Source organism: Pleurodeles waltl, chromosome 3_1 (genome assembly GCF_031143425.1).
Source record: "Pleurodeles waltl isolate 20211129_DDA chromosome 3_1, aPleWal1.hap1.20221129, whole genome shotgun sequence".
Taxonomy (NCBI): domain Eukaryota; kingdom Metazoa; phylum Chordata; class Amphibia; order Caudata; family Salamandridae; genus Pleurodeles; species Pleurodeles waltl.
The window spans coordinates 323,194,051-323,338,229 of NC_090440.1; positions in this window are offsets into that span (position 1 = coordinate 323,194,051).

A 144,179-nucleotide genomic window follows, 5' to 3' on the forward strand; every position below is an offset into this window, starting at 1 on the left:
TAGATTTACCAAATAGCCACATCGCTTCATTTGGACTGGCATCCATTTGTACTGCAATTGCTTACTGATGCAAGATGAAGATGTTACCTTTTTCATCAGGAAATTTACCACACACACGTCACAATTATTCCTTGGCGTTACATAAAACGTGTATATTTATGGAATGCGAGTGGTGGTGATTGTAGCACAGGTGTGTGGCCTTCTGGGCAGGTGCAATGCAACATGTGCACAGTCAATAGCTTCCAGCACAGGAGAGGAGCTTTTTCCATAAGACTTCCAAGCAGCACTTTGTCTAAGTACTGAATAGATTTACACCAAATAAGCGAAAGCACAATCTATGTACTGAAAGCTAGCTTTCTGCCAAATTTCATGTCATTCCATCTAGCGGTTTGGGCTGTAGTCAGGTCTTAAAGTCCTATGGGAATTCACATGGAAAACACAACTTTTTTGACCACGCCCTTTTTCTCTTCCCCCAATTGAAGGATCACCCCGAAACTTTCCCTGTGCAACAAGAATCACTGGGGCACTTTTTTTAGAAAATTTTGTGAAGATTCTCAAACAGTGCAAAGATATAGGTAAGTCAAAAAATGCTTTTTCCATGGAAACATGGTCGTAACTATAACTACCTATTGGTGACCCCCGTGGGCATCCAACCCCACACCACGCATGGCTTTCTGGCATGAGTAGCATGCAGGTGGTCTGGCAGGTCCTAGCTACTCTCAGGCACGCTTACTGACTTTGTCACAGAGTCACAACACTAAACATAAAAAGAGGGCCTATAGGCTTTAGCAAATCAATATATATATATATATATATCTAAAGCAAATCTGTCATCTTTCTCCAAAAATCAGCAATATATTTAATGAAATAAATACTTCAGTAACTCACACAATGGAATGTTCAATAATAGTGATTACTATTTAGACTTTTGGTCTAAACTTAAACCAAAAGACTAACTTTGCTACGAGCAAAGTTAGATCTTAGGTCTAAACTTAGATTTTTGGTCTAAACTTGGACTGTTGGTCTAAGTTTAACTTTGTGAATCGGGCCCTGTGGGTCTTTTAACATTTTTTTATGTTTGCATTTTGTGGGATGAAAAAGACGCAGACATATTTTTTAATAAAACCAACATATCTCTGAGCCTTTCTTTTTAACGTTTTCTGCCCACAACATGCAATCTAAAAAAACAAGAGGACCCTGCCCTCCAGCCGAAGAGCATAGAACATCAGCTCGGAGTGCCTTAAAATAAATATGTTTTCTCTTGGGGTCCTGGATTTAATGACCCACCAGACTTAGGTCCTGATTTTTGGAAAGTTAGCGCCACTTTTGCATCATTTTTTGATGCAAAAGCGGCGCAAACTTACAAAATATAATTATATTTTGTAAGTTTGCACTGCTTTCGCATCAAAAAATTATGCAAAGGCGACGCTAACTTTTCATAAATCAGGTTCTTACTTTTTTATCTTTTGGGGTTGCTGCAGCACTCCTTCCAGTGCACTCCTTCCAGTGCCCCACAACAAAAAATGGTTGATAGTGCCCCTGCCTCTTCTGGGGCACCACAAGCAAGAAACTATGCTATTTTAAATGCCCTAGGGCATTATCGGTTTCTCCTTATTAGGGGTAGTGAATAATAAATGAGCAGCACCTGCCGCTCATGTATTATTCATTTTTTTCACCGGAATCAATAGTGGCCCTGGGGATTACATTCTCTGAGCCTTATGCGCATCCTCCAGTGCTCATCAGGGGTACCCATAGCACACACCATTGGAAGGTTGAGCCCCAGGGTCCCCACAGCTGCAGGAGTAGGTATTTTTCACTGCAGGAGCAATATGAGTTTCCCCACTCAAGAGTGTGTGAACAGGGAAATACATGTCTGCTCCCAGAAGGTGGGAGCAGACATGCATTTCTTCCCTGTGCTACTGTGGGCAGAGAAAATACTCTGTCCCAGGGAGTTTGCTCCCTGCGACCCAAATAGTGTGCTAGCCCTGGGAATTCGGGGTCTCTAGAGCCTTTCAAGGCTTGAGGAGGAAGGATACATGCCCCCTCCCATTTTAAATTGATTTCGGCTCCAGAGGTGGGGTCATGGGGCCCTTTTTATGGTATGAGAGTGGGGGCCGAGTGCCCCCTCCCATTTCTAATCATGTGAGTCCTGGGGGTGGGGTACACAGGGCCTTCCAAGGACTTGGGCATGGGTGCCACGTGCTCCCTTCCCTTAAATATTCAATAGGTCCACACCTAGGGGTATTTTTTTTGTAGTGCTGGGGCTTACACTGTTGTTAGACTTTTGGCATAGGGCCTTTTCCAACCCTGGAAATGGTCAGAAATTAACTCCAAAAAGTACAAATTCCGCATCCAGGATGAGTAGCACAAGAGGTCATTAACAAGTTTGGTGGGATTGAAAAGGGCTTTCTCCACTGGGAATTTTTTTTTTTCCAGCGAGAAAGAAAGGCTTCATTCCACCTGTGCAAAATACCAGACTATGAAGAACTCTCATCAGGGGAGTAGTTCTTGAGGCATATCCCATGACATTCACAGTAGGTATTCTAGAAACCTGTGACAGGCGCAACATTCCAGTTGCTTTACTTGAAATGCTTATGAATGGGAAAAAAACGCAAAAGTACATTCAGGCGGAGATGTAATTCTCCAAAACTACCTTTAAGGTATTTAGACTTCATATTTTTTAACAGGATCCTAGCTTTAAAGGGACAATACTGAAGGGAGTGAAGCAGAAGAAATAAAGATGAAACTGTCTAACATTCCATCCAGATGCTGGATCTTAACACCCGACGCCTGAAAAGAAGATACCGGGACAACCAATATATAAACTGCATTACAATAGTCCAATCTGCAATATGCCATTGTTATCATTGCCAGCAAGCTGTGACCCGCAGCAGCAAAGCAAGTGAGACTGTCAAGGGTTTCGTCTAGACAAAATAAGCAAGTAGGTCATAGGTCGTTTACCACTTTCACTGGCAGAGGAGAAGCTCCTACTTTAAGGACGTGAAAGATGAGCCACATATACCCCCATTGCCCTCTGTAACAATGGGTATTCAATAGTATTAAAGCTTAAATCAGTGAACGAGCTACATTATTAGTATTTAAATACAATCCCACTATCTCATTTACCTCCCTTACTGCCATTTACATAGATGGGAGTCCTACGCATGTTGATCACCAAACAGAAATTACGTGTCATCTGAAAGCACAGCTACTCAGATATAAGGCACTGAAGCACAAGTGGAAGTTACTCGTGAGGTACTCTACAGGTCTAGGATTAACTTTCAGTTTTTCTTCTGAACTGTGGTGTATTTCTGACTGTCAGTGAAGGTTTGGCCCAGTAATTTAATCAATTATCATGTCCTTCTGTTAAACGAGTCATTACTGACTTATTGTAACTCTATTGGTCGACAATGACAGAAAACGTTCCACTCCCTGCATTCCAACATGCTCTTACAACCTGCAACATCTATGTAGCATGAGCTTTACATTTTCTTTTTCAAAATTTGCATGTAACTAGACTTCTAAAGTCAGCATTAACAGCAATCAGCAATAACTCAACTGTGAACATGCATTACCATAAACCATAGATTTCGCGTTCATTTTTAAAAGAGAAATAAGGAACTTTTTAATGTGCTGGTTTCGTCACACAGCTGAGAAGAGTCAGTAAGGCAGTGGTGTGACCAGACCTCCATGAGAGGCCAGGTTCATCGGTGGCTTCTCTCATTTACTTTGCAATATTCCACTCTTAATTTGTACCTTTGTTACCAATGTTAGTGTTGGGTCTGATTTGAAGTTCAGATCTGCAAGTCAGTCTGCCAAAATCTAAATGAGGTTTGGAGGTCTTCTAGAGACAGTGGTGTGAGTAGCTTGAGATGGAATAAGAGTCGATGTGCACCATGGTCAACAGAACCTAAGTGCCTAGGAATATGAGGGTGTTTGAGGCAACTGAAATGACCTCATCAAACTACCAGTAACCCATGACTGAAAGAGACCTACACCGAAGCCCTTGCTGGGCGGATACACTACGGGACACAGACCCTGAAACCCTGAAACTAATACTAGGGGCAATCAGGAGTCCAGCCTCTAAGACCCCTACTGCCTCTAACGAATTTAACAGCTCGAAGGCCAGATGTAAGAAACATCTGATTTGCAATTACTAAATAGTGAATTTTAGCGTATCGCAATTTGATAATCACAAATCAGCATGTATGGACGATGGCCATGGAAAGATTGCGACTCGCTTTTCTATTTTGAAAATCGCATCTAGCAATTTCCAAAATTGTAAATGTGTCCTCAAATAGCAAACTCATTCGCAAATGTGCAATTCTGCTTCCTGGTTCCGGGAGATGACCCCTCAAACAGGAAGTGCAGAATCCCAGAAGCAAGGAAAGGAGGGAGAGAGAGGCTGGAGAGCTGTTGAGCACAGACAGTGAGCTGAGGACCCCAAATAACACATTTTGGAATGGCCAGCTAAGAACCAAAGAAGGAGGCGGGGGAGAAGGTGAAAATTGAAGTTCTCAGCAAAGGAACTTGAGATACTGAACGAGGAGTGCTCCTGTTTGGCCATTCATTGATGACTGTGTGTGAGACACAGATGTGCAAAATAAGGAAGGAGATGCAGCAGAAAATAAATGCTGTAGGTGTGGCACAGCGCTCTACAGAAGAGATACGGAAGAGGTGGCATGACCTCCATTCTTGCCACAGTGAGTCCTGGGCCATAGGAGTTGGATCCTCAACTGCACCCCTGCCCACTACACTGGAGGCAGAGGCAGTCATTGGTTTTGCCACCTTGGACACATCTGCACCTGTACCAACACAAAGTTTGTATAAAACTTTAGCAATTGTAACATTTCTGAACATAGAACGGGTCTTGAAATGCATGTAAAAAGAAACTAAATCAGACATATCAATATGGGATTATTCCATAGCAAAAATAGCCCTCATGGTCCATTATAGGACTCTTAGTCAAAGACAAACACAATGTAGTCAGTGACGGACATTTATTAAATTAATTTGTAAAACTAAAGATAAATGTGTTCCTCAAGTGATGAAATGAATAGTTTTTCCATTATCTAAACAGATGCACCTGAGGAAAACATTGAATGCCCAATTGATGAGGGAGAAGAACAGGCACAAATGGTGGATGAAGAAGAAGTAGTGTTGGATAGTTAGCCCACAACACCTCATGGACATTCCTGCAGTGTGCCGTTCTCCCCCAAGCCACCATCAGTTGAGGATGCCATGCAGTTGCTCACTCCAATCCTGCAGCCAGTCATCATGTCCCGACAGTAGCATACCACAGTGCATGCTCATAGACACCATAACACTCCACAGGCTTCTGGGTCTCATGCAACTGTATAACAAGAAAGAGTATATTGTGGGTTTGCGGGATCAATGCTGCATGTTCAACGCCTGCAGCACAAACCAATCGAAATGGTCAATAGGAAAGCGCAGAACATGCAGCATTCCATCACTGTGGGTTTCAACACAGTGGCCATAAAGTTGACAGACAATCAGTCCAGGATAGACACTAAAATGGACAACCTAGCAAGTGTCCTTGAGAAACTATGCACACAGATGTCAGAGGACACTAGCACTCAAAGGTGCAGAGAGAGGAGCAGTGCTGTGTGCATGGATGCCTTGACAAGGTCCATTGGAAGGCTCACACAAGCAACCACCACCCTTTCAAAGTGTACTGTGATGCCAAAGGTTGAGATGGGCCACTTCAGTGGGGATGTGTCGAGTGGCATTGGCCAGATAATCACTGCAGTGAAGGCAATCCAAACAGTGCAAATTGCAAGTGGTGTGCGTGCGAAGCATCCTGATAGTGAGGAGTTGGCCAGCAGCATCTCTGCCACAGATGCATGTGTGCTGCAATCCAATAGCAGCCATATTCCTGCACCTCAATAGCGTGGCACATCCATTCTGGATGCAGTCACAAAACAAATTGAGAGAGACCAATCATGAAGCGCATATATTTGTTTGTTCATTTGTTGTCGGTGCTATAACCGAGATACATGATGACTTCATGTTGTGAACATTTATGACGATGACAGACTGTTTATCAACTGTTTTGTTATACCTGACTTTAACAATATCTTTAGTTTGAGCAATCAATCAAGTGTGGTGCAATGTTGTTACGTTTTTGTGAATTTGAATATGTCTTACCTTGAGAAGTAATGTGTGGCAATTTGGTCCCTGCAACTCTGTTGGTTGCTGAACTGGTGGGCCGGGATCTTGGTAGTGTTCTAGACTCAACACAATGTACCAGTGGCCTTGTGACCTTTCTTGTAGATTACTTGAGTCAGAACACTAAGAAAACAATTCAGTTGTGATTACACCTCTGATCCTGCTAGAAATCGGTTGTTTTCTTGATTGCCCGGAGTGGTTTCTGACATACAATAAACGCCTCTTAATCCTTCAACTTGTCTATGTGTATTTGTTACTAAATTTTCTGTGGTGACGAGTGTCTTAAAACCACCCACCACCGAACCTAAGCGTACCTGTTCCTTCACGCCCGACCAGCAGTCTAGTTTACGATTCCTGATAATCGTCTTCGTTGCTGGCAGAGAGCTGCGCGCTTTCCTATTAAGTAGTTCTTTTCCAAGGCAAGGGAAAGAAGTTTGCTTGCTGCCGGAGCCAAAGGAAACTCATGATACCATTGGCATGTATCAGGTGACATGCACATAAGATGAAGGGACAACAAAATAATGTAAAAGGTAGGCAGAGACATTGTCCAACGTGTGTGCACGTTTGGAGGCTGATCCGCATTTGTCAGTCCCTGGTCTGTCAACGGGGGACAGTGTGTGATTCTAGACAGGCCTGGATGCATTTGTCGTTACCCAGTTTGGCAAACAAAGCTTCTACTTCTCGGACGCTTCCTGTGATTAACTTTAAATTACAATTTCATAGTGCACATGTGTACTGACATTTTTGCAAGGGTGTTTAGCTACTGCTTAAATGTGTTTTCATTTTGTGACTCGATGCTTTCCAGTTTAATTTCCTTTTGTTTTTGAAGAAGGTTTTTTTCTCCTTCTACAAGAATGTTTTTTTTTTAAATACTAAACAAGCTTATAGATATTTGTAATGCACAGTTCTATTCAGGAATCCATTTTCAGCTTTCCACAACCAGAACCACCACATAGTGATCACGCAGCAACAGGCACAACATATTTTAAAGTAAACTGTTCTGTTAACTGTCACCTTTTCCACCTATACCTTCAGATGGTGCACAATATGTCTACACAGTGATGTGCAAACCAATGATCAATTTGTAGTTGTGTTGTATTCCTCAATTTCCATTCTACAGGCACAACTTTAACAGTACATATTTCTGCTATTATTCTTTTGGAAATTCATTAGTGCTCTAACAATGCAATCTGTTTCTCCACAATCGCCATTTTTAGACACTCCAGGGGAACCACCCTTCCCATGAAAACAATGGTTCAATGCCTTTGAAACTTATTTAGGAGTCATTGGTGTGACCGGATTTAGACCTGACAGGAACAAATTCATGCTACTTAATTCTTTGGGGTTTGAAGGCAGATCCATATTTAATCACCTGCCGGAGTTGCTGATCCAACAAGATGAAGAACTGGAGTAAGAGGTCATCAAAACATTAGTGAACAGATTTGATGTATCGCCTAATCTGGTGGTCTCAAGACGTACATTTTTCAAAGGAACGCAGAAAGCCAATGAAGGCATTGACACATATTTCTGCTTTAAGAAAATTAGTGGCTGAACATGAAGTTGAAAATTTCAGTGATCAACTTATTAGAGTTCTCTTCATATGTCAGTGTTCAGATAAAACGATACACCAGAAAGAGCTGTCACTGGGGAATCTGTCACTTAACAGAAGCATTAGAATTGCCAAAAGGATAGGGACCTCATTTAAGTCAGTAAAATAACTTGAAGATAAGTCTCATGAGCAAGTCAATCCTGTCAGGTTCAAGGAAGATAAGTTTATACCTAAGAAAGGGGACCAAATAATGAGTAATAATCAATCAAATTCGTTCTTTAATCAGCCCAACATGTGTTTTAGATGTGGTAATCCTAGTCAGAAAAGAGGAGCGAGACCTTGCCCTGCAAAAAATGTAACCTGTAGATCGTGCAACAGAATTGGTCATTTTGCAATAGTTTGCCAGAGCTCCAGTCATAGTAAAGTTAAAATAGCAGCTATATCCATGAGAGGGAAGATCTGCATGAATAGCTTGTAGATGAAATAGCTGAAATGCAGGATATGGTGTTAGCTATAGGTCAAGATGAAGTGAAAAGAGGGGACCCTTTGGACTGTGTAGATCCATATTTGAATATTACTGTAGGTGACAAGACTTTCCATTTGCTTGTTGATTCAGGCACACATAATACTATGATCACAAAAAAATTGTTCCATTATACCTAGGGAGACAAAACTTTTTTACCTCTTGATCATTCTCCTGCATCTTATGAAGGACGAAAACTTGAACTAGAGAGGTATTTTCAACATATATTGAGTTTCAAAGGGCAGTCCATACTGGCCAAAATTTACGTACTCATCTAAGGATTAAACATCCTTGAGTGATTTCACCAAGATTTGTTTGTTATGTTTTTGAGACCAGGAACACAAGTAATGTTCATAAAGGTCACTGAAAAGGTTGAAGATTTACTTACTCTACATCCCAAAGTGCTTTCAGGAGAGCTGGGAAGGATAAAGGGGTTCAATAACAGAATAAAGATTATAGAAGGTGCTATACCTATAAAACATAAGTTGAGAGGTGTGCCCTTTAGAGTGTGTGACGATCTGGAGAAAGAGTTACAAATGTTAATTAACAAAGGCATTATCGAACAGTTAGAGTCTTCACTCTGGTTGTTTCCTCTAGTAGTGGCACAGATAAGGAAAGGAAAGTTGAGGGTATGTGTTGATGTTGGTAACCTAAACAAAGAGTTTTGGATTGGCTTCCATCCTCTTCCTAAGATAAATGAGTTGTTGGCTTTGTTGCTAGAGCTACGTTTTTCACCAAACTATACTTAGCTTCAGCATGCCACCAGATACAAATGGATCCAGAATCCCATCATTTCACTGCATTTGTGTCACACTGGGATACCTAACAAAACTGTTGGTTGCCATTGGGCTTGGCATCGGCAGTTTCAGTGTTCCAGAGGGTTATCAGGATACTTCTCAAAGATGTCACAAATGTTGCCATAGTCTAAGATGACGTATTGATTTTCGCCACTCACACAATGTCCCACTCAAACAAGTACCTTCAGTGTTCCAAAAACAGGGAGTAGTATTAAAAAGGGAGAAATGTGAATTTGTAAAAGAGAGCTTTGAGTATTTAGGCATTGTGATATCTAGTTCTGGCATTAGCCCTAAACCAGGGTTGATCAATGCTATCGCAGGAGCTTCACTACCTCTTGACAGAAGCAGGGTAAAAGGTTTCTTAGGGTTGTGTGAGTTTTATTCAAGATGCATCAAAGATTTTGTATCCATAGTTAGACCTATTTCTAATCTATTAAGAAAAGATAATGAGTTTTGTTGGAGTGAAGTGTGTGTGTCTGCTTTTGAGTGGATCAAGTCTCAATTGATGAAAGTTGAGACACTCAGGTCATTTGATCCTATAATAAGTGAATACTGACAGTCAATGCTAGCAATGTAGGCCTTTGTTTTGCTCTCTAACTCAATGAGCAGGTTCAACAGAGAACACTATTGGCTTTGCAGCAAGGGTTCTTCGCAATCCTGAACATCATTATTCTGTAATTGAGAAAGAACTATTGGCATGCTGGTGGGTGATAGAAAAATTGTGTGCCTATTTGTGGTGAACCAAGTTTGTACTTCAAACTGATTCTAAGCCCTCAATAGTCATACTTAGTGAAAACAATGTCAGAAATAACACACTAAGAATTGCTACATGTTCTGCTCATTTACTCCAGTTCCAATTTATTATTGAGATCATCCCAGGTGGGAAGAACGGGCGAGCAGATTATCTTTCTCATTTTCCAATCAAACCAAACTCCTTAGGCACAAAGTATATGACCTAGAGGATGAAAGTCGTTTAGTAGCCTCTGTTAAACTGGATGAAGTAGGCCCCTTTTCTGAAATTGAATGGAAAACTGCCACGTGACAATCCTGTGCTGAACAAAGTGTCTCTGTATTCAGAGAAGGTTGGCCGAAAGAGAGGGTTCTTGAGCAAAGTGTTCAACCTTTTTGTATAAAAACAAGCAACATAAAACATCTCAAGAGCTCGTTGTATCACCCCCAAACAAATGGACTTGTTGAGCTTTTTAATAGAGTGTGGAGTGAGTGTGTACAAGTGCTAAGTTATTACGGCTATGCAAACTATGTTGTGGTTTTATAGGACCACAGCTCAGCCCTGTACGTAACTTTCTCCGTTTGAACTTCTCAAGGGTAGTACACCAGCTACTAATTTCAGGTCTGCGTGGATGTCAAGATGGCTGAAACAAAAGGTGGTTGTAGAAAGTATGGATTGCCTGGTGAGAAAAAATTTGACTCTGGTCCAAAGTAAGCAAAATAACTATTATGACACAAAGAAAAGAGTTTCCAACAACAATATATGTGTTGATGATTAAGTGAGAATAAAGATTGGTTCACACATTAGAAAAGCAGATTCAAAATTTTCGACACCAGTTAAAGTGGAAATGGTGTGTGGTAATGCTGTTTGAGGAGAAGGGGTCTGTAACAGGGTTACTGGCATCCAAAAGTCCCAAGCAGCATTATAGCCGATAGTAAAGTGCTCTGAGGGTACGGTGGAGAGTATTCTGAGCTTAAGTCAGCACGGCAGCGACGATCGCTGGGGAGACGCGCAGAGAGGCAGAGAGAGAGAGATGGAAGATGCCGCAGGACGAGCAGAGGAGCGCGAACACCGAAGACGTGATGACAATGCTCTCGACGTCCACGAGGGGAGCAGCGACTGGAGACAGAGAGGAAAGTGTGAATAAAGAAGCCCCGAGAGAAATGAATGCCATTCACGGGATAGTGCACAGGATAAAAATGTCAACCTAATACCTGCTCATCAAAAAACATCTGAACCTAGTGTAGACCCAGAACAAGGAGGATTCCTTCCACCTGCTTTTGAAGATGACTATGGGGTATCCCGTTCTCCAAGGACTAGAAATTCTCCCAAGGGTCAGTTGACCGCACCCATGATTGAGGGACATCAAAGTTTAAAAAATAGATCCTCCCTCTGTGAAAGAACCAGCTGTCCAGTTGGGAGTGGACTGCAGAGCACCCTGTTGAATTCCTAGCTGGAGGGAGACCAGTGCTTTAAAAGCCTTTCCTAAAAGCTTGGGAGCTGTGCACTAGACCACAAATAAAAGTTTTACCACCTGGAAAAAGAAGCACTTTGTAATTGTTTGGGCTCTGGAAGACCTGATCATGGCACCTAACTTCACAAAGAAAGGGGTAAGGTAACCAGCTACAAATTACCTGTATGTCCCGCTCTTTCCAGAAAAGTTCAAAAAAGTGACTGCGGAACATAAATATGCTTCTTTCTGAAGCATTCATTAAAAAAATTCAGACCCATTGTCTCTGTTTTATCCACATTTACACACTGAGGACTACAATGGAAGACTCAGACCGCGAAATTATTTTGCAAAAGGAATGGTCTGAGTTCTGTTCTAGTAACGATAAAGAGGTAATATCTAAAATCACATTGATTAAATCTAGTTCTTCTCGCGAACCTGGCCTATTAGAGTCTTTAAAGAGATGGCATTGTTTTTTGCTCTAGATTACCTTGAAGTGTAATAAGTCTTTAAAAAGTGGGATTGTTATGACAATTTGTAAAAAGGTACAATTTATGCCACTTTTGAAAAAAGGGAACAATGGATCCAAATGGTCGTACTAATAATCGTCCAATTTCTCTGCTCCCGCTCTTTGCTAAATCGTGGGAAACCTGGTTAATAAGCAGCTAGCCGCATACTGTCAGGAAATGTGTGCGCACAATAGGCATCAATCAGGTTTTTGATCTTTTAGGACAGAAACTGTGCTAACGGCTGTTACTAATTATTTACAGGTGATTTTAGATGCAGGTAACTCTGCAGCTCTTACACTTCTTGAATTGGTGTTTCCTTTGATGCGGTCTCTCATGCTATTTTACCAACAATGCTTGGTTTGACAGTTAAGCCACCCACATTGATTGAATCCTTTCTGAAGAATGGAGAAAATACAGACAGCACTCCTTTGCTCAGTCTTTAAAGACATTACCTGTGGCATACCACAGGGGTCTGCCTTTAGTCCTACACTCTGTCCTACACTTTCAAACATATATGTGCTCCCCTGGCACACTTGATTGCTCCATTTGGATTTCAATTTTATGGGTATACCAATGATACTCAAATTATCATCCATGTGGAAGGTGTTATTTCACAACATCAGGAGCAATACAAGGGCTGCATGGATAAGGTGGCCATATGGATGAATGATAATGCTCTCCACCCTAATTCTGTTAAGACAGACATTTCCATTTTTTGGAATCCCTCTATCTGGTCCTATGTGTGGTGACCTCATTCTTTGGGCAACTGTCCGGTACCTGCTACCTCAACTAGAAATGTAGGAGTTTTATTCGACAACAAGCTCTTTTTTGAGTCACATATCAATAAGCTGTTGTCTATTTGCTTCCTGCTTCTGAGACAACTTAGGAAGGTTCCTCAGCTTATTTCTCAGGATTCCTGGCAACTTTGGTACTAGGTAGACTGGACTACTGTGATGCTATATTTATCAGTCTTCCTTAGCACCTTATTAGGAGCTTACAACTCATACAGAATGTAGTAGACAGACTTATTTTTGCTGAGAGAAAATCTGACAGTTTAAAGACCTATGTATGGCCCATAAATCTCTATATCCTGCAGTTTGACCCTCATACACTTCTGATATGTGTAAAAGATACTGTCCTTCCAGACTGCTTTGATCATCATCTGCTTGACTGATCACAATACTGAAGAAAAATACACCTAGAGGCTGTAGGAGGCTGGCCTGGTGTGCGGGGGTACCGACAGTACCTACACATTATACCAGATCCAGGTCCAGGTATCACTTATTAGTGTAGTGTAGGCAGTGTCTAGAAGCCAGGCTCTCTAGAGGTAGCTGTGGATGAGCAGCCAAGCCTTATCTGGGAGACATGAAAAGCTCATGCAATACCACTGTAGTCACACACAGTACTTACACACATGAAAGAAAACACTCAGTGTTACAAAAATAAAGGTACTTTATTTTGATGACAAAAATATCAAAAAATACCATAGAGGCTATACTCCCTTAGGAGGTAAGTAATACACAAATTATATACACTAGAATGCAGAAATAGGCATATAAACAGTTAGAAAACAGTGCAAATAGTGAAAATCACAATAGAGTGAAATAGCTCTAGGGGGAGCACAAACCATATACTAAAAAAGTGGAATGCGAAAGTCGGTCCCCCAACTAGCAAGTGGAGTGTGTAGAGGGGAGCTGAGAGTACTAGGAAAGCCCAAAGTTAAGTACCACAACCCACCCCAACGACCAGGAAGGCAGGAGTAAATCACTGTAAATTCCTCAGAACACCCACTTAGAAGAAAAGAAAAGACATAATGCAAACCCCAGAATAGATTGCAAGACACCAACAGTGGATTCCTGGACAAGAGGGCCTGTGGAAGAAGGGGACCAAGTCCAAGAAGCACAACATAGTTCAGGAAGGGCAGGAGCCCATACCCACCAGACTAAAGGTACAAGAGGTGAGTTGACGATGAAGAAGGAGAGTCAGCACTGCACCCAAGAAAACAAAGTCAAATTCCTGGAGGATGCAGGTGATGTCCCACACCGGAAGGAGGATTGCAGTCAGGTTTGCACCCTTGGATTCCACCAACAAGCCTTGGCACATGCAAAACCTGCAGTTAGAGAAAAGTGGAGCTGCTGGGAACCAGGAAGGACCAGGTGGGCTCTACCCATGAGGGGGAGTCAGAGGGGGTCCTCAGCAACACAAAGAGCCCAAAGAAGACCAGGCAGCACCCACAGGAGTTCCACAGGATGGGAACACAAAAGTCGAGGAAGAGGCCCATGCCGCACTACGAAAAAGGCTCCCACACCGCTGAAGAAACACTCAGGGAGCTGTGCATTGCAGGGTGGAGTGCTGGGGGCTAGAGCTTCAGGATGCCCAAAGATCTCATGGAAAAGATGATAACAAGCCTTGGAAGCTGCAAAGGACGTGGAGCACTGGGGGACTGTCCTGTGAGGGCAGACAAGGGCTTACCTCCACCCAAGTTGGACAGCTGGAAGAGAGGACCATCTGAACTACTTCAGACCACCACCTGTGATGCAGGATCTAAGCAGCTCAGCAGGAGAGGGGATCCACGCAGCCGGTTATCGTGGCAGTTGGTGTCTGCAGAAGCAGGGGAGTGACTTCTTCACCCCAAGGGAGATTCCTTCTTCCTTCTTCCTTCTGAGGCAGGCTGAAAACGGGCTGTCCTCAAAGGATGCACAACCAGGGAAATGTTGTAGTTGCTGGAAGAAACTGTGGATACAATGTTGCAGGAGACATCTTGCTTCTTTGTTGCAGCTTGTCGAGTCCTGGAGCTTCATAATGCAGTTTCTTTTGTCAGAATTCAAAGTGGGGGTCGCAGAGGATTCCTGCTTGAGCTCGCAATCTGAATCTGTGGAACCACCCAAGAGAGTCACCCTAAATAGCTGTGAAGGGGGGATTGGTCACCTAGCTGGGTGGGGGCTGTGACGTCACCTGCCGGCACTGGCCACTCAGATGATCCCAGAGTTCCCTGCCAACCTTGAACCCAAGATGGCAAAACCCAGGGAACCTCTGGAGGAGCTCTGAGCACCGCCCTGGAGTGGTGATGGACAGGGGAATAGTCACTTTCCTTTGACCAGTTTTGCACCAGAGCAGGGACTGGAGGTCCCTGAACTGGTGTATACTGGTTTATGCAAGAAGGGCACCAAATGTGCCCTTCAGATCATTGCCAGTTGCTTGGGGAGGTTACCCCTCCCAATCATGTAACACCTATTTCCAAAGGAAGAAGGTATAACAGATCTCTCCCAAAGGAAATCCTTTGATCTGCCTTCCTGGGCTTGAGCTTCTCAAGCAACAGGAGGGTAGAAACCTGCCTGGGAGGCAGAAGCAGCTTGCCTGGAAACCCTCAGAAGGCTTTAATGGCAATACTGGGAGTTCTCTAAGGAGCCCCCAGAGTGCATGGAATCATACAACCAATGCTTGCAAAAGCATTGGGTATGATTCCAACATGTTTGATATCAAACATGCCTATGTTTGGAGTTACCACTATGTAGCTGGACATAGGTATTGACCTATGTCCAGTACACGCGTAAACTGGCATGACTCACAAAGTCTGGGAAAATGGGCCTGGAGTTCATGGTGGCACCTCCGCTAGTGCAAGGGTGCCCTCACACACAGGTACTTTGCACCCTGCCCTGCTCTCTGGGCTGGAAGGCCTGTTACTTATAAGTGACCGGGTGCAGTGAAAAGTGGGAGTGAAAGGGTGCTTGCACCTTTTCACACAGGCTGCAATGGCAGTTCAGAAGAACCCTTTGCTTGGTCTCCCTATGGGTGTCAAAATATATGCTGCAGCCCATCGTGATCTCCTGGAACCCCAATGCCCTGGGTACCTAGGTACCATATACTAGGGACTTACAGTGGGGCACCAGTGTGCCAATTGTGGGATGAAATACAGAGTTTTCGGAGAGAGAGCGTAATCACTGGGGTCCTGATTAGCAGGATCCCAGTGCACACAGTCAAACACACTGACATCAAGCAAAAAAAAGGGGGTAACCATGCCAAGAAAGAGGGTACTTTCCAACAGAGGCAATGCTTTCTGTGTGGTCCCTGGTCAAGCCTGGAACAAATTGCCTTAGACCTTTAGCTTGAGCCAGATCTGCTAAAATGTTGTGGAGCACTGAAAACTCAAGTATGCATTTAATCTTGTTTTTTCTTGTTGGCATGCATAAGTTACTTTTTGGCTAAGTGCTAGGTCAACCGCTGGGTGATCGCACGCTCAATAATCAATAAATAAATTAATACATTCATGAGCTACAGGGTCCAGCTTTGCCCTTCTAAAGATATAGTCAGGATTCCGGCAAGACAGACCTTACAGGGAACCATGTACATTAGACTGCTTTCGCAAAGGAACACCAACTCGCACACTACATATAACAGAAACCATTCCACTTTTTCATTTGAAATAGGAAGACCTTGGAAACTATGGAGAACTGGTAGATAGTGATTTTAAAGGTAGACCAAACTGCAGAACAGGTTGCCTAGGTACACCCTTTCTGAGGCAGTAATGGTAAATTCCAGGCAATCAGAGGCAGTGGAGGTGCAACACTTGACAGCACATATCTACTGCAGTGGCTCATGCCCACACTAATTCATCACTCAGCTCTGTATCAATTAACTTATTTATTCCCTTTTTGGTTTCCACTTGACTTTCCCTTTTGCCATTCAGCTATCTATCCCACATGTTGTTTATTTATTGCGATGCTCGCTCATCCAACTCACAGAGATGTTGTCCTGCTCAGAGATTGCTTCGCCTTCACATCCTGAGGTTCCCATAATACCCAGGTTGATGAATGGTCTCATCACTGTTTCATCAGCCTTGGTGAATGGTAATTCAGACACCCAACGTAGTGCTGCTAATGTACCCATTTTCTATAACACTGCTCTTCAATAATGTTAAACAATTATGTGCTATCTCCAATGAACACACGGAGGGGTATTTATGAGAGGCATGCGCCGCTGTTGCATCACTTTTAGTAATGCACCGTCGGTCCAAAACTTTGAACCATATCTAGGTGGCTACGCAAATCCACTTTGCGTGTCTTTGAATGGTCTAAGTGATAAGGAGTAAGACAAGGCAGCGCAAATTGCTGTTGTCTTACTCTGAGTTAGGGAGGCATTCCATGGGGATTGCAGTGGGTGTTCCCACTCAACACCCATGGATTTTGACGCATCCTCAGATTTACAGGGCCATGTAAATCCAGGGATGCGTCGAAACCTTACGCCTCCCCAGGGGAGGAGCAGTGAGGAGAAATAGCTTTATTTCTCCTTGGTCTTTCCTCTGGAGCACACATTGAAAGAGAAAAAAGTCTCCCCTTCCTGTGCAAAAACAATCCTGCCTACAAAGCAGAAAGCTTTGCACCACGGTGCAATGGAACAAGGCAGACAAAACAGCACCAGCGCAGTGGGAAAGGACAGAAATGCACCATATTAAATAGATACTGCACATTTCTGCCCTTTCCCTTTCGCGCAGGGTAGCTCAGCAAGGCGACTTGCTGCACTGCCCTTCATCAAAAGGCCTTAAATCTGGGCCTGAGGGTTTACTTCTATGACCTTCGGTTTGATGGCCTTCTGACAAGCAGTTCTGACACCCTGAGAAGATGCCTGTTTCCTCCTTTTCACCCTAGTGCTTTGTGGGACCGTACACACATACAAGTGTCTCCAAAGCAGTTTGGAAAGAATTGGGACTCTTAGGTGGCTGTCCTAAACCCTTTCCAATAGTTTTATAGAGAACCAAAAACATAACTAGTTCTGAACAAAAGATTTGGGACAGTGACAATGCAGCAAAGACACTTCAGTATTAAAGCGACCTCAGCAGCTACAGAACCAACCTTTGTCCCACTTGTAGCTTTCATCATTAAAACATTAGCCAGAAGCAAGAGTCGGACTTGACGTATCAGCGGCTACAAAACACACCTGTCTCCTACTTATAGCGTTTGCCACCGAAATTCAAGACTTTAATGGGATTATGGGCTTGGTGTATTGAACCTTGATGGAGCAGCATGACATCAGTATCCTGCACTGACCTGCTGTGGAGTCTGGCTTCTAGAAAAATAACAGACTTTATACAACAGGGTTTGAAGGTAGGGCCTGGACTGTACCCATCAGCCTTTTCATTTAGCCCTGGATTCAACTATAGGCCTGGTGATGAATTCTTTTTTTAACTCTGATTTTCTTAAAACTCAGTTTCTAGCGCACATATTGTAATTTCGTGAGAGCTTGTGCGGTATACAAGTTTTTTGATAGCCTCGCAATGACTGTGGTAAGCCCTACTTTATTCACGCTCACTTATTCCGTCTTTGAATCTTGCTTACAGTGGGTTGCGTGTCAGAACAGCATCAATGAAATATATTCATGTTTTAAATCTTGTGCTCTAAATATCCTTTAGAAAATATTGTACCACTGGGTTTCGAGTGTATGTTTCTAACTAAAATTTTATTTTTGTGAAAGATATTTATGACGCAATAATTGTTTGTCAGCCTATATTTATTCCACAGTAGTCTAGTAACAAATCTTACATTTGGTGCCATTTATGTGTATTCTTTTTCATTGACAATGAGGAAACAACATTCATCAAATTACTATGTGCATATACAATTAAATAGGAGGCAGCAAAATCCAGAAGCGTTGGAAGACTTGAATCAAAATTGCATTTTGCATTCTCCCCCCCTCTTCCTATTGCTGCGTGGTTCATACAACTGCCCATTGTTTTCTTCATACTTTGTTCCATTTAAGTAAATCACAGTCCTCCCTTTGTTTTCCTACCTAGATTTGCTTGTGAAAAACACAATTCATCGCGCTAGGAAACATAATGATGCTGCGGGATGAGCAACTTGCTCCTCAGTGCTCTGGGAAGGAAGAAGCAAAGTTTATGCATTGTGTTGAGGGTCTCTCCTTGTTGCCCCAGCGCACAGCATGTCCTAGGCAGTTCCCCAAGGCGATGTTACTGCTGCCCCTTTCACCCTGCATCTGATGTATTCTATAGGTGTGCACCGCCAATGAGCCCTTGTGGCAACCAGCCACTATGGGCCTCATTCCGACCCGGACGGGCGGCGGACGCCGCCCGCCGGGCGGAAACCGCCCAAACACCGCCCCGCGGTCAGAAGACCGCGGGGGGCATTTCAACTTTCCCGCTGGGCCGGCGGGCGATCTGCAAAAGATCACCCGCCGGCCCAGCGGGAAAGCGCCTTCCACGAGGATGCCGGCTCTGAATGGAGCCGGCGGAGTGGAAGGTGTGCGACGGGTGCTGTGGCACCCGTCGCGCTTTTCAGTGTCTGCTAAGCAGACACTGAAAAGCAATGTGGGGCCCTGTTAGGGGGCCCCTGCAGTGCCCATGCCATTGGCATGGGCACTGCAGGGGCCCCCAGGGGCCCCACGACACCCGTTCCCGCCAGCCAGGTTCTGGCGGTGTAAACCGCCAGAACCAGGCTGGCGGGAAGGGGGTCGGAATCCCCATGGCGGCGCAGCTTGCTGCGCCGCCATGGAGGATTCCCATGGGCAGCGGGAAACCGGCGGGAGACCGCTGGTTTCCCGTTTCTGACCGCGGCGTTACCGCCGCGGTCAGAATGCCCATGAATGCACCGCCAGCCTGTTGGCGGTGCATTCGCTGCCCTCGGCCCTGGCGGATTCAATCCGCCAGGGTCAGAATGAGGACCTATATCTGTGAGGCACTGGAAAGGCCGGACAAGCAGTTTGTTCCCATCTGACTCTACCTCAATCCTCTCTGCAACTGTGTCAACACTCCACCCGTCTGTCTCCTTCTTCTTTAGAAACCCCTTCGCACCTTGTTGTCTGCCTTATATTTATCAAATGTGCTCCTTCTGCTTCATAGTCATGGAAAGAGAAGCACGAAATATGCTGCTTGTGAGTGAGTTGGTGGGACGAACCAAGCACACTTGCCTGGTGCCAGCCAGAGAAGGACATGACTGAAAAGGTAAATATCAATAGTGCTATTAATAACAGCATTGAAGCTGCATACATTAACATTACACAGTCAGGGAACTCGTGTGTTCACCCTTCATGCCAGTTCAATTCGGTAGTAGGGCGCAGTATGAGAAGGCACTTAAACAACAATCTACAGAGGTAAAACAAAGGGTGTCCCTGTGGCATACGAAAAGGACGAGGCAGTATTGGTGCACACACCTGGCAAGTAAAGCGATGCAGCAGGCATTGTAAGCTCTTGGCTGCCAAAAGGTGCATCCCACTCTGCACCCTCTATGCCAACAGCCCTTTAGCTGCTTGGTTATACCATTCGCCAGAGCTGGTAGTACAACACAGGCCAAAGTAGTGCTTCCATGAGTGACATTAGCTGGAAGACAATAGTTGCTTGATGGGAACTGCTCAATGAAGGAAAATCTAAATAAATTGCTTACTGGAGTTGCCCCTTCTGAAGGTTAGCATCCAAGCAGTTCCACAGAGCGCTGTCCTACCTTACCAGGTCATTCATCCAAAAGACGTTATTATGACATTTACAAATTAAGATAATACATATTTGCCAAGTGTTTTAAGGCATTAGTTGGCCATGGCCATGCTTCCAAAGGGATAAGATTGTTTGGGAGAACCTACAGGAGTAGGGCTGTAGAAAAATAATCGAAAAAGTGCATTCACAGATACACCTTTTTTTCCTTGATAATCTGTCTTGACTCAAATTAAGTAGAAAGGTTTGTGAACCCTTAAAACATGTAGGTTTAAGTCTTACTAACAGTTTGTGCCAGCATGCTGCTCAAACCAGCCACTCTTCATTAGGAAGAAGTTAGATATTTGGCTAGTTTGAATTTCATGTACTGAGATGATTGGTCATATTTTTACAGCTCCTGTATTTGTATGGAGCACAAGATAAATTCTTTAAATGTTTCATTTTTACTCACAAATATTTAAAGTAATGGCTTATATTACTGCTTCTAAATGACAGAATGTACAGAGATGGCTTCTAAAGAAAACACAAACACAGAATGCAGGAAGATTTCTGCAGCGAGAAACGTCCAAGCCATCTCAACATTAGGGGGGTCATTCTGACCCTGGCGGTCGGTGATAAAGCGGCGGCCAACCCGCCAACAGGCTGGCGGTCCAAAAAATGGAATTCTGACCCTGGCGGGAACCGCCAACAGAGCCCGCCACTTCAACACTCCGACCGCCACGGCGGGACACACAAACAGCGCGGCGGTCACCGCCAACAGCCAGGCGGCAGACAATGTACCGCCCACCCTATCACAACTCACCAATCCGCCACCTTTTCCGGGGCGGGAGCCCCGCCGATAAAAACACGGCGGAAACAGACTACGAACGGGAAAACGCTCACCTCTATACACTCCACGAGGACGGAGGACAGCATGGAGCCCGAATTGAACATCCTACCTGCTCTCGTCTACCTGCTCATCTACCACGAGTACGAACTCCGGCGCAGACGACAACGGTGAGTACCGCACCTACGACACAGGGGAGGGGGGGAGGAGGAAGGGTTACGGGCACACACATACGCATTACACCCACCCCCCAACTATCTACACACCAATGCAGAGCACCAAGTCAAAGTGACCCCACCCAAACCCCCCGGAATAACGAAAAGATATGATTAAAGTGAGAAACAACATTTATGTAAAAAATAGGTTCATTGAAGTCATTGTAAAATAGGAAAATGAATCAAAAAAATCCAAGTGTAAACATTTCGTAACCGATAAATAGAGGCAAAAAGTCCCGCACAGTCACTGAAATTGCAAATGTCCGTGGGCCAAAGTGTATCAACACATGGGCAAAGCCCACACAGGAGACCTGAGTCCGTTGGAGAGAACACTGCAGGGGCATCAGATGACAAAACTACAGGCACCTCAGGGGGAAAGGAAGGGTGGGCACCACAGCCACATGAGTCCACGACGCCAGATCCAAGAAGGGGCCACCATGCCCACTGTCCAATCCTGGGGAGTGCAAAGCCACAGTCTCTCAAGTCTCTACAGTGGGTGGCTTGCCCACTGTCATATCCTGGGGAGTGCAAAGCCACAGTCCATCAAGTGGATAACAGTCTCCACAGGCAATGGAGGAGGCAGGGTGGCCCGAGTGCAGCATGAACATTAGCATGACACAGAACCGGCACTGTCATTGGGCCAGCGGTGCTTGAGACGGCGCGGCCCAGCGGAGCGGTGCTTGACAGGAAGGGCCCAGCGGAGCGGTGCTTGAGACGGCGGGGCCCAGCGGAGCGGTGCTTGACAGGAAGGGCCCAGCGGAGCGGTGCTTGAGACGGCGGGGCCCAGCGGAGCGGTGCTTGAGACGGCGGGGCCCAGCGGAGCGGTGCTTGAGATGAAGGGCCCAGCGGAGCGGTGCTTGAGATGGCGGGGCCCAGCGGAGCGGTGCTTGAGATGAAGGGCCCAGCGGAGCGGTGCTTGACAGGAAGGGCCCAGCGGAGCGGTGCTTGACAGGAAGGGCCCAGCGGAGCAGTGCTTGAGACGGCGGGGCCCAGCGGAGCGGTGCTTGACATGAAGGGCCCAGCGGAGCGGTGCTTGAGACAGCGGGGCCCAGCGGAGCGGTGCTTGACAGGAAGGGCCCAGCGGAGCTGTGCTTGCGACGGCGGGGCCCAGCGGAGCGGTGCTTGACAGGAAGGGCCCAGCGGAGCGGTGCTTGACAGGAAGGGCCCAGCGGAGCGGTGCTTGACAGGAAGGGCCCAGCGGAGCGGTGCTTGAGACGGCGGGCCCTGTTCAGCGGTGCCTTTCTGGACGGCGGGGCCCTGTTCAGCGGTGCTCCTCCCGGCGGTGCCCTGTTCAGCGGTGCCTTTCTGGACGGCGGGGCCCTGTTCAGCGGTGCCTTTCTGGACGGCGGGGCCCTGTTCAGCGGTGCCTTTCTGGACGGCGGGGCCCTGTTCAGCGGTGCCTTTCTGGACGGCGGGGCCCTGTTCAGCGGTGCTTGTTCTGTAAGTCAAGGGAGTCAGACCTGGCCACGACTCCCTGCTCAGTCGCCCTCCGACCGTGCAGTTGCTGGACCCTTCGGTGACGGTGTGCTGGGCCCTTGGGTGTCCTCCTTCACACCCGGGATGGGGCTTGTGGGGCCCTCCTGGTCCGCGCTCCTGCTGGCTGACTTCTCCGCCCTGCCGCCCTTGCCCTCCTTCAATCTGGCTCTCTGGCCCTTGCCTCCCCTGGATGTTGTGGCAAGTGAAGTGGCAGAACTTTGGTCCTTGGGGGCAGCCGTGTCAGTCGTCCCGCGGCATCCCCTTACTTTACGGGTCCGCGTTCCAGGGGGGGGGGCTGGCTGTCCCCTTGCTGCTGACCGATGTATCACTGCTGGCAAAGGGGGACTCCAGAAGCCATGCACTACGGTGACCCTTGAAGCCGGGCTGGTGGTGGCTGAGGCGCTCCTGGGACTCTTAGCAGATGGAGGGGGGGGTCAGGGGAGGGAAAGAGGTCAAGAGTGGAGAGGTAAACTTTTTTAGGACCAGGGTAAAGGGTAGGTGTAGTGGTTATGGGAGTGGAGGAAGAGGAGGTGGTTGTAGGAGAGTCAGGTGTGCTGTCCTTGGGTGAAGGTGCATGGGCTGGAGGCTGTCGTGAGGTGCTTGGCTGTTGGGTGGGTGGCTGCCTGCGTTTGTGTGTCTTGGAAGAGGGGGTGACAGACACAGTGGGAGAGGACACAGGGGACGTGTAAATGGCAGTGGGGGTGGTGACTGCACGTGTGCGGACTGGACTGGAGGGTGAGGTGGTGATGGAAGTACTGGCTGTTGGTGGTGTGCATGCAGGTGTGAGTAGAGATGTCACAGGGAGGGAGGAGGGAGACGAGGAGGTGGGGGACACAGAGGTGGTAGTGGCTGTTGGCATGTCTGCATCTGGGTGTTGCTTGGGTGAATGTTTGTGTGATCTGTGGTGCTTATGTCTGGATGAGCTGCCCTTGGGTGTTGAGGTGTGTGCAGGCTGGTCTGATGGTGTGGGTGGGATAGGCAGAGGAACAGGAGACAGAGACAGGCTGGAGGCAGTTAGAAGAGGGAGGCTGGAAACAGGGACAATGGCTGCCGTCAGTGCTGAGGCCAGAGCATTGAACGATCATTGATGGGCAGCCTGACCCGAATGAATGCCCTCCAGGTATGCATTGCTACGATGCACCTCCCTCTCTACCCCCTGGATGGCATTCAAAAGGGTAGACTGCCCAACAATGATGGTCTGTAGGAGGTCAATGACCTCCTCACTGAGGGCAGCAGGGGTAACAGGGGCAGGGCCTGAGGTGCCTGGGGCGAAGGAGACGCCCGCCTTCTTGGGCGAGCGGGCACGGAGCGAAGGCGGAGGGGCTGCTGGGAGGGCGGAGCTGGTGCGCGGGGTGGCGGCTGTACCTGTAGAGGCGGGGGGCCCGGATGTTGCCGCCACCGCTAGGGAGCTCCCATCCGAGGACGTGTCGGTGTCGCTGGTGTCACCACAGCTCCCCGTTGTGAAGCTCCCCTCGCCCTCCGTATCACTGGTGGCCTCGGTGTCTGTGCCATGGCCCACCGGGGCCTGGTGAGTTGCAGCTGCCTCGTGCTCCGGTGCCAATTCTCCTCCGCCTGATGATGCTAATGCACACATGCACAAGAAGATAAAGCAAAAGGGTGGGGGGAGACATAAAAACAGGTTGAGTGCATGCATTGTCAACACCGTTGGCGGAGAGGACAGACACAGGAGCGTCATGCACTAAGCCGCGCAATCGGGGTACACTACTCAGTACTTGTGACTAGGCCAACAGGTCTAGGGACAACAAACGCGCACATGGGTGATGCAGGACCATGGATAGCTGTACTTGTCACCCTACAGAGGTGGGGGGCGGGGGCACAGGGACATGGCTAAAGCAGAGGACTACACTACAGAAAGCGCCCTGGCCTAATGTCACCCACAGCCCTCTTCCCCCACCCAGGCACCTCCACTGCGCGTAAAGATAGCTGAATGTGCTGGTACTCACCCCCTTGTGTCTGCTGTGATGTCCTCACGCGCCCATCCAAATTGGGGTAGGCCACCGCCAGGATCCGGGACATCAGGGGGGTCAGGGTACGACTGGCACCCCTCCTAGGTTGGGAGGCCATCCCCAGCAGTGACTCGGCGGTCTTCCTGGTCCCGCGGCGGATGTCCTCCCACCTCTTGCGGCAGTGGGTGCCCCGTCTGTTGTGGACCCCCAGAGCCCGGACTTCCTTGGCGATGGCACGCCAAATGTCGACTTTCTGATGGGCGCTGACCTATTTGACATGTACAGGGTGGAAATTGAAATATCATCAATTTTCCGCATGATAGATGCAATTGGCCCCCCCTCCCCAACCTTGCCATGTGGCACATGCTCTCATCTGTCGTGCCTTGCGCTCGTCATTGTCTCCCCACCCCACCATCTTACATCCACCATACACAACCCAGGCATAGCCCATTCAACGTGCACACAGTGTACTTACCTGTTGGTCTGGAGGACCGTAGAGTCGCGCATACTGGGGCAGGACCCCATCCACAAGTTTCTCCAACTCTTCTGTAGTGAAGGCAGGGGCCCTTTCCCCAGTCGCAGCAGCCATTGTATCTCCCAGACCGAGGTCACAGCAGCACTTGCAGTATAGGTCCTCTCCTGTGGATGATCAGGTCTCGAGTGATTAACCAGATAGAAGATGGCGGTCACGCCCGCGGCGTCGCGTACCGCCGCGGTGCGTTACGCGACTGCCGGCGCAGCTAGTCATTGGCTCGTGAAACCCATAGGGTTCGATGTTAACCAATGCGGCTTTGCGCCGCGGTCTTCGACCGCCTACCGCCACGGTGTGTCACGCCAGCGCATTGACCTCACATCCCACTGTCACACTTCTCAGGTCAGGCAGCCGCCATTACAAGGGACCACAGGGCTTAATTACTACTGCGTCACACAGGCCTAGGCCTTGCATTGCCACTCATACCAGCCATTCAATGCATTGAGAATCGTGTACTGTGCAAGCTGTAGTAACGTACCTGTGGGTTGCTTGACTCTGTGCTCCATGTTGTCCTTCCTAGGCACCGTCCGCTGGTACTTGCGAGGAGAAGGATGAATCCTCCCGTGTACCGACCGCTGGTGGACCTGTCGACAATGGAGGAACGTCATATAATACTTCGCTACCGACTTGACCGAGCCACTATACATGAACTGTGTGCCCAGCTGGAGCCAGCACTGATGTCCCCCATCCGCCAACCCACAGGAATTCCCCCTCTGGTGCAGGTTCTGTCAGTCCTCCATTTTTTGGCAAGTGGGTCTTTTCAGACAACAGTGGCCATGTCATCAGGGATGTCTCAGCCTATGTTTTCTAAGATTTTGTCCAGAGTGTTGTCTGCCCTGACGAAATACATGCGGAGCTACATTATTTTCCCTGAGAAGGGTGATTTGGCCACTGTGAAGGCTGACTTCTATGCCCTTGGACATATCCCCAACATCATTGGTGCCATTGATGGGACCCATGTGGCTTTAGTACCCCCAAAAGACGATGAGCAGGTGTACAGAAACCGGAAAAGTTACCATTCGATGAATGTCCAGGTGGTCTGTTTGGCTGACCAGTACATCTCCCATGTAAATGCCAAGTTCCCTGGGTCAGTGCATGACGCGTATGTTATGCGAAATAGCAGCATCCCTTATGTGATGGAACAGCTACAGAGACACCATGTGTGGCTAATAGGTGACTCTGGTTACCCCAACCTGCCGTGGCTACTGACCCCAGTGAGGAATCCCCGGACCAGGGCAGAGGAACGGTACAATGAGGCCCATGGGCGATCTAGGAGGATCATAGAAAGGACCTTCGGCCTCCTGAAGGCCAGGTTTAGGTGCCTGCATATGACAGGGGGATCCCTAATGTACTCACCCAAGAAGGTGTGCCAGATCATCGTGGCCTGCTGTATGCTTCACAATCTTGCATTGCGACGCCAGGTGCCTTTTCTGCAGGAGAATGGTCCAGATGGTGGTGTTGTTGCAGCTGTGGAGCCTGTGGAGAGTGAAGAGTAGGAAGACGACGGGGACGACACGGACAACAGGGACACAGTCATACAACAGTATTTTCAGTAGCACCCAGGTAAGAATCCCCCACGCCATTTTACATTTACTTCTGGCCTCCTGCATCTCTACTTTCTGTGTTTCCCCCCAGTTCCTTTCAACTGAATTGTGACTTTCCCTCGGCTTTTCAGAGCTGTATGACCCACTGCGTGACTTCTGGTTTGTTCGGCCATGGAGTAAAGCACATTGACATTGGTATGTTGTCATCACAATGTAACTGAACATTTTTGAACCGTTATGTGTAATACATTTGTTAAGAATACAAGCAAACTCCTGAGTGTTTTAAGTGCAATTAGTGATTTATTTAAAGTGCTACATATAGGTCCATGATAGTAAAACGGTGATGGGTGGGGGTGGAGTGATGTCCATGGCAGAGTCCAGTTCTCGGTCGCACAGGTGCATTGTCCATATGCCTGTGGAAGGATGGAGCAGGGGCAGTTCAAGGTTGGACAGGGTGACGATGTGGGACAGTGGAATGACATCCGGGGGGATCTTAGGCTGGGGGGGGTCTTGGCATCCTACTCTGTCTTCCTTTGTGATCTCAGGCTCCTCTTGCGGGGTGGTTGATCTTCAGCAGGAGGTGGGGTTCTGGTGGCCCGTCATTGTGTGGGGGCCTCCTGTCCACTAGCGCCGGTGGAGGTGGTAGGCTGTTCCTGGTCCAGGCTGGTGACAGGGGCCCTATGGGGTGCCACATGATCCCGCAATGTGGTGACTATTAGGTTCAGGGCCTGAACGATGTTCCTGAGCTCCTCTCTGTACCCCATGTACCGTTCCTCCTGCTGTGCCTGGATCTCCTGGAACCTGGCCAGTACCGTCGCCATCGTCTCCTGGGAGCGGTGGTATGCTCCCATGATGGTGGTGAGGGCCTCTTGGAGAGTCGGTTCCCTGGGCCTGTCCTCCCCCCCTGTCGCACTGCAGCCCTCCCAGTTGCCCTGTTTCCCCGGGCCTCTGTCCCCTGGACGGTGTGCCCACTACCACTGCCCCCAGGTCCCTGTTGTTGTTGGGGTGTTGGGTCAGCCTGGGTGCCCTGTAGTGGCGGACACACCGCTGATTGACCTGTCCTGGAGACAGAGGCATGGGCCCGCTGGGTGGGAGCTGTGCTGATATTCCCAGAGGGGGTTAGGTCTGCTGCGGCCTGTGTCTGTGTGTGGGGAACCGACTGTCCAGAGGTCCCCGATGGTCCGGGCTGGTCATCAGGTTCCAGGTCGACAGAGCTTCTGTCCTCACAGCGGGCCTGTTCTGGGGGTGGGATGGACATATCTGGACCCTCCTGGCCGGTGTGTTGGCGTTCGGGCCCTGCAGGGGTGAAAGAGTATGGTTATTGCTTCTGTGTGTTCCATGGTGTGCGATTTGTGGGTGCCCTTGTCCCCCAGTGCTGGCATTCCCTTGTGGCAGGAGTTGTGAGGGTGGTTTGTGGGGGGGATGGGTATGTGCAGTGGTCATGCATAGGTGATGGGTGTCCATGGTTTGTGTTGGCATTCAGGGTTTGGTTTTGGGTTGGGTGGGTTGTGCTGGTGAGACATTGGCAGGGAGGATGTGTGCTGGGGGTTGGGGGTGAGGGTGGGGGGGTGGGTTGGCATGCTGGTGGTTGGGGGTGGGAGTAGTTGAGACTAGACTTACCAGAGTCCATTCCTCCGCCTACTCCAGCGAGGCCCGCAGGATGCAGGATGTTAAGGACCTCTTGCTCCCATGCTGTGAATTCGGGAGGGGTGGGTGGTGGTCCGCCGCCAGTCCTCTGCACAGCGATGTTGTGTCTGGAGACCATCGACCGTACCTTCCCCCGTAGGTCATTCCAGCGCTTTCTGATGTCTTCCCGGTTTCTGGGATGCTGTCCCACAGCGTTGACCCTGTCGACGATCCTCTGCCATAGCTCCGCCTTCCTGGCTATTGTGGTGTGTTGCACCTGTGTGCCGAAGAGCTGGGGCTCTACCCTTATGATTTCCTCCACCATGACCCGGAGTTCTTGGTCCGAAAACCTGGGGTGTCTTTGGGGTGCCATGGGGTGGTGTGGGGTGGTGTTTGTGGTGATGTGAGTGGTGGTGTGTGGTGATGTGTGCGTAGATGTGGTGTGGTTGATGATGTTGGGTTCCTGTGTGTGTTGGGGTTTTCGATTGCTGTGCTCGCTCTCTCTCTCTCTATCGCCTTCTCTCCGATTTCCAACTAGTGGGGGTTTGTGGGTGATGTGGGTGTGGGTTTTATAGTTGCTTGGATGTGTGGGGGTGGTGTTTGTATGTGTATCAGGTGTGTGTATTTCAAATAGTCCAATGTGGCTGGGTTTTGGAGCTGGGTGTGTATTTTGACCGCGGCGGTGTGTACCGCCAATGGAATACCGCGGTTGAATGACCGCCGCGTGGATTCGTGGGTCGTAATGGCATGGGCGTGTTTGTGTTGGCGTGGCGGTGGAGGTTTGGTCATCTCCAGTTTATCGCTGCCCGCTGATGAGGCGGCCTTCCGTGGATGTCGGGTTTTTGGCGGCTTGGCAGTTGTGGGTCAGAATGACCGTGGCGGGTTACCGCGGCCGCGGCGGTAGAATGGCGGTCTTCTGACCGGCGGTAAGAGCCTTTTACCGCCGAGGTCAGAATGACCCCCTAGATGCTCCAACGTTCAACCCCATAACATTCTATAATTTATCGCATAGCACCTGCAACATTCCAAGCAGCTGAATGGCATCATAGCTGCCCATATACCACACACCTTCTTCACAAATTTGAGACCCAACAACCATTAAAAGCACAATAACACCAAATGATTTACAGCCTCCATTATAAATACTAAAAGTAAATGCATCACAAAATATATACACCTGCCATTAAGGCTATACACCTATATTATAACTAGTAAACCTATATTACAAATGATGAAAGTATCCAAACACGTTTATTCTTATTATATTATAATCCTTCAAATACGTAGGTAGTCTCATAACTGTGTTACTTTTCCTTGTCCACACCTGGTCCTCACTTTTGCCATTCTTGCCACTCACCCCAACACTCTTCTCTTTGTCACGTATGGTGACCGCTTCTCCTTTCTGTTTGAAAACAACCGCTCTACTTAAATTCTATATCCGTGAATCAGCAGTCTTAACAGCAGTGTTAAACAACTCAATTACTTTTATTGGTTTTCAGAACTTATTACCTTCATCTTTCCACTCCGATTTTCTAATTCATACACAATCACCCCCCATGACTTCTGCTTCAATCACTGCTCTTAACTTCTACTGTCTACTTCATTTGTGAAAAATACTTCTAAATCCAACACATAAGTTGTTGTTCCTCCACTGTATATACGGCCCAAAATGTCCAAGGCTACTTCTTCCCATGGATCTTCAGGTATTTTTATAATGACCGTGGGATGGGCATTGGGTTTCGATTTTTCTCACTCAGTGCACATTATATACAATGTGGAATCAATCTATCCACTTCTAGATTTATGCCAGGGAACCAATATGTCATTCTTAAACTTACCCTGGCTTTATACAATATATATATGGCAACACAACACCTAACTAGGGCCGCACACTCCCCTATAAATACAAATTATACTAGATGGTGCTCATAACAGGAAAACATATTTGTTGCCTAATATGTATACTGAAATAAGACACAACTTACATCAGTAAATTCACACATTAAGAACCTCCAGTAGATCACTCGAAAGGTGTAAGTATTAAGTATTTCAATATGATGGATTCATTTACAGTTCCTAATTAATTTAAACTGTCATACAATATGTTCAATGAGTTATGTGGCAAAGACATGTATCAAGTGTATGATCAGATGTTTTATCTCCTAGTATAGTCCATTTAAAGAAGATGCTGCTTGCAGTCACAAGAATCAACCTAGTTGAAATCTCCAGACCAGCCGACATGTGTTTCGTCCAAATACAGACTTTATCAATGCTGATTGAAATAATAACATATGTAATAATCAAATTATAATTCACAAATGACTACTGTGTTAGTACACGTGATCAGTGAATCACTCATCAAGCTGTGCAAGAGAAATAGACCAAGCCACGTAACCCAGTGCGCACCACAAATGTAAAAACGAGCAATCAAAGTACAAATATTTACAGTAAATAAGTCAAGTGATTTGAGAAATATGAGAAACAGCTTAGTAGTCCAACGTCCATCCATATATATACATATACATGCAGTGTGACAGTTGCCAAGGTACCAAACCAACCAGAGTTTTGAAAAATATAGTAAATACCTTTTATATATAGGCTCTATCCCAATATGTTCCTGATACTGTCCTACATATACATGAAAAAAAGTTAAAGTCTATCTTAAGTCCATATAAATTAATGGTAAAATCCAAAAATCAAGCAACCTAAAACCACTGACCTGTATATACAAATCAATAACAGTGAAAATTTGTCTCGATAAGGATATCGGTATACAAAGCCCATACATAGAACCAATCATCTCCAAGGGATTCTCATGGACCTCAGGTCAATTCATTCTGAAAAGATGCCAAAAGATGATGAGATTAGTACAATAAATCCCTTAATTGGAAGTTCCAATCTAAAGGCAAGATAAGCCCAATAGTCAAACCAGTTGCTATCATTATAAAGTATCGGTTTGAATTATCAAACGGTATCTAAAGTAGAAATGAAAGGAAACTGTTCTTAAATATATTCATAGTATAGGTGAAACTGCATGTTATATGTATATAGCGGTAAAATATATAATTGTTAAAACAATTCAAGTATATCTACATTCAATATCCAAGTCCAAATATTAGAATAATGTCCAGTCACATAACATGAAATGTCCGTTAGGCCCCTGGCGAACCGCTGTGATGTTCGATAAGGAGACAAGCAGCAATTCGTAACCCTTCGTGATAGCCCCTTATAAACATAAAAGGGGGAAACAAACGAAGGACAACGCATACCGGAATAACTGTATGTAGGCATCACAAGCCAACTAGTGTAAAATACGGGTGCCATTTTGGAAAAGAGCGGAACAAGGCAGCAACATATAGTACTTCGTTAATGCTCATTAAAGTCATAACAGGCGGGCAAGTGAAATTTCACCATCATTCCCAAATGGTTAAATATAGGCGTTGTTAGTCTATTACTAAATAGTACGAGCACCATATTTGGAACCCACTGATATCGTAATTCTAAACATGAAGCAAAATAGTGCTGACTCGGCCCCAGTCAGCTGACTTGTAAACAAGTAAACCAAAGAAAAAATAAAGTGTGGTGGAAGGTGGAATATCAGCTGAAACCATGCAGTGGACATACTTAAAATAATAAATAAATCCAACCATAAGATGGGAGAATCTTCTTTCCTTAAGTTACCTGATCACCGATTAAGCGCCGTACTGGCCTACTCAACTCGAAAAGATCAAAACATATTTACCAGATGTATTCCTTGAGAAATCTTGCCCGTTAATGTAGGTCCATTTAGAGATATATATTACCAAAGGGAAAGATAGAAGCAGGTAGCATCCAGAGAGCCACAGATCCTACACCCCACTGTGTATTAGTCAGTGAATCAAACAAGAAATAGTGACGAGAGTGAACGTTAGACATGAATGCCATATGATTTTTTACAACATATTAATATGGCAACTCATTCGTTAATTTGAAAAGATGGTATAGACTACATAGATTGTGACAATTGATGTACAACATGATTGTAAAACCATATCACCTATTCATAATTCCCACATGCTACATCTTATATATTTAAAAATGGTGTAATTCATGATCCAAGTTCATGCCATAATCAATACTTCTAAGTCTGATAATCCACTTAGCTTCACTTCTTCTGAGTGCTAATTCACGATTTCCTCCCCTGGGATGCGGCATGGTATGACTGATACCCATAAATCTAAATTTCGGAGTCTCAGTCATGGGGTGGTCCTTATTTATATGACGAACTATGGATTATGATAAGTCATTACTCCTTAATGCTTGCATGTGTTCTTGTATCCTCTCCTTTAGGGGTCGAATAGTGCTCCCTACATATATTTTATTGCACTCACATAGCAATATGTAGACACAAACTTAGTATTACAGTTAATGAAAGTCAAAATGGTATATGTTTTACTATCATTAAGCTTAAACGTGAATGTTTTGTGTAAAGCTATATTGCACATGTTACATTTACTACAATTAAAGAAACCAATTGGCTTCTCTGGAAGCCAGGTGTTTAGACATAACTTGACGCTTCTTGTCCACTAAGTTAAGTAACTCTTCCCTTAGTGAAAGTGGAGGGACTAGTCTTGTGCCCCTGTACACAAGTCCATGTTTCTCTGAAAACTCAAATCTAATACTCCAAAGTTTCTAGCAATTTAGTTACTACAATTACTATTATTTCTATCCCCAAGATTTACTAGTCTATGCACCTATTGCAGAATGACATATGTTTGCAGTCCTTCTCACCATCTCCTTCTTTTTTTCTGTAATTATGCCTTTTGCAATTTGACACACTTTTACGTCGCCCTCCTCTCCTTCACTCTTATCGACATGAGCATGGACAATGAGTATGCAATGAGATTTCTTGCACCTGGAATATACTCTATATAATTATTCTGCTGGAAACAGCATCAATATCCTTCTTATTGAAAATGTCTGTGAGAGGCTTCTGATCCATTTAAGTTTTAAACTCACCACCCTACAAGAAATTTCTCATTTGCCTTACAGCCCAACAAATCACCAGAGCTTCTCTCTCCATTACTAAATAGTGGGTTTCTGGCACTTTAAAGTTTTTTAAACTGAACACTATAGTTCTTTAATACTCATCCTCACTTTGTATCAATACTACAACCAAACCTTGAGGCTGGCATCTGTAAAAAGTTTGGATTTTACCCAAGCTTGAAACTTCTGACACAGGGAGCTTTGTAAGTTTAGACTTAATATCATAAAGTTTCCTTTCTTCATTTAAGACAAACTCAACATCTTTCTTTAACAAATGTCTCATTTTCTACTCTTCCCTGCAAAGTCTTGAACAAATAATCTGCCAGCCCCAAGAACCAGAATAATTATTTTTTGAAAAGTGTTAACCAGTTCATCTTCTGGTCTGATTCCATCTGCTGAAATTTCCTGTAGCAAATTCTCCACCAACACCTTCCTGAATTTACTTGTCTCCCTTTTATGGATAAATTAACATCATTAAGTTTCTTAGCTTTTTATTAGCACTTCCCTCACTCATTTGTCAAGTTGTTCAATATTGCAATCAAATATTAAAATATAATCTTCATACAACTTTATACCAGCAAGACTCTTCAAAATACTTTCCATAGCTCTCTGACACACTAAGGCCACTGGTATGAAACCAAAGAAGGTGACAAAAGGTGTAATGAAAGCAAATACATCTTTTGATTGATCATTCAGTTCAATTTGATGATATACTGAAGTGAGATCAATGGTAGAAAACACGCAAACCCCACTCAGCAAGCTGCAATGCTGGGAATAGGATACTTGTCCACTATCACATTTTTGTTTAACTCCCTTAAATCAACACACAACCTAACATCTCCGTTGGCCTTTAAGGACACCACTACAGAAACCAACTATTCAGTTCCTTCTACTTTGTCAGTGACTCCCTCCCTCTTCAACCTGCCTAATTTAGATTGCATTTCTTGTACTGTGATGGGAATGTCATGCACTTCGGCTGTGCATCTGTCTTTAAACATATTCTACGCACATAGCCCTTCATATATCACAGCCCTTTTCTGAAAATAGCAGGAAATACTCCACTAATTTTCAGCTTAAATTTATTGCATGATGACTCATCTTCAACTGCTTGAACACTATTCTTATCTTTTCCATTACTATGGGTGGATCACTATTGATATCCAACATAAGCCCAAAATCCTTCAGGTGGAACCAACTCAAAATAGTGTCACCTACTGAAGAATTGTATACTGTCAATGTGATATTCCTCGGGGCCTGCACGCTGATAGAATATTCCACCTCCAGGCACCACCAAATCTGAATGTCGTGGTAACACAGATTATTGGAGTAGCCAGGTGGGGGAAGGGTGTTGGGAAGGGGATTGCGAGGAGGGAGATCTGTGAAAGGAAAGCGATAAACACAATTAAAAGCATAAGCATCTCACTTGCCACCTGGCAAATGCAATTATGTAGTATTTCGATTGTCTGTTTCTTAGAGCAACCCCAGAGAAACAAGGACATCGTACCTATTGAACTCATTCCTTGCACAAGTGTATTTTGTTGTTCATAAAATGACTGTAACCTTCTTCCAATTCTTCCAGATTGGAAGTATACTCTTTAAAGAAACAAAACTATAAAATGTGCAGGATCACACATGGACTTGAGTATGAGTGAAACTGTTTAAATGTTCACCGAATGATTCAGCAGGGTGTTTTTCCCAACAAACACCAAATGCACACTAAATTCCACAGGAGTGCACTTCTACAATAACATCAAATGTGCACTGAATTTCACTGTCATGCGCTTCCACAATAATCTCAAATGTGCACTGAATTCCTATATTTTGCGATTTCACAATAATATAAAATGCGCTGCAAGTTCCTATGTGAGGCGCTTTCACAATAACATCAAATGCACACTGAATTCCTATGTCGTTCGCTTTCACAATAACATCAAATGCGCACTGAATTCCTATGTCGTGCGCTTTCACAATAACATCGAATGCGCGTGAAATTTCTCTATCATGCGGTTCCACTACAAACACCAAATGCGCACTGAATTCCTCAACCGTGCGCTTAGATCTTAATACAAGGATATATAAACATCCGGAATCCTCGTGGCAACACTCTTACCGTTCAGAGCACGCCCTGCTCTGAATGAAACGTCCGATCTGGAGCGCGCCAAAGGGAATCAAAGGAGAACTGCTACTCAGCTGTAGAACAGCTGAAAGGCTGAGAAAACCAATCCAAAGACAGCCGCACAGGGACTACTGAGCCAGAGCGGAGGAGAAGTCTGTCTCAAGGCTGCAGTGGAATAGTGAGCAAGTAATCGTGGGCGGGGTCCCTTTTATACATGGGACCCACCCAAGATTGCCGCCACTGTAACACCTGGGAATTCTGAGTTAGTTTCCAACTGCACATCACATGTGCTCATAATTAACAACAATGCAATATCTGAAGGTTTCTAGTATGGTACTAACTTTTGACAAACAGTGTTTATCTAATTTTATAATACATATCTGGTATTAATTTAAATGTAATGCATCATCATCATCTAAAACATCAGGCATAATGGTTGAAAACACCTAGGCAATGTAACAATAATGTTGCTCTCCTCTTTGAACTCAAAGAGGACCCACATACTAGCATATCTTTCACAAACCTTTTTCCACTTTATATAAAGTTCCACTGGGGCAGTAAAAAAACAGTGGTGCAGTGAAGTTCTGCATAATGAGCACAGGTTTCGAAAGTTCTCACAAAAAAAATATATATTAATTTAGAAGCAGGTAGTGAGTCTATAGGTTACTTGAAAGGGTCCTTTGAATGCTATTTGACAGAAAAAATGATATTCTCCTTGTGGAAAGACAAATTCCATTAAATTTTTCCAGTTACACTATCCATTCATAGGCTGGTATGAGGACTTCATAGCAACGCAGGTAAATAACTTGACTGAGCATGTTACTGTCACAGCACAATGTACAGAAAGCCAAAGGCTAACTCCACTGGCGACAACACACATAGAAGGCAGGTGAGGAGCAGGGCACGAAAGCAAGCTGTTCTTTGCTCAATCTTGCTGAATTCAAAGCTATACACAGAGCTGCTAAAGCATTATGTTTCACAATGTCCAATAGATCCACTGTTTCCACATTGTGCAGATCCATGTCAGATGAGACCTGACAGAGAACTCTGCCAACAACATCTGACAGTTGGTCAGTCTGCACCCGACAGCTCTGAGAAAGTCCAAACTGCAGGAGAACAACTATGCTTCGATTTCACGCAGCTCACCTTGATTATGGGACTGAGGTTCTCCTGAAATTGTATTTGAACTCATCACCAGTGTAAGAAGGACTGCTCCGACGATTAAAAAACAAACATGGACTTCAAGTACATTTATTTTTCTAATTTAATCTCATAAGAGAACAATTCCAGCAATCTCAGCATCAGTTGCTCCAATGTTCAACCTTACATCACAACAACATTCTCTAGTTTATAACATAGAACCTGTAACATTCCAAGCAGCTGTGTGACAGCACAGCTGACCTGGTATCAAACAGTAGCTATCCAACAACATGCTCAAATTGTTTGTTATTTAGACATGTGTTGCACTGTTACAGCTTATGAAGGGCATTTTTCTACATGTGCCTAATTGACAGATGGTCTAACTGGCAGAGGATAGTGAGATTTTTCAAAACAATGACAATTCATCACACAGTGGAAGATTAGCTCCAATGTTCTCCAAACTCCTTGCAGGGATCCACCCAGAACAAAACAACACAGACATTTAGGTCTGTGAATGTATAAGGTACTTTAAGATAACAGCCACATTTTAACTGTTTATGATGCTTGTTGAATATATGTAAAATATGTGACGCTGTACTTGAGACAAGATGCAAAACACATTTGCTGTTTATGTTTTTCGGTACTGAGTGGAACCAGTGAACATGTTTTTGTAAGAAAAAAAGGTATCAAATTTGTGAGTAAAGAAAGCAGGAATAAACATTTTTGAGTTAGAATACCATGACCAATGTAAAGCACTGACTTTCCCAACAAACAGACATACATGCCAGTAAATGACACACTGTTACTTTTTTTTTACTGTATGTGATATGGTTGTGTAATGCTACATATTTTGTAAATCTGTTACTCTACATGTTTTATCTAACAATCATCTAGTATAAAAATGCATGCATGCTGTGCTTGCTCATCTGAGACGGTATCATCCTGGAATGTGTATTGCTGCACAGATGAGGGTGTACATGTCCAGCATGGGGGATGACATTAACAAGTGTTTTGCTGCACTTGAGAGGGCCTGTGTTGTACAGGATGTCCCTCAAAGGCGGTGGGCTGCTATCCTATGGCTATCATTTAGTGGAAAGGGTAGGGATAGGCTCCTTACTGTGAAAGAAAGTGAAGCCAATGATTTCAAAGTTCTTAAGAATGCACTCCTAGATGGTTATCGCTTAACCACTGAACAGTACAGGATGAAGTTCAGAGAAACCAAAAAGGAGTCTTCACAAGACTGGGTAGACTTTGTTGACCATTCAGTGAAGGCCTTGGAGGGGTGGTTACATGGCAGTAAAGTTACTGATTATGAAAGCCTGTATAACTTAATCTTGAGAGAGCATATTCTTAACAATTGTGTGTCTGATTTGTTGCACCAGTACCTGGTGGACTCTGATCTGACCTCTCCCCAAGAATTGGGAAAGAAGGCAGACAAATGGGTCAGAAGAAGGGTGAACAGAAAAGTTCATACAGGGGGTGACAAAGATGGCAAGAAGAAGGATGGTAAGTCTTCTGACAAGGGTGGGGACAAATCTAAAAATGAGTCTTCATCAGGCCCACAAAAACACTCTGGTGGGGGTGGTGGGCCCAAATCCTCTTCAAATCAAAACAAAGAAAAGAAACCACGGTGCTATTTATGTAAAATAAAAGGCCATTGGACAACAGATCCCAGTTGTCCAAAGAAAAGCACCAAGCCTCCTACCACTACAACCCCTGCTGCTACACCTAGTGTCCCTACTAATAGCAGTGGTGGTGGGAGCAAACCTACTAATAGCCAATCCAAGGGAGTAGCTGGGGTCACTTTTGGTAACTTAGTTGGGGTTGGTCTGATTAGGGAGACCACAGAGGCTGTGTTAGTCTCTGAGGGGGCTATTGATTTAGCCACCTTGGTTGCTTGTCCCCTTAACATGGATAAGTACAAGCAACTACCCCTAATAAATGGTGTTGAGGTTCAGGCCTACAGGGACACAGGTGCCAGTGTTACAATGGTAATAGAGAAACTGGTCCACCCTGAACAACACCTACTTGGTCACCAGTACTAAGTAACCGATGCTCACAAAAACACCCTTAGCCACCCCATGGCTGTTGTGAATCTCAACTGGGGGGGGGTACTGGCCCAAAGAAAGTTGTGGTTGCCTCAGATTTACCTGTAGACTGTCTATTAGGAAATGATTTAGAGACATCAGCTTGGGCAGAAGTGGAGTTGGAGGCTCATGCAGCAATGCTGGGCATTCCAGGGCATATTTTTGCTTTGACCAGGGTTCAGGCCAAGAAGCAAAAAGGACAGGGTGACTTGGATCCTGGAAGAATGGACCAAGTGCTCCCTAAAGCTAGGGCTAGTAGAAGTAAAGCACTACCTACTATCCCTCCCTCTATAGTGGATTCTAATTCTGAGGAAGAAGAATGTCCACCCTGTGCAGAACCTACACCAGAGGAGCTGGAAGCAGACACTGCTGAGCTTTTGGGGGAAGGGGGGCCTGCCAGGGAGGAGCTGAGTGTGGCACAGCATACCTGTCCCACACTGGAGGGTCTAAGGCAGCAAGCTGTCAAACAAGCAAATGGGGATGTCAGTGACTCTCACAGAGTTTACTGGGAGGACAACCTCTTGTACACTGAAGCAGGGGGATCCAAAACCTGGAGCTGCCAGCTGCCACAACCCCCAAACATTAACAATCAATGACTGTCAATAGCAGTAAAATTACATTAAGGCACATGCCTAAGGCGTAATTTTGTCTAGTACTTAAACTGGAATCCGAAGACGACAGGAGGCTCAGTACAAGAAACTCAAGAGATGGAATCATAATTCCTGAAGGAAGACATTTGAAGCGTTGCAGAAGCCAGGATCAGAGGATCATCAGGACCGCTTTGAAGACTAGAACGCTGAAAGTTCCAGGCAACTCTGTCCTGTCTTAGAAAATTTGGAGCAACCCTCCAGCCCTCCCAGATAAATTTTGGTGCAGCACCCCTGCACTACCTCTAACCCTATAGGACGGCAAACCTGTCCTTATGTAAAACCCTTGGGACAGCATCCCTGTCCTGCTGTACACCAAGGACAGCAGCCCTGTCCTCCTTTAGAGCCATGGGGACAAACATTTTGCCCAGCTCTAGCCTTGCTAAGACAGCATCCGTGTCTAGCATTACAACCCCTAGGACAGCAACCCTGTCCTACAATAGGGTCCCAGGGACAGTCATCCTGCCCCACTTTAAAATGTATTCTTAACCTTAAACATAGGGAATATCAGGGTTCACAATTTCACTGTTCTTTAGCTAAAAGTAACCAAACAGGGTGGTTTGGCTCCCCACAGGGAAGGGACCACATAGTTGATGATAAAGGGAGTAACCACTCTATTGCAGAGCTACTCTCCACTTATCCCCACTTAGACAATGAAGTCTGAACTGGCCAAAGTTAGCCTTAATGTCCTTCGTTTGGGGGGTGGGGGAGAGGTTGTGTAGATAAGTACCCTCTTTCTAGCTTGGTTACCCCCATTTTTGGCCTGTTTGTCCGTGTGTTTGACTGTGTCTACTGGGATCCTGCTAATCACGACCCCAGTAGTTATGCTCTCTCCATTAAATTATGGTTGTTGCACACTAGTAACCCAGTATTTTACCCACAGTTGGCATACTAGTAACCCCTTATAAGTCCCTAGTACATGGTCTGAGGTACCCAGGGCATTGGGGTTCCAGGGGATCCCTATGGGCTGCAGCATATCTTTTGCCACCCATAGGGAGCCCATGCAAAGGCTTCTGCAGGACTGCCGTTGCAGCCTACATGAAAAGGTGTATGCACACTTTCACTGCCATTTACACTGCACCAGGTCACTTATAAGTCACCCCCTATAGCAGGACCTCCAGCCCTGAGGGCAGGGTGCAGAGTACCTGTGTGTGAGGGCACCCCTGCACTAGCAGAGGTGCCCCAACGACCCCGAGGACCATTTTACCAGACTTCGTGAGTGCAGAGACACCATTTTACGCATGTACTGGACATAGGTCACTACTTATGTCCAGCTACATAAAGGTAACTTCGAACATAGGCATGTTTGGTATCAAACATGTAGGAATCATACCACCATGCTTTTGCAAGCATTGGTTGTATGATCCCATGCACTCTGGGAGCTCCTTAGAGGACCCCCCAGTACTGCCATTACAGTCTTCTGATGCTTTCCAGGCAGCCTCAGCTGCTGTCATCTCTCAGACAGGTTTCTGCCCTCCTGTTGCTTGAGCAGCTCAAGCCCAGGAAGATAGAACAAAGGATTTTCTTTGGGAGGGGGGTGTTACACCCTCTCCCTTTGAAAATAGGTGTTACAGGCTTGGGAGGGGTAGCCTCCCCAATCACTGGAAATGCTTTGAAGGGCATATATTGTGCCCTCCTTGCATAATCCAGTCTACACCGGTTCAGGGACTCCCAGCCCCTGCTTTGGTGTGAAGCTGGACAAAGGAAAGGGGAGTGACCACTACCCTGTCCATCACCACCCCAAGGGTGGTGCTCAGAGCTCCTCCAGAGGGTCCATGGGTTTTGATATCTTGGATTCCAAGTTGGCAGGGAACTCTGGGAGCATCTGAGTGGCCAGTGCCAGTAGGTGATGTCAGAGCCCTTCCCTGATAGGTGCTTACCTGGTAAGCTGACCAATCCCCCCTTCGGGGCTATTTAGGGTCTCTCTCTGGGGTGGTTCTTCAGAATCGGATTGCAAGACTCCAGCAGGAATCCTCTGCATCCTCTACTTCATCTTCTCACCGATGAAACTGCATTTGGACCCTCAGGAACTCTACAAATTGCAACAAAGAAGCAAAGACAATTTCTGCAACATTGTATCTTCAGCTCCTGCCAGCAACTGCAACTGTTTCCCAGTCGTGCATCCTCAGAGGACAGCCTGTATTCAACCTGCACCAGAAGAGAGAAGGAATCTCCCTTGGAGTGAATGAGTCACTCCCCTGCTTCAGCAGGCACCTCTCTGTAAACGACGACCGTCTGCATGGGTCCCCTCTCCTGATGAAATGCGTGGATCCTGCATCACGGGTGGTGGAGTGAAGTGGCCCGATGGTCCTGACGTCCCACTGTCCAACTTTGGTGGAGGTAAGAGCTTGCCTTCCTACACAAGACAGTACCCCCATGCACTGCGTGTTTTGCAGTTGCCAAGGCTTGTTGGCATCCTTCCATGAAGTTCTTAGTGCACTGTGCATCTCCGGCCCCCAGCACTCTACCCTGTGAAGGAAAGCTTCCTGAGTGGTTCTTCTGCAGCGTGGGATCCTTTGTTGTCGTGCTGTGTGAGCCTCCTTTTGCACCTCCTTTGTCCCCGTGCTGTGGAACTCCTGTGCATGCTGCCTAGTCTTCTTTGGGCTCTCTGAGTTGCTGATAACCCCCTCCGACTCCTCTTCCTGGGTAGAGTCCACCAGGTCCCTTCTGATCCCAGGCAGCACCATTTTCCGCTAACCACTAGCTTTCCATGTGCTAAGGCTTGTTGGCGGAATCCAGCGACGCAAACTAGACTGCAATCTTCCATCCAGTGTCGGACATCATTTGCACCAACCAGGAACCCGCATCCACATTCCTGGGTGCAGTACTGACTGTTGTTCTTCACTGGTGGTTCTTCCTTTGCACCTTCATCCAGGTTAGCAGGGTCTCCTGTTCTCCCTGGACTCTTCTGTGCTTCTTGGACTTAGTCCGCTTCTTCCACAGGTCTTTAGGTCCGGGAATCCATTCTGGATCTTGCATAATCTTTTTTCTCATGTTCTTGTGTATTCTAGGAAAGTTACAGTGATTTACTCCTGCTTTCCTGGGCTCGGGTGGGTTATACTACATACCTTTGGTGTTTTCTAATACTGCCAGCGTCCCCCTACACACTACACTCGCCTAGGTGGGAAACCAACATTTGCAATCCACTTTCTAAGTATATGGTTTGGGTTCACCCTTAGCCCATTTCTAACTATTGTGATTTTCATTAATTGCACTCTTTTCTAACTGTTTTATTGCTATTTCTGCATACTAGTGTATATAATATTATGTGTATTATTTACCTACTAAGGGAGCATAGTCTCTATGGTATTTTTGGCATTTCTGTCACCAAAATAAACTACTTTTATTTTTGTATCACTGAGTATTTTCTTTCATGTGTGTGATTACTGGGTGACTACGGTGGTATTGGATGAGCTTTACAGGTGTCCTAGATAAGCCTTGACTGCTCAGCTACAGCTACCTCTAGAGAGCCTGGCTTTTAGACACTGCCTACATTTCACTAATAAGGGATAACTGGACCTGGTGTAAGGTGTAAGTACCTTAGGTACCCACTACAAACCAGGCCAGCCTCCTTCAAAGAGGCTTTGCAGGTGGAAGGTGCAAACGGGAAATGGAAACAAACAACATATATAGTGGAACCCCAAGTGCAAGATGGCACAATTTAATTGTTCACAATGAAAGCATAACATCCTAAAAAGACACATGATAATCTGCAGGTTCAAACAGACTAAACTTGATTAGCAACAGAACAGGAGGGGCAATGATTCAGGCTTCCTAGGAGGGGAATCATTGAGTGCTCAAGAGAGAGGAAGGTGCCACTAGGATCAGATGACTTAGCATTGACGGGGCGGTTAGGTGCCACAATGGAAGGGTAACATGAGCCCCGCAAGTAAAACCCACAACATGTAGGGCACAAGATAGAGTTGTGACAAGGGTTATCCCATCGAGGTAGTCGGCCAGGGATTTGGGGCCCAGTTTGCCCTTAGATCAATGTAATGTCATGTAGTAGTCCATAGTCAGTCATCATTATTGTCCTGAATTGCTGCTACCTGAGATTTCCTGCAAGCAGGTGGGCACAACCTACTCGGTCTTTCGCCTTCCCCACAGCTGGCCTGTCCCTATTTGCCCATGTATTTTACCTCTTGTTCAGCAGTCTCTCTATTAGTAGGTAAGCATTTACTTATCTCGGTTAAAGTTTTAGGATTATAATTTTGGCCAAGTAGCTTCTCAAGCTTTGCTATTTCAGACATTTTACTGCATAAGTGATTTGATGGACTTCAGTGCCCCCTTTGGGGTGTTGTAGATCAAGCTGACAATTGTAAATAGTCTACAATTTGCGTCCGCATCTACATGATGTGATTTGAAGCTCACTGATTTGCAGACCAAACTGATCCATCTATGGCATAGGCAGTATATGAAGCGAAATAACACTATGGGCCTCATTATGACAGTGGCGATAAAAACCGCATACCACCACAGCGACCGCCGCCAAAAAAACGTCACCGTGGCTACCAGCTGACTGCCATATTATGACCGTAGCCAGAATTCTGCCAGAAGGATGGTGGAATTCCGGCTACTGTCATGGTGGCGGACAGCGCAGCGCCACGCCAGTAGCCCACCACAGACCGTATCATGGCCCATAATACAGCCTGGCGGTGTTCTGCTGGCGGACGCTGCTGGTGGCAGCAGCGCCTCGTCCCGTCTCCTGCCGGAGGACCCCCTGAAATCAGGTAAGTTGGGCGCTCCGACATGGGAGGGGGGTGGGGGTGTTGTGTGTGTGTGTATGTTTATGTGTGCGTGAATGTGGGTTTGCGTTGCATGTGGTGAGTGTGCATGTGTGGATGTTTGAGTGCGTGTATTGTGCGTGTATTGTGTGTTGTGTGAATGCGTGTGTCCCTGTATGTATGTCAGTGTGTGTGGATGTGTGTGTGAATGTGTGTGTGAATGCATGTATGCATGCATGGGTGAATGCCGGTATGTGTGTGTGTGTGTATGATGATGTGTGTGTGTATGATGGTGCTTGAATGTGCGTGTATGCCGGGGGGTCTGGAGTGGGAGGAAGAGGGTGGGAGAGGGCTCTGGGGAGGGGGTGGGGAAGACCCCTCTCAGTGACAGGGAAGGGTTTAACTGTCACTGATAGTGCCTACCACCATGGTTTTCGTGGCAGTAAGGAAGACACAAAAACCATTGCGGTAGGCAGGGTCATAATCCCGCAGGTGGGACAGTGATGGCTGCCTGGCTGGAGACTGAAGTCTCCCACCCGGCGGCTGTTACCGCCGTGGCGGACGGAGTGGTACATTGGTGGGTTGGCTTGAGCCAAACCGCCAATGTCATATTTTGGGGAAAGGTACCACCAGCCTGTTGGCAGTACTTTTCTCCAAAATACCGCCGTCCGCGAGGGTCGTAATGAGGGACTAATGGGGTCATTTTGACCCTGGCGGTAAATACCGTCATGGCGGAGGTTGGCGGTAGCACCGCCAACAGGCTGGCGGTGCTCCGCCGGGCATTCTGACCGCGGCGGTACAGCCGCGGCCAGAAGCGTAAAGCCGGCGGTGTACCGCCGACTTTCCGCTGCCCATGGGAATCCGCCATGGCGGCGCAGCTTGCTGCGCCGCCATGGGGATTCTGACACCCCATACCGCCATCCTGTTCCTGGCGGTTCGCCCGCCAGGAACAGGATGGCGGTATGGGGTGTCGTGGGGCCCCTGGGGGCCCCTGCAGTGCCCATGCCAATAGCATGGGCACTGCAGGGGCCCCCGTAAGAGGGCCCCACAAATAATTTCAGTGTCTGCTTTGCAGACACTGAAATTCGCGACGGGTGCAACTGCACCCGTCGCACCTTCCCACTCCGCCGGCTCCATTCTGAGCCGGCTTCCTCGTGGGAAGGGTGTTTCCCGCTGGGCTGGCGGGCGGACTTTCGGCGGTCGCCCGCCAGCCCAGTGGGAAACCCAGAATGACCGCCGCAGTCTTTTGACCGCGGTACAGTCTTCTGGCGGTTCCCGCTTGGCGGGCGGCTACCGCCGCCTGCCAAGCTTAGAATCAGGGCCCATGATTCCACAGGTAGTAGCAAAATTAGGAGCACGATTTGGGCTAGTGTGTCTTTGTTGAAGAAACACAATATCTGCCAAATAACATTACAGGTATGCCATTCCTCAGGTTATTTAGATATTTAACATTCGAAGAGATGAGCATAAGGGAATACACAACTACTGCATACAATATGACTTGTTTCATATGGAAATGTATGATGTATCAACTATCCATATTTTCATTTTAAAAAACAAGATTCAGCAATAGAAAGACCAGACTATTCTACCCACCTCACCACCCACACTGAAGGTTTCAACTGCTTCTCAGTTCCTGTAAAGGAAGAAATATTTTTGCATCAACATGCCCCATTTTCAGATAATGCTGCTAGTGTTAAAAGTCAGTTGAACTGGGTCCCTTCTAACCAGGCCCAAGTCCATGTGCTCTGACTCTTAAAATATGTGTACAGGTGGCGAATCCCTGATTGGCATATTTAACTCACCTGTAAGCCCCTAGTATATGGTACTCTGTGTACCAACGGCCTGTAAGTCAAATGTGGCTAGTAAACTGCAGTGCCTATTGACCCATCACTAAAGTGACAAAGTAAAAGCATCTCTTGAGGTCTGCCCCTGCAGTCTGAGTATGTAGTTTTAAAACTGCAAATTTGACCTGACAAACTAAACCTTTTGCCAGGCCTAAACCTTCCTTTTTAATACTGGTATGTTATCCCTGAGGTAGACCCTAAATGCACATAGGGCATGGTGGGTGATATTTAAAAAGTAGGGCAAGTTGTCATAACATTTACATGTTCTGGCAATGAAAATCTCTAAAACCATTTTCACTGTGTCAAGGCTGGCAATCCTATAGGAAAGTTTTGGGTTACATTATAATATCTTATAACGCATGACTCAACTTCAGTTTGGAAATAGCTGGAACCATGGTTTAGGGATTCAATGTAATAGGAATTTAAAATCCAATATGCTGCTAAAGTCAGATTTAAATTACAATTTAAAAAAATGGCACTTTTAGAAAGTTGATATGTTTGGGTCTAAAGCTTCTAGTAGCATGTTCAGAGTTCATCCCTAACTGTCACCTGGCAGCCTGCTGGCACACAGGAAAAGGAACAAATGGGCCTTGGCTGAAAGGAGGTGTGCCTCCTCCTGACAGGATGGCCTTGGGGTGTGCCCAACAATTGCACAAACTTTAAAAGGGCATACCTTTTCACAAGTAGATAAAACTCGCACATAGGCCTACCTGTGCCATTGTCCAAGTAGCCGAACTGGAACCAGTCCCAGGGGCAGGGAAACCTGTTACACAACTGAAGTGCTGGCAGGAGTTCCTCATTTCCCTAGCCACATGTGCCATGTTGGATTTTGGCAGAACAAGCCACTGTGGGATTATTTAGGGCCAATCCCCAGGAAGCAATGTCAGGGTTGCCCATGGAATCCTTTTCCCTATTGGACAGGGAGTTTTACTCTACCCTTATGCTACTGCCAGGCACAAAGGAAGCACCCCTGGATACCTCCTGTAGAACACTGCTGGACCTGCAGGTGAGGAAGGAATGCACCTGCTGAACCCTTTGGTAATTCAAAAGGACAACTGCAGCTACATTAACCTGTATTGAGAAACCCCAAGGACTGGACTTGCTTCCACTTGAACCCAGGACAGAAGAGTAGAATCTAAGAATTAGTTGGCAATTCACCTGTGAAGCTACAGGGACAGAAAAGCTGCAAGAAGCACATCTTTCTGAAGAAACCAGCTAACCAGTTCCAACTAGACCTTCCTTGAATCCTGCTGATGGTTTTCCCCTGGAGTAGTTCTTCACCCAAATGGTGTGCCTAAGGTCCTGGGGCCTTTGGATAAGTGTGAAGAGCAGAGGGAAAGAAGAACCAGAAGCTATCCCGGACCGCCGCCCAGCGGCAGCCACCAATGTTGAACTCCCAGACGCAACTTGCTGGTTTCCCCACTGAAAGGATCCAGACTTCCAGAAAAGTTCCTAAGGATGAACATAGAAGGCTTTACCGGGACCAGCGTTGAGCAGCACCCCACCAACTACGTCAGCTTCCTGGGCCTGATATTCGGACTTTGCCCATTAGGAGTTTTTGTTCTGTTGACTTTGAGTGCCTCAAACTTCCCACCAATGCTGAGGCATCTCCCACGGTTCTGCACTGCAGCTGGCCGCCGTCTTCAAATCTCTTTTTGCATCCAGCTGGCACCTTAACCCAGCCGAAGGCATCGTCAGCAATGATTTTCTCAAAAAAGACTAAAATCCATGTAGGAGGCAGGCCTGGCTTATAGTGGGTACCAATTGTACTTACACCTTGTGCCAGGTCCAGTTATCCTTTATTAGTAGATTAGTAGTGTTCTAGCAGCTTAGGCTGATAGAGGTAGCTATAGCAGAGCAGTTTAGGCTGAACTAGGAGACATGCAAAGCTCCTACTATACCACCTATGTCATATAGGTACTATATCATAAGAAAGACAATACTCAGAATTACTAAAAATAAAGGTACTTTATTTTAGTGACAATGTGCCAAAAATATCTCAGAGGATATACTCCCTTAGGAGGTAAGTGAAATACACAAAATATACACACAAACCAAAATCAGGTAACAGTCAGAAAATAGTGCAAACACTGTAGAATACAATAGGATGCAATAGGCCTAGGGGCAACATAAACCCTAAGAAAGTAGAATTTGAACCACGAATGGAGCCCTAGGCTGGTGTAGTGTGTAGAGGGTCACTGGGAGTGTAAGAAAACACCAAGGGTGTCCCAGATACCCCACCCCAAGACCCTGGAAAGTAGGAGTAAAGGACTACTATTTCCCCAGAAAAACACTAATGACTTGATGGAGGATTTTGAAAAGACCACAACAGACTGCAAAGCACTGAAGACGGATTCATCGACTTGAGGACCTGCAAAGGAAGGGGACCAAGTCCAAGAGTCGTGAAAGTGTCCAGGGGGGTACGAGCCCACTAGCCCCCAGATGAAGGTGCAAAATGGCTGCCTCTGGATGGAAGAAGCTGAAGATTCTGCAACGACGAAAGGTACTAGGAACTTCTCCCTCGGGCAGAAGATGTCCCAGGGAGTGCTGGAGGATGCAGAGTTGTTTACTTGGCAAAATACCGCAAACAAGCCTTGCTAGCTGCAAGAGTCTCAGTTGAAGAAAAAGGGTGCTGCCTGGGCCCAGGAAGGACCAGGATGTCGCTACTTGGGAGAGGAGACAGGAGGGGCCCTCAGCAACGTAGAGAGCCCACGCACAAGAAGGTAGTACCCACAGAAGACCTTGAACACGGTCTAAGAAGTCTGAACAGGGCGGTCGTCTCAACACTGAAAAAGAGGGTCCCATGACACCGGAGATCAACTCAGGGAGCTGAGCATCGCAGGACAGAGTGCTGGGGACCTAGACTTGGATGGTGCACAGGATTACTGTTTGGAGAGGGGAGGCAAGGACTTACCTCCTCCAAATTTGGACACTTGGACCGCTGGACAGTCTGGGTCACTTGGGTCCACCACCTGTGTTCCAGGGGCCATGCTCGTCAGGATGAGAGGGGTCCCAGAGTACCGGTGATGCTGAAGTTTGGTGCCTTCTGAAGCAGGGGGAAGATTCCGTCGACCCACAGGAGATTTCTTCATGGCTTCCAGTGCAGGATGAAGGCAAGCAGCCCCCAAAGCATGCACTACCAGGAAACAGTCGAGAAAGCCAGCAGGATTAGGCGCTACAATGTCGCTAGTAGTCTTCTTGCTACTTTGTTGCAGTTTTGCAGGTGTCCTAGAGAAGTCAGCGGTCTATCCTTGGCAGAAGTCAAAGAGAGAGGTGCAGAGGAACTCTGGTGAATTCTTGTAAGTCATTATCTGAGGAAAAGCCCACTGGAGAGACCCTAAATAGCCCTCAGAGGAGGATTGGCCAACTAGACAGGAAAGCACCTATCAGGAGGGGTCTCTGACGTCACCTGCTGGCACTGGCCACTCAGAGGCCTCCAGAGTGCCCTCACACCTCTGGATCCAAGATGGCAGAGGTCTGGGACACACTGGAGGAGCTCTGGGCACCACCCATGGGATGGTGATGGACAGGGGAGTGGTCACTCCCCTTTCCTTTGTCCAGTTTCACACCCGAGCAGGGACTAGGGGTTCCTTGAACTGGTGTAGACTGGCTTATGCAAGGAGGGCACCATCTCTGCCCTTCAAAGCATTTCCAGAGGCTGGGAGAGGCTACTCCTCCCCAGACTTTAACACCTATTTCTAAAGGGAGAGGGTGTAACACCCTCTCTCAGTGGAAATTCTTTGTTCTGCCTTCCTGGGACTGGGCTGCCCAGACCCCAGGAGGGCAGAACCCTGTCTGTGGGATGGCAGCAGTGGTAGCTGCAGAGAAAACCCCAGAGAGCTGGTTTGGCAGTACCTGGGGTACATAGTGGAGTCTCAGGAATGCATGGAATTGGCTCCCCAATACCAAATTTGGAATGGGGGGACAATTCCATGATCTTAGACATGTTACATGGTCATGTTCAGAGTTACCATTGTGAAGCTACATATAGATATTGACCTATCTGTAGTGCACGTGTGTAATGGTGTCCCCCCGCACTCACAAAGTCCGGGGAAATGGCCCTGAACTATGTGGGGGCACCTTTGCTAGTGCAAGGGTGCCCTCACACTTAGTAACTTTGCACCTAACCTTCAGCAAGTGAAGGTTAGACATATAGGTGACTTATAAGTTACTTAAGTGCAGTGAAAATGGCTGTGAAATAATGTGTGCGTTATTTCACTCAGGCTGCAGTGACAGTCCTGTGTAAAGGTTTGTCTGAGCTCCCTATGGGTGGCAAAAGAAATGCTGCAGCCCATAGGGATCTCCTGTAACCCCAAAACCCTGGGTACCTAGGTACCATATACTAGGGAATTATAAGGGTGTGCCAGTGTGCCACTCAGAATTGGTGGAAATGATCACTAGGCTGCAGTGACAATTTTAAAAGCAGAGAGAGCATAAACACTGAGGTTCTGGTTAGCAGAGCCTCAGTGGCACAGCTAGTCCCTACACAGGTATACACATTCAGGCCACAAACTATGAGCACTGGGGTCCTGGCTAGCAGGATCCCAGTGAGACAGTCAAAAACAAACTTACATACATGTAAAAATGGGGGTAACATGCTAGGCAAGATGGTACTTTCCTACAGGCCACATTTATTTACTGGCAGGAGGCCCATTTCTCTGCCAGGCCAATGGAGTAAATTACTCCACCTCCCCGGCAGAAATGCCTTCTGCCAGATTTAGAAATTACCCCTAAGTAGTCGGTCATTTCTAAAGCACTGCCGAAAACCATCAGCAGTTCCAGTCAATGCTTTTTCCAGTTTGGTGCAGGGTTCCATCAACATGAAGGAGCCTTGAACTAAGCTGTTTTCTTTTTAATTTTCAAAAGTCTGCTTCCCACTGGTGGGAAATTTAAACATGCTCCTGTCAACTGTGAGCAGAATTGTGTTCTGTTTTTCTGCCCACATATATTGCTCGTGCTCGTAAAACAGCTGCTTCCTCCGGGATGGAAAAATGCCAGCTCCCACACCATGTGCAGACGGTGCGGTTTGAGACAGTGTCAAAGGCGGCCGATAGGTCCAGAAGGATGAGGGCTGCTGTATGCCCGCGTTTGAGGAGCGAGCGGATGTCATTTGTGGTGGCGAGGAGGGCAGTCTCCATGCTGTGATTGCTGCTGAAGCCTGATTGGGAGGTGTCCGGCATGCTGTTGTTTTCGATGTTCTTATGGAGCTGGGTGTTGACGGCCTTTTCAATGACCTTGGCTGGTAAAGGCAGCAAAGAGAGATGGGGAGGTAATTCTTGAGGTCCAGGGGGTCGGCCATGGGTTTCTTGAAGAGTGGGTGGATCTCGGCGTGCTTCCAGTGCTCTAGGAAGGTGACTGTCTCTGTGGAACAGCTGACGGTATGTCGGAGCTCAGGTGCGATGGATGTTGGCCTTGTAGAAAATGTGGTGAGGACAGGGGTCCGTAGGGGCTCCGGAGTGAATGCTGCTCATGATGGTGTAGGTCTCGTTTGTGATGAGGGTGGTCCAGTGGTGCAGGGTATGTGGTGGTTCGATGGGACGGATCTGGGGGGTTGTTGGAGGGCTCAGAGGGCTTTGCGATCTGAAGCTGTTGTGTATGGCTGATTTCCCACAGAAGAAGTTGGCTAGCCTATCGCAGAGGTCTTGAGATGGAGGGATGCTTGCTGTTTCTGATTGGGGTTTGGCAAACTCTTTTACCACGGAGAAGAGCACATTGGTGTTGTGAATGGTGGCGCTGATACGGTCCTGCAGGGAGGCTTCCCTGGTGACTGATGAGGTGGTGGTGGGATTTGGTAACAGATTTGAAAGTCTGGAAGTCTTCCGGGGACTTGCTGTTCCTCCATCTTTTCTCTAGCCATCTGCAGGTAGGCCTGGAGTCCTGGAGTGCGGGGGAGAACCAGCTGGCCTTCTTGAGGTGGTGTTTAGCTGAGGTGTTACATAGGGGTGCTGGGGAATGGCCCATTCGTAGATCCATTGGTGGAAGTTCAGTGCAGAGATTTTAGCATCTGCAGTGAGGGGTGGGGGAAGACTTGCTGAGGGTGTTGGAGAGCTGTTCCTCAGTGATCCGGTTCCATTTTCTGCTTGGGCTCGGACAGTGTGGAGGTGTATGGTTGGTGAGGTGTTGGTGAAATGAATGCAGTGGTGGTCAGTCCAGTGAAATGTGGAGGTGTTGTCGATGGTGATGTTGTTGCTGGTGGAAAAAATGGTGCTGAGTGTGTGTCCAGCAATGTGTGTTGGTGAGATGACCAGTTGCTTTAGTCCTATTGTGGTGAGGTTGTCGAGCAGGGAAGCGTTGTTAGTGTTGTTGCCGTTGTCAATGTGGTAGTTGAGGGCACCAAGGAGGAAGTAGTTCAAGGAGGCAAAAGCATGAGGAGAAATTATGTCGAAGGCTGGATGGGGGCTGGGTGGCCTGTACATGAGGGTGCCACAGAAGGTTGACTTGGGTGTGGCGTGTATCTGGAAATGGAGGTGCTCCATGAGAGGGAGGTGTTCTTCTGTGTTGGTTGTCAAGCGGAGGTAGAATGTGTGTACGATGGTCAGGCCACCGTTTGAGCGAGAAGGCCGGCCTTTGTGGAGCAGTTTGTAGTCACTGGGGATGGCGATGCCCGGTGCAGATGTTGGGTTTGTTCAAGTTTCAGTGAGGAAGGCAATGTCCGGGCAGGTGGAGTCCAGTAGGTCCCAGAGTTCTATGGTTTGTTTGCGGAGGGAGCGAGTCAGTGCCCATCCATCAACAGGTCAAAGCAACTCTACTTTCTGTGGCTCCCTCAGACTCATTCTGGACCTCAGATCTGTCAACATACATGTTCTCTCCGAACATTGCCATATGGTAATGCTGCAGGTTGTAGTACCTCTGCTTCAGCAAGGCAACTTCATGGCAGAATTATATCTCACGGGTGCTTACTTTTACATCCCCATCCATCCTGCCCACCTATGCTTCTTGTGTTTTGTGGTAAGTGGCCAGCATTAACAGTTCAAACTACTTCCCTTTGCCGTCACCACTGCTCCAAGGATCTAAACCAAGTGCCTGGCAGTGGTTGCTGCCTACTTAAGGAGAGCAGGCATCCATGTCCTCCCATAGCTCAATGATTGGGTGATCAAGAGTGCAAGCAGCCAGCAGTGCTTCCTGCATATATAGGTGACCATTTTACTTCTTCACAGCTTCTGGTTCGCTATAGGTGTGGCCAAATCCAGTCTACAACCCCTCCAGACCCAACCGTTTGCAAGGGTAAACTCAGTCACTGGTAAAGCCCACCAAAGCCCCTAAATGGTTGCAGCCTTCATCCAGTCTGTACTTATTTTTCAGCCACATTGTGTCCTACCAGTCACAACTGTAATGCGCCTGCTGGCTATGACAGCCTTGTTCATTGCTATTATCACCCAAGCTTGGCTACATATGCACCCATTGTAGCAGTACCTTTCTGCACAATGGTCACAGGCGGGTGGTCAGCATCCATCACTCTGCGGTGGCAGAACAGCAACAATCTGTTGAGGGGCAGGCCATTCCTAGACCCCAATCCACACCTCACCATTAACACGTCCACTTCTCAAGCCAGGTGGGGAGCTCATCTCCATCAGAACACAGTGCAGGGTGTGTGGACTCCTCAACAGCAGAGCCATCACATCCATTAACTTGAGATTGTCTACCGCTCATTAGAGGAAAAGTTGTCCTGGACAAGAGAGAGAACATAATCCATTTTGTGCTACTAAGAAAAGTAGAAAACACCCACTTGCTCCCCTTTCAAGCTCAGACAAGCTGGCATTGGGCACTTCACCACATGCATTTGATAAAAGAGTATCTCCTGGGGGTGTACAATGACCTGGCGGACCTGCAAAGCAGGACATATCAACAAAACCACAAGTGGGAACTCCACCCAGAGGTCCTGCACCAGCACTTTTAAGGCAGGGGCACTCCTGACACAGACCTGCTTGCCACCCCGCTTCCAGGTCCCCATTCCCTCAGTCTATGGGCAATGCACTAAGGATCAACAGGTCTGGGAGATTTGCTTATACTTTTCAGCCTCTCACGTTCCTTCTAATATTGGTGAGGAAGCAGTAGCACGTGTCAAACCCTCATCTGGTTGGCTCCAACCAGGGCTAGACAGCCCTGGTATTCGGCCCTATTAAAAGTGCCAGTCAGCCGACACGAGAAGCTCCCCAAAAGGCTAGACCTTCTCACCAGTAATCAAGGGCAGGTCAAGCACTCGTATCCCAAGCAACTCAATCTAACAACCTTGCACCTGAGGTCTTAGAATTTGTGTACGTGGGCCTCCCTGAGGAGTAATTGACATCCTGTGGGAGTCACGTAGACCTACCACACAGGCATGCTACACATCAAAGTGGAAAAGTTTTGTCCGCTACTGAATCACTTTCCTGCAGCCTTGGCTTTCTTAGGAAACATTGTCCTAGTCAATGTTGATGTTTTAGCCAGGCAAAAGGCTATGGATTACAAAACTGTTATGAGGCCCTTATTTCTGACATTTGCATCATCCACGTGATAGCAACTGCTTATAGGAGGGTACTGCTTTGCAACCTGTGTAGAACATGTGGATCTAAAGCAACACACGCTACGAATGGAAAATGTTACTTAACCTGCAAGCAGCTGTTTGTAGTATGTAGTGTTGTGGGTTCACATGCACCTCCGCCTTGGACGCATGTAGATCTGATCACAGACCTCTTCTCCTTATTTGAGCTATCTCTTTTGTGCAATAAACATATGCATTTTATACTGGTCACTCACAACTCCAAACTACTATTGCCTGCTGGGGAGAAAACAATCTAACATGGAGTTGATGCCCATGTTCATTGCCAGCTAAGGAAGGAGTTGCTGTACTTTTTGACTTGAAAGAAAAACAATGTGCAAACATCCAAGCCCAACACTAGATGGCAGGTGTATACAGAGCATGTGAATCTACAGAACCGCACAGTACAAACAGATGCTTACAGGATAACTTCCCTTTTCCTTTATAATCATAGCGTAGTGAAATTGTTACTATTTTGACACTATTGAAGTTATCATTCAAGTCTTTGTTAGTAATGTACATGTTATTAATATTTGACCACACCTCGTGATCTTTTGAAAAGTGTTTTAGTATATCTGCAAATAACCAATGGATATTCGTATACCTCAGTATAGGTTGTTGCATTAAGGGTATTGAGTACCATCAAATGTAAAGGCAATTCAGTATTGTGATTCAGGTGCTATATTTTGGCTAAAAAAATCCATTAGCAATGTTCGATGCAGTTTTATACGTGTTCCTAACCAAGCCTCCAGTACTGTGAGCATTTTACTCCATAAGTGTGCATGTATGTAATTTCAAATTTCTACCTCAATTCTGTAGGAATTGTTTTGCTTAAGCACCAGAGAAAGATAAATGTTTATGGTTGAATGACAAGGCAGTATCTCTCCCTGATATTGCAGTTGTGTAATTGCTTTAATGTATATTGAGCCTACACCCATGGTTCACTTAGAAGAGGAATCTCGTGATGCAGAATCCTTATCCCACCCAGTTTGATTCCTATACAATGGATTGAGTTTGTTTCAAAGACCACTCATGCAGACCTGTCTCTAAGGTCCCCAGGCACGAAGGAGGAAAACAATTAAATTATTGCACCCTCTCCACAATGTGTATTTTTAGGATGCTGTTATTGGCAGTTGTTCAATGTTAGCAGAATACAGCTTTTATGGTGTACAATATGTCACCATTAACTTCTGCTTCTACATTACAAGCTCTTTCTTCAGAGTTTTCTTGTCCATTTTGTTTTTCTATCTGATTGTATTCATTAGTGTGCGTAGTGGCCGGATGCTGCTTGAGCCAGCAAGCTATAGCTAATTATGCTGCTCTGTTAAAAATCTCTTCTGTTCATGACCTATTTAGAATCACTCGCATTTTCTGAGAAATTCTTCTGTTTTTCAAACCAGAAACTTTCATTGTTCAAATGAGTTGTTGAATCTGAACATTCCTCTTCCATCTTTTCACTAGGTTCAGTATAACATGATCGTCATTCCTTAGCCTTCTGCCTTGCGTACTCTCTTTCCTAGAATACTCGTTTGTCTGCTCCTTTTATCTTTTCCTTAAATTCTACTCTTGTCTGAGTCCTGCGAAGAACAGGAAGAAGGGGTAGCAATAGACGGATAATGATCTGGCTTTCTTATTTTTTCAGTTTCTCAAATTCTAACTGTCCCCTCTGGACTCGTACTGTCGAGGAGACGCAGTCTGTTTTTCAGTCTACTTTTTCTTGGTTTCAGGAGCTTTCTCGTGAAACGCGTATTACCAATACAAACAATACAACGTAATATTTCAACTGACTTTTTCACACTAGTTATATTTGGTACGTGTTTTTGTGTGGCTCCTCCGGGTACTCTGGTATCCAGGCGACATCGGGAGCCATGACTGGATTTTACAGACCAATAGATTTGTATTTGCTTTAAGGCATGCACAGGTTTGAACAACCTACCAGCTTGGGCAGAAGAAACAGACAGACTGTGACCCACAAATCTCTCACAACCTACCTGGTAAAAATTCAGTTTGTTTGAAGGTTTTCAATTATAAATGAATGGTCATAAAGTGCAAACAACCAAAGTTGCACATATCAGACAATACGTTTTAAAATGTATCCAACAGCAAAGTAGATGTCATGATGAGCTGACATCTGAAAAAAAAAATCATGATGCAGGTCTACATTTTCTAATGTCATAGCCTTTAAGTAAAATGATAAAAAGTTGTTTGTATGGACTTCGTAAAGTTTACAAAAAATGACAAACTGCAAGAGTGACTGACTTGAAAGAGCCTCACAAAGACACATACAAATACTAGTACTGCTATATGTTCCTAAAGGAAAGAAACGTAAATTGTGTATGGAACTAATTCTATATCTGGATAGTAAAACTCTATCCCATTGTCCAGAAGTTCGCAGTAGGTAGGGTTAGATATCAAGTGTAGACAGAAAAACTACATATTGTTTAATCATAGGTTTGCTTAGTCGAGACATATGTTGTCTAGCAAGGTTCACTTAAGTCAAAGTCTATCCTGTTTGCCAATGGAAACTGGATTTTCAAAATGAGAAAGTCTACTTAATCCCTCAACTGCATGTATAACTTAAAACAGCCAACGATCTAGACCGTTTGTCACAGTTTAGGTAATCTCTGTTGACTAATAGATTGAGGGTAGCACGTGGGTTGATCCAAATAGAGGCCCATAGCGGCAAACGAGGAAGCTTGATTTAATCAGCTAAAAAAGTGCGCCCAGTTCGTCAAAGCAGATATAATACGAACTGCATGGTGAGAAAGAAAAGTGTGTCCAAAATGATTGTATTCCAGCTGCATAATATGTTACATTCCATGTCTTGTTTTATAAACCTATTAAAAATTACTCTTCCGGTTACTTTGACCGTGGAGTCAATGAGAGAGAAGGGCCTATAGCTTTTTTTTTTTTTTAAATAGAAACTAATTTAGAAGTACATCATGAATAAGGCAGGTGAGAATTAAAGATGCAGTTAAAAACAATGGTAAGCAGTAGTGCCCTTAGAGCAGTGTTGCACTTGAACTGGTCCATGGGCACTCCATTCGACTCTGGAGCTTTGCTTGATGGACTCTCTTGTAAGGTTAAACCTACATCTTGATATTCAACAGGTCACCTATATCAAGGCAACTAAAGTAAAGTGTGCAATACGTTTTGCTGTAGTTAGAAGGGGAGATAGCCCAGCCTCGCCTCTTCGGGTGCAGAAGGGTCAGCTCTGGGGCCAGTCTTTGCCTGGGGTCGTCCCTGCATGTACCCTGTGCTGCAGGATCGGTCAACGCAACACCAACAAGACTGGGGTGTAGGAAGAGCCCGCTTTTTTGTGGCCCACTCCAACCTTAAAGATGGGGATTTGCTGCTGAAAGTCCAAGTGTGTGCCCGTGGTGGTGAAGTTTTTGTGCAACGATCAAACACGGCCAGAGACAATCAAGAATACATAATATTTAGTATGGGTTACGTTTTTGCAAAGGATGCACGCACTATAATTTCAAAAGGCTTTATTTAATAATGCCTTGTTGTAGTGCAAGATATATGAAAACGCGTAATTGCAAATGCAAGCGTTATGGTGAGAAATAGAAGGCAATGCATATAAATAATAGAAACATCGGCAGCATGACCTATATTTATGACAATCTTTCATGCAGTCTGAAATGTAATGTGCTCATTTCAATCACTACCTCGCTTTTTCTTGCTAATATCTACATTAGCATCAAGTTCTTGCCAAAATTAGGAGCGTCCTAAATCGTGCATTCCCATCTCTGCACATTTCTCTAATTTGTCTGTGCTCAGTAAAGTCTGATAGCTTGTTGTCTTTGTGTTCTTGCTGCAGATTATTTCTCACATAGATGGCCTTGTGGAATGTCTTAAACACGTTTCTTTCTGAGAGACTTGAATACAGGCCATTACGTACTATTTTTCAACATTTTTGTGAGAAAAATTAAACTTTTACTCTGTGATAGAGACTACAAAACGTATGAATTCTCATGAACATTTCTTTAATGCTACTACTTTTCCCTCTCAATATTACATAAGTATATGCAATATGACCAATTTATACACTATTAACCTATAACAAAAACACAGTTATACTGAAGACACATAAATGAATTGCAATCAACATTATATGTTGTGAAATAAATGTAAATTAATATGCTTTCTGTATGTATCCATAGTACAGACCGGGGTGGGGGCTCACTTGTTTCTTTGGTATCAATGGCCTAGTCCATGTACCTATCCTGAGGCACTGACTTGGTGAACTTTGACCCGAAAAACCGGGAGAAACACAGGAGTACTTGTTAGTATGTTCAAAGATCAAAGTCCTCTCTTAGTGCATAACAGTAACTATTACTACAAGCAATATAGTGGTGAATACAGTGACAATCCGGTTAAATAAAAAGAAAAACTGCAACATTATTATGGAAATTCAGCATGCCAATATATTTGTCCCCAACAATTTCCCCTTCTGTCTCTGACTAAGCTACTTTATCACCAAAAGGAGCCACTATGACTTACTAAACAACATTTTACCAGTATACCTAAATGGAACAACCATGATTTTGTTTGGCACAAAGTAAGCTATGGCTCTCAGCGATGATGGTGCTCCAGCAAAAGCCAATAAAACTACATTTCTCAAGGCACCAGTCGCCGTGCTTCCTTTTGAATTTAATTTTTGCAGCTTCTACACCAAACCTTAATCTCTCAGCCCCTGAATGTTGCTCTCTCCGTATGCCCTTTGCCTCAGGTTTATATACCTTCCATCACTATGCTACTGAAAGTTATTAAGAATATCTTTTGTTGAATGTTACCAGGACCAGCAATCAATATAATATTTAACCTATACCTTACCTGTGCATGACAAGTGTTTGCTGAGCTATCAAACCATACTGGAGAAAACATAAAATTACATATTTGTGCAAACCAGACAAAATTAAATGCAACATATTTTCATAAGTGTGAAATATGCAATCAAATAAATGAATATGTAAAACGCAATCTGGGATTATAAAGTAGAAAAAGTGAAGATCACATCAAAACTATAATCATGCACGTAAATATAGGCTGTGATGGAACTCAAAAGTGGAAAAAAAGTCAAGGCACACAGCAATTTAGATTAATCAGTTGTTACCTGAGAGGCACCTAAGAATCAAAACATTCATTTCATAGCTGGTTAACATTAAATCTCACTTTCAATTCAGAAAAGGCAAATGATTTACTTTTGACATTTGTGACGTTTTGTTTGCTAATACTAGTGAAACCAAAACTTGCTCAATAGTCATTCAAGAATATGAAATCTTTAGGATGATGTAGGAAACTGGGTTTTCGGTTGAGGGGGTGTGAGCTACAAAAAGCCACTAAATTAACCTGTGCTTAATCCTCTTGTGTCTTGGCACAAAGCAAGAGAAATCCTTCGTCAGTTTAGAAAAAATATAATAAAATGAAATAAACTATTTCACACCAAAAGGACCAACATCCAATCATTAGAACCAGAGTTATGAATTTTTAGTAAAACTTAAAAAGATCAATACATCAACCGCAGAGATTTAGGCATGTGAGACTGGGGCAAAGGCTAAAGTTATGGCCAACCATAATGGAGCGCACTTCGCATACACAAGGTCGATTGGGTCTGGGCTATGGTTACCATAGGAATTAGAAGATTTTTTAAAGAAAAAAACATAAGTTCAGTGGGTCAAGGCAGCTAACAGTGTCTGAGGAGGAAGCATCATCATCGGGGAGCCACTGAATTAAGTTGCGGTGAAGATTGCTACTTTCAGACTTAGGGCCTGATATAGATATTGGTGGACGAATTACTCCGTCGTGACGGTATCCCATCCGCCGGAATTTAAATTCCATAGGACATAATAGGATTAAGATTTTGGTGGACGGGATATCCAACACCGCTGTCATGGAGTAACTTGTCCGCCAATATATAAATCAGGTCCTTAGTCTCTTTTTTGAAAGTCTAAACTCTTTAGCAGGACAAAGCTGCAGCCTGTGTTCAACAAGGGCTATACGATGCTGGATACTTCTATGAAGGGCCGCTGAACAGGATTTACAGCTGTAGAAAAGAAGGTAGAACAAAATCAGCCCTACCAGCAAGGCAACTGTGGCGGATTGGCGATCAGGTAAGTCCGGGTCTCCGATTGGCACTTTTTGGCCAAAAATGTTCCAGGCCTAAATTTTGGTTTTAGGATGTTTGCCCACCTATAACACCACTTTGAAGGGTTCAGGACTAGGTGAGCACTACTTGGAGGGTAGGACTCACTTCAGACTGGATCCAGGTGCAGGATTCAAGTTGTTATAGCTTTCTGTGTCCCTGTTTCTAAAGGTAGCAACACAAAAGGAAGAAGGACGGAGTGAAGAACAATGCAAACACTCACCCACAGTCACAGATCTGGGTTTAATCCATCGTTCTTTTGCTCACCATGCCATCCCAGTTTGGACCCAGCCACATGCAAATCAGTCTTGACCCTGTTCCTCATGGGAACAGTCCAGCCCGAACTGCCAGGCCAGGTTCTCCCTGGACCGGAAACAAGCATCCTGGGACCGGTTTCAGGGTATCACCCTTTGTCAGCCAGGCTAGCTTGAATCCAGTGGCACAGTGAGCCCGAGACCCATGTCTGCGCATACCCTTCTCACTTACAGGAACTTTAGCAACTTTTTAAAGGTGGCATTTTCAAAGTTGGAATCATTATCTGACTTGACCATTAAAGAGGATTTTAAATTACAATTTTTAAAGATCAAACATTACATTTGTACCTGTTGCCAAACAAATGTATTGCTTATTAAATGAAATAAGGTAACCCAGTGTTATTCAATGCTAGAGGTAGCCCTAACAGTAGTGAAAAACGAACTTAGGACTTTTTCACAACTGGGCCATGTAAATCTTGAAAGTACGTGTCCATCTCTTTAACTACAATGTAACCTGCTCTATTGTCGCTCAGGGCCTACCTTAGGAGTGACATATCTATGAAAAGGGAGGGTTAGGTCGGGCCAAAGGGATATTTTGCATGTCAAATTGGCAGTTTAGAACTGCAAACAGGGTGCGCCATGTTTTTAAAAGGCTATGTAAGTCGGCACAAGAAGAGCTGCAGGCCCACTAGTAGCATTTAATTTGTACCTGTTGCACCATTTTATCAAGGGACGTATGAGTTTATTAAATGTGACAATCAGGTGGAGGCCATTTTCACAATGTTTTAAGGAGTGAGCACTTTATCACTGGTTAGCAGTGGTACAGTGCACAGCATCCTAAAGAGAACATAAATGAATTTTAGCAAACAGGTGGGGAGTAGGCAAAAAGTTTGGGGGTAGACCATCCCAAGGGTGAAATCTCCAACAACTGATAACAAGCTTGGATCTGCTGTTCTTTAGTTACTCCACACCTTCTGTAAGGAAACTGTTTTGTTCCAGAATAAGTATGCTTGTTCTACATTTTCACTTAGAACCATGATAGCTATACTATTTTATGTCTAGAATAAAAAAATGAGTTTTTTCAATTATGGATATAGAAATAGGTGTCTATACCAAATTGATATTTTGTATGGGCTTTAAAATACTGGAATGTAGACACAAACCTAAGTGTGCCGCCCAAAGTTTGGACAGATAATTGTTCCCATTTCAGGTACAGGAACACCACGCTCGGGTAAACTGAAACATGTAGGAACCAGTCTGCATACCTATTATGACAATATATGTCTTTGTAAGCTTCTGTTGTCAGATAAGGATCGCCTCATATAATGAAGAATAGTACTATATATCTGTAGGGAGGTTTCTGACATCCCAGACATTCCAGTTCCTGGTAAAAGGATATCATCTAGGTTGTGTAAATGGAGTATGGCATTTCAACACTCTCTCCTAGCCATAAATATAATCCAGCATCTCCAAATAGACACCATAATATAGTATGTATTTATAAAGCACACATTCACTCTAAAGGTTATATACTGGCACTGAAATAACAGCTAGTTATTCTTATGATCGACCTCGGAAGGATGAAAGACTGGGTGGACCTGCTGGGAATCAAAGCTGTGACCACGAGGTCAAACAGATCCATGGAGTAGATGCATTAATCCACTGAGCCACCCGACCAGGTGTGGGGTAGCTCTTGGGCACCCTTCTAGTTGATATGTGTTTTTTTTTAGGTTTTGCCTAAGACAGCACACATGCACTGTCAGCTGTTAAAAAAAGTGTAGAATGGGAATACACCCCACCCATTACTTACCATTGGTTGGTTTTGATATCACTCTCATTTCCTTGCTTCTTATTGGCCACCATCTCTTGCTTGCCCCTACTTCCTGCTGGGTCTTAAGTGTTTGTTCCTGCTGTGGACCAAGCATAGTTTCATGTCTGTGGCCAGTGTCCTTCTACTGGCTGCACGCTCCTTTTTTACATGCACTCTATAAGAGTTCATGCATCTCAAATCCCTCCCTCCTGCCACTGTCTTGCCCCCACCTGCTCTCCTCTGTGTTGTTCGTCCCTTCCTCCTCCCCATATCTCCCTTGCGCGGGTGTGCAGCTTGTCTAAAAAAGCATCGACATAGCCAACAGATCTCCTATAGGCAAAACCTATTGGCTTCGCCAATGCTTGTTCTTGCTTGCCAGTACTGTGATCAGAGTTTGTGGTGTTTGGATGACAAACCATAGTTATCCAGATTAGAAATGCCATGATTGTCAACACTACCCAAATAGAAGGCCAAATGAAGTGCTGTGTGTTTCTATTATACAAGTGAATATGACCAATTTACTACACCAACTTAGACTCTGATTCACAAGAGCCTGTACAAAACTGTTTATAGAAGCTATATGCAACTCTGCACTCTCTTCTCCATTATGTTCTCTAAAATCATTTCACATGTTCTAACAGTTCCTTGTGCATTGATCAGTTACATCAACTGTGTCTGGAGGTGCTGTTGGAAGTACTACATAGTTTGCATTGAGCTCTTACTAATTCTCAACCACCACAGTGCTTTCCTCTTGTTGATGTGTGCTCCGACTTGATTGCATTTCACATGGGGAGTTCTACAATTGCAAATATTTTTATTGATATTACTAGTCAGCTTTTGAGAATGTACCACATGATATGGCATCACCTAGTCAGTTGGGTACCTGTCCCTTCTTCTTTCCAGATAAAGGTGGAAAGACCAACCTTCTTCGTACTTCTTGAACAATAACATTTCAAAACTGAGTGGAGAAGACAAGGTATTTAACTATAAACTGTATAACTGATAGCACAATTTACTATTACATGACATCTGTTGTAGGACTCTGACCTTGGGGCTAAGACTGTAGTTTAGGGCGGTAGCACCATCGAATGTGGGTGACTGAGTCGGTCACTCACCATCTGGAAGCTGTCGACCTGACTTTGTCAGCTAGCTAGAGGCATCTCACCCAAACCTAGAAAGTAAAGGTGATTTGCGGCAGCCTAGAGCATGACTCCTCAGAGAATTTGTTGTGAAGAGATAATACCCATTTCTCTCAGTTATATGAATTCTCACACATGCTAAGGCAAACAAGATACAGAATGGGTTGCAACATATTTATTGAAGCAATTGCATCCGAAGAGGAAAAGCGTTGTTGTAAGACTCTTGTCATGGGGACTAGACTGCTGGTTTCGGGCTGCAGCACCACTGCATGTGGGAACTGAGTGTGACAACGGTCAGCAGCACCTCACCAAACCCCAAAAGTAAAGGTGATTTGTGGCAGCTTGAAGCATGACTTCTCAAGGAAGTCGGGTGGAACATATTTAATCCTTTTCTCTCAGTTGCACAAGTTTCAAACTGTTGTGTAGCCATTTTTAAGTATAGTTCCATGCACGTTAGTTTGACATACTAGGCCGCTGTGCACTTTGCCCTAGATCTATTTTATTCAGCTTCGCACTGTTATTTTACAATAACCAGTTTTTACGGTCTTGTTTTAGTTTCTTCTATCAAACTGTTTAGTTTAGTTCAGCACTGTGTTCTCAAACAATGAATTCTTGATCGCCCTGTGCTTCAGTCAAGGCTACAGTCTGGTACATTGCCGGTAAACGTGGTAGAAATTTAGTCTCCAACAATTCGTAGAAAATACAAATCCTTACGTAGGGACATTTTCTTAGAACATCTGCTGTGTTAGTCATAAAAACACTTTCTAGTCCTAGTACAAGTCAAAAGGGAGATTCCAGCCAGGGAACCACAACTGTATGCTGAATGCCCCATTGCAGATGCTGACGCAGATTACAGGCCTTTGCTCAGGTATGAGGGTTGATGTCCTCCCGGGGAAACCTGAAAGGCAGGCTTAGAGCTTAAGATGCTGTGCTCGAAATATGACTTAGAGAGAGAATAGCCCATAGACCTTAGAGGCACTATGATCGCCTTATTCTTGTGTTTCACTCTCATCGTTACTATTTTAATATTACTGTGTTGTGTATTTCTGGTTATCGCAGCTCATGCTTTGCTATCCAAAATGCAGTTGTTTTATTAAACCAATCTTTAAAACTTATACTGCCTTTATCGTCATTTATATATGAGACTGCACTGTGTGTGAGAGAACCGGTTGTGACCTGAGTGACCACGACTTCCCTGAGAGGTACCGATATGTCATGCGCTCAGCTGCCCAATTGTCTCTACCATTTGGGAGAGATGAGGCACTGCTAGCTAGCCGGAGCAAAACCCGGATTTGGAGTGACAAGCGTCATCCACCGTGGGTCAGACTCAGTCCCCCACACCGTGGACGATCTTGCTGCTCAAAATCCAGTAGTCTCATTAGGATAATGAGAGCCTACGCGACAAAACAAGCAAAGACTAACAGAGGCAGGATGTGGTTCAATCCATTTATTAAAGCAACTGTGTTCTATGTAAAAAGGCATGAATTGCGAATACTAGGACAATGAAACACACTATTATTGCGATGACCAGAAAAGTGAAATAGATAAAAGGTCCCAACATTCTGTCACAATAGTGAATTTAAAATTCCTACATGCACTAGTAAAAAAGCTACATAAAAGCAATAGCAGTGGAAGCCCTAATTTGTCCATGCCGGTCCCTGCAAGGAAGCCCCACCCCCATACTTGAGGAATTAGCAGGAGGCTTGTTGGTCTGTTGGCAGTCCTCACAAGGGTATGGAGAAAGGATGCAGAGTGCAGCAGAGGTGCGTCAACACACTACAGCATAAGATGGCTGGCTGTCCCCCTCTGACTTAGTTTGGGGCCGCGTGTGTTTTTATAATAAAACATGTGGTTGTTTTGAGATCTGCCCAGACGTTATAATGCATCTTTTCTGTGCAAGGTAGACATTGTACTCTTTGGACTGGCGTACTCAGTGAATAATCATGTTTAGTCTTGTACAGCCGTGGGCTGAGCACAAGATGAAATGTTGTGCAAAAGAACGAATAAATTCTGCATGGAAGAGCAACTGATAACAACAGTAAAACATCTCAACTCATATGAGGTCTCACTAAAATAATAAAAGGGAATAAACGAAATGCAACCAGGTAGAAGGGCACATGCCTCAAAGTCTAGAGCTAAAATAAATGTACCCATGCAAAGTGCTAAAATAACCCCATAACACCATCCTCATTGTCGGTGCAAGAGTGCAGAGGTCTATTCTAAAGAGGCCTATGACAAAATCACTATTCCCACACTGCTGTTTAATAGCAGGCTAAAAATTATTCACATAAAAAAGATTTTGAAAAAGTCCATATTGACAAGCAGGACAGACCAGAGTCAGGCCAATTTAAAACAGTCTATTTAGAATTTGATCAAAAGTGAAATGCAAATTAAGGCCAAATGTCAATGTTCAGCAATAATCGTGATTCCACAAAAATCACCAATGTCATCAATAGTGATGGAATCCAGGAAATATCAAACTCCTGCAGACAATAAGTTATCCAGCTCATTGGCAGGAATAGTGAGGGAGCACTCATGTTCCACTGCCTCAGTCATAGCTCCGGCTGAGGAGGCAGCCTTTCATGTAGTGCCAGGTGTTATTGCACCGGGAGCCACAAAATCCACAGAGGGCGAGTCATAGGAAGAATCCCGCAGCAACTGCAATCTGAATGGGCATGTCTGGGAATGAACCCTCAGCAAGAAAACAATCAGACCGGCTTCCAAAGTAAGTACGGACTGCATAGGAAGACACGCTTCTGATGCATGTTTTAATGGGCACCACGAGCATTGAAAGATGGGCTGCACACAATTGAAAACCTGTCTGAATAACAGTGATGACTTCAACTCCAGTTCTTCCAGGAGTACTACAAAGTACTGCTTCATGCATTCACCGCGGTTAGGCTGACGGAAACAGCATCATTCCTTTTTGTTGTGATGGGTCAGCCATTGCGAATGAAAAACAGCAACAGCAGAATACCACCAATTAATGCCAAAGTTCTTGGGAATCTCCCAAAGACACTCAAAAATACTGAAGGTATTACTCCACAGACAGTTTGAAAGGTGCTGACAAAACCAGAACAAACAGCCTTGAAAAAGTGTACCCCGCGGTGTTAGACACAAAATGCAACAAATCAATTCACCAAAATGTTTTGGAAAGTTGGTATTTAAAAAGGACTGTATCTCTGTAGACAACCTTGCTATCTGGAGATCATAGGTCTCACAGGCAGATGTAAGCACCACATGATTTGAAACAAAAGAGCCTACAGTCTGCTCAGCTTGTCAAAATTTACATTCGAAGTAGCAATATGAGGCCATATGTCTGCCTCTTTTATCTCTTGCATGGGGGGGAGCACATTTCAGCACATTTTGGGAGACCGAAACCATGTAGGTGATTCCGGCGTGCGTACCACAGCAGCCTTTATCGTTCAGTATCACATAACTTCTGTTTGAGAGTACCTGGAATGCTGGGCTAATCAAAAGGACAGGAACACCCTTCAGATAACAAGCTATGTTCCCTAAAGAAGCATCACAAACTCTGTGCAAGAACAGCTGTTTACAAATCATCGAATGGCTCACAAAAGTCTTGCATTTGCTGCAGCTAAGAAGGATCTCCTTCATGCCACTTAGCCAATTAAACATAAAGGGTAGCTCCCAGACCTCATGAATGTAGCTATCTCTTAGTCACTCAAAACTGCCTACTGGGAAGTGTTTCTAGCACAAGGTAAACTGAAATGTTGAAATGGGCAGATTAATTACTCTGTGTATTAACCACACTGATAATGGTATTTCCGCCACAGTAAAAGGCAACTTTTCTAACTCTTCAATGTTAAGCATGATGTAAGTTGCTTCTTTCTTAGCCATTAACTGTTGTCTGTGTGTCAAATTAAATGCAGCAAATAACTCAGTGGAATTAACGTATTGCCAGGGCACACAACTTTTCAGAACTTGTAACGTCCAACCTAACTGAGTAATGGACCTTAGTTGACTCTGTCCAAGATGTACAAACGACATGTCGTTTTGAAGAATGTTCATTGCAGATGACATGATATTACAATGTATTCATACCATTACTGACAACGGCTAGAGTTGTCTGCAAATTTTCCAGATCTATTTGCCTTAACCAGGCAGTGGCTTACTTTTGGGAAATCTTCCAAATTTCAATATCTATTACATTTAATAAGACCTCTGCGAGTGGTTTTCTAGGACCTAACAAGAAGTCTTGTAGCTCTATATTTTCTGACAGGAGACTTAGATGTTCTTTAATGGCTGTTAGTGTGGAAGATTGTAACCATTGTTGACGTAGTTTGCCCAAGCTATATGAGGTGATGATTTCAGAGTGTTGTGCACTGATGTAGCAAGGGTCAGATGGGCTCGCTCTAAAATCCTGTGTGGAGTTTACAAAAAGTGCATGACAACAATTTGTGTCCACTGGCCACAATAGCCACCCGTTCAGACCTGAAAGTGTTGAATTAAAGGTGTTGTTCTGGACCCACCCATCGAACTGTTCCTCAGAGACATTTAAAATATTTTGCCATTTTTCAAATTTAGCTAGTGAGGGAATACTGGGTGCATTCAATTTACTAATTTTTGCCAAGCCTAAAAAACACGTTTGTTGTACAGTTTCATTGAGAAATGTAATTTGTAATGGAATAAGGCATGCTATAAATAAAACTTCCCTACCCTGTATTTGCCAATCTCTAGTACCCCACATACTTTTTAAGTCAATCGCTTCAACTAATATTCATAGCCTTCTATAGCCAACAGGGAAACAATGAAATCAGAATAAATCAATTTTGTATCAGTTAACAATATGTTCCCCAATTTCAAAGTGGAAATCTAGCATAATAAGATTTCGCATTTCTGACATCATGTCCAAAAAAAATGAAATCTTTTCTACGTATGTTTTGGAACTCCCCAATGGCAGAGTCAGGCAATGCTGCTGTTGCGTGTAATTATTACAGTTCTTGGGGTGCTGCCTTTGTGCAGAAAATAATGTCCATAATGATGGTAGCAAAACAGTTCCCCATAATCGCAGTTGTCATATAGACACCGTCACTTTCAAACACAATGTAATATTCAAGCTCAGAAAGCATAGAAACCACTGTTTTTACATCCCAATCATCAGAAACAACCCCTGGTGTTATATCAGCCATAGATACTTTAAATACATATGGAATTTGAATCATTTCTGTAGGACTGAAGATATCGAACAGTACTTTGTCCCAAACAAACCCATCAGGAACCAGAATAGCTGAAATGTTCACTAGGGACAAGTCTCTTCAGACCTTATGTGAGGAAAGATAAGGTTTTAAAACCACATCCACCAGTTCGGCAGCAGATCATTCAGGAAGATAATGACCATGTATCAGAAGGAAGAAAACAATAACAAAACCAATCCAAAGAAGGTGGGCAACAAAGTCAGAAATATCCACAGATAGTACAATAGACAAATTAAATAGTTATTTTTAAGCCAGTTGAAAAGTTTACCTGCTCTTGATACAGGAGCTGCAGAAGACGCTGAAGAATGTGAAAATGAGTCATTAATGTCGGCAAAATAACCAGAAGCAGTTTGTACAAATACTAGAGCGGATGTAGGTGAAGGAGAACTGGCAGATGTATTCCTTGGTGGCTCATAGTAAATAATTACATCTGTTTGAGTTGAAATTGATGAGTATAAATCAGAACTTTGGACATTTCCTGTCGTTGATGTGGTGATAGGAACAAAGGAACATTTATTTTCCACCTTCCGCAGACTCAGGGAAATATCTTTATAATTGTTTAATGTTTGTAGAGGTACATCCTGATTGGCAGTGAGAGGGTTATGGGAACTACCCAGGAGTACTCATGGTCTACTGTGCAGGACTGGCCACATGGTGTAGCTTGACATTGTCAATTGACATGAAACGGTTTTCTTTAGAACCAGGCAGCGGTTGTAGAGGGACAGTTCCGGTACAGAGTATTCCCAAATCTGGAATGTAGCTTCTGCCAAAATTGAAAAAAGCACAACAATGATTGTAGCTTTTTGATGGTGTTAGGAAGTTGTGACTGTGCACACATTTTTAGAAAATGGGGTGCCAGACTCTTTCTCTCATCTGATAACTTTTATCCCAAAAATAGGACACTAAGAAAACCAATTTTAGTTTTCTTAAAATTAAATTTGTAGCCGAGTTCCGCAAATCCTACAACAATGTGGTTCACCCATTTTAGGTGTGTTCTGAGGTCATCATCTATGAGGTAGATATCATCTACATAGGGCAACGACTCAGCATAAATATCATGTTACATGGACTGAGAACAATCCTGGACTATTCTTATAATCGAGGGAGTTGGCAAAATGTTCTTTGAGAGAAAAGCGCACTGAAGGCACTCAAAATACAACTTTCAGACGCTGAATTTTGGCAGAAAAAAACACTCAAAATATCCATGGTTATGCATTTTGTTTTGCAAACGTGCATGTGTGACTGTTAAAGTGTCTGTAATCTAAGACTATTCTGTACTAGTGGTCCAGCTTAGTTATGGGAAACAATGGGTTCTGGTGATACTCAGGGTTCAATTACTCTCTGGTACTTGAGTGGTGAGAGTATTTCTCTCACTGTTTTTTTTAGCCTCATGTTTAATGGGGTATTGTGGTTGAACCTGTGATGTAGATCTAATTGGTATTATGTGGTAAGGTGATTTTATTTTATCCTACCCTACGTTGTTGCAATAAGGTACTGGAGCCTGCACCAATGTCCAATCTATGGCATAAGCTTCTTTTAGTATGTCTGAAAAGAGGGCAGAGAAAGATGGCAGAATGACATCTTCCCCTCATGGAAGATTACAGACAAATTCAGGTGGCCAATCTTTTTTTGCCAATAGAATATCATAATTACGTGTTCATCTTCCCCTAGAAGACTACTTTAATGGTGCGCTCAATGTCTCCCTTAATTTGTATGTTTAATTTATAAACCCTGTCCGCAGTTTCGCAGAAAGTTGTTAGTTGCTGTCACATCCAGAAGCACTTGAAGGTTCTGGCGGACTATTGTGACCTCTGCCATGCTGGCTAGCAGTCACTGCTCACGCCCTGTTCTTCAGCAAAGTTCTTAATATGTGTGGCATTTTTCGCCAATATGGCTGTAACCTTTTTCTTTTTAAATTGGGGCTTTTGTTTTGGAGGTTTCTCTTCCTTTTTTATTGAAACTTCAAATGGGCATTGTGAATCTTTTCTTGGTTTCAAAAACTAGTTTTGATGTTCTGACCACCGTCCTCTCACACTGCCTTTTCTGGGTGAGTCCTGAAAAGAATGTGATTGGTGAGTGTCAGTATATTGGTATCTATTGGGAGTCTTTAAAGCTTCCCTATGTCTTAAAATTGTATAGTTTCTCAGAGGTCTCTGATCGCAGAGATTCTCTTCTTTGTTTTTGAGTGTTTTTGAGGTTTTTTTTTATCCCAGCATTCATTAGAGCCCTCTTGTGCTTGTTTGGTAGAATCCTTATTGAATTTACCTTGTAGTTGTGGTTTACCTAGTCTGGCTTCCAGACTATCCCGACTTATACTAGTATAGGTCTCTACGATAATTTTTGACAGTTCATGTTCTTGATCCTGTACAGGAACATGTCAGAGTCGCTGGCACACTGCCAATGCTACTGCTTCCCCTTTAAGATCACTTAATATTATTGAGGAAACTGTGGCAAAATTACCCATTAATTGCATACCCAAGTCCAGGGCCAGGGCAGCCCTTATTTATCTTGAATCTGCTCTAACACTTTCAGAAGGTTTGCAAGTGGTTGTGTACAGTGTGTGGTAGTGTAGAGTGCAGCAGATACTGCACCTCATGTGGCGTAGTTGTCCACTGAGGGAACCATTCCAAATGGCAAGCACATTGTGAGAATTTTCTGTTAATCTTGGGGTCCCATTTGGGGAAACACTGCCTCCAAAGTGTTTATTTTTTGTGCTGGCCAAAATGAAATGTGGTTGCCCAGAAACAGCCCTTGCTGGGGCAGTATTTTAGGTCTGCATTACGAATTGTATTAAGCGTCTATATATTTCTACTAAATTAGTGTATAAGTGTTGTACTTCCGCTACCAACATGGTACCTGCATTAGGGTGTGGTGTATAAGTAGCCAATTCTGGCCACGTAGGACCGTCATCACTTAAAGGACCTAGGCGGTCATTACAACATTGGCGGTAAAAGGCGCTTACCGCCGTGCAGAAGACCGCCAACACACCGCCGCGGCAGCGGAATTCCGCCACAGCTATTATGACCCACATCTTGGAATCCGCCAAAAGTCAGACATCCACACAAGTCCACCACACCAAAGGTCAGTGATAAACTGTCGAAAACAAATCCTCCACCGTCACGCCAACAGAAATACGCCCACACTATCACGACACACGAATCCACGTGGCAGTCTTTCAACTGCGGTATTCCATTGGCGGTACACACCGCCGCGCTCAAAATACACACACTCTTACAAAACACAGCCACATTGGACAATTCAAAATACACACACGTGAGACACCTACACACACCACTCCCACACACCCATTACAATATAAAACCCCCACGACAAAAAATTCCAAAAGAAGGCCAAAGAGACACCACCAGCAAGAACAACAGCATCCACAGGCACACAACACCATCACCCACACAACTTCCACGCACCTCACACAACACACCACTACATATCACCACACTTATCACCACACACTCCACCCCACACATCACCTACACCACCCCATGGCACGGCAAAGACACCCCAGGTTCTCGGAGGAGGAGCTCAGGGTCATGGTGCAGGAAATCGTCCGGGTAGAGCCACAGCTATTTGGATCACAGGTGCAGCACACCACCATAGCTAGCAAGATGGAGCTATGGTGAAGAATAGTGGACAGGGTCAACGCAGTGGGACAACACCCAAGAAATCGGGAAGACATCAGGAAGAGGTGGAACGACCTACGGGGGAAGGTGCTTTCCGTGGTCTCAAGACACCACCTGGCGGTTCAGCGGACTGGCGGCAGACCCCCACCTCCTCCCCCACAACTAACAACATGGGAGGAGCAGGTCTTGGCGATTCTGCATCCTGAGGGCCTCGCAGGAGTAGGTGGAGGAATGGACTCTGGTAAGTCAAAGCTTTACTATTACATTCCCCACCCTACCTGCATGCTATCACATACACCCACCCTCACCCCCAGCACCCCAACTCCTCACAAATGTCCCAACATCACAAACCACACATCCCAATACCAAGCCCTGCATGAAACAACAAAGCATGGACACCCATCACCAAAGCATGGCCACTGCACATACCCATACACCCCCCTAAACCATCATCACACAAGCTCCCACACAGGAATGCTAGCACTGGGGTACACAGTCACCCACCCATTGCACATCATTACACACACAGATTTAATAAATATACTTTTATACCCCTGCAGGACCCCTACCCAACGTCACCGGACAGGAGGGTCCACACATGTCCATACCACCAACAGAAGAGGCCCACAGTGATGACAGCACCTCTGTCCAACTGGATCTAGATGACCAGTCCGGACCATCGGGGACCTCTGGACAGTCGGTTCCCCTCACATAGGCACAGGCCACCACAGACCTTCCCCCCTCTGGAAACACGAGCACAGCACCCACCCAGCGGGCCCATACCTCCGTACACAGGACACGTCAATCAGCTGTGTGTCCACCACTACAGGGAACCCAGGCTAACCCACCACCCCAACAACAACAGGGACCTGGGGGCAGTGGTAGTGGGCACACGGTCCAGGGGACGGAGGCACTGGAACACAGGGGAACTGGGAGGGCTGCCGTGCGACAGGGGGCGGACAGGCCAAGGGAACCCACTCTCCACGAGGCCCTCTCCTCCATCATGGGAGCCTACCACTACTCCCAGGAGACGATGGCAAAGGTACTGGCCAAGTTTCAGGAGACCCAGCGCATGCAGGAGGAACAGTATATGGGCTTCAGGGAGGAACTAAGAACCATCAGCTCCTCCCTGGGCACCATCGTAGGGGTGCTGAAGGAACTACTCAACACCAGGAGGGACACTGTGGCACTACAAGGGGCCCCTGACACTAGCATGGACGATGAACTGCCCATCACCTCCGCCGGCGCTAGTGGACAGGACGCCCCGCCACAGGACCACCACACCCCCTGCAGAGGGAGAACCACCCCGCAAACGGTCCCTGAGATCCAGGAACAAGACAGAGAACGATGCCAAGACCCCCGCCAAGAAATGAGACCACCCTGATTGTCATCCTACTGTACCACTTTGTCACCCTGTCCATAATTAAACTGCCCCAGCTCCACTTCCTATGCCCATATGGGCAATGCACCTCTGAGACTAAAAGACTGGACTCTGCCATGGACACTCATCCGCCATCACCCCTCACAATTTCACCACCCACTCCAATTTTGAGCATTTAAATAAACACACCTAAAGCACAAAATGATTTGGAGTCTGTCTGATTTCGAAATAGCGTATTAGCAATTACAGTAACAAAATGTTTTTTAAATAGTAATGTCAACATACCTATGTCACACAGTTCTAGTCCATGAGGAATCTAAGCAGATATCACACAGTGGGACCCACATCTGTGAAACCGTAAGGGAAAGTGACAACACAGTGACCAAACACTGGGTGAAAACGACAGACAGGAGAGAGGTAGTAGTGCTAAAGTACATGTAGTAGGCAGGATTGTATTCTTACCTGTGTCTCACTGGAAATATTGCTGGATCACTGAGTCCCTGTTGTGCATTTCTTCTTCCTCTGCTTCCTCCTCATCACTGTCCACAGGCTCCACAGCTGCAACAACACTGCCATCTGGACCATCCTCCTGCAGGAAAAGGTACCTGGCGTCGCAAAGCCAAGTTGTGAAGCATACAGCAGGCCACGATGATCTGGCACACCTTCTTTGGTGAGTAGAATAGGGATCCACCTGTCATATGGAGGCACCTGAACCTGGCCTTCGGGAGGCCGAAGGTCCGCACGATCACCCTCCTAGTTCGCCCATGGGCCTCATTGTAGCGTTCCTCTGCCCTGGTCCTGGGATTCCTCACTGGAGTCAGTAGCCATGACAGGTTGGGGTAACCAGAGTCACCTGCAAATGGTGAGGGGCAACTGTTAGACACACACTAACCTGAAGGGATAACCCCAGACCCAGACAACCATTCCCACTGACTTGCTTCCAGGTGCTCACCTAATAGCCACACACGGTGCCTCTTGAGTTGACCCATCACATAAGGGATGCTGCTATTCCGCAGGATGTAGGCGTCATGCACTGAGCCAGTGAACATGGCATTCACATGGGAGATGTACTGGTCTGCCAAACATACCATCTGTACATTCATGGAATGATAACTCTTCCGGTTTCTGTACACCTCTTCACTTCTGTGTGGGGGGGGGGCAAAGCCACATGGGTACCATCAATGGAACCTATGATGTTGGGGATATGTCCCTGGGCATAGAAATCACCTTTCACTGGAAGAAAAACCTCCACCGGAGGGAAAATGATGTAGCTCCGCATGTGTTTCAGAACGGCAGACAACACTCTGGACAATACGTTGGAAAACATAGGCTGGGACATCCCTGATGCCATGGCCACAGTTGTTTGAAAAGAGCCACTTGCAAGGAAATGGAGCACTGACAGCACCTGCACATAAGGGGGGATTCCTGTGGGATGGCGGATTGCTGACATCAGGTCTGGCTCCAACTGGGTACACAGTTCCTGGATTGTGGCACGGTCAAGCCTGTAGGTGATTATCAAATGTCGCTCCTCCATTGTCGACAGGTCCACCAACGGTCGGTACACCGGAGGATGCCACCATCTCCTCACATGTCCCAGCGGACGGTGCCTATGAAGGACAACAGCAAGCACAGAGTCAAACAACTCAGAGGTACGTACCCACAGTTTACCCAGAACACCAATCATACACAAAAGGTGGCCTGAATGTGTGTTGAGACTAGGCCTAGGTATGTGTGACACAGTTGAAAATGAAGCCATGTGGGCCCCTGAAATGGTGGCTGCCTGACCTGTAAAGTGGGACAATGGGATGTGAGGTAAATGCGCTGGCGTTGTACACCGTCGCGGTAGGCGGTCGAAGACCCAGGCGCAATGCTGCATTGGTTAACATTGGACCCTATGGGCCCCAGGAGCCAATGACGATGTACGCCGGCGGTGACGGTACGCACTGCCGTGGACGTGACCGCCATTTTCTATCTGTTCAATCACTCGATACCTGATCTTCGATAGGAGAGGACCTACACTGCAAGTGCTACTGTGACCTCGGTCTGGAAGAGACAATGGCTCGTGCATCTGGGGAAAGGGCCCCTGCCTTCACATCGGAGGAGTTGGAGAAGCTCGTGGATGGGGTCCTCCCCCAGTACACGCTACTCTACGGTCCTCCAGACAAACAGGTAAGTACACAGGGAGCATGTTGTATGGGCTATGCCTGTGTGGAGAGGGCTGGATGTAAGAAGGAAGGGGGCAGAGTGCTGCATGCATGAAAGACGGTGAATGCATGTGCCACATGGCAAGGGTAGGGATGGGGGCCAATCACTTTGACGGTGCAGTTGGTAATGACTTCTCTTCTTCCCCTGTACATTTCATGTAGGTCAGCGCCCACCAGGAGAAAGATATTTGGCGTGCCATTGCCAAGGACGTCTGGACCCTGGGCGTCTACCACAGACGGAGCACCCACTGCCAGAAAAGATGGGAGGACATTCGCCGCTGGAGCAAGAAGACGGCGGAGGCTCAGCTGGGGATGGCCCCCCAACGTGGGAGGGGTACCCGTCGCACCATGACCCCCCTGATGTTCAGGATCCTGGCGGTGGCCTACCCGGAGTTGGATGGGCGCTTGAGGGCATCACAGCAGACACAAGGGGGTAAGTACACTCTCATTCTGCTGACTTTGCGCACAGTGGAGTTTTCTGGGTGGGGGAGGAGGGCTGTGGCTTTCCCTAGGCCAGGGCGAGTTCCGTAGGCAAGGCCCATCCGTAAGGCAGGCCATGTGGCACCCCAGCCCACCTCTGTAGAGTGCCAAGTACACCTAGTCATGCCCCTGTGTCATCTATGTGTGCAGATGTCATCCATAGCCTTGTAGGCCATTTCACAGGAATTGAACAGTGGAGCCCAAGAGCGCGGCGTAGTGCAGGGGGCTTCTGTGTCTGTCTTGTCCACCAACGGTAGCGGTAATCCATGCACTCAACATGTCTTTCTTCTGTCCCCCCCCCCTTTTTGTGGTCTCCCTGTTCTTGTGTGCATTAGCATCATCAGGCGGAGGAGCAGTGGCACCGGAGCACGAGGGAGCTGCATCCCACATGGCCCTGGAGGGGGAGACTACGGACTCGGAATTCACCAGTGGGACGGAGGGCGAGTGGAGCTCCACGGCGGGGACAGGAGCTGAGACCAGCGACACAGACTCGTCCTGTGATGGGAGCTCCCTTGTAGTGGCGGCAACATCTGTGCCCCCCGCTTCTACAGGTACAGCCGCCACCCCCCCCTCCCAGCAGCCCCTCAGCCTTCGCCCCGTGCCCGCTCACCCAGGAGGGAGGGCATCACCTTCGCCCCAGGCACCTCAGGCCCTGCCCCAGTCACCCCTGCTGCCCTCAGTGAGGAGGCCATTGACCTCCTCGGGTCCCTCACTGTTGTGCAGTCTACCATTTTGAATGCCATCCAGGGTGTAGAAAGGCAGTTCCAACAAACTAATGCATTCCTGGAGGGCATTCGTTCTGGTCAGGCGGCCCTTCACCGAGCTTTTCAAACTCTGGCCTTAGCACTGATGGCAGCTTTTGTCCCCGTCTGTAACCTCCCCCCTCCAACTTCCTCCACCCAGACCCAATCCCCTGTACCTCTGCCTATCCCAAGCATGCCATCAGACCAGCCTGCACACACCTCAACACACAAGGGAAGCTCAGGCAAACATAAGCACCACACATCCCACAGGCACTCACGCAAGCAACACACACAGGCAGACACACCAACATCCACTGCCTCCACTGTATCCCCCTCCTCGTCGTCTCCCCCTCCCTCCCAGTCTCGTCTACACTCACACCTGCATGCACTACCTCTACAGCCACTACGTCCCTCACCAGCACACCCCGCTCACGTGCAGTCACCACCCCACTACCATTCACACGTCCCCTGTGTCCTCTCCCAGTGCGTCTGTGATGCCCCCCCACAAGATACACAAACACAGGCACACACCCACCCAACAGCCATCCACCTCACGACAGCCTCCAGCGCATGCACCTGCACCCAAAGTCACCAAACGTATACCTCCTACTTCCACCACCTCTTCCTCCACTCCCAAACCCCCTCCAGCTACCCATCCCAGTGTGTCCAAAAAACTTTTCCTGTCCAGCCTTGACCTTTTTCCCACACCTCCCCCACCCAGTCCATCTCATAGGTCCCGAAGTACCACCTCAGCCACAACACCTCCGGGACCAATGGTGCCTGTAGTCACCGGTATGTGGAGTGCACCGGCCACCAGGACAGCCAGTGTGGCACGGAGCCACAGCACAGACAGTCCCCCACCTGTGAAGCATCAGAAGTTGGCCAGTGCCCGTCAGGAGAGGGGGAAGACTCCAGCCACCAAAACCGCTCCCAGGGGTCCCGTTGGGAGTGTGGAGTCAGCTGTGACACCTTCCAAGGTGGGGAAGGGCCACAAGAAACCCGGCAAGTCTGGGAAGAGCTGCACGGTGGAGAAGACCGCCATCATCCCCGCTGCCCAGGAGGCCACTGCCAGCCCCAGCCCATCTGCCCAGGAGGCCACCACCAGCCCCAGCCCAGCTGTCCAGGAGGCCTCCGCCAGCCCCAGCACAGCTGCCCAGGAGGCCACCGCCAGCCCCAGCCCCGCTGATCCATGAAGGACCGCCAGCACCAGCCCTGCTGGGCCATGAAGGACCGCCAGCACAAGCCCCGCTGGGCCATGAAGGACCGCCAGCACAAGCCCCGCTGAGCCATGAAGGACCACCAGCACAAGCCCCCCTGGGCCATGAAGGACCGCCAGCACAAGCCCCACTGGGCCATGAAGGACCGCCAGCACAAGCCCCGCTGGGCCATGAAGGACCGCCAGCACAAGCACCGCTGAACAGGGCACCGCCAACTCAAGCACCGCTGAACAGGGCGCCGCCAACTCAAGCACCGCTGAGCAGGGCGCCGCCAACTCAAGCACCGCTGAACAGGGCACCGCCAACTCAAGCACCGCTGAACAGTGCGCCGCCAACTCAAGCACCGCGGAACAGGGCACCGCCAACTCAAGCACCGCTGAACAGGGCACCGCCAACTCAAGCACCGCTGAACAGGTCACCGCCAACTCAAGCACCACTAGCCCATGAGCGTCAGGGGCACTGACGCAACTGGGTCCATCACGGGGTGAGTGATGCACTCTGGGCACCAGTCCCCCTCCAGAACCAGTGGAGACATCCATCCACTACCTCTGTCCTTCACAGGATGAAGCACTCTGGGCACCAGTCCCCCTCCAGAACCAGTGGAGACATCCATCCACTACCTCTGTCCTACACAGGATGAAGCACTCTGGGCACCAGTCCCCCTCCAGAACCAGTGGAGACATCCATCCACTACCTCTGTCCTACAAAGGATGAAGCACTCTGGGCACCAGTCCCCCTCCAGAACCAGTGGAGACATCCACCCACTACCTCTGTCCTTCACAGGATGAAGCACTCTGGGCACCAGTCCCCCTCCAGAACCAGTGGAGACATCCATCCACTACCTCTGTCCTACACAGGATGAAGCACTCTGGGCACCATGCCCCCTCCAGAACCAGTGGAGACTGTTATCCACTTGAGAGACCGTGGCTTTGCACTCCCCAGGATATGGCAGTGGGCAAACCACCCACTTGTGAGACTTGAGAGACTGTGGCTTTGCACTCCCCAGGACTGAACAGTGGGCAAACCACCCACTGTATAGACTTGAGAGACTGTGGCTTTGCACTCCCCAGGATTGAACAGTGGGCATGTGGCCCCTTCGTGGATTTGAGGTTGTGCACTCAAGCGGCTGAGGTACCCCCCTTTCCCTCCCCCTGTGGTGCCTGTTTTCTTGCTGTCTGATGCCCCTGCAGTGTTCTCTCCGTCATGGTCGGGGATCTTGTGTGGGCCTCGCCCATACCATGTGGTCCCAGTGTTCCACGGACTTTCTTTGTGCAGTACCTGGACTACTATGCCTGGTATATATTTTGTACATGGTGTATATATATAATTCTGCCTACTTGTTTGTAATATATTCTCATGGTTACACTCATTTTCTTTGGTCTTTGCATTCTTCCGGGGGGGTTTAGGGGTGTAATTGTGATGTATTGATATGCATTAGTGTGTGTGTTGTAGTGGGTGAGGGTGGGGGTGGCGGTGTTGCATGTGTGTGTCCCTGTTTTTTGCCTCCCCCTCCCCTGTGTCGTAGGTGCAGTACTCACCGTGGTCTTCGCCGCCGCCGTTCGTGCTCCTGGTAGAGGAGCAGGAAGACTATCGCAGGTAGGATTTGGAGTTCCGGTTCCATGGTGTCCTCGTTCCTCGTGGAGTGTGTAGAGGTGAGCGTTTTCCCTTTGAAATTCCTGTTTCCCCCGTGTTTTTATCCACGGTGTATCCGCCCCGGAAAAGGTGGCGGATTGGCCTGTCATAATAGTGTGGGCAGTACATTGTCTTCCGCCTGTCTGCTGGCGGTGACCGTCGCGCTGTTTGTTTGTACCGCCGTGGCGATCGGAGTGTTAAAGTGGCTGTCTTTGTTGGCGGTTTCTGCCACGGTCGTAACTGTTATTTTTTTACTACCGGCCTGTTGGCGGTCTTATCGCTGCTTTAACACCGTCCGCCAGGGTTGTAATGACCACCCTAGTCTAACATTTTGTGGAATGCGTGGTAGGGCGCCATCAGGCCAATTTTGGTTTTCTTGAAAAGAAAGTGGTATTTCTAAATATGCATATGGTCTGTATTGTGCAGGTACATTTGGTACAGTATAGTGGTGAAATGTGAGTGTGTGCCCATCTACTGCTGTAATGGTGACCCAAGAATAAAAAAAATAATCAGTTCTGTATGTTTCATGAGCCTCAACTACGAATGTGACTTCCCCTCCCTCATCACGGAGGCCATGATTTTTTAAATGTGTTGTGAGGGGCAGTCTCACATTTGCTCCAATTGCTACCCACTGAGGGTCCAAATGTTTAGAAAATTGTCAATTCAGCGACAAACACCTATTCAGGGAAATCCTTTTTTTAATGTTCTATTTAGCTGAGGAGAATATTTCCTAATACCACAGAAGTCTCCGTGTAAGGTAATTAGGGTGCCTTTAGCACATAATAAGACAGATACTTGAGAGATCCATAAGGGAAGAGCATAACCAACAATGTTGGTCACCATATCATACGACTCTCGTCATGTTGATGAGACTGCTGGTTTCGGGCGGCAGCACCACCGCATGTGAGAACTGAGTATTATTCCACACCATCTGATAACTGTTGGCCTAATCCATTCAGCTAGCTAGCAGCACCTCACCAAAAACCAGAACTAAAGGTGATTTGTGGCAGCCTGACACATGACATGCAATGACTTCCCAAGGAAGCCATAGTGGAACATATCTTACCCCTTTCCATCAGTTACACAAGACTCATACATACAAAGACTAACAGAAGCAGGATTTGGTCAAAAACATTTATTGAAGCTACTGCGTTCTATGTAAAAAGGCATGTATTGCGATTATTACAACAATGAAACAAAACACTATTATTGCGGTGATCAGAAAAGTGCAACAGATAAAAGCTCCCAACATTCTGTCACAGTAGTGAATCTTAAAACCTTAACAAATTCTGCATGGAAAGGCAATAGATAACAATAATAAAACATCTCCACTAAAATGAAGCCTTGCTAAACTAATAAAAGGGAATAAACAAAATGCAACTAGGTAAAAGGGCACAGGCCTCAGGCCTAGAGCTAAAATAAACATGCCCATCCAAAGCGCTAAAATAACCCCATGACCGCGTGGGCTGCCATAATTAGATAGATGAAATATAATACAGTGATTATAGTTACCATTAGAGTGAAGAAAACAAACAATCCCACCATCCTGGTATGGTCCTAAAAACCTAATAATTTCTACCTAAACTCCAATGTTCATCTTCAGGAACAACCTCAAGATGTGGCTCTTCGGATGAGGCACCTCCCCCCTCTCCCAGCGTCTTGAGACCCTCACAGGTGAGTAGCCGTGCTTTACAAATACTGATTGATTGATTATGTCTAAAACCTAAGAGCTTAGTGATGCTAGTTCTTCTGCCTATCCCTGTTGATGGGAGGAGCACCGACCCCATACCGGAAAGACGGGCAAGAGTCTACCTGTTGTCAATGCTCCCGGCTGCCTGAAGAGTCAATGCCAGGATCAGCAAAGCTGTCAATGAAATGCTGTGTACATCCTCGGATGGCCATGACTTTAATACCCTCCTTAGGCCTACATGGTGTTAATATAATAAATAAAACAGTATTCTAATAACAGGCCTGAAGTGATAATGTCTAAAGTCGAGGGTTTTCTCCCTAAGTCCTGGAGTGGCAACAGGGGTTAGAATATCAGGTACCAATTATGACAGCCTTGAGCAGGGCACAGAGTGAAATGCATGTAAAGGTGCTGATAATTTGTGCAACACAAAAAACTGTGGTTTCTCAGAAAAGGCAGCTGATTAAAATATAAAAAACAATGAGTTGAAAGCTAGCTGTGCTAAAAAAGGAATAAAATGAATAAAAGTGTATACAGGCTACGGGCTTGAAGCTAAAATAAGGATGTCCAGTCTAGGTACTAAGGGGAACCCACAAAAGGTCATCATCATTTAGTATAAAATAATCAAAAGTTTCAGGCATCAAATATTTGACTCTCATAAACATCTTTCGAAATTGTGATCTTTACCAAATATAGATCACCATGGCATCCAGAGAAAAATCCAGTCTGGTTACAGGCTTGCAATTTTGTTAGCCAACACGTTTCTCTGACCCTTCAATATTCAAGGCAATCTTACTAATACTATTTGTGCGGAAGGTTTTCACCTCTCTTTGCATAAATCAAATTCATGCCTTTTTGCATAAATCAAATTCCTCCTGTAGTATACTGCAATATCTAATCATAATTCATTTTTTATCAGGATTTCAAAAGTCATTTAAACAGATATGTCCTTGGCTTGGTAGGTCAGAGAAGCACCCTTTTAGTTTTCAAATTCTTGGTACTTCTGTTAAGACTAGAATAGACAATGTAGGCAATCTCCCAACTTTTCAGCCATGAGAGTTCCACATTTTGGTAACAAAACAGTAGTCCTTCCGACCGCCATATTACAAGTACTGAAGGATTTCCGGCACAAATTGTAGTCGTGCTGGCAGATGGAGGTGCATGGTGGTTCCAACACAGGCCCCGCCAAAATGACTCCACCAGCCGTATTACAACCTGTAATACAGCCTGACAGTGTCCTGATGGCAGGGCGCTGCCGGGGGTGAAAGCGCTTGTTCCCGTTCCCTGCCAGACGACCTCCTCACCAGACAAGGTAAGTCGATCGTCCGACATAGGGGGGGTTGTTGTGTGTGAGTGTGTGTTCTCTGCGTTTATGAATGTAAGTGTGTATGCATGTGTGTATACATGTGTGTATGGATGTTTGAATGCGAGTATGGATACGTGTGAGTGAACGCGAGTATGGATGCATGTGAACGCGAATATGGATGCGTGTGAGTGAATGCGAGTATGGATTTGTGAGTGACTGCATGTTGCATGTGAGTGAATGCATGTATGTAAGAGTTGGTGAATGAGTGTATGTGGGGTGTGTGGGGGTGCTGTACTGGAAGAGGGTTGGGTGGTTCTGGTATGGAAGGGGTGGTTATTGGGGTTGGGGGAGTCATCTGCCAGTAACAGGAAAGACATTTCCTGTCACCGGTAGCCTTTCGCCCGGGGTTTTCGTGGCAGTGCTATCGCCGTGGAAACCCTAGGTCTTCACCGCCGGCGGGCTGGCGTGAGACTGCCATCATGGACGTGGTGGTCTTCGGGCCACCAGGGTCATAATGAGGGCCAAAGTGTCTTCAGAAAATACTGCTACCAGTATGTGTTTATATTGAATTTAACACACTTATTTGATCAAGGTAAGTTATCTTGAAAGATTGGGCTGCTTTAGTAAGGTGCATGTGAAGTGGTTTAGTTAATGATGATGGTTTATTTAATATGCAGATTTTGATCTGGTACAAAATACCAAGTCAAGTTTGGCATCAGTGGTTACTAATAACGTTCATGGATTATTTGTAAACTTGCTCACATGTCAACATGACCTGAAACCAGACTCACGTGGCTCTAAATAATCCAGAGTGGGTTGATTAATTTGGTATAGCTCTGTTTCCTACTCTGGTAATATAAATTAAGCACATCTTGTGCTAGGAAGTAGCAGTACTTTCACCAAAAGCCTGTTTTTGGGTTGATCTTGCTGCTATTTTATGTGTTTGTACTGCAGCTTGGGTTGGCTGAATTACCTGTTTGAGTGGACGTGCTCACTATGGAGGGCCAGTGTGTGCTGCATTGGGTTCACCTGTATAGGTTGTCTTTTAAAGACAGCTATCCACACCTAGCGACCATTTGTTCTGGTAACTGTTGGATTTCCAATGTATTGAATAAAGGTTTTAACAATGTTGGGCTCTCAGTATCAAGCCATATTCAGATTTAATGTTGAAACCTATTTGGTGTGTCACCCACTGCACCCATCTAAATTGTAAAGCCCTAGAATTTGAAATTCTCTCTTTCATTCATGTTTCTAAAGTGGGTATTGGTGACACTATGGTAATCCTTTTCCCCCTGTGCTTTGGGTCTTTCTTTAATGGTTACAGTTTGTAATACGAGCAGAACATTTGTAACTGGAACAAAACACTCCTCTGTAGCCGAATACAAATATGATTTCAAGTAATTGATATAGAACTTGTAAAACTGTATATCAAAGTGTTCCAAACACGGTGGCTATCTCGTGTGGTTCTTGGTAGTTAAAAGTGACCTGTCCAATGTTGGACCTGGCCCTTTCTGCAAGATCATCCTAAGACGTTTTGCCTTTACCTTTGCTGGCTTTAGGACTCTGCACTTGAGCACTGCTAACCAGTGATAAAGTGCTGGTGCCGATTCTCTAAAACATGGTAAAGTTGCCTACAACTGATTAGCACATTTAATTTACTTATAATAGGGTGGTAATGCATATACCAGGGCCTGTAAATTAAATGCTACTAGTGGGCATGAAGCACTCAGTGTGCCACCCACTCAAGCACAGCGGCGGTTTCTGTTGCTGGGCGGAGGGGCTGTGCCCTTCCAATTTCACAGCATTATGGATGATAATTGAAAAAAACAATTACTATCCAATTTCCATATTATTATTAAATGCATTGTGCAGTGCCCTGGTCTGCCTTGCCAAAGCAGATGTCTGACAGCTTTTCTTAGGCACATGCGCCAGTTATGTCATGCTTTTGGTGGAGATTATGTGTACTTGAAGCAGCTTATGAGCTGACATGCTGCCAGCCCAGGTCTGCAGTACTTTGGGTCCTCTGGGGCCACCCATAAATTATGCAATGAAGTGTCCTATCCTGAAGCAGCCCCAGGCGTGTGAAGCATCAGTACTGCACTCCCGGGGCTGCTTGTCAGTTATCTGCAGCTGCTTCTCATCACCCCTCCCATTCCCAAGTCATTACAGGGTGACGACTTGGGACAGGGAAAGGTTACTGGCTTTGGAAGAGAGCATGATGTCACAGAGTATGGGATTCCACTCATGGCTCTGTGAAGCTGGGTCACATGCTGCATGTTCTGAACCGATACACTACACATGCTTCTACATACTGAGTATCAGTTTAGGGCATCCAGCCATAGAGCAGACCAAGGAAGCAGCAGAAGAAGCTGGCAGACTCCTGCCTCTCCTCACTGTTAGCGAGATCTCCCCCTGGTCTCTTGTTTATGTATAAAACGCAGGTAAACACTGAAAAGCCAGACTGAAGAAGCGGTGGGGTCCCCAGCCACTGCTGAAGGTAAGTGTCACTCTTCTCAGGTGAGGAAAAGGGAGGCTGTCTGTTGGCATTGAGAGAGCGTAGCTTATATAATCTATATTAACATGAAATGTTTATGAACTAATATGTGATAATGCTGCATAGAAACTGTAGTAATTAATTTTTGCTTAAATGTGCACCTGAAATGTGACCACAGGGAGTGGATGCCAATGTATACTTGGATTAATAAAATGACTAATGTTGTATTAAAGAATGGTTTTATACTAATTATTAATGATTATGCTATATCCCTCTTGGCCACCAGACACGCCACCCCGAGAAAAATTCAATCTGGTCTCCTTAGCTCGGTGTCGCCCATGATCCCAAGGAGGAGGGGCAGAGGCTCTCTCTCTATATTCTCCTGCAACACCTCAGAAACCTCCCTCAAGACAGCCTCCCAATAGGCCACCATGGCCGGGCAGGTCCATACCATGTGGAAGAAGTCAGCTGTAGGATTCCTGCAGCGGGGGCACTCGGCAGTGGGGCGGAGTGCCCGCTCTGTGTAGTTTGTCGGGTGTGAGGTATGCTGTGTGCAGAAAATAAGTTTGTATCAATCTAAGGCGGGTAGCGATCGCCAGGGCGCGCGGGGCCATTAGCGCCTCAACCCATTCCATCTCTTCCATGGGGCCCACCCACCCCTCCCATCTTTGGCAAAGCTCCCCCAGGGAACCCGAGGTGCCGGTGACCAGGGTGCGATATATCTGAGAAACACCTCCCTTGCCCAGGCCCCCCATCAGTACCTTTGCCTCCATGGGGCTGCATTCGGGTATGACCTCTCCCACTCGGATATGTACTAATAAGGCATGGCGGAGCTGGAGGTACCTGTGGAACTGTGTCCTATTTAATGAAAAGTTTTTCTGGAGATCCTCAAAGGACCGTATGTGTGATCCGTTCCAGACATCGCCTAGTGTGGAGATACCTATGTTATCCTAGTTCTGAAACCCCTCCAGGCCCGCCACCTCCACCAAGTGCCTCCCATGCCACAGCGGGGTCTGTTGGGTAAGACGTCCCCACCACCTCGTCGATTTTTGAGCCGTCCGCCATCCCTGCAGAACCACCTTGGTCACGTCCGGGACATCTCGAAAGATCGGGCCTCCATAGAGGGTGTCAAAAATCCGTGGGTAGCCCATCGTCTGGAGTTCCAGTCGGTATGCCGGGTCTGTCCACCCACCCCCCATCCAGTCATTAATCACAAGCACTTGTGACGCGAGGTGGTAGTAATGGATACTGGACATGCCCAAACCCCCATCATATACATCCCTCTGGCAAGTTTTGAGCGCCAGCCGTGGACGGGCTCCGCTCCATATAAATTGGCGCACCAATGAGTCCATTTCCCCAAACCATTTCCTAGGGATGGGATGGGGAAAATTTTGCAGAAGATAGAGGAGCCTAGGGAGGATCATCATCTTGTAGAGCGCTATTCTACCAAGCAGGTTAAGAGGAAGAGTCCTCCAGCGCAGATCACTTCTGATTCTTCTAGTTAACGGTGTAATGTTAAGTTCCCATGTCAACTCGGGGAGAAGTGAAATATATATTCCCAGGTATTTAAAGCTGTTTCTTCGTACTGGAATATTCAGCTACCAGTCCACACAATCTACGGAGTGGTGTAGGGGGACCAACAGGGACTTGGCAGGGTTCAGGATCAGCCCCGAGGCCTCTGCGAAGAGGCCCAAGATCTCCAGCGAGTGTTTTGGTTTTAAGATTAACATACATGCTTTTAGAATTGTAATCAATAGGGAATAAACATCATAAAATTCTACTAAACTGGTGTGGTTATTCATGACTGCAAGGTCATGGTAGCGTCTTGGGTTGATTAATGACTTTGACTAAAGTGAAATGTATTGTAGTAACAAATATTGATGACGTTATTGATGTATTAATTGACATATTGATTAGCTATCTCGTCCTAAGGTGTCTCTCAACTGGGTCAAAAGATTCATTGGCCTAATATGTCCTGATATGTTCAATAAATTATCATAAAGGGACGCGTTATCAGTTCTGGTAGCAGAGCAACGGTTTGGCCCTTTGGAGCCCTAGGACGGAGAATTATTGTTTAGATTGTTTTTCTGAGATAATGCAAATTGGAAAAATGATGAGTTTCTAAATTCCCTATGACTTTCCCGGGATCTCGGAGCCTGCCTAAGTGAGTTGGGAATGTTGTCGGCGTCTTAGCATGTGTGATGTAGAATTTGCGCTTGCTCAGCTTATGCATTTTGCAGGTGAATTGTGAAGTTTGTGTACGTTTAGGCCAGGTAATGTTGTTCTAGTAGGAGTGGGCTTACTCCACAGTATGAGAGTAGGGAAGTCGGCGTACTTCATATGAGTGTGGCGCTTTGTGCTCAAAATTATCCACGTGGTTGGTTGTTAATGTACGGACCCTTTGTGGTCTAAGACTCCAGAGTATATTGACAAGTGTAGGAGACACTTGAGTTTATGTTGTAATTTGTGGTTTAATGGGTCAATCGGGTGTGGTTGACAAGTCAAGTTTGAGTCAATTGTGTGAGTGAAAACCTTCGATGGCGATTTGGCAAGTTCTAAAGTGCACTAGGACAAACCATTGACAAGTCGAGAGTAGGATTTGCAGGTCGAATCCTGCTTGCGTATGCGGGAACTGAGAAGGAGAGAGTAGCAGCCGAGGCTTCAAGTGAAATCTCTGTAAAGTTCTGAAGCTAATGCGTTACCCTTCCTGTAGTAAACCAACAAATTTGAGTTATTGGTGTTGTTAAAGGTGCTCGCAGTAATTTTGCATTCGTTTGGTGTGAATGCAGTGAGGGGCGGACAAGCCGCAAGACTTTGTCAGCTGCAGTGTGTGAGTGTGACATAAGTGGTGCCGCGCTGAGATAGGTAAGCTGCCGAGAGGGGTCGCGCACGGATTGGCTGCCGTCCGTGAGAGGCAACAGGTTGAGAAAGGTGGGTGAAGAGTGTCCTGGGAATTAAAGCCTCTTCTAGATTAAATACAAAGCAAAAGAAAAGACGCAAAGATGAATTTTATCAAAGCTTTTAGGAGTGCTCTGAAAGGAGACGCATACATTATGGGACGTGAGGGGGAGCCTACACCACCTGAGGGTACTCCAGCTTATACAGTAATGGAGGAAAAGGGTGTCGCGCCCTGCTTATGGATGAAACAATGGCGCAAACTCACAGAGAAGAGGGATGTTTAGCGTTTCCAGAACACGGAACGTTCAATACGAGAATTTTATAGAATTTGAGGTGGATGTTAAGTGTACAAAAGCCACCTCCGAGGCAAGCTCAGTACGAGGCATTAGCAGTCTGGGATTTGATGGCTATTAAACAAAGACAGCAGAGATTCGAGAGGAGAATGAAAAGGGCAGAAAAGACTTTAGCTGAGGCTAGATGGGACAATGAGAGCAAAATGTGGAGAAGGGGAATAGATGACGGATTTAAATTGTTCCCAACAATAACACAGGGAGACGAAACACAGGGAAAGAAAGCCACCTGTAACACAGACAATGACTCTAGTAAGCCTAAAGAGACTAAGAGATCTTGGATAGAAGAAGATGATTCAGACGATGAAGAGTTTCTTAATCAGTTGTTACATGATCGCCCGCCACCTTATGCAGTAGACAACAATGCCCCGAGCACTAGTGCGGGTCCTGGCAGCCAGACGCAGGAGAAGGGAGTTACAGATACTGTGCAGACTAGTGATACAATTTTGACACAAAGTGGTGTCAGTGTACCCACTGCGCCAGACATGCATATACAGTTGCAACCTCCACCGCAGATACAGAGAATCTATCCAGACGTCCCAGTACTAGAGACGACTATGAGCCTGATAGTGCCACCTGATCCGATATACACAAAATCGAGGTTAGTGCAGCTTGAGCCAACTCCGCAATTGCTGCCTCAGCCGCAGCAACAGCTGATTCCGAGTTTTAGTCCAGCAACATGATCTCCATTAGTACCTGCACCAGTCGCAGGGAGCCAAGCTTTGGGAGTTACCACTCCATGGAGTTTGGGACCAGGTCAAACACCAGCTGCCATATCAGTACCTATTACTGTTGGACCGCCAGTACCGCAGTATGCGCAAGATGAACGAGTTACTTACCTTCGGTAATGACTTTTCTGGAGGATACATTAGCTACCTGTGGATTCCTCACCTAATGAATACTCCCATGGCGCCAGCATTCGACGGAAATCTTCTTCCTAGTCTCTGCACGTCGACGAGGACGTCACTCTAGCCCACGCGACGCCGTCTGACGTCATACAGGCAATAAGAGGTCCTCGCCGACGTGCCGACGTCAGTACCACCATTTTTTACGTGCATGAGAACAACAACCCAATGCAATGAAAGAGCAAGGCAACATCCCATAACACTGTAAAATACACAACATTGCAATAAAATGGCTGTAGATTTAATATAACTCTTTTTTTTTTTTTTAAACCAACAAATATATGCAAATCATGTATATACACAAAGATATATACATATATATATACATATAAATATATACAAGTATCCATATATACAACATCTATTGCAACCTTGAAGACCAAGAGGAGCGCACTCAAGGATTACTTGGTAAGACCAGAAAGGCAACGGGGAGGCGGGTGGGACCGTGAGGAATCCACAGGTAGCTAATGTATCCACCAGAAAAGTCGTTACCGAAGGTAAGTAACTCGTTCTTCTGATGGATACAACTACCTGTGGATTCCTCACCTAATGAATAGAGTCCCAAAGCAGTACCACTCCCGGTGGTGGGTGCCGAAATGGTCAAACCAAGAAATCCTGCAGCACTGACCGTGCAAAATGGCCGTCCCTTCTGACCTCAGAGTCCAAACAGTAATGTTTTGCAAAAGTGTGAAGGGACGACCAAGTTGCGGCCTTGCAGATGTCGACCACAGGAACACCCCTGGCCAAGGCCGAAGTGACCGACTTAGCTCTGGTGGAATGAGCTCTAATGCCATCAGGAGGATCCTTCTTTGCCAGAGTAACAGATTTTAATGCAAAGAACAACCCACCTGGAGAGTGTTCTCTTGTGGACTGCCTTTCCTCTCCTCTTGCCCACGTATCCGATGAACAGCTGATCCTCCAGCCTGAAGTCCTTCGTTCTATCAATGTAGAAGCTTAACGCCCTCTTTGGGTCCAATCGATGTAGTCTCCCTTCCTCCTTTGAAGGATGAGGCGGAGGATAGAACGTGGACAAAGTAATTGTCTGGGCCAAATGGAAGGGTGAAACAACCTTCAGGAGGAAAGCAGCCTTGGTCCTCAACACCACCTTATCCCCATAAAAAGTTGTATAAGGGGGTTTTACCGATAAGGCTTGCAACTCACTCACTCTCCTTGCAGATGTTATAGCCACCAGGAAGACTGTTTTAATAACCAACTACCTTAAGGGGCAAGAATGCATAGGCTCAAAAGGGGACCCCATAAGGAAAGTGAGGACCAAGGACAAATCCCATTGAGGCATAACGAATGGTTTTGGAGGATATTTATTTAGAAGACCTTTCAAGAATCTGAGAACAATAGGGGAATTAAATAATGATGGTTGGTCTGGTAGACAGATGAAGGCTGACAGGGCAGACAAATAACCTTTAATGGTAGCCACTGCACAACCTTTCTGCGCTAGAGACAGAGCAAAAGACCAAACGTCCGACAGATGAGCATGTAAGGGATCAATCTGTCTCTCTCCACACCACATAACAAATTTAGACCACCTATTAGCGTAGATAGATTTAGTGGAGTGTCGCCTGGCCACTAATATAACATCCACTACATCAGGCGGGAGAGAGAAGGAACTCAGGTTGCCCCGTTCAATCTCCAGGCATGTAGGTGTAGACTCTGGAGGTTGGGGTGTAAAACCTGCCCCTGCGACTGCGAGAGGAGGTCTGCCCTGAGAGGGAGACGGAGCGGAGGGCACAGCGAGAGTTGGAGAAGGTCGGAGTACCACACCCTCCTTGGCCAATCCGGAGCTATTAAGATGACTTGGGCCCGGTCTTGGCGAATCTTCCTCGACACTTGAGGAATCAAGGGTATAGGGGGAAACGCGTAAAGCAACTGGTCTCACCAGGTTATCAGAAACGCGTCCCCCAATGCTCCCTGCACCGGATACTGGAGGCTGCAGAATAACGGACAATGCGCGTTCTCCCGAGTGGCAAACAGATCTACCCGAGGAAACCCCCACATCTGAAAGATTAAACGGACTTGATCTGGATGGAGACGCCACTCGTGGTCGGCCGAGAATTGGCGACTGAGACTGTCCGCACGTACATTCAAGACCCCGGCCAAATGATTTGCTACCAAGCAAATCTGATGGTCCTTTGCCCAGGACCATAGTCGAAGAGCTTCTCTGCAGAGAAGGTACGACCCTACTCCTCCCTGTTTGTTTATGTACCACATCGTGGTAGTATTGTCCGTCAGGACCTGTACCGACTGACCACGAAGGGAAGGGAGGAAGGCCTTGAGAGCCAGACGTACAGCCCGTAACTCTAACAGATTGATATGAAACATCTGTTCCTCTGGAGACCAAAGTCCTTTAATCTCCAGATCCCCCAGATGAGCTCCCCACCCTAGAGTGGAAGCATCCGTTATGACCGTGGCCACTGGTGGTGACAGCGCGAACGGCTTTCCTTGCGAAAGATTGTTGCTCGCAATCCACCACTTCAAGTCCACAGCAGCATCTCTGGAGATCTTGACCGCACCTTCTAGATCTCCCTTGTGTTGAGACCACTGCCTTCGGAGGCACCACTGAAGAGCCCTCATGTGCCAGCGAGCATGCGTGACCAACAGTATGCAGGAGGCAAACAGACCGAGCAGACAAAGGACCTTGAGGACTGGAACTACTGCTCCATTTCGAAACATTGGAACCATTTCCTGAATATCTTGAACCCGCTGAGGCGGAGGAAAGGCTTGATTCAATGTTGTATCCAGTACTGCCCCTATGAACAGGAGGCGCTGAGAGGGCTCCAGGTGAGATTTGGGCACATTCACCGAAAAGCCCAGGTCGAACAACAACTGGGTTGTTGACTGCAGATGATACGACACAAGCTTCGAGGACTTGGCTCTGATCAACCAGTCGTCCAAGTAAGGGAATACTGCTATCCACTTCCTTCTGAGCTCTGCCGTAACCACTGACATCACCTTCGTGAAGACTCGAGGTGCTGAAGTAATACCAAACGGGAGGACCGCAAACTGATAGTGCTGCGACCCTACCACAAACCGGAGATACTTCCTGTGCGACTTGAGTATCGGGATATGAAAATAAGCATCCTGCAAGTCGACAGACACCATCCAATCTTCTTTGTTCAACGCCAAAAGCACCTGTGCTAGGGTCAGCATCTTGAACTTTTCCTGATTGAGGAACCAATTCAAGATCCTCAGATCCAGGATCGGTCTCAACCGACCATCTTTCTGGGGAATCAGGGAGTACCTTGAGTAACAACCTCGACCCCTTTCCTGCTCTGGAACCAACTCCACCGCGCCCTTTGAAAGGAGGACTTGAACCTCCTGTTCTAGCAACAGGAGGTGTTCTTCTGAACAATAAGATGGGCGATGCGGGAGGGGGGGCTGAAACTCCAGAAAGGGAAGGGTGTAGCCTTTCTCCACAATACTTATAACCCAAGTGTCCGTTGTAATAGTCTCCCACTTGTGGAGAAAATGCCGTAATCTTCCCCCTACAGGAGAGGAGTGAGTGGGAAATGGTGGAAGCCTAAGGCTGCTTTCCCTGCTGCACCCCTCCAGAGGACGAGGAAGAGGCAGAGTGCTGTTGAGAGGCTCCTCTGGTGCGGGCCCTACCTCTCCCTCTAAATGATCTATAGGGGTGAGAAGAGGCGGGTTGCTGGAACCTCCCCCGAAAGGAAGAGGAGGAAGAGCCACGCCCAAATCCACGAAACCTCCTGAAAAACCTGGAAGAGGCAGAGGAAGAAGGAGCTTGCAGCCCTAACGATTGGCTGTGGCCTTGCTCTCTTTAAATCGCTCCAAGGCCGAATCTGCCTTTGCTCCAAACAATTTGTCCCCATCAAACGGGAGGTCTAATAGGGTCGACTGTACATCCGCAGAAAACCCTGAATTACGGAGCCAGGCCTGTCTCCTTGCCACCACAGCCGTGCCCATCGCCCTAGCCACCGAGTCGGTCGTGTCCAGCCCAGACTGGATAATCTGGGTTGCGGCAGCCTGGGCGTCTGAGACAACATCCAAGAGTCCCTGAGGAAGCTCCATAAAAGAAGATGAAATATCATCCATAAGAGCATGAATATATCTCCCCAGAATGCAAGTTGCGTTGGTGGCCTTCAACGCCAAACTGCAAGAAGAAAATATTTTCTTGGATTGCGCATCCAGTTTTTTGGAGTCCCTGTCTCCTGGTACCGTCGGGAAAGATCCAGGCGCTGATTTTGATGAACAGGAGGCTTGCACCACCAAGCTCTCCGGCGTAGGGTGTCTTGAAAGAAAACCAGGGTCAGATGGTGCAGCCCGATATCTCCTGGCCACAGCCCTATGAACTTTTGAGGAAGATACAGGCTTCTTCCACACCTCCAACACCGGATCAAGCAAAGCCTCATTAAACGGCAAGAGAGGCTCCGCTGCAGCAGAGGCCGGATGCAGCACCTCCGTCAATAAATTCTGCTTCGCCTCTGCCACCGGCAAAGGCAGGTCCAGAAAGTTAGCCGCCTTCCTCACCACCGCGTGAAAGGTAGCAGCCTCCTCCGTATACTCCCCTGGAGATGAAAGGTCCCACTCAGGGGAAGTATCCAGCCCACTGGCCGTATCCAGACCATGCAGTCCATCACCAGAGTCCTCAACCTCTCCTTCCTCCAGGACTCGCTGGTACTCCTGCTCTTCCAAAAGACGGAGAGCACGCCTCCTTGAACGTAGTCTCTGCTCAATACGCGGAGTCGACATGGCCTCTGCCGAAGTCGAAGATCGGCGCCGATCTCCAGAAGCATCCGACGCCGCATCCGGCGCCACAGGTAGCTTCGGCGCAGATGAAGGAGCAGGGCAAAGAGATCTTGGAGCCGATGGACCCACCGGAGTCACAGGACGAAATCCCGACGTCGACGGGATGGAAACCTCCGGAGCCAATCCCTCTGAAGCCACAGGAGCGGCCACCGGTGCCAACACCGGCGCCAAGGCCACATTCCCAAAAGGGAGAAAGGGCATAAAGGGTGCCGGCCGAAGAGGCGCAGGATCACCCAATGAAAAGGCCAAAGGCCCCGAAGGACCAGCCGGAGCACCTCCTGGAGCCATCTGCTGAAAGATGGTATACATCGCATTCAGAAATGCGGTACTATCGGCTCCAGGGGCTGGAAAAGCCGGATACTGAGGTGCCTGGATCGAAGGCGACCCCGACGCCAGCCTCGACGTCCGCGACGCCGGAGACATCACAATAGGCTGCATCACCTCAACCACAGAGGCTTGTCCAGGCGAAGTCGGTGACACCGGAGAGGGCAATGGCGTCGATGGATGCGGCGTGACCGTGGGGCTGACCTCCCTAGTCCTCCGACGCCGAGCCGAAGGCGACCTCGAACGAGTCTCCTTGCTGGAATGACGCCGTGAATCTCTACGGCGCCGGGAATCTCGATGACGCCGATGAGACCTTGGCGAGGAAGACTTTTTGTGATGTTTTTCCTTTCTCTTCGACTTCGCCAGGAATAGTTTAGCCTCACGTTCCTTGAGGGCCTTCGGATTCATGTGCTGACATGAATCGCAAGTCACGATGTTGTGGTCGGAGCTCAAACACCAGAGACAGTCGGAGTGAGGATCTGTAACGGACATCTTGCCCCCACACTCTCGACAGGGCTTGAAACCCGACTTTCTCTGAGACATTGTTACCGCAGAGAAGAACTACGCAGCAGAAAACACACTGTAACCACTAAAGCAACAGTAGCTCCCTCGAAGATAACCGTTTCGAATGCACGGAAAAAAGGGAACTGACGTCGGCACATCGGCGAGGACCTCTTATTGCCTGTATGACGTCAGACAGCGTCGCGTGGGCTAGAGTGACGTCCTCGTCGACGTGCAGAGACTAGGAAGAAGATTTCCGTTGAATGCTGGCGCCATGGGAGTATTCATTAGGTGAGGAATCCACAGGTAGTTGTATCCATCAGAAAAGCCTGGCATATGTGCGACCAGGTCAGTGAGGACCCCAGAAATAACAAGAGGAGGGTTCACAGGAACTCCCCAGCCCATTTTACCAAGAGAACAAGCAGCAGAAGGACTCCGATCTTTGTTAGACCTAAGTCCAATTGGAGCTCCTCTAGAGGCAATGAGACAAGCAGGGTTGAGCATGCTAGCCCCACAGGCAATGAGTGCAGAGACATCACAGTCCCCATTGATGCAGTCAGGAAACATTTTGTTGCAAGGTTTTTCTGTGCAACAATTGAATGAGTGGTTAGAAAGGACCTATGCTTCACAAAAGACTGCGGTAACTGTAGAGAAGCCAGAAAAAGAAGAATACCTAAATTTTGTAAGACTGGGAGTGGAAGCCACCGAACTAGTGGAAGGGACAATGGGGGTAAACAGATTAGAGTCATACACAGAAGCAGAATTGAGGTATCTGTGCCCCAAAATCACTAAAGAAGTAGGTAAGGTACATATGAGGTTGGCGAACCTGGCAGACAACTACAATATTGATATTGAGAGTATTAAACATTTGAAAAGAAGCTACAGATTAGACTTTGACTCCAAGGATTTTGAGCATATGAGGTCTGCCGGAATGAAAGCGCATCTTAAAGAAATACTGCACATTGCGCAGATCTGGGGAGCTTTAGAGAAATGGGAAGGAAGATGGGCAAAGAAAAGAGATAAGGAAAAAGGTGATAGTCTGGGATCAAGTCAGACTAAAGCCTCATCGGACACCAGGACAGTTAAGATATTACCAATGAGGGAAACAGCTGGAGGGGTTCTAGTCCATGTACCTTGGTCTAGGGGAGACATACTGTTGTTTACAAATTACTATCCCAGGTTGAGGGAAAAACCAATAGAGTGGTATCAGCAGACGGACAGGTTTGTGAAGCTTGCGTAGTGTCTCTGGGAAGACTTGAATACCTTGTTTGAGATCATTGTTTCACCTGACTTATGGCTTGAGTGCAAGAGAGGTGTGGACTGGCCGACACAGGAATCGGCAAGGGATAAGGTGACTGGAGCACCATATGAGGAGGTGATGAAGTACTATCATAAAGTGATTGAGTTCTTGAAGCAGAAAGTGTAGCCGAAAGTGACTGATTGGCAGGAAATCGACCGGACCTCACAGGAGGTCAAAGAATCAATCCATGCTTATTATGAGAGGTTGTTGAAAGCGTTCAAGCATTACAGTGGCACTGTGACTATTGAGCCGAAAGACATGAACCACCTTGTGTTTAGATTTGTTGAAGGATTAAGTCCAGAGGTTAGCCAGATGATTAAGAATCATTTGATCTGTTGGCAAGCGAAGCCGATTGATGAGGTATTACAGTATGCAAAGTACTGTAGTGAAGAGATTGAACTGAAGCAGAGAAAACTGAAGGAGAAAGTGATGGTGATGCAGATTAAAGCAGCGCAGGCAATAATGCAGGGAAATGGGATTCAGCAGATGATACAACAGCAACCGCAAGGGAATGGTGTGTTTCAGGCACAACCGAGAGGTCGAGGTCTTGTGAATCGCGGTCCAGACTTGAATACTGTTGTGGTTCAAAATGATACTCAGGGGATGAAAAAGATGTCACCATGTCACGCGTGCGGGGGTGTGGGGCATTGGAAGTGGGAATGCCCAAATGCGGTGCACAATGGTGTTGTTCAACAAAGCACTGATGTTGTTACATTTCTAAATGTGAGTTGTCCAAAATTGAGAGGTCAAAATCAAAACTTCCAGAATAACATGGTTCAGATGCAGGGGTTACAGCCCATGCAGCAAATGCAAATGCCGCATGTTCAACCAGCACAAATGCAGCAGGCACAACAGCAGGTTCCCATGGTACCTAGACAGCAAAAGCAATTACCATTAGCTCCGATGGGACAGCAACAGGTGATGCTTCCTCAGCAGGTCACAGGTCAAGTGATGAGCCAAAATAACACAGTACAACAATTCCCATTGCGTGGTGAAGATGGAATGAATGATGAATGGTCGGATGACAGTTCAGACAGTGAGGAGTGCAGGCTTGCAGCGTCTCTAGAAGTAGATCAGAGGGGACCCTATGTAGAGGGAAAGGTGATGGGTCACAAGGTTTCATTTTTGGTTGACACAGGAGCTATAAGTTATACGGTCAGAAGCGCAGAGGTTCCAAAACTGCCACTTTCAGGGCGTACTATAAGAGTGGTAGGAGTAGCGAACCAGTATTTAACAAACCTGATTACAGATCCGGTTCAGGTTGAGATTGGAAACTTCCAGGGACTGCATAAATTTGTAGTCTGTGATTCGAGTCCTGTGTCCTTACTGGGAAGAGACTTAGGGGGTCATTCCAACCCTGGCGGTCGGTGTTAAAGCGGCGGCCAACCCGCCAACAGGCAGGCGGTCAAAAAAATGGAATTCTGACCCTGGCGGGAACCGCCAACACAGCCTGCCACTTTAACACTCCGACCGCCACGGCGGGACAGACAAACAGCGCGGCGGTCACCGCCAACAGGCAGGCGGCAGACAATGTACCGCCCACAGTATCACAACTCACCAATTCGCCACCTTTTCCGGGGCGGGAGCCCCGCCGATAAAAACACGGCGGAAACAGACTACGAATGGGAAAACGCTCACCTCTATACACTCCACGAGAACGGAGGACAGCATGGAACCCGAATTAAACATCCTACCAGCTCTTGTCTACCTGCTCATCTACCACGAGTACGAACTCCGGCGCAGAAGACAACGGTGAGTACTGCACCTACGACACAGGGGAGGGGGGAGGACGAAAGGTTACGGGCACACACATACGCCCCCCCCCAACTAGCAACATACCAATGCAGAGCAACAACTGAGTGACACCCCCCCAAACCCCCCTGAAAAATGCAAAGACATAATAAAAATGTCAATTTAAATTTATGTATAAATTAGGTTCATTGAAGTCATGGAAAATTAACCTTAATGAAATATCCAAGCAAAAATAATGAACAGTGCGAAAGCTATGTACATAGTCAATAAGTCCTGCTCAGTGTGTCAAATAACCACAGTCCGTGGGCCAATTTCTACCAAACACATGGGCAAAGCCCACACAGGAGACCTGAGTGCGTTGGAGAGAACACTGCTGGGGCATCAGATGACAAAACTACAGGCACCTCAGGGGTAGGGAAGGGGGGGCACCTCAGCCACAGGAGTCCACGACGCCAGAACCACGAAGGGCCCCCCATGCCCACTGTGCCATCCTGGGGAGTGCAAAGCCACAGTCTCTCAAGTCTCTACAGTGGGTGGCTTGCCCACTGTGCCATCCTGGGGAGTGCAAAGCCACAGTCTCTCAAGTCTCTACAGTGGGTGGCTTGCCCACTGTGCCATCCTGGGGAGTGCAAAGCCACAGTCTCTCAAGTCTCTACAGTGGGTGGCTTGCCCACTGTGCCATCCTGGGGAGTGCAAAGCCACAGTCCATCAGGTGGATTACAGACTCCACTGGTCATGGAGGAGGCAGGGTGCCCAGAGTGCAGCGTGAACACTAGCTCGACACAGAACCGGCACTGTCAATGGGCCAGCGGAGCTTGACAGGAAGGGCCCAGCGGAGCGGTGCTTGAGACGGCGGGGCCCAGCGGAGCGGTGCTTGACAGGAAGGGCCCAGCGGAGCGATGCTTGACAGGAAGGGCCCAGCGGAGCGGTGCTTGAGACGGCGGGGCCCAGCGGAGCGGTACTTGACAGGAAGGGCCCAGTGGAGCAGTGCTTGACAGGAAGGGCCCAGCGGAGCGGTGCTTGAGACGGCGGGGCCCAGCGGAGCGGTGCTTGACAGGAAGGGCCCAGCGGAGCGGTGCTTGAGACGGCGGGGCCCAGCAGAGCGGTGCTTGACAGGAAGGGCCCAGCGGAGCCGTGCTTGAGATGGCGGGGCCCAGCGGAGCGGTGCTTGACAGGAAGGGCCCAGCGGAACGGTGCTTGACAGGAAGGGCCCAGCGGAGCGGTGCTTGAGACGGCGGGGCCCAGCGGAGCGGTACTTGACAGGAAGGGCCCAGCGGAGCGGTGCTTGACAGGAAGGGCCCAGCAGAGCGGTGCTTGAGACGGCGGGGCCCAGCGGAGCGGTGCTAGAGACGGCGGGCCGAGCGGAGCGGTGCTTGACAGGAAGGGCCCAGCGGAGCGGTGCTTGAGACAGCGGGGCCCAGCGGAGCGGTGCTTGACAGGAAGGGCCCAGCGGAGCGGTGCCTGAGATGGCGGGGCCCAGCGGAGCGGTGCTTGACAGGAAGGGCCCAGCGGAGCGGTGCTTGACAGGAAGGGCCCAGCGGAGCGGTGCTTGAAACGGCGGGGCCCAGCGGAGCGGTGCTTGACAGGAAGGGCCCAGCGGAGCGGTGCTTGACAGGAAGGGCCCAGCGGAGCGGTGCTTGAGATGGCGGGGCCCAGCGGAGCGGTGCTTGACAGGAAGGGCCCAGCGGAGTGGTGCTTGAGACGGCGGGGCCCAGCGGAGCGGTGCTTGGCAGGAAGGGCCCAGCGGAGCGGTGCTTGACAGGAAGGGCCCAGCGGAACGGTGCTTGAGACGGCGGGGCCCTGTTCAGCGGTGCCTTTCTTCACGGCGGGGCCCTGTTCAGCGGTGCCTTTCTTCACGGCAGGGCCCTGTTCAGCGGTGCCTTTCTTCTCGGCGGGGCCCTGTTCAGCGGTGCCTGTCTTCACGGCGGGGCCCTTTTCAGTGGTGCCTGTCTTCACGGCGGGGCCCTGTTCAGCGGTGCCTGTCTTCACGGCGGGGCCCTATTCAGCGGTGCTGTCTTCACGGCGGGGCCTGTTCAGCGGTGCCTTTCTTCTCGGCGGGGCCCTGTTCAGCGGTGCCTGTCTTCACGGTGGGGCCCTGTTCAGCGGTGCCTGTCTTCACGGCGGGGCCCTGTTCAGCGGTGCCTTTCTTGTCTATCAAGGGAGCCAGACCTGGCCAGGACTTCCTGCTTAGTCGCCCTCCGACCGTGCAGTTGCTGGACCCTCCTGTGACGGAGTCCTGGGCCCATGGGTGTCCTCCGTCACACCCGGGATGGGGCTTGTGGGGCCCTCCTGGTCCGCGCCCCTGCTGGCTGACTTCTCCGCCCTGCTGCCCTTGCCCTCCTTCGATGAGGCTCTCTGGCCCTTGCCTCCCCTTGATGTTGTGGCAGGTGACGGGCCACGACTTTGCTCCTTGGGGGTAGCCGTGTCAGCCTTCTCACGGCGGCCCTTGGTTTTACGGGTTCTCTTTCCAGGGCGGGGGGCTGGCTGTCCCCTTGCTGCTGGCCGATGTATCTGTGCTGGGAAAGGGTGGACTCCAAAACCCGTGCACAATGGTCAGACTTGATCCAGGGCTGGTGGTGGCTGAGGTGCTCTTCGGACTCTTACCAGATGGAGGGGGTGGGTCAGGTGGTGCAAAGAGGTCAAGTTTGGAGAGGAAAAGTTTTTTAGGAGCAATGGGAAGGGTAGGTGCAGTGGGTATGGGAGTGGAGGGAGAGGATGTGGTTGTAGGAGAGTCAGGTGTGCTGTCTATGGGTGCAGGTGCTTGTGACGTAGGCTGTCGTGTGGTGGTTGGCTGTTGTGTGGGTGGCTGCCTGCGTTTGTGTGTTTTGGAAGAGGGGGTGACAGACACAGTGGGAGAGGACACAGGGGACGTGTAAATGGCAGTGGGGGTGGTGACTGCACGTGTGCGGACTGTACTGGAGGGTGTGGTGGTGATGGAAGTACTGGCTGATGGTGGTGTGCATGCAGGTGTGAGTGGAGACGTGACAGGGAGGGAGGAGGGAGATGAGGAGGTGGGGGACACAGAGGTGGTAGTGACTGTTGCCATGGCTGCATCTGGATGTTGCTTGGGTGAATGCTTGTGGGATCTGTGGTGCTTATGTCTGGATGAGCTGCCCTTGGGTGTTGAGGTGTGTGCAGGCTGGTCTGATGGTGTGGATGGGATAGGCTGAGGAACAGGAGACTGGGACTGGGTGGAGGCAGTTAGAAGAGGGAGGCTGGAAACAGGGACAATGGCTGCCGTCAGTGCTGAGGCCAGAGCATTGAACGATCGTTGATGGGCAGCCTGACCCGAATGAATGCCCTCCAGGTATGCATTGCTACGATGCACCTCCCTCTCTACCCCCTGGATGGCATTCAAAAGGGTAGACTGCCCAACAATGATGGTCTGTAGGAGGTCAATGACCTCCTCACTGAGGGCAGCAGGGGTAACTGGGGCAGGGCCTGAGGTGCCTGGGGTGATGGAGATGCCCGCCTTCTTGGGCGAGCGGGCACGGAGCGAAGGCTGAGGGGCTGCTGGGAGGGCGGAGCTGGTGCGCTGGGTGGCGGCTGTACCTGTTGAGGCGGGGGGCACGGATGTTGCCGCCACCGCTAGGGAGCTCCCTTCCAAGGACGTGCCAGTGTCGCTGGTGTCACCACGGGTCCCCGTTGTGGAGCTCCCCTCGCCCTCCGTATCACTGGTGACCTCGGTGTCTGTAGCATGGCCCACCGGGGCCTTGTGAGTTGCAGCTCCCTCGTGCTCCGATGCCAATTCTCCTCCGCCTCATGATGCTAATGCACACATGCACAAGAAGAAAAAGAAAAAGGGTGGGGGGAGAAATAAAGACAGGTTGAGTGCATGCATTGTCAACACCGTTGTCGGAGAGGACAGACACAGGAGCCTCCAGCACTACGCCGCGCAATCGGGGTACACTACTCAGTACTTGTGACTAGGCCTACAGGTCTATGGACAACAAATGCACACATGGGTGATGCTGGACCATGGATTGCTGTACTTGGCACCCTACAGAGGTGGGGGGCGGGGGCACAGGGCCATGCCTAAAGGAGGGGACTACACTACAGAAAGAGCCCTGGCCTAATGTCACCCACAGCCCTCCTCCCCCACCCAGACACCTCCACTGCGCGTAAAGATAGCAGAATGTGCTGGTACTCACCCCCTTGTGTCTGCTGTGATGTCCTCACGTGCCCATCCAAATCAGGGTAGGCCACCGCCAGGATCCGGGACATCAGGGGGGTCAAGGTACGACTGGCACCCCTCCTACGTTGGGAGGCCATCCCCAGCAGTGACTCGGTGGTCTTCCTGGTCCCGCGGCGGATGTCCTCCCACCTCTTTCGGCAGTGGGTGCCCCGTCTGTTGTGGACCCCCAGGGCCCGGACTTCCTTGGCGATGGCACGCCAAATGTCGACTTTCTGATGGGCGCTGACCTATTTGACATGTACAGGGTGGGAAAGGAAATTTCAACATTTTTCTGCATGTTAGATGTGATTGCCCCCCCTCCCCAACCTTGCCATGTGGCACATGCTCTCATCTGTCGTGCCTTGCACTCCTCATTTGCTCCCCACCCCACCATCTTACATCCACCATACACAACCCAGGCATAGCCCATTCAACGTGCACCCAGTGTACTTACCTGTTGGTCTGGAGGACCGTAGAGTAGCGCATACTGGGGCAGGACCCCATCCACAAGTTTCTCCAACTCTTCTGAAGTGAAGGCAGGGGCCCTTTCCCCAGTCGCAGCAGCCATTGTCTCTTCCAGACCGAGGTCACAGCAGCACTTGCAGTATAGGTCCTCTCCTGTGGATGATCAGGTCTCGAGTGATTAAGCAGATAGAAAATGGCGGTCACGCCCGCGGCAGTGCGTACCGCCGTGGTGCGTACCGCGACCGCCGGCGCACATCGTCATTGGCTCCTGAGACCCATAGGGTGCAATGTTAACCAATGCGCCTTCGCACCGCGGTCTTCGACCGCCTACCGCCACAGTGTGCCACGCCAGCGCGTTGACCTCACATCCCACTGTCACACTTCTCAGGTCAGGCAGCCGCCATTACAAGGGCCCACATGGCTTAATTACTACTGCGTCACACAGGCCTAGGCCTTGCATTGCCACTCATACAAGCCTTTCAATGCATAGCGATTCGTGTACTGTGCAAGCTGGGTGAACGTACCTGTGGGTTGCTTGACTCTGTACTCCATGTTGTCCTTCCTAGGCACCGTCCGCTGGGACTTGCGAGGAGAAGGATGAATCCTCCCGTGTACCGACCGCTGGTGGACCTGTCGACAATGGAAGAACGACATATTATACTTCGATACCGACTTGACCGAGCCACTATACATGAACTGTGTGCCCAGCTGGAGCCAGCACTGATGTCCCCCATCTGCCAACCCACAGGAATTCCCCCTCTGGTGCAGCTTCTGTCAGTACTCCATTTTTTGGCAAGTGGGTTTTGCAGACAACAGTGGCCATGTCATCTGGGATGTCTCAGCCTATGTTTTCTAAGGTTTTGTCCAGAGTTTTGTCTGCCCTGATGAAATACATGCGGAGCTACATTGTTTTCCCTGATGAGGGTGATTTGGCCACTGTGATGGGTGATTTCTATGCCCTTGGACATATCCCCAACATCATTGGTGCCATTGATGGGACCCATGTGGCTTTAGTACTCCCAAAAGACAATGAGCAGGTGTACAGAAATAGAAACAATTACCATTCAATGAATATCCAGGTGGTCTGTTTGGCTGACCAGTACATCTCCCATCTAAATGCCAACTTCCCTGGGTCAGTGCATGACGCCTATGTCATGCGAAATAGCAGCATCCCTTATGTGATGGATCAGCTACAGAGACACTGTGTGTGGCTAATAGGTGACTCTGGTTACCCCAACCTGTCTTGGCTATTGACCCCAGTGAGGAATCCCCAGACCAGGGCAGAGGAACGGTACAATGAGGCACATGGGCGAACTAGGAGGATTATAGAACGGACCTTCAGGGTCCTGAAGGCCAGGTTTAGGTGCCTGCATATGACAGGTGGATCCCTAATGTACTCACCAAAGAAGGTGTGTCATATCATCGTGGCCTGCTGTATGCTTCACAATCTTGCATTGCGACGCCAGGTGCCTTTCCTGCAGGAGGATGGTCCAGATGGTGGTGTTGTAGCAGCTGTGGAGCCTGTGGAGAGTGAAGAGGAGGAAGACGACGGGGACGACACGGACAACAGGGACACAGTTATACAACAGTATTTTCAGTAGCACACAGGTAAGAATCACCCACGCCATTTTACATTTACTTCTGGCCTCCTGCATCTCTACTTTCTGTGTTTCCCCCAGTTCCTTTTAACTGATTTTTGACTTTCCCTTCCCTTTTCAGAGCTGTATGACCCACAGCGTGACTTCTACTTTGTTTGCCCATGGACTAATGCTTATTGACATTGGTATGTTGTCATCACAATGTAACTGAACATTATTGCACTGTTATGTGTGATACATTTGTTAAGAATACAAGCAGACTCCTGATTTTTGAAGTGCAATTGGTGATTTATTTAAAGTGCTGCATATAGGTCCATGATAGTAAAACGGTGATGGGTGGGGGTGGAGTAATGTCCATGGCAGAGTCCAGTTCTCAGTCTCACAGGTGCATTGTCCATATGCCTGTGGAAGGATGGAGCAGGGGCTGTTTAAGGTGTGACAGGGTGACAATGTGGGACAGTGGGATGACATCAGGGGGTATCTTATGCTGGCGGGGGTCTTGGCATCCTACTCTGTCTTCTTGTGTGATCTCAGGTTCCGCTTGCGGGGTGGTTGATCTTCAGCAGGAGGTGGGGTTCTGGTGGCCTGTCGTTGTGTGGGGGCCTCCTGTCCACTAGCGCTGGCGGAGGTGGTAGGCTGTTCGTGGTCCGGGCTAGTGACAGGGGCCCTTTGGGGTGCCACATGGTCCCGCAATGTGGTGACTATCTGGTTGAGGGCCAGGACGATGGTCCCCATTGCGGAACCGATGTTCCTGACTTCGTCTCTGAACCCCATGTACTGTTCCTCCTGCTGTGCCTGGATCTCCTGGAACCTAGCCAGTACCGTCGCCATCGTCTCCTGGGAGTGGTGGTATGCTCCCATGATGGTGGTGAGGGCCTCTTGGAGAGTGGGTTCCCTGGGCCGGTCCCCCCCCTCTCGCACAGCAGCCCTCCCAGTTCCCCTGTTTCCCCGGGCCTCTGTCCCCTGGACGGTGTGCCCACTACCACTGCCCCCAGGTCCCTGTTGTTGTTGGGGTGGTGGGTCAGCCTGGGTGCCCTGTAGTGGCGGACACACCGCTGATTGACGCGTCCTGGAGACAGAGGCATGGGCCCACTGGGTGGGAGCTGTGCTGGTATTTCCAGAGGGGGTTGGGTCTGCTGTGGCCTGTGTCTGTGTGTGGGGAACCGACTGTCCAGAGGTCCCCGATGGTCCGGGCTGGTCATCAGGTTCTAGGTCGACAGAGCTGCTGTCATCACTGGGGGCCTGTTGTGGAGGTGGGATGGACAAATCTGGACCCTCCTGGCCGGTGTGTTGGCGTTTGGGCCCTGCAGGGGTAAAAGAATATGGTTATTGCTTCTGTGTGTGCCATGGCGTGCGATTTGTGGGTGCCCTTGTCCCCCAGTGCTGGCATTCCCTTGTGGGAGGAGTTGTGAGGGTGGTTTGTGGGGGGGGATGGGTATGTGCAGTGGTCATGCTTAGGTGATGGGTGTCCATGGTTTGTGTTGGCATTCAGGGATTGGTGTTGTGTTGGGTGGGTTGTGCTGGTGAGACATTGGCAGGGAGGATGTGTGCTGGGGGGTTGGGGGTGAGGGTGGGGGTGTGGGTTGGCATGCTGGTGGTTGGGGGGGGTGAAGTAGTTGAGATTAGACTTACCAGAGTCCATTCCTCCGGCTACTCCAGCGAGGCCCTCAGGATGCAGGATGTTCAAGACCTCTTGCTCCCATGCTGTGAATTCGGGTGGAGTGGGTGGGGGTCCTCCGCCAGTCTTCTGCACAGCGATGTTGTGTCTTGACACCATCGACCGCACCTTCCCCCGTAGGTCGTTCCAGCGCTTTCGGATGTCTTCCCGATTTCTGGGATGCTGTCCCACAGCGTTAACCCTGTCGACGATCCTTTGCCATAGCTCCGCCTTCCTGGCTATTGTGGTGTGCTGCACCTGTGTGCCGAAGAGCTGGGGCTCTACCCTAATTATTTCCTCCACCATGACCCTGAGTTCTTGGTCCGAAAACCTGGGGTGTCTTTGGGGTGCCATGGGGTGGTGTGGATGAGGTGTGGGGTGGTGTTTGTGGTGATGTCAGTGGTGGTGTGTGGTGATGTGTGCGTAGATGTGGTGTGGGTGATGATGTTGGGTTCCTGTGTGTGTTGTGGTTTGCGTTCCCTGTGCTCTCTCTCTGTGTATTGCGCCTTGTCTCTGAATTTCGATTTGGGGGGGTTTATGGGTGATGTGGGTGTGTGTTTTATATGGTGATGGGTGTGTGGGAGTGGTGTGTGTATGTGTCTCAGGTGTGTGTATTTTGAATTGTTCAATGTGGCTGTGTTTTGTATGGGTGTGTGTATTTTGAGCGCGGCGGTGTGTACCGCCAATGAAATACCGCGGTTGAAAGACCACCGCGTGGATTTGTGGGTCGTAATGGCATGGGCGTGTTTGTGTTGGCGTGACGGTGGAGGTTTGGTCATCTCCAGTTTATCGCTGACCGCTGATGAGGCGGCCTTCCGTGGATGTCGGGTTTTTGGCGGTTTGGCAGTTGTGGGTCAGAATGACCGTGGCGGTTTACCGCGGCCGTGGCGGTAGAATGGCGGTCTTCTGACCGGCGGTAAGAGCCTTTTCCCGCCGAGGTCAGAATGACCGCCTTACTGTGCAAGACGAAGTGTTCGATTACCTTTTCTAATGAAGGGATTGAAGTACAGACAAACAGTGATGATGGGGATGGGCAATTTACAGAATCAGAAACAGAGACCGCAAATGAAGACTACCCTTTGATAACCTTGTTTCCGATGCTTACAGTAACTGACTTGCCAGCTGAACTGCAGGGAACAGTGACAGAGAAAGTGTGGGACCTGACAGGAAAGGAAGAGGGACTGATAAAAGGAGTAGAACCGGTTAAAGTACAAGTTAAGCCAAATACAGTGTTTCCCTAGGTGCTGCAGTACCACATGGCACAAGATGTCCTTATCCAAGTGTCACAGATAATTGCAGACTTTGTAAAGCAAGGAGTTCTGAAAGAGGTACTGAGCAGCCCATGTAATTCACCAATAATGGGTTTGAAAAAGCCTTGTGGGAAGGTTTGAATTGTGCAGGATTTGAGAAAAATAAACAAGATTGTGGTAAAATGTTGCCCTATAGTGCCGAACCCAGCAGTAATTATGTTTCAGGTTCCCCTGTGATGCAGAGTGGTTCACAGCTGTAGACTTGTCACAAGCATTATTTTCGGTGCCTCTTCGTGAGGACAGCCAATTTTTATTCAGTTTCAAATTCCTGGACAAGGTGTACAGTTGGGGCAGAATTCCTCAAGGGTTTTCAGAGTCACCTTACATCTTCAATCAGATATTGACGAAGGACTTGGAGTCGCTAGAACTGCCTTTTAGTTCGACTCTAGTGCAGTACATTAACGACTTGCTGATCGCGTCCAGAACAAAAAATGACTGTAGGTATGACACAATTGCCATACTGAACCACTTGGGAAAGAACGGACATAAAGTGTCCCCAAAGAAGCTGCAGTACTGTCAGAAAGAGGGAAAATACTTAGGACACTTAATTGAGAGAGGGTCCAGGAGAATATCAAAGGAAAGGGTGAAAGCTATACTGCAGATGAACCCCCCGACAACAAAGAGAGATGTCAGAATGTTTTTGGGAATGGTGGGTTACTGTCGTCAATGGATTCCTAACTTTTCGATTATCTCAAAACCATTGATAAAGCTGACAGGTAAAGAAACTAAGGATGAACCGTATACCATAACCTTATCCGAGGAAGAGCTTCAGTCATTCATGGAATTGAGAGAGTGCAGGGCACCAGCCTTAGGTATGCCTGATTATACGAAGCCTTTTCTACTGTTTTGTCATGAACGTGATGCTTCTTCTCTGTCTGTCTTAACACAGGTCCATGGAGGTGCAAACCGCCCTGTAGCATATTTTTCAGCTACCTTGGACCCAGTCGCAGCAGCCTTACCGGGTTGTTTGCGCACAGTTGCAGCAGTTGGTCAGAGCCTCACAGTGTGAAGGCAAAGTGATGGGACATCCCTTAACAGTAATGGTTCCACATTCAGTTGAAATTCTGTTGACTCAAACTAAAACCCAGCACATGACAAATGCCCGGCTTACCCAATATGAGACAATTATTCTGGGGTCACCAAATGTCTCCATGAAGCGATGTACTGTATTGAACCCGGCAACTCTACTTCCTGTTGAAAATGCTGAGATTAATAATGAAGAGGAAGTGGAGCATGATTGTCTTGAGGAAACAGAACTTTGTACCAAACCCCGACCTGACATTCAGGATACGCAGTTAAAAGAAAATGACTGCATTATGTTTGTTGATGGATCCTGTTTGAGAGACTAAGTTGGAATACTGAGAGCTGGTTATGCTGTGTGTACAATAGCTGGTATTATAGAAGCTTACTGGCTCGAAAGAGTGTATTCCGCACAAGTGGCTGAATTAATTGCCCTTAGTAAGGCATGCCACGCAGCTGAAAATCTGAAAGTCACTATTTATAGTGACAGCAGATACGGATTTGGCATTGTACATGATTTTGGCCAATTGTGGTCACAGAGAGGTTTCATGACCTCTTCTGGTTCTCCAGTTAAAAATGGCGAACAGATTAAGGATTTGTTACATGCGATTCAGTTACCTCTTGAAATTTCCGTGGTGGAATGCAATGCTCATGTTAAGTCACAGGACTTTGGGGGTCATTCTGACCTCGGCGGTAAAAGGCTCTTACCGCCGGTCAGAAGACCGCCATTCTACCGCCGCGGCCGCGGTAACCCGCCACGGTCATTCTGACCAACAACTGCCAAGCCGCCAAAAACCCGACATCCACGGAAGGCCGCCTCATCAGCGGGCAGCGATAAACTGGAGATGACCAAACCTCCACCGCCACGCCAACACAAACACGCCCATGCCATTACGACCCACCAATCCACGCGGCGGTCTTTCAACCGCGGTATTCCATTGGCGGTACACAGCGCCGCGGTCAAAATACACACCCAGGCTCCAAAACCCAGCCACATTGGACAATTTGAAATACACACACCTGATACACATACAAACACCACCCCCACACATCCAAGCAACTATAAAACACACACCCACATCACCCACAAACCCCCACTAGTTGGAAATCGGAGAGAAGGCGAGAGAGAGCGAGCGAGCGACCACAGCAATCGAAAACCCCAACACACACAGGAACCCAACATCATCAACCACACCACATCTACGCACACATCACCACACACCACCACTCACATCACCGCAAACACCACCCCACACCTCATCCACACCACCCCATGGCACCCCAAAGACACCCCAGGTTTTCGGACCAAGAACTCCGGGTCATGGTGGAGGAAATCATAAGGGTAGAGCCCCAGCTCTTCGGCACACAGGTGCAACACACCACAATAGCCAGGAAGGCGGAGCTATGGCAGAGGATTGTCGACAGGGTCAACGCTGTGGGACAGCATCCCAGAAACCGGGAAGACATCAGAAAGCGCTGGAACGACCTACGGGGGAAGGTACGGTCGATGGTCTCTTCGGACTCTTACCAGATGGAGGGGGTGGGTCAGGTGGTGCAAAGAGGTCAAGTTTGGAGAGGAAAAGTTTTTTAGGAGCAATGGGAAGGGTAGGTGCAGTGGGTATGGGAGTGGAGGGAGAGGATGTGGTTGTAGGAGAGTCAGGTGTGCTGTCTATGGGTGCAGGTGCTTGTGACGTAGGCTGTCGTGTGGTGGTTGGCTGTTGTGTGGGTGGCTGCCTGCGTTTGTGTGTTTTGGAAGAGGGGGTGACAGACACAGTGGGAGAGGACACAGGGGACGTGTAAATGGCAGTGGGGGTGGTGACTGCACGTGTGCGGACTGTACTGGAGGGTGTGGTGGTGATGGAAGTACTGGCTGATGGTGGTGTGCATGCAGGTGTGAGTGGAGACGTGACAGGGAGGGAGGAGGGAGATGAGGAGGTGGGGGACACAGAGGTGGTAGTGACTGTTGCCATGGCTGCATCTGGATGTTGCTTGGGTGAATGCTTGTGGGATCTGTGGTGCTTATGTCTGGATGAGCTGCCCTTGGGTGTTGAGGTGTGTGCAGGCTGGTCTGATGGTGTGGATGGGATAGGCTGAGGAACAGGAGACTGGGACTGGGTGGAGGCAGTTAGAAGAGGGAGGCTGGAAACAGGGACAATGGCTGCCGTCAGTGCTGAGGCCAGAGCATTGAACGATCGTTGATGGGCAGCCTGACCCGAATGAATGCCCTCCAGGTATGCATTGCTACGATGCACCTCCCTCTCTACCCCCTGGATGGCATTCAAAAGGGTAGACTGCCCAACAATGATGGTCTGTAGGAGGTCAATGACCTCCTCACTGAGGGCAGCAGGGGTAACTGGGGCAGGGCCTGAGGTGCCTGGGGCGATGGAGATGCCCGCCTTCTTGGGCGAGCGGGCACGGAGCGAAGGCTGAGGGGCTGCTGGGAGGGCGGAGCTGGTGCGCTGGGTGGCGGCTGTACCTGTTGAGGCGGGGGGCACGGATGTTGCCGCCACCGCTAGGGAGCTCCCTTCCAAGGACGTGTCAGTGTCGCTGGTGTCACCACGGGTCCCCGTTGTGGAGCTCCCCTCGCCCTCCGTATCACTGGTGACCTCGGTGTCTGTAGCATGGCCCACCGGGGCCTTGTGAGTTGCAGCTCCCTCGTGCTCCGATGCCAATTCTCCTCCGCCTGATGATGCTAATGCACACATGCACAAGAAGATAAAGAAAAAGGGTGGGGGGAGAAATAAAGACAGGTTGAGTGCATACATTGTCAACACCGTTGTCGGAGAGGACAGACACAGGAGCCTCCAGCACTACGCCGCGCAATCGGGGTACACTACTCAGTACTTGTGACTAGGCCTACAGGTCTATGGACAACAAATGCACACATGGGTGATGCTGGACCATGGATTGCTGTACTTGGCACCCTACAGAGGTGGGGGGCGGGGGCACAGGGCCATGCCTAAAGGAGGGGACTACACTACAGAAAGAGCCCTGGCCTAATGTCACCCACAGCCCTCCTCCCCCACCCAGACACCTCCACTGCGCGTAAAGATAGCAGAATGTGCTGGTACTCACCCCCTTGTGTCTGCTGTGATGTCCTCACGTGCCCATCCAAATCAGGGTAGGCCACCGCCAGGATCCGGGACATCAGGGGGGTCAAGGTACGACTGGCACCCCTCCTACGTTGGGAGGCCATCCCCAGCAGTGACTCGGTGGTCTTCCTGGTCCCGCGGCGGATGTCCTCCCACCTCTTTCGGCAGTGGGTGCCCCGTCTGTTGTGGACCCCCAGGGCCCGGACTTCCTTGGCGATGGCACGCCAAATGTCGACTTTCTGATGGGCGCTGACCTATTTGACATGTACAGGGTGGGAAAGGAAATTTCAACATTTTTCTGCATGTTAGATGTGATTGCCCCCCCTCCCCAACCTTGCCATGTGGCACATGCTCTCATCTGTCGTGCCTTGCACTCCTCATTCGCTCCCCACCCCACCATCTTACATCCACAATACACAACCCAGGCATAGCCCATTCAACGTGCACCCAGTGTACTTACCTGTTGGTCTGGAGGACCGTAGAGTAGCGCATACTGGGGCAGGACCCCATCCACAAGTTTCTCCAACTCTTCTGAAGTGAAGGCAGGGGCCCTTTCCCCAGTCGCAGCAGCCATTGTCTCTTCCAGACCGAGGTCACAGCAGCACTTGCAGTATAGGTCCTCTCCTGTGGATGATCAGGTCTCGAGTGATTAAGCAGATAGAAAATGGCGGTCACGCCCGCGGCAGTGCGTACCGCCGTGGTGCGTACCGCGACCGCCGGCGCACATCGTCATTGGCTCCTGAGACCCATAGGGTGCAATTTTAACCAATGCGCCTTCGCACCGCGGTCTTCGACCGCCTACCGCCACAGTGTGCCACGCCAGCGCGTTGACCTCACATCCCACTGTCACACTTCTCAGGTCAGGCAGCCGCCATTACAAGGGCCCACATGGCTTAATTACTACTGCGTCACACAGGCCTAGGCCTTGCATTGCCACTCATACAAGCCTTTCAATGCATAGCGATTCGTGTACTGTGCAAGCTGGGTGAACGTACCTGTGGGTTGCTTGACTCTGTACTCCATGTTGTCCTTCCTAGGCACCGTCCGCTGGGACTTGCGAGGAGAAGGATGAATCCTCCCGTGTACCGACCGCTGGTGGACCTGTCGACAATGGAAGAACGACATATTATACTTCGATACCGACTTGACCGAGCCACTATACATGAACTGTGTGCCCAGCTGGAGCCAGCACTGATGTCCCCCATCTGCCAACCCACAGGAATTCCCCCTCTGGTGCAGCTTCTGTCAGTACTCCATTTTTTGGCAAGTGGGTTTTGCAGACAACAGTGGCCATGTCATCTGGGATGTCTCAGCCTATGTTTTCTAAGGTTTTGTCCAGAGTTTTGTCTGCCCTGATGAAATACATGCGGAGCTACATTGTTTTCCCTGATGAGGGTGATTTGGCCACTGTGATGGGTGATTTCTATGCCCTTGGACATATCCCCAACATCATTGGTGCCATTGATGGGACCCATGTGGCTTTAGTACTCCCAAAAGACAATGAGCAGGTGTACAGAAATAGAAAAAATTACCATTCAATGAATATCCAGGTGGTCTGTTTGGCTGACCAGTACATCTCCCATCTAAATGCCAACTTCCCTGGGTCAGTGCATGACGCCTATGTCATGCGAAATAGCAGCATCCCTTATGTGATGGATCAGCTACAGAGACACTGTGTGTGGCTAATAGGTGACTCTGGTTACCCCAACCTGCCTTGGCTATTGACCCCAGTGAGGAATCCCCAGACCAGCGCAGAGGAACGGTACAATGAGGCACATGGGCGAACTAGGAGGATTATAGAACGGACCTTCAGGGTCCTGAAGGCCAGGTTTAGGTGCCTGCATATGACAGGTGGATCCCTAATGTACTCACCAAAGAAGGTGTGTCATATCATCGTGGCCTGCTGTATGCTTCACAATCTTGCATTGCGACGCCAGGTGCCTTTCCTGCAGGAGGATGGTCCAGATGGTGGTGTTGTAGCAGCTGTGGAGCCTGTGGAGAGTGAAGAGGAGGAAGACGACGGGGACGACACGGACAACAGGGACACAGTTATACAACAGTATTTTCAGTAGCACACAGGTAAGAATCACCCACGCCATTTTACATTTACTTCTGGCCTCCTGCATCTCTACTTTCTGTGTTTCCCCCAGTTCCTTTTAACTGATTTTTTACTTTCCCTTCCCTTTTCAGAGCTGTATGACCCACAGCGTGACTTCTACTTTGTTTGCCCATGGACTAATGCTTATTGACATTGGTATGTTGTCATCACAATGTAACTGAACATTATTGCACTGTTATGTGTGATACATTTGTTAAGAATACAAGCAGACTCCTGATTTTTGAAGTGCAATTGGTGATTTATTTAAAGTGCTGCATATAGGTCCATGATAGTAAAACGGTGATGGGTGGGGGTGGAGTAATGTCCATGGCAGAGTCCAGTTCTCAGTCTCACAGGTGCATTGTCCATATGCCTGTGAAAGGATGGAGCAGGGGCTGTTTAAGGTGTGACAGGGTGACAATGTGGGACAGTGGGATGACATCAGGGGGTATCTTATGCTGGCGGGGGTCTTGGCATCCTACTCTGTCTTCTTGTGTGATCTCAGGTTCCGCTTGCGGGGTGGTTGATCTTCAGCAGGAGGTGGGGTTCTGGTGGCCTGTCGTTGTGTGGGGGCCTCCTGTCCACTAGCGCTGGCGGAGGTGGTAGGCTGTTCGTGGTCCGGGCTAGTGACAGGGGCCCTTTGGGGTGCCACATGGTCCCGCAATGTGGTGACTATCTGGTTGAGGGCCAGGACGATGGTCCCCATTGCGGAACCAATGTTCCTGACTTCGTCTCTGAACCCCATGTACTGTTCCTCCTGCTGTGCCTGGATCTCCTGGAACCTAGCCAGTACTGTTGCCATCGTCTCCTGGGAGTGGTGGTATGCTCCCATGATGGTGGTGAGGGCCTCTTGGAGAGTGGGTTCCCTGGGCCGGTCCCCCCCCTCTCGCACAGCAGCCCTCCCAGTTCCCCTGTTTCCCCGGGCCTCTGTCCCCTGGACGGTGTGCCTACTACCACTGCCCCCAGGTCCCTGTTGTTGTTGGGGTGGTGGGTCAGCCTGGGTGCCCTGTAGTGGCGGACACACCGCTGATTGACGCGTCCTGGAGACAGAGGCATGGGCCCACTGGGTGGGAGCTGTGTTGGTATTTCCAGAGGGGGTTGGGTCTGCTGTGGCCTGTGTCTGTGTGTGGGGAACCGACTGTCCAGAGGTCCCCGATGGTCCGGGCTGGTCATCAGGTTCTAGGTCGACAGAGCTGCTGTCATCACTGGGGGCCTGTTGTGGAGGTGGGATGGACAAATCTGGACCCTCCTGGCCGGTGTGTTGGCGTTTGGGCCCTGCAGGGGTAAAAGAGTATGGTTATTGCTTCTGTGTGTGCCATGGCGTGCGATTTGTGGGTGCCCTTGTCCCCCAGTGCTGGCATTCCCTTGTGGGAGGAGTTGTGAGGGTGGTTTGTGGGGGGGATGGGTATGTGCAGTGGTCATGCTTAGGTGATGGGTGTCCATGGTTTGTGTTGGCATTCAGGGATTGGTGTTGTGTTGGGTGGGTTGTGCTGGTGAGACATTGGCAGGGAGGATGTGTGCTGGGGAGTTGGGGGTGAGGGTGGGGGTGTGGGTTGGCATGCTGGTGGTTGGGCGGGGGTGAAGTAGTTGAGATTAGACTTACCAGAGTCCATTCCTCCGGCTACTCCAGCGAGGCCCTCAGGATGCAGGATGTTCAAGACCTCTTGCTCCCATGCTGTGAATTCGGGTGGAGTGGGTGGGGGTCCTCCGCCAGTCTTCTGCACAGCGATGTTGTGTCTTGACACCATCGACCGCACCTTCCCCCGTAGGTCGTTCCAGCGCTTTCGGATGTCTTCCCGATTTCTGGGATGCTGTCCCACAGCGTTAACCCTGTCGACGATCCTTTGCCATAGCTCCGCCTTCCTGGCTATTGTGGTGTGCTGCACCTGTGTGCCGAAGAGCTGGGGCTCTACCCTAATTATTTCCTCCACCATGACCCTGAGTTCTTGGTCCGAAAACCTGGGGTGTCTTTGGGGTGCCATGGGGTGGTGTGGATGAGGTGTGGGGTGGTGTTTGTGGTGATGTGAGTGGTGGTGTGTGGTGATGTGTGCGTAGATGTGGTGTGGGTGATGATGTTGGGTTCCTGTGTGTGTTGTGGTTTGTGTTCCCTGTGCTCTCTCTCTGTGTATTGCGCCTTGTCTCTGAATTTCGATTTGGGGGGGTTTATGGGTGATGTGGGTGTGTGTTTTATATGGTGATGGGTGTGTGGGAGTGGTGTGTGTATGTGTCTCAGGTGTGTGTATTTTGAATTGTTCAATGTGGCTGTGTTTTGTATGGGTGCGTGTATTTTGAGCGCGGCGGTGTGTACCGCCAATGAAATACCGCGGTTGAAAGACCACCGCGTGGATTCGTGGGTCGTAATGGCATGGGCGTGTTTGTGTTGGCGTGACGGTGGAGGTTTGGTCATCTCCAGTTTATCGCTGACCGCTGATGAGGCGGCCTTCCGTGGATGTCGGGTTTTTGGCGGTTTGGCAGTTGTGGGTCAGAATGACCGTGGCGGTTTACCGCGGCCGTGGCGGTAGAATGGCGGTCTTCTGACCGGCGGTAAGAGCCTTTTCCCGCCGAGGTCAGAATGACCGCCTTACTGTGCAAGACGAAGTGTTCGATTACCTTTTCTAATGAAGGGATTGAAGTACAGACAAACAGTGATGATGGGGATGGGCAATTTACAGAATCAGAAACAGAGACCGCAAATGAAGACTACCCTTTGATAACCTTGTTTCCGATGCTTACAGTAACTGACTTGCCAGCTGAACTGCAGGGAACAGTGACAGAGAAAGTGTGGGACCTGACAGGAAAGGAAGAGGGACTGATAAAAGGAGTAGAACCGGTTAAAGTACAAGTTAAGCCAAATACAGTGTTTCCCTAGGTGCTGCAGTACCACATGGCACAAGATGTCCTTATCCAAGTGTCACAGATAATTGCAGACTTTGTAAAGCAAGGAGTTCTGAAAGAGGTACTGAGCAGCCCATGTAATTCACCAATAATGGGTTTGAAAAAGCCTTGTGGGAAGGTTTGAATTGTGCAGGATTTGAGAAAAATAAACAAGATTGTGGTAAAATGTTGCCCTATAGTGCCGAACCCAGCAGTAATTATGTTTCAGGTTCCCCTGTGATGCAGAGTGGTTCACAGCTGTAGACTTGTCACAAGCATTATTTTCGGTGCCTCTTCGTGAGGACAGCCAATTTTTATTCAGTTTCAAATTCCTGGACAAGGTGTACAGTTGGGGCAGAATTCCTCAAGGGTTTTCAGAGTCACCTTACATCTTCAATCAGATATTGACGAAGGACTTGGAGTCGCTAGAACTGCCTTTTAGTTCGACTCTAGTGCAGTACATTAACGACTTGCTGATCGCGTCCAGAACAAAAAATGACTGTAGGTATGACACAATTGCCATACTGAACCACTTGGGAAAGAACGGACATAAAGTGTCCCCAAAGAAGCTGCAGTACTGTCAGAAAGAGGGAAAATACTTAGGACACTTAATTGAGAGAGGGTCCAGGAGAATATCAAAGGAAAGGGTGAAAGCTATACTGCAGATGAACCCCCCGACAACAAAGAGAGATGTCAGAATGTTTTTGGGAATGGTGGGTTACTGTCGTCAATGGATTCCTAACTTTTCGATTATCTCAAAACCATTGATAAAGCTGACAGGTAAAGAAACTAAGGATGAACCGTATACCATAACCTTATCCGAGGAAGAGCTTCAGTCATTCATGGAATTGAGAGAGTGCAGGGCACCAGCCTTAGGTATGCCTGATTATACGAAGCCTTTTCTACTGTTTTGTCATGAACGTGATGCTTCTTCTCTGTCTGTCTTAACACAGGTCCATGGAGGTGCAAACCGCCCTGTAGCATATTTTTCAGCTACCTTGGACCCAGTCGCAGCAGCCTTACCGGGTTGTTTGCGCACAGTTGCAGCAGTTGGTCAGAGCCTCACAGTGTGAAGGCAAAGTGATGGGACATCCCTTAACAGTAATGGTTCCACATTCAGTTGAAATTCTGTTGACTCAAACTAAAACCCAGCACATGACAAATGCCCGGCTTTCCCAATATGAGACAATTATTCTGGGGTCACCAAATGTCTCCATGAAGCGATGTACTGTATTGAACCCGGCAACTCTACTTCCTGTTGAAAATGCTGAGATTAATAATGAAGAGGAAGTGGAGCATGATTGTCTTGAGGAAACAGAACTTTGTACCAAACCCCGACCTGACATTCAGGATACGCAGTTAAAAGAAAATGACTGTATTATGTTTGTTGATGGATCCTGTTTGAGAGACTAAGTTGGAATACTGAGAGCTGGTTATGCTGTGTGTACAATAGCTGGTATTATAGAAGCTTACTGGCTCGAAAGAGTGTATTCCGCACAAGTGGCTGAATTAATTGCCCTTAGTAAGGCATGCCACGCAGCTGAAAATCTGAAAGTCACTATTTATAGTGACAGCAGATACGGATTTGGCATTGTACATGATTTTGGCCAATTGTGGTCACAGAGAGGTTTCATGACCTCTTCCGGTTCTCCAGTTAAAAATGGCGAACAGATTAAGGATTTGTTACATGCGATTCAGTTACCTCTTGAAATTTCCGTGGTGGAATGCAATGCTCATGTTAAGTCACAGGACTTTGGGGGTCATTCTGACCTCGGCGGTAAAAGGCTCTTACCGCCGGTCAGAAGACCGCCATTCTACCGCCGCGGCCGCGGTAACCCGCCACGGTCATTCTGACCAACAACTGCCAAGCCGCCAAAAACCCGACATCCACGGAAGGCCGCCTCATCAGCGGGCAGCGATAAACTGGAGATGACCAAACCTCCACCGCCACGCCAACACAAACACGCCCATGCCATTACGACCCACCAATCCACGCGGCGGTCTTTCAACCGCGGTATTCCATTGGCGGTACACAGCGCCGCGGTCAAAATACACACCCAGGCTCCAAAACCCAGCCACATTGGACAATTTGAAATACACACACCTGATACACATACAAACACCACCCCCACACATCCAAGCAACTATAAAACACACACCCACATCACCCACAAACCCCCACTAGTTGGAAATCGGAGAGAAGGCGAGAGAGAGCGAGCGAGCGACCACAGCAATCGAAAACCCCAACACACACAGGAACCCAACATCATCAACCACACCACATCTACGCACACATCACCACACACCACCACTCACATCACCGCAAACACCACCCCACACCTCATCCACACCACCCCATGGCACCCCAAAGACACCCCAGGTTTTCGGACCAAGAACTCCGGGTCATGGTGGAGGAAATCATAAGGGTAGAGCCCCAGCTCTTCGGCACACAGGTGCAACACACCACAATAGCCAGGAAGGCGGAGCTATGGCAGAGGATTGTCGACAGGGTCAACGCTGTGGGACAGCATCCCAGAAACCGGGAAGACATCAGAAAGCGCTGGAACGACCTACGGGGGAAGGTACGGTCGATGGTCTCTTCGGACTCTTACCAGATGGAGGGGGTGGGTCAGGTGGTGCAAAGAGGTCAAGTTTGGAGAGGAAAAGTTTTTTAGGAGCAATGGGAAGGGTAGGTGCAGTGGGTATGGGAGTGGAGGGAGAGGATGTGGTTGTAGGAGAGTCAGGTGTGCTGTCTATGGGTGCAGGTGCTTGTGACGTAGGCTGTCGTGTGGTGGTTGGCTGTTGTGTGGGTGGCTGCCTGCGTTTGTGTGTTTTGGAAGAGGGGGTGACAGACACAGTGGGAGAGGACACAGGGGACGTGTAAATGGCAGTGGGGGTGGTGACTGCACGTGTGCGGACTGTACTGGAGGGTGTGGTGGTGATGGAAGTACTGGCTGATGGTGGTGTGCATGCAGGTGTGAGTGGAGACGTGACAGGGAGGGAGGAGGGAGATGAGGAGGTGGGGGACACAGAGGTGGTAGTGACTGTTGCCATGGCTGCATCTGGATGTTGCTTGGGTGAATGCTTGTGGGATCTGTGGTGCTTATGTCTGGATGAGCTGCCCTTGGGTGTTGAGGTGTGTGCAGGCTGGTCTGATGGTGTGGATGGGATAGGCTGAGGAACAGGAGACTGGGACTGGGTGGAGGCAGTTAGAAGAGGGAGGCTGGAAACAGGGACAATGGCTGCCGTCAGTGCTGAGGCCAGAGCATTGAACGATCGTTGATGGGCAGCCTGACCCGAATGAATGCCCTCCAGGTATGCATTGCTACGATGCACCTCCCTCTCTACCCCCTGGATGGCATTCAAAAGGGTAGACTGCCCAACAATGATGGTCTGTAGGAGGTCAATGACCTCCTCACTGAGGGCAGCAGGGGTAACTGGGGCAGGGCCTGAGGTGCCTGGGGCGATGGAGATGCCCGCCTTCTTGGGCGAGCGGGCACGGAGCGAAGGCTGAGGGGCTGCTGGGAGGGCGGAGCTGGTGCGCTGGGTGGCGGCTGTACCTGTTGAGGCGGGGGGCACGGATGTTGCCGCCACCGCTAGGGAGCTCCCTTCCAAGGACGTGTCAGTGTCGCTGGTGTCACCACGGGTCCCCGTTGTGGAGCTCCCCTCGCCCTCCGTATCACTGGTGACCTCGGTGTCTGTAGCATGGCCCACCGGGGCCTTGTGAGTTGCAGCTCCCTCGTGCTCCGATGCCAATTCTCCTCCGCCTGATGATGCTAATGCACACATGCACAAGAAGATAAAGAAAAAGGGTGGGGGGAGAAATAAAGACAGGTTGAGTGCATGCATTGTCAACACCGTTGTCGGAGAGGACAGACACAGGAGCCTCCAGCACTACGCCGCGCAATCGGGGTACACTACTCAGTACTTGTGACTAGGCCTACAGGTCTATGGACAACAAATGCACACATGGGTGATGCTGGACCATGGATTGCTGTACTTGGCACCCTACAGAGGTGGGGGGCGGGGGCACAGGGCCATGCCTAAAGGAGGGGACTACACTACAGAAAGAGCCCTGGCCTAATGTCACCCACAGCCCTCCTCCCCCACCCAGACACCTCCACTGCGCGTAAAGATAGCAGAATGTGCTGGTACTCACCCCCTTGTGTCTGCTGTGATGTCCTCACGCGCACATCCAAATCAGGGTAGGCCACCGCCAGGATCCGGGACATCAGGGGGGTCAAGGTACGACTGGCACCCCTCCTACGTTGGGAGGCCATCCCCAGCAGTGACTCGGTGGTCTTCCTGGTCCCGCGGCGGATGTCCTCCCACCTCTTTCGGCAGTGGGTGCCCCGTCTGTTGTGGACCCCCAGGGCCCGGACTTCCTTGGCGATGGCACGCCAAATGTCGACTTTCTGATGGGCGCTGACCTATTTGACATGTACAGGGTGGGAAAGGAAATTTCAACATTTTTCTGCATGTTAGATGTGATTGCCCCCCCTCCCCAACCTTGCCATGTGGCACATGCTCTCATCTGTCGTGCCTTGCACTCCTCATTCGCTCCCCACCCCACCATCTTACATCCACCATACACAACCCAGGCATAGCCCATTCAACGTGCACCCAGTGTACTTACCTGTTGGTCTGGAGGACCGTAGAGTAGCGCATACTGGGGCAGGACCCCATCCACAAGTTTCTCCAACTCTTCTGAAGTGAAGGCAGGGGCCCTTTCCCCAGTCGCAGCAGCCATTGTCTCTTCCAGACCGAGGTCACAGCAGCACTTGCAGTATAGGTCCTCTCCTGTGGATGATCAGGTCTCGAGTGATTAAGCAGATAGAAAATGGCGGTCACGCCCGCGGCAGTGCGTACCGCCGTGGTGCGTACCGCGACCGCCGGCGCACATCGTCATTGGCTCCTGAGACCCATAGGGTGCAATGTTAACCAATGCGCCTTCGCACCGCGGTCTTCGACCGCCTACCGCCACAGTGTGCCACGCCAGCGCGTTGACCTCACATCCCACTGTCACACTTCTCAGGTCAGGCAGCCGCCATTACAAGGGCCCACATGGCTTAATTACTACTGCGTCACACAGGCCTAGGCCTTGCATTGCCACTCATACAAGCCTTTCAATGCATAGCGATTCGTGTACTGTGCAAGCTGGGTGAACGTACCTGTGGGTTGCTTGACTCTGTACTCCATGTTGTCCTTCCTAGGCACCGTCCGCTGGGACTTGCGAGGAGAAGGATGAATCCTCCCGTGTACCGACCGCTGGTGGACCTGTCGACAATGGAAGAACGACATATTATACTTCGATACCGACTTGACCGAGCCACTATACATGAACTGTGTGCCCAGCTGGAGCCAGCACTGATGTCCCCCATCTGCCAACCCACAGGAATTCCCCCTCTGGTGCAGCTTCTGTCAGTACTCCATTTTTTGGCAAGTGGGTTTTGCAGACAACAGTGGCCATGTCATCTGGGATGTCTCAGCCTATGTTTTCTAAGGTTTTGTCCAGAGTTTTGTCTGCCCTGATGAAATACATGCGGAGCTACATTGTTTTCCCTGATGAGGGTGATTTGGCCACTGTGATGGGTGATTTCTATGCCCTTGGACATATCCCCAACATCATTGGTGCCATTGATGGGACCCATGTGGCTTTAGTACTCCCAAAAGACAATGAGCAGGTGTACAGAAATAGAAAAAATTACCATTCAATGAATATCCAGGTGGTCTGTTTGGCTGACCAGTACATCTCCCATCTAAATGCCAACTTCCCTGGGTCAGTGCATGACGCCTATGTCATGCGAAATAGCAGCATCCCTTATGTGATGGATCAGCTACAGAGACACTGTGTGTGGCTAATAGGTGACTCTGGTTACCCCAACCTGCCTTGGCTATTGACCCCAGTGAGGAATCCCCAGACCAGGGCAGAGGAACGGTACAATGAGGCACATGGGCGAACTAGGAGGATTATAGAACGGACCTTCAGGGTCCTGAAGGCCAGGTTTAGGTGCCTGCATATGACAGGTGGATCCCTAATGTACTCACCAAAGAAGGTGTGTCATATCATCGTGGCCTGCTGTATGCTTCACAATCTTGCATTGCGACGCCAGGTGCCTTTCCTGCAGGAGGATGGTCCAGATGGTGGTGTTGTAGCAGCTGTGGAGCCTGTGGAGAGTGAAGAGGAGGAAGACGATGGGGACGACACGGACAACAGGGACACAGTTATACAACAGTATTTTCAGTAGCACACAGGTAAGAATCACCCACGCCATTTTACATTTACTTCTGGCCTCCTGCATCTCTACTTTCTGTGTTTCCCCCAGTTCCTTTTAACTGATTTTTGACTTTCCCTTCCCTTTTCAGAGCTGTATGACCCACAGCGTGACTTCTACTTTGTTTGCCCATGGACTAATGCTTATTGACATTGGTATGTTGTCATCACAATGTAACTGAACATTATTGCACTGTTATGTGTGATACATTTGTTAAGAATACAAGCAGACTCCTGATTTTTGAAGTGCAATTGGTGATTTATTTAAAGTGCTGCATATAGGTCCATGATAGTAAAACGGTGATGGGTGGGGGTGGAGTAATGTCCATGGCAGAGTCCAGTTCTCAGTCTCACAGGTGCATTGTCCATATGCCTGTGGAAGGATGGAGCAGGGGCTGTTTAAGGTGTGACAGGGTGACAATGTGGGACAGTGGGATGACATCAGGGGGTATCTTATGCTGGCGGGGGTCTTGGCATCCTACTCTGTCTTCTTGTGTGATCTCAGGTTCCGCTTGCGGGGTGGTTGATCTTCAGCAGGAGGTGGGGTTCTGGTGGCCTGTCGTTGTGTGGGGGCCTCCTGTCCACTAGCGCTGGCGGAGGTGGTAGGCTGTTCGTGGTCCGGGCTAGTGACAGGGGCCCTTTGGGGTGCCACATGGTCCCGCAATGTGGTGACTATCTGGTTGAGGGCCAGGACGATGGTCCCCATTGCGGAACCGATGTTCCTGACTTCGTCTCTGAACCCCATGTACTGTTCCTCCTGCTGTGCCTGGATCTCCTGGAACCTAGCCAGTACCGTCGCCATCGTCTCCTGGGAGTGGTGGTATGCTCCCATGATGGTGGTGAGGGCCTCTTGGAGAGTGGGTTCCCTGGGCCGGTCCCCCCCTCTCGCACAGCAGCCCTCCCAGTTCCCCTGTTTCCCCGGGCCTCTGTCCCCTGGACGGTGTGCCCACTACCACTGCCCCCAGGTCCCTGTTGTTGTTGGGGTGGTGGGTCAGCCTGGGTGCCCTGTAGTGGCGGACACACCGCTGATTGACGCGTCCTGGAGACAGAGGCATGGGCCCACTGGGTGGGAGCTGTGCTGGTATTTCCAGAGGGGGTTGGGTCTGCTGTGGCCTGTGTCTGTGTGTGGGGAACCGACTGTCCAGAGGTCCCCGATGGTCCGGGCTGGTCATCAGGTTCTAGGTCGACAGAGCTGCTGTCATCACTGGGGGCCTGTTGTGGAGTTGGGATGGACAAATCTGGACCCTCCTGGCCGGTGTGTTGGCGTTTGGGCCCTGCAGGGGTAAAAGAGTATGGTTATTGCTTCTGTGTGTGCCATGGCGTGCGATTTGTGGGTGCCCTTGTCCCCCAGTGCTGGCATTCCCTTGTGGGAGGAGTTGTGAGGGTGGTTTGTGGGGGGGGATGGGTATGTGCAGTGGTCATGCTTAGGTGATGGGTGTCCATGGTTTGTGTTGGCATTCAGGGATTGGTGTTGTGTTGGGTGGGTTGTGCTGGTGAGACATTGGCAGGGAGTATGTGTGCTGGGGGATTGGGGGTGAGGGTGGGGGTGTGGGTTGGCATGCTGGTGGTTGGGGGGGGTGAAGTAGTTGAGATTAGACTTACCAGAGTCCATTCCTCCGGCTACTCCAGCGAGGCCCTCAGGATGCAGGATGTTCAAGACCTCTTGCTCCCATGCTGTGAATTCGGGTGGAGTGGGTGGGGGTCCTCCGCCAGTCTTCTGCACAGCGATGTTGTGTCTTGACACCATCGACCGCACCTTCCCCCGTAGGTCGTTCCAGCGCTTTCGGATGTCTTCCCGATTTCTGGGATGCTGTCCCACAGCGTTAACCCTGTCGACGATCCTTTGCCATAGCTCCGCCTTCCTGGCTATTGTGGTGTGCTGCACCTGTGTGCCGAAGAGCTGGGGCTCTACCCTAATTATTTCCTCCACCATGACCCTGAGTTCTTGGTCCGAAAACCTGGGGTGTCTTTGGGGTGCCATGGGGTGGTGTGGATGAGGTGTGGGGTGGTGTTTGTGGTGATGTGAGTGGTGGTGTGTGGTGATGTGTGCGTAGATGTGGTGTGGGTGATGATGTTGGGTTCCTGTGTGTGTTGTGGTTTGCGTTCCCTGTGCTCTCTCTCTGTGTATTGCGCCTTGTCTCTGAATTTCGATTTGGGGGGGTTTATGGGTGATGTGGGTGTGTGTTTTATATGGTGATGGGTGTGTGGGAGTGGTGTGTGTATGTGTCTCAGGTGTGTGTATTTTGAATTGTTCAATGTGGCTGTGTTTTGTATGGGTGTGTGTATTTTGAGCGCGGCGGTGTGTACCGCCAATGAAATACCGCGGTTGAAAGACCACCGCGTGGATTCGTGGGTCGTAATGGCATGGGCGTGTTTGTGTTTGCGTGACGGTGGAGGTTTGGTCATCTCCAGTTTATCGCTGACCGCTGATGAGGCGGCCTTCCGTGGATGTCGGGTTTTTGGCGGTTTGGCAGTTGTGGGTCAGAATGACCGTGGCGGTTTACCGCGGCCGTGGCGGTAGAATGGCGGTCTTCTGACCGGCGGTAAGAGCCTTTTCCCGCCGAGGTCAGAATGACCGCCTTACTGTGCAAGACGAAGTGTTCGATTACCTTTTCTAATGAAGGGATTGAAGTACAGACAAACAGTGATGATGGGGATGGGCAATTTACAGAATCAGAAACAGAGACCGCAAATGAAGACTACCCTTTGATAACCTTGTTTCCGATGCTTACAGTAACTGACTTGCCAGCTGAACTGCAGGGAACAGTGACAGAGAAAGTGTGGGACCTGACAGGAAAGGAAGAGGGACTGATAAAAGGAGTAGAACCGGTTAAAGTACAAGTTAAGCCAAATACAGTGTTTCCCTAGGTGCTGCAGTACCACATGGCACAAGATGTCCTTATCCAAGTGTCACAGATAATTGCAGACTTTGTAAAGCAAGGAGTTCTGAAAGAGGTACTGAGCAGCCCATGTAATTCACCAATAATGGGTTTGAAAAAGCCTTGTGGGAAGGTTTGAATTGTGCAGGATTTGAGAAAAATAAACAAGATTGTGGTAAAATGTTGCCCTATAGTGCCGAACCCAGCAGTAATTATGTTTCAGGTTCCCCTGTGATGCAGAGTGGTTCACAGCTGTAGACTTGTCACAAGCATTATTTTCGGTGCCTCTTCGTGAGGACAGCCAATTTTTATTCAGTTTCAAATTCCTGGACAAGGTGTACAGTTGGGGCAGAATTCCTCAAGGGTTTTCAGAGTCACCTTACATCTTCAATCAGATATTGACGAAGGACTTGGAGTCGCTAGAACTGCCTTTTAGTTCGACTCTAGTGCAGTACATTAACGACTTGCTGATCGCGTCCAGAACAAAAAATGACTGTAGGTATGACACAATTGCCATACTGAACCACTTGGGAAAGAACGGACATAAAGTGTCCCCAAAGAAGCTGCAGTACTGTCAGAAAGAGGGAAAATACTTAGGACACTTAATTGAGAGAGGGTCCAGGAGAATATCAAAGGAAAGGGTGAAAGCTATACTGCAGATGAACCCCCCGACAACAAAGAGAGATGTCAGAATGTTTTTGGGAATGGTGGGCTACTGTCGTCAATGGATTCCTAACTTTTCGATTATCTCAAAACCATTGATAAAGCTGACAGGTAAAGAAACTAAGGATGAACCGTATACCATAACCTTATCCGAGGAAGAGCTTCAGTCATTCATGGAATTGAGAGAGTGCAGGGCACCAGCCTTAGGTATGCCTGATTATACGAAGCCTTTTCTACTGTTTTGTCATGAACGTGATGCTTCTTCTCTGTCTGTCTTAACACAGGTCCATGGAGGTGCAAACCGCCCTGTAGCATATTTTTCAGCTACCTTGGACCCTGTCGCAGCAGCCTTACCGGGTTGTTTGCGCACAGTTGCAGCAGTTGGTCAGAGCCTCACAGTGTGAAGGCAAAGTGATGGGACATCCCTTAACAGTAATGGTTCCACATTCAGTTGAAATTCTGTTGACTCAAACTAAAACCCAGCACATGACAAATGCCCGGCTTACCCAATATGAGACAATTATTCTGGGGTCACCAAATGTCTCCATGAAGCGATGTACTGTATTGAACCCGGCAACTCTACTTCCTGTTGAAAATGCTGAGATTAATAATGAAGAGGAAGTGGAGCATGATTGTCTTGAGGAAACAGAACTTTGTACCAAACCCCGACCTGACATTCAGGATACGCAGTTAAAAGAAAATGACTGCATTATGTTTGTTGATGGATCCTGTTTGAGAGACTAAGTTGGAATACTGAGAGCTGGTTATGCTGTGTGTACAATAGCTGGTATTATAGAAGCTTACTGGCTCGAAAGAGTGTATTCCGCACAAGTGGCTGAATTAATTGCCCTTAGTAAGGCATGCCACGCAGCTGAAAATCTGAAAGTCACTATTTATAGTGACAGCAGATACGGATTTGGCATTGTACATGATTTTGGCCAATTGTGGTCACAGAGAGGTTTCATGACCTCTTCTGGTTCTCCAGTTAAAAATGGCGAACAGATTAAGGATTTGTTACATGCGATTCAGTTACCTCTTGAAATTTCCGTGGTGGAATGCAATGCTCATGTTAAGTCACAGGACTTTGGGGGTCATTCTGACCTCGGCGGTAAAAGGCTCTTACCGCCGGTCAGAAGACCGCCATTCTACCGCCGCGGCCGCGGTAACCCGCCACGGTCATTCTGACCAACAACTGCCAAGCCGCCAAAAACCCGACATCCACGGAAGGCCGCCTCATCAGCGGGCAGCGATAAACTGGAGATGACCAAACCTCCACCGCCACGCCAACACAAACACGCCCATGCCATTACGACCCACCAATCCACGCGGCGGTCTTTCAACCGCGGTATTCCATTGGCGGTACACAGCGCCGCGGTCAAAATACACACCCAGGCTCCAAAACCCAGCCACATTGGACAATTTGAAATACACACACCTGATACACATACAAACACCACCCCCACACATCCAAGCAACTATAAAACACACACCCACATCACCCACAAACCCCCACTAGTTGGAAATCGGAGAGAAGGCGAGAGAGAGCGAGCGAGCGACCACAGCAATCGAAAACCCCAACACACACAGGAACCCAACATCATCAACCACACCACATCTACGCACACATCACCACACACCACCACTCACATCACCGCAAACACCACCCCACACCTCATCCACACCACCCCATGGCACCCCAAAGACACCCCAGGTTTTCGGACCAAGAACTCCGGGTCATGGTGGAGGAAATCATAAGGGTAGAGCCCCAGCTCTTCGGCACACAGGTGCAACACACCACAATAGCCAGGAAGGCGGAGCTATGGCAGAGGATTGTCGACAGGGTCAACGCTGTGGGACAGCATCCCAGAAACCGGGAAGACATCAGAAAGCGCTGGAACGACCTACGGGGGAAGGTACGGTCGATGGTCTCCAGACACAACATCGCTGTGCAGAGGACTGGCGGTGGACCACCACCCACCCCTCCCGTATTCACAGCATGGGAGCAAGAGGTCCTTAACATCCTGCATCCTGCGGGCCTCGCTGGAGTAGGCGGAGGAATGGACTCTGGTAAGTCTAGTCTCAACTAATACCCCCCCCAACCACCAGCATGCCAACCAACACCCCCACCCTCACCCCCAACCCCCCAGCACACAGCCTCCCTGCCAATGTCTCACCAGCACAACCCACCCAACCCAAAACCAAACCCTGAATGCCAACACAAACCATGGACACCCATCACCTATGCATGACCACTGCACATACCCATCCCCCCCACAAACCACACTCACAACTCCTGCCACAAGGGGATGCCAGCACTGGGGGACAAGGGCACCCACAAATCGCACACCATGGAACACACAGAAGCAATAACCATACTCTTTCACCCCTGCAGGGCCCGAACGCCAACACACCGGCCAGGAGGGTCCAGATATGTCCATCCCACCCCCAGAACAGGCCCGCAGTGAGGACAGCAGCTCTGTCGACCTGGAACCTGATGACCAGCCCGGACCATCGGGGACCTCTGGACAGTCGGTTCCCCACACACAGACACAGGCCACAGCAGACCTAACCCCCTCTGGGAATATCAGCACTGCTCCCACCCAGCGGGCCCATGCCTCTGTCTCCAGGACAGGTCAATCAGCGGTGTGTCCGCCACTACAGGGCACCCAGGCTGACCCAACACCCCAACAACAACAGGGACCTGGGGGCAGTGGTAGTGGGCACACCGTCCAGGGGACAGAGGCCCGGGGAAACAGGGCAACTGGGAGGGCTGCAGTGCGACAGGGGGGGGGGGAGGACAGGCCCAGGGAACCGACTCTCCAAGAGGCCCTCACCACCATCATGGGAGCATACCACCGCTCCCAGGAGACGATGGCGACGGTAATGGCCAGGTTCCAGGAGATCCAGGCACAGCAGGAGGAACGGTACATGGGGTACAGAGAGGAGCTCAGGAACATCGTCCAGGCCCTGAACCTAATAGTCACCACATTGCGGGACCATGTGGCACCCCAAAGGGCCCCTGTCACCAGCCCGGACCAGGAACAGCCTACCACCTCCGCCGGCGCTAGTGGACAGGAGGCCCCCACACAACGACGGGCCACCAGAACCCCACCTCCTGCTGAAGATCAACCACCCCGCAAGAGGAGCCTGAGATCACAAAGGAAGACAGAGTAGGATGCCAAGACTCCCGCCAGCCTAAGATCCCCCCGGATGTCATTCCACTGTCCCACATCGTCACCCTGTCCAACCTTGAACTGCCCCTGCTCCATCCTTCCACAGGCATATGGACGATGCACCTGTGCGACCGAGAACTGGACTCTGCCATGGACATCACTCCACCCCCACCCATCACCGTTTTACTATCATGGACCTATATGTAGCACTTTAAATAAATCACTTATTGCACTTAAAACACTCAGGAGTCTGCTTGTATTCTTAACAAATGTATTACACATAACGGGTCAAAAATGTACAGTTACATTGTGATGACAACATACCAATGTCAATTTGCTTTACTCCATGGCCGAACAAACCAGAAGTCACGCAGTGGGTCATACAGCTCTGAAAAGCCAAGGGAAAGTCACAATTCAGTTGAAAGGAACTGGGGGAAACACAGAAAGTAGAGATGCAGGAGGCCAGAAGTAAATGTAAAATGACGTGGGGGATTCTTACCTGGGTGCTACTGAAAATACTGTTGTATGACCGTGTTCCTGTTGTCCGTGTCGTCCCCGTCGTCTTCCTCCTCTTCACTCTCCACAGGCTCCACAGCTGCTACAACACCACCATCTGGACCATCCTCCTGCAGAAAAGGCACCTGGCGTCGCAGTGCAAGATTGTGAAGCATACAGCAGGCCACGATGATCTGGCACACCTTCTTGGGTGAGTACATTAGGGATCCCCCTGTCATATGCAGGCACCTAAACCTGGCCTTCAGGAGGCCGAAGGTCCTTTCTATGATCCTCCTAGATCGCCCATGGGCCTCATTGTACCGTTCCTCTGCCCTGGTCCGGGGATTCCTCACTGGGGTCAGTAGCCACGGCAGGTTGGGGTAACCAGAGTCACCTATTAGCCACACACGGTGTCTCTGTAGCTGTTCCATCACATAGGGGATGCTACTATTTCGCATAACATACGCGTCATGCACTGACCCCGGGAACTTGGCATTTACATGGGAGATGTACTGGTCAGCCAAACAGACCACCTGGACATTCATCGAATGGTAACTTTTCCTGTTTCTGTACACCTGCTCATCGTCTTTTGGGGGTACTAAGGCCACATGGGTCCCATCAATGGCACCAATGATGTTGGGGATATGTCCAAGGGCATAGAAGTCAGCCTTCACAGTGGCCAAATCACCCTCCTCAGGGAAAATAATGTAGCTCCGCATGTATTTCGTTAGGGCAGACAACACTCTGGACAAAATCTTAGAAAACATAGGCTGAGACATCCCTGATGACATGGCCACTGTTGTCTGAAAAGACCCACTTGCCAAGAAATGGAGGACTGACAGAACCTGCACCAGAGGGGGAATTCCTGTGGGTTGGCGGATGGGTGACATCAGTGCTGGCTCCAGCTGGGCACACAGTTCATGTATAGTGGCTCGGTCAAGTCGGTAGTGAAGTATTATATGACGTTCCTCCATTGTCGACAGGTCCACCAGCGGTCGGTACACAGGAGGATTCATCCTTCTCCTCGCAAGTCCCAGCGGACGGTGCCTAGGAAGGACAACATGGAGCACAGAGTCAAACAACCCACAGGTACGTAACTACAGCTTGCACAGTACACGATTGTCAATGCATTGAATGGGTTGTATGAGTGGCAATGCAAGGCCTAGGCCTGTGTGACGCAGTAGTAATTAAGCCCTGTGGTCCCTTGTAATGGCGGCTGCCTGACCTGTGAAGTGTGACAGTGGGATGTGAGGTCAATGCGCTGGTGTGGCACACCGTGGCGGTAGGCGGTCGAAGACCGCGGCGCAAAGCCGCATTGGTTAACATCGAACCCTATGGGTTTCACGAGCCAATGACTAGCTGCGCCGGCGGTCGCGGAACGCACCGCGGTGGTACGCGCCGCCGCGGGCGTGACTGCCATTTTCTATCTGATTAATCACTCGAGACCTGATCATCCACAGGAGAGGACCTATACTGCAAGTGCTGCTGTGACCTCGGTCTGGGAGATACAATGGCTGCTGCGACTGGGGAAAGGGCCCCTGCCTTCACTACAGAAGAGTTGGAGAAACTTGTGGATGGGGTCCTGCCCCAGTATGCGCGACTCTAGGGTCCTCCAGACCAACAGGTAAGTACACTGTGTGCACGTTGAATGGGCTATGCCTGGGTTGTGTATGGTGGATGTAAGATGGTGGGGTGGGGTGGGGGGACAATGACGAGTGCAAGGCACGACAGATGAGAGCATGTGCCACATGGCAAGGTTGGGGAGGGGGGGCCAATCGCATCTATCATGCGGAAAATTGATGATATTTCAATTTCCACCCTGTACATGTCAAATAGGTCAGCGCCCATCAGAAGATCGACATTTGGTGTGCCATCGCCAAGGAAGTCCGGAACCTGGGGGTCCACAACAGACAGGGCACCCACTGCCGCAAGAGGTTGGAGGACATCTGCTGCGGGACCAGGAAGACTGCCGAGTCACTGCTGGGGATGGCCTCCCAACCTAGGAGGGGTGCCAGTCGTACCCTGACCCCCCTGATGTCCCGGATCCTGGCGGTGGCCTATCCCGATTTGGATGGGCGTGTGACGACATCACAGCAGACACAAGGGGGTGAGTACCAGCACATTCAGCTATCTTTACGCGCAGTGGAGGTGCCTGGGTGGGGGAGGAGGGCTGTGGGTGACATTAGGCCAGGGCGCTTTCTGTATTGTATTCCTCTCCTTTAGCCATGTCCCTGTGCCCCCGCCCCCCACCTCTGTATGGTGCCAGGTACAGCTAGCCATGGTCCTGATTCACCCATGTGCGCGTTTGTTGTCCCTAGACCTGTTGGCCCAGTCACAAGTACTCAGTAGTATATCCCGATTGCGCGGCTTAGTGCATGAGGCTCCTGTGTCTGTCCTCTCCGCCAACGGTGTTGACAATGCATGTACTCAACCTTTTATTATGTCTCCCCCACCCTTTTTCTTTATCTTCTTGTGCATGTGTGCTTCAGCATCATCAGGCGGAGGAGACTTGGCACCGGAGCACGAGGGAGCTGCGATTCACAAGGCCCCGGTGGGCCATGGCACAGACACCGAGGCCACCAGTGATATGGAGGGCGAGGGGAGCTTCACAACGGGGAGCTGTGGTGAAACCAGCGACACCGACACGTCCTCGGAAGGGAGCTCCCTAGCGGTGGTGGCAACATCCGTGCCCCCCGCCTCTACAGGTACAGCCGCCACCCAGCTCCGCCCTCCCAGCAGCCCCTCAGCCTACGCTCCGTGCCCGCTCGCCCAAGAAGGCGGGCATCTCCTTCGCCCCAGGCACCTCAGGCCCTGCCCCTGTTACCCCTGCTGCCCTCAGTGAGGAGGTCATTGACCTCCTGAGGACCATCATTGTTGGGCATACTACCCTTTTGAATGCCATCCAGGGGGTAGAGAGGGAGGTGCATCGTAGCAATGCATACCTGGAGGGCATTCATTCGGGTCAGTCTGTCCATCAACGATCGTTCAATTCTCTGGCCTCAGCACTGACGGCAGCCATTGTCCCTGTTTCCAGCCTCCCTCTTCTAACTGCCTCCACCCTGTCTCTGTCTCCTGTTCCTCTGCCTATCCCATCCACACCATCAGACCAGCCTGCACACACCTCAACACCCAAGGGCAGCTCATCCAGACATAAGCACCACAGATCACACAAACATTCACCCACGCAACACCCAGATGCAGACATGCCAACAGCCACTACCACCTCTGTGTCCCCCACTTCCTCGTCTCCCTCCTCCCTCCCTGTGACGTCTACACTCACACCTGCATGCACACCACCAACAGCCAGTACACCCATCACCAGCACACCCTCCAGTACAGTCCGCACACGTGCAGTCACCACCCCCACTGCCGTTTACACGTCCCCTGTGTCCTCTCCCACTGTGTCTGTCACCCCCTCTTCCAAGACACACAAACGCAGGCAGCCACTCACCCAACAGCCAACCACCTCACGACAGCCTCCAGCCCATGCACCTTCACCCAAGGACAGCACACCTGACTCTCCTACAACCACCTCCTCTTCCTCCACTCCCATAACCACTGCACCTACCTTTTACCTTGGTCCTAAAAAGTGTTACCTCTCCAATCTTGACCTCTTTCCCTCACCTGACCCACCCCCTCCATCTGCTAAGAGTCCCAAGAGCACCTCAGCCACCACCAGCCCGGGTTCACGTGTCAGCATAGTCCATGGATTTTGGAGTCCCCCCTTTGCCAGCAGTGAGACATCGGTCAGCAGCAAGGGGACAGCCAGCCCCCCCCCCCCTGGAAAGAGGACCCGGAAAGTGAGGGGCCGCCGCGGGAGGAGTGCCACGGCTGCCCCCAAGTTCGGACACTTCACCTGCCACAACATCCAGGGGAGGCAAGGCCCAGAGAGCCACAGCGAAGGAGGGCAAGGGCAGCAGGGCGGAGAAGTCAGGCAGCAGGAGCGCGGACCAGGAGGGCCCCACAAGCCCCATCCCGGGTGTGAGGGAGGACACCCAAGGGCCCAGGACACCGTCACCGAAGGGTCCAGCAACTGCACGGTCGGAGGGCGACTGAGCAGGGAGACCTGCCCAGGTCTGACTCCCTGGAATTACAGGACAAAAACCGCTGAAGAGGGACCCGCCGTGCAGGAAGGCACCGCTGAAGAGGGCCCCGCCGTGCAGGAAGGCACCGCTGAAGAGGGCCCCGCCGTCCAGAAAGGCACCGCTGAAGAGGGCCCCGCCGTGCAAGAAGGCACCGCTGAAGAGGGCCCGCCGTCCAGAAAGGCACCGCTGAAGATGGCCCCGCCGTCCAGAAAGGCACCGCTGAAGAGGGCCCCGCCGTGCAGGAAGGCACCGCTGAAGAGGGCCCCGCCGTCCAGAAAGGCACCGCTGAAGAGGGCCCCGCCGTGCAGGAAGGCACCGCTGAAGAGGGCCCCGCCAAGACAGGCCCCGCTCCGCTGGGCCCTTCCTGTCAAGCACCGCTCCGCTGGGCCCCGCCGTCTCATGCACCGCTCCGCTGGGCCCTTCCTGTCAAGCACCGCTCCGCTGGGCCCTTCCTGTCAAGCACCGCTCCGCTGGGCCCTTCCTGTCATGCACCGCTCCGCTGGGCCCTTCCTGTCAAGCACCGCTCCGCTGGGCCCCGCCGTCTCAAGCACCGCTCCGCTGGGCCCTTCATCTCAGGCACCGCTCCGCTGGGCCCTTCCTGTCAAGCACCGCTCCGCTGGGCCCTTCCCGTCAAGCCCCGCTCCGCTGGGCCCCGCCGTCTCAAGCACCGCTCCGCTGGGCCCTTCATCTCAGGCACCGCTCCGCTGGGCCCTTCCTGTCAAGCACCGCTCCGCTGGGCCCCGCCGTCTCAAGCACCGCTCCGCTGGGCCCTTCATCTCAGGCACCGCTCCGCTGGGCCCTTCCTGTCAAGCACCGCTCCGCTGGGCCCTTCCTGTCATGCACCGCTCCGCTGGGCCCTTCCTGTCAAGCACCGCTCCGCTGGGCCCCGCCGTCTCAAGCACCGCTCCGCTGGGCCCTTCATCTCAGGCACCGCTCCGCTGGGCCCTTCCTGTCAAGCACCGCTCCGCTGGGCCCCGCCGTCTCAAGCACCGCTGGGCCAATGACTGTGCCGGTTCTGTGTCGTGCTAATGTTCACGCTGCACTCGGCCCACCCTGCCTCCTCCATTGCCTGTGGAGACTGTTATCCACTTGATGGACTGTGACTTTGCACTCCCCAGGATATGACAGTGGGCAAGCCACCCACTGTAGAGACTTGAGAGACTGTGGCTTTGCACTCCCCAGGATTGGACAGTGGGCATGGTGGCCCCTTCTTGGATCTGGCGTCGTGGACTCCTGTGGCTGTGGTGCCCCCCCTTCCCTTCCCCCTGGGGTGCCTGTAGTTTTGTCATCTGATGCCCCTGCAGTGTTCTCTCCAACGGACTCAGGTCTCCTGTGTGGGCTTTGCCCATGTGTTGATACACTTCGGCCCACGGATATTTGCAATTTCTGTGACTGTGCGGGACTTTCTGCCTCTATTTCTCGGTCACGCAATGTTTACATTTGAAATTTTTTCCATCATTTTCCTATTTTGCCATGTCTTCAATGAACCTATTTTGTACATAAATGTTGTTTCTCACTTGAATCATATCTTTTCGTTATTCCGGGGGGTTTGGGTGGGGTCACTTTGACTTGGTGCTCTGCATTGGTGTGTAGATAGTTGGGGGGTGGGTGTGATGCGTATGTGTGTGCCCGTAACCCTTCCTCCTCCCCCCCTCCCCTGTGTCGTAGGTGCGGTACTCACCGTTGTCGTCTGCGCCGGAGTTCGTACTCGTGGTAGATGAGCAGGTAGACGAGAGCGGGTAGGATGTGTAATTCGGGCTCCATGCTGTCTTCCGTCCTCGTGGAGTGTATAGAGGTGAGCGTTTTCCCATTCGTAGTCTGTTTCCGCCGTGGTTTTATCGGCGGGGCTCCCGCCCCGGATGAGGTGGCAGATTGGTGAGTTGTGATAGGGTGGGCGGTACATTGTCTGCCGCCTGCCTGTTGGCGGTGACCGCCGCGCTGTTTGTCTGTGGTAAAGTGGCGGGCTCTGTTGGCGGTTCCCGCCAGGGTCAGAATTCCATTTTTTGAACCGCCAGCCTTTTGGCGGGTTGGCCGCCGCTTTATCACCGACCGCCAGGGTCAGAATGACCCCCTTTGTGTCAATGGGAAACGGCTATGCAGATCAAGTCGCAAGGTTTTGCGCATTGAACTGTATATCGTTCAAGGATCAGTGGGAACTATTACCGCAAACTGAAAATGAGACATGTCTGAACTTTGCATTAAGAGTAATTGATACTTTAGACAAGCTAAAATCATTACAGGGTCGTGCAAGCACGGAAGAAAAATGTTCCTTCCAGAGAATGCAATGCGTACAAAGAGCTTACGACTTGTGGGTCTCAGAGGAGGGGAAGTTGGTTTTGCCAAACAGCCTTTTGTCACAGTTTGCTGGGCTTTATCATGGGCAGGCACATCTTGGGAGAGATGCAATGATCAGATTGTTCAAAATTGACTGGTTCAATTCGAAATTCAGACAAGCCGCAGAGGTTACCTGTCACAGGTGCATTATCTATCAACAGATAAATGCCGAGAAGGGGCCGTGGTGACTTGGAGCCACATAGGGAGAGCTGGAGGTCCGTTTAGCAAGATGCAAATGGATTTCATTGAATTGCCAATGTGTGGAGGGTTGAAGTACGTGTTGGTGATTGTGTGTGTTTTCAGCCATTGGATTGAAGCTTACCCCACACGTAGGAATCACACTGTTGCTTAGAGAGCTAATACCCAGGTTCGGTTTTCTGGTATCTTTAGAATCAGATAGGGGCAGACACTTTGACAATGAGGTGATTAAGCTCTTGTGTGCTGCATTAGACATTGAACAAAAGCTGCATTGTAGCTACCGCCCTGAAGCATCAGGACTAGTAGAACAGATGAATGGTACCTTGAAGTCGAGAATGGAAAAAATGTGCACAGCTACCACTATGAAATGGCCAGATGCATTACCCTTAGTGCTGATGTCGATGAGAAACACTCCTGATAAGAAGACAGGACTATCACCCCACGAGATCCTCATGGGCAGAGCTATAAGTCTACCCGCAGTACCCACAAATGCTCTTGTGAATATCACAGATGATATGGTGTTGGACTACTGTAAAGGTTTGGCTGATGTGGTTCGCTCTTTTTCCCACCCGGTGGAAGCCAACACATTGCCACTGATCAGTGATCCAGGTCACACCCTGCAGACCGGTGACTGGGTGGTTGTCAAGAAGCACGTGAGGAAGTTGTGTTTGGAGCCGCGCTGGAAGGGGCCATATCAAGTAATACTGACAACGACCACTGCTGTGAAATGTGCAGGCGTTCCAAATAGGATACATGCCAGTCACACAAAGAATGTAACGTGTCCAACTGATGAGGAACTTGAAGTTTCCGACTCAGCAATTCCAGAAAAGGAAGTCCAAAGGCCAGAGAACAGCCAAAGGGGAACTGAGACTGCAGGAGAGCCCACTGAGGACGGCCTAGTCCCTCAAACAGTAAACGAGTTCGAGAGAGGAGACGGTGACCCTATCTCAGTAGAGGCAGCAGGAGAACTAAGTCAAGGAGAGGTTCTCTCAGAAGTGGACAGATACGGGTTAGAGCTTGAACCTGTTACAGACCAAGAAGAAGAAGGGGAAATAGTAGAGGGAGGTCAAAGCACACCGGCATCCCCTGAGCCAGTTGCAGGTCCGTCAAGAGAAAACACCATAGCACAAGAGGAGGGTGCTGTCAGCGTCCTGAAAGGACGAGCAGGAAGAAAACGCATAAAGGTGATAACTGGCCAAAGAAACAAGCTGCCAAAGAAAAGGTCGTGCCAGGTGAAACTATAGCGGAAGAAATCGATACAACCAGAATAGAGGACCTGAGTGAAGGAGAATTGCAAAGTGAACGCAAGCTGAGAAGAAAAAGCGTTGCAAATAGAAGGTACGCAGGCCCCGAATGGGCATATGCAATGACATCTGAATGGCAGCAAGAATTCTTAGCGTTTTGCTTTGATCGAGAAGTACCAGGTCAATACTACGGTACCTGAATTCAAACAAGGAAAGAGACTGTGTTAAAATTGAAGATTAAAGGCTGAAAAGCTGAGAAAAGAGACTAATAAATTACCGGATGTGACACTGACAACCTGAATTGACTTTGAAAAAACGATTATGACAAGCTGCTAACCTGATTTGACAAAGGGTCCTGGAGTGAGTGAAACGTTGTAAATACACGCAGAGGGAAAAGAGAGACTTTGCAATGAGAAAAAAAAAAGAGCTTTTAATTGTCCTCGAGTTGATTGTTTGCTTTGCGTTATTGTGCTATCTGATTCTCTACAGATCATGGCTTATAATAGAGGTAGTAGCAAAAAGGGTAAGGTATGTGGTTGGTTAAGTGTTATCTTAGGTATTGTGTGTGCAATAATAATTGTGGGTGTGATTGTCGGAATGCCGTGGTTAGATAAGAAAGCGACTAACAATGCTTCAAAACCTGAAACTGCAACACTAACACCTTGGGAAAGGTTTGAGCAAGATACACAACACTTGCATGAGGGAACTAATTCAAAGGGAGAACTCTCCACTAATGTCTTCTATCGCTTGCTGAATGAGTATGTTGATACAATGGATGCAAGAAATTGTTATGTGTGCACAAAGATTCCTTCATCAGTACAAGAGGGGGTCACTTATAGCTTGCCGTTAACATATGGGATAAGCTGTAGTTTGCTACTAACAAGATTTTATGACCAGGAGCATGTGCAATACTTTTATTCTAATTTGGATGTGGTGTTTTCCTTTGTGCCTGTGATTGAGTTTCTGAACAAATTAGCTAAGGGGCATAGTATAAAATTAGTTAGAGGCTTCTTTGAACCGACACTTACATTTGGGACAGCTTATGCACACCGCAACAATCTGACTTGCCTATTAACGCCTGTACAGAAAAAAGGTTTTTAGATTACACTGATGATAGACGCAAAGCATTGAAAGAGAGACTAGAAAAGGGGCTAGAGAAACGCACAAATGCAAATGATTATGCTTACACTGCAACAAAAACGCAAGGCAAATTAGCTATAGATGCATTACATGTAGGAAGGCTTTGTATATATAGGCCAAAATCTGATCACGACACTTTATTTGTGGGAACGAGTGAATGCAGGCATGTGTTTTTGTTTCAGAGTAAATGGACATTCATGCTAAATGGACAGGATCCAGCGATCCCTGGGATCTATTACATCTGTGGACTCAATGCTTATTACCGTCTCCCTAAGGGATGGTATGGGACATGTTATTTGGGGATAGTTTTCCCAAAGATTTACCAGATTGATGACTTAAAGCAAATACCTAAAATGTCTGAATTACAACATGCTAGACAAAAACGAGAGACAGCCTCTGCTGTCGTTGGTGACATATTTGGAGCCATAATTCCTTCAGTAGGGGTTATTTTAAACTCCATAAATATTCCAAAGTTGTCTACTATTGTGGATAACATGCTGATAAATTTTACAGGGGATATACTCCTGATGGATACTGAACTTGCTGCGGAAAGAGCTATGACTTCAAAATCGGCTTGCTTTAGACATTTTTTAGCAAAGAGCGGCGGAGTCTGCAAGATGCTCAACGTGAGTCATTGTTGCTCATTTATTCCGGATAATAGTAAAAAGATTCGAGGTATGCTTACTAACCTAACAAGAGATAGTGCAGATTTGAAGGAACCGGGAGTGTGGGAGAAAGTTGGAAAGGGAATTGCTAGAGTAGGGAGCTGGTTTAGCAACATTTGGAACGGGGTTCTTGCCAAAATATTAGGGCGTCTACTAATTGTCCTGGTCTGTTTATTGGGTTTATGGGGAGCATGCAAAATTAATGACAAGATTAAAAGAAATTGGACAAAGAGAAACAGGAAAAATGAGGAAAGTGAAAGGGAGAAAATGTTTAATGAAATTTGGGAAAGTTCACACAAAGGACAAGATGTTGAAATGCGCATTATGCCCAAGGTGAAAAATTAAAAGTGAAAGGTTGAAAGGAAAAGGTTTGTGTGATGACGAACGTCATCAGAGGAGGGACTGAGAGAGCGTAGCTTATATAATCTATATTAACATGAAACGTTTATGAACTAATGTGTGATAATGCTGCATAGAGACTGTAGTAATGAGTTTTTGCATAAATGTGCACCTGAAATGTGACCACGGGAGTGGCTGCCAATGTATATGTGGATTAATAAAATGACTAATGTTGTATTAAAGAATGGTTTTATAATAATTATTAATGATTATGCTATTAAAGTTATGCTAAATAAATCTTGTAGGCCTTAAGTTAGCATGAGCCGAAGCTAAGCTGCCTGGCTCTCATATTAAACGTGTTTTTCTAAACGTGCAGTGTGCTGACTCACAAAAGGACATGACCTCTTGTTTTCTTCAAACTAGAAGCTGAATGTAACCATAGCGGATCCGTTCTCATGAAATTCACATTGCTTGTAGAAAATGTTAAGTCAAAATGCAACAGTGTAGATGAATGTAATGTACAAGGTCGATTAACCCGGTGAAGACAATGGAGCTACTGACCAAAAGATGTGCAAAGAATTACAGAAGGATGAAATCATACCGGATGTGCTACCTCTGAAGACGTCAATCATATGGACCAATAAAAGTCTGTAAACTAATATGGGGTGAAAGATTAATGACATAGGGGGTCATTCTGACCCTGGCGGTCCATGACCGCCATGGCGGCGGTGCTTCCTGGGCTATTCTGACCGCGGCGGTAAAGCCGCGGTCAGAAAAGGGGAACCGGCGGTTTCCTGCCGGTTTTCCCCTGGCCCAGGGAATCCGCCATGGCGGCGCTGCTTGCAGCACCGCCATGGGGATTCCGACCCCCTTCCCGCCAGCCTGTTTCTGGCGGTTTCCACCGCCAGAACCAGGATGGCGGGAACGGGTGCCGTGGGGCCCCCTAACAGGGCCCCACAAAGATTTTCACTGTCTGCTTGGCAGACAGTGAAAATCGTGACGGGTGCCACTGCACCCGTCGCACCCCTGCAACTCCGCCGGCTCCATTCCGAGCCGGCTTCCTCGTTGCAGGGGCTTTCCCGCTGGGCCGGCGGGCGGCCTTTTGGCGGTCGCCCGCCGGCCCAGCGGGAAAGTTGGAATGACCGCCGCGGTCTTTTGACCGCGGTGCGGTCATTCGACGGTAACCGCATGGCGGGCGGCGACCGCCGTCCGCCGCGGTCAGAATGACCGCCATAATCTATTTTCTAAGTGGGTAAAGATAGTGGGGTATAACCATGGACCAATTAAATTTTAGGGGAATGTACAATGAAAAAGGGATAAAAACCCGTGACACAGGGAACCATTTAGTTTGGGTAGGGAAATGCTATTGATTTTATCCAGAAACTCTGTCACTTTGTTTGGTGACTTATTGGTTTACTTAAACCATTCTTTTCCTTAGATTGTCCATTTTTTTTTACACTTTACCTCCTTATGAGGGAAGTGCCCCTTTCGCCCCAGATCTGAATTCTGACTGATGGTGATTTGTCTGATGTCCTGAAGACGAAGACTGAACCTGAATGCTGACCTTAAACCTTGGAGGGTAACCATGACAATGAAATTGTGATTTGTCTGTTTGCCTTTCCTTTCTAGGTACCAACTGCTTACTTTTGAGAGAGACCATAGTTAGATGTTTTCCAAATTGGTGTTCTAAATTGTTTTGCATGAAGCCCAACATGCCAATGCTAATCAGTGGTTGGGTCAGGTAATCACTTAACGGACGCAAATTGACAAACGACTGAATCTATGCTTTGTTGAACCGACGTGTTAATGACACTCTGCTAAAGTTGATCTATGCTGACTCTGTGTTATGTTTTAATAATTGCATTTCTTGCGTTGTTTAAGTCTTATTCAAGTTGCCAAATTATGACAATGTTATTGAGTGTTTTGGTTTTAAGATTAACATACATGCTTTTAGAATTGTAATCAATAGGGAATAAACATCATAAAATTCTACTAAACTGGTGTGGTTATTCATGACTGCAAGGTCATGGTAGTGTCTTGGGTTGATTAATGACTTTGACTAAAGTGAAATGTATTGTAGTAATAAATACTGATGACGTTATTGATGTATTACTTGACATATTGATTAGCTATCTCGTTCTAAGGTGTCTCTCAACTGGTTCAAAAGATTAATTGGCCTAAAACGAGTCCTGATATGTTTAATAAATTATCATAAAGGGATGCATTATCAGTTCGATACTGACAGGTGTTCTCACGTTGCCATAAAACTCCCAGTGTAGGACTGGCTGTCACTGGTGATCTGCAAGCCTCTCTGAGAGGGGATAAAAAACATAAATAATTGAAAGAGAGGCGGCTCCAACTAAACTTTTCTGGAACCTTTTATATTAGTCTACCAAGGTGGCGACGCATATGTGTATTTTTAATTAATTTCTTAGGTAACCATGCACTGACCCATCATATACCTACATGACTGTCTGGCCATTTACCTTTTCCATGCAGATACCATCAGCAGCATTTAAGTTGTGTACTAACGTGTATAGACATGCCATTTTGTGGTGTGTCTAACAATTACACAAGTGATTGTCAAGCGTGTCTTATAGGCAGAGTACCTCCTTTCTTTCCTGCCCATCACCTGTATTTCTGCAAGAAAAGAATTGCCTCACTTCCTTATTCCTTCCTTTACTGTATTCCATTAAGTCCAGAATTTCTGCCGTATCTACTGTCTCGCACCTACAACAGGTTGGCGCACACAGGTTCGGGTCTTAGGCCACATTTGTCCTCGCCTTGATGTTATGTGCATGAACATCAGGATATAAGAGCTCCCTGCTTGCATTTGATGCACACTCAGGTTTGTTTATAAGGGTCACACAGGAAAGGCATGTTGCTGGGACAGACGCTGATAAGGGTTAATTTTGACTTAGAATGTGTTGTCACAAGCGCACCTCTTTTACTTTACCAGTAAGGGACCTGCTTTAAAAAAATAAAAAGTTGCCTCCCTCTGTTTTCGGTCAAACCTTTGAAACCCACGAAGTGACAGCAACAAGACGAAACTGTTGGGGTAAGTGGTCTTGTCTACCCTTCTAGGTTCACCTCCCACTATTTTTTTCCTCCCCATTCATCTCCCTTCTCTTTCCATTTATTTTGTTCCTCTCTTTTACCAGCAATAAATTAGGCCCTTGCCGGCATTTGCATCATGCTAAACACTACCTGGCTGAGAAGCCACTAAAAACAATGCTTCTGAAAGTCATTTGTCCCGCACTAAGGGCCAGATGTATAAAAAAGTTTTGCACTCGCAAACGGTGCTAATCGGTAAATTCGGCCGTTTGCGAGTGCAAAACAGTGGTTTGCAACGCCTGAGAGTCATTCGCAGACCACAAATAAGAAATCGCTAAAATTGCGATTTCTTGCGCTGCGACCAGGAAATTGTGAGTCGCAATTTGCGATTCGCAAATTCCAGGTCACAAGGCAATGCTGCAAAAAAATCGCAAATTGCGCTTTTTCGCAGAATGGCATTTTGCACATGCAAAATACCATGGACTGCAACCAGGTGGTAACCTGGTGCAAAATAAAAAAATGCATTTAAAATGCATTTTTAAATTGAACATGTAAAGCACACATGCCCTTATGGCATGTGTGTACTTTACATGTCCCCCAAAACATTTTTGGGGTGCAGCAGAGGGGGCCATAGGCCCCCAGCACCCTGGGGATTTGCATTTCCAAAATTGCGATTTCTAGTTCAGAAATCGCAATTTTGGAAATGAAAA